Source organism: Syngnathoides biaculeatus, chromosome 13, assembly GCF_019802595.1.
Source record: "Syngnathoides biaculeatus isolate LvHL_M chromosome 13, ASM1980259v1, whole genome shotgun sequence".
Taxonomy (NCBI): Eukaryota; Metazoa; Chordata; class Actinopteri; order Syngnathiformes; family Syngnathidae; genus Syngnathoides; species Syngnathoides biaculeatus.
Window position 1 is genome coordinate 24,152,575 of NC_084652.1, and position 127,878 is coordinate 24,280,452.

General features: G+C 42.6%; 3 protein-coding genes and 1 pseudogene across 12 annotated transcripts in view; 2 read left to right on the plus strand and 2 right to left on the minus strand.

The window, feature by feature from the left end:
• The window catches only part of xrn1 (5'-3' exoribonuclease 1), a 118,347-nt gene extending 109,203 nt beyond the window's left edge, over window positions 1-9,144 (plus strand). For both annotated transcript variants that reach the window (XM_061838204.1, XM_061838203.1), the window contains exons 37-40: window positions 1-86; window positions 2,660-2,765; window positions 5,841-6,025; window positions 7,235-9,144. The exon at window positions 1-86 is cut by the window's left edge and continues 28 nt beyond it. In XM_061838204.1, the coding sequence (XP_061694188.1) occupies window positions 1-86; window positions 2,660-2,765; window positions 5,841-6,025; window positions 7,235-7,534 (677 nt within the window). In that variant the 3' untranslated portion in view covers window positions 7,535-9,144. The remainder of the gene's footprint in view (window positions 87-2,659; window positions 2,766-5,840; window positions 6,026-7,234) is intronic.
• Window positions 9,145-18,921: 9,777 nt separating this feature from the next.
• Window positions 18,922-21,328, plus strand: LOC133511058 (protein Jade-1-like; annotated as a pseudogene).
• Window positions 21,329-27,739: 6,411 nt separating this feature from the next.
• cntnap2b (contactin associated protein 2b) lies at window positions 27,740-121,086 on the minus strand. 9 transcript variants are annotated; one of them, XM_061840413.1, is made up of 26 exons: window positions 118,845-121,086; window positions 116,742-118,763; window positions 102,387-102,497; window positions 101,936-102,129; window positions 99,696-99,843; window positions 92,696-92,899; window positions 92,421-92,605; window positions 92,051-92,194; window positions 89,486-89,744; window positions 89,246-89,395; window positions 88,569-88,731; window positions 88,347-88,453; window positions 88,149-88,268; window positions 85,725-85,840; window positions 85,437-85,521; window positions 83,401-83,557; window positions 83,179-83,306; window positions 82,898-83,068; window positions 81,928-82,146; window positions 66,482-66,718; window positions 66,170-66,403; window positions 42,651-42,784; window positions 39,525-39,618; window positions 32,260-32,487; window positions 32,111-32,185; window positions 27,740-28,487 (listed from the first exon to the last, which is right to left on the minus strand). In XM_061840413.1, the coding sequence occupies exons 2-26, from the start codon at window positions 116,764-116,766 to the stop codon at window positions 28,288-28,290; spliced, it is 3,888 nt and encodes a 1,295-aa protein (XP_061696397.1). In that variant the 5' UTR covers window positions 116,767-118,763; window positions 118,845-121,086; the 3' UTR covers window positions 27,740-28,287. The 9 variants fall into 9 exon arrangements, 8 of the variants coding, with proteins under 8 accessions (XP_061696397.1, XP_061696394.1, XP_061696395.1 ...); XM_061840410.1 differs by lacking the exon at window positions 118,845-121,086 and adding an exon at window positions 112,136-112,238 and having other exon boundaries at window positions 116,742-116,759; XM_061840411.1 differs by lacking the exons at window positions 116,742-118,763; window positions 118,845-121,086 and adding exons at window positions 112,136-112,238; window positions 112,377-112,500.
• On the minus strand, window positions 114,123-115,325 carry LOC133511474 (C-C chemokine receptor type 3-like). The gene is made up of 2 exons (XM_061840426.1): window positions 115,301-115,325; window positions 114,123-115,216 (listed from the first exon to the last, which is right to left on the minus strand). Exons 1-2 carry the CDS (start codon window positions 115,308-115,310, stop codon window positions 114,123-114,125), a joined length of 1,104 nt encoding a protein of 367 aa, XP_061696410.1. The 5' UTR covers window positions 115,311-115,325.
• Window positions 121,087-127,878: the final 6,792 nt, after the last annotated feature.

A 127,878-nucleotide genomic window follows, 5' to 3' on the forward strand; every position in this document is an offset into this window, starting at 1 on the left:
CCAATGGTTTGACTGTCCATGGGCCTTGGTGTCAGTCAGAAAATGACGCAAAGGAGAAAGCTGCCTTCTTTGCCTTACAAAGACTGGTACGACAAACTATTCTTGTTGTGTGGTTTTCTGTTGAGCAGAAACTGTAACCTGTTTGTTGGGTGTTAAACAGTGGTGAAAGTCCTCTGGATTTTCCCGGAATTCCGGATTTTAAATTTTCATGAAAATTGTTCTGGAAAATTGAGGCAAAATTGCCGAAAATTAATCCGGATATTAGTTGACAACATTGAACGAACATGCGTTTGAGTTCATTGTTTTGCTTTCACGAGCGTAGCCACGTTGAGGCACTACACTAGTAGCAGTACCTTCCCTCGCATTCTCTCAAGACGTCGCTTATTTTGTGTGGTATTGACATTAATTTACATGTTTATTTCATAAACGTTAACTAAACAAGCCTGCTCCAAAACAATCGGTATTCACCCGGAAACAGGAAATGCAAGTTAACCGTACTGAGCATGTACGAAGCACGTACGAAAGCACACGTTCAGAACTGCTTCACGTAATGCGAGCACATTTACGTCGAAAGTCATTAACATCATGAGCCATGTCAAGGGAAATTCAGTTACACCAGTGGTTCTCATTTCGTCGATCGCGAGGCAGTGTGACGACATGCACCCCCCCAAAGACACGTTACATTATCATCCACCTCGTCGCTTGATTCCGGTGTGGCCAATACGTGGAGCGCATGCACAAAGGCACGTTCTAGCAAGCCGGCCTCCTATTTACAGCAGTCCCGCGATGCGTGCCCCCCACTCCCCCACAACAATACGTCAGGATTGCCGACAGGAATGTTTGTTCCAATGTATCGCTAGCTTGTTTCCACAAACGCCGTTCTGTTGAACTAAACTTTCAGCATTTTCAAAACATTGCAAGTATAGACCGTTCGTGTTCATTCCTTGACAGGCCAGTGCATTTAACTTTTCTTCAGATAGTTTGTCAGATCAAGAATTTTTATTGATGAAAAATTTTAAATACCGTTTTATATCATGTTCTACTACTATCAGTTGAAATTGGAAATTATCTTTTCTGAGTTTTAAATTTTATTTTTCTATTTTAGTTATTTATTTTATTTTTAATTTTGTACGGTGTACAAATTCTAGTATATATATTCGTGTATATATATAATGTGGGGAAAAGGACAATTTTAGATGTCTTTTTACTGAGTAGTTCATTTAATTAATTTGTCTTGAGATAAGATGGCATATTTTAAGCATATTTTAATGACAAATGTGATTTTGTGCTATCCAGTGATAGGGGGATGGGGGGCAAAAAAATCTGGGCTTGGCCCTTGGGGAACCTCTGCCCAATTTTTTTTTGGACAGGACTTAGAAATTTTACTTTCAATTTTTGTCTGAATTTTGTTCAGATATCGCCAGAATGCACCACAGCCACCCATTTTTTTCAAACATTTCACGGGGGGGGGCATGCCCCCGGACCCCCTCATTGCTCACATTTGTATTTTCGGGAATTATGACGAAAATCCCCTTTCATCGCTAGTTAAATAATGTGAATGGCTACTAGTTTGATACACACTTCTGAGGTAACAAATTGACTCAAATGACTTTGATTCATCAATGTGAAGACAGAAGATCTCACAAGGAAAAATGATTTAAAGAAGGAAATGTGAATATCCATCCATCCATTTTCTTCCACTTATGAGGTTGGGTCGTGGGGCAAGTCATAGGAAAGTCATAATTCCCTCTCCCCAGCCAGCCCATCCAGCCCTTCTAGGGATGATCCTGAGGCATGACCAGGCCAGCTGGGAGACATGGTCTCTCCAGGATATCTCAAGTTGTCCCTGGGGTCTCCTCCCAGTGGAACATGCCCAGAACACCTTACCAGGGAGGCGCTCAGAAGGCATCCTATTCAGATGCCAAAGCTACCCAATATGTCTCCTCTCAATGCAGAAGAGCGGCAACTCTACTCCAAGCCCTTCCCAGATGACCAAGATTTTTACCCTATCTCAAAGGTGCATGACACCTTACGGAAGAAACTCTTTTCTCATTTCACTTGTATCCGGCATCTAGTTCTTTCGGTCAAGACCACCAGAGGTGAGGTTAGGAATGTAGACCAAGCGGTAAATTGAGAGCTTCAGCTTTCAGCATAACTGCTTCTTCACTACAACGGACTAATAAAAAGTCTACATCACTGCAGACATTGCACTGATCCGCCCATCGATCAGTCGTGCACAATACCCCACTGGACTTGGACACTTGGGGCATGATTATGTCCCTGACCCGGAAAAGCCACTCCACACTTTTACAAATGAGGACAAAAGGTCTCAGAGTTGGAGGTGCTCATTTGAATCCAAACTGTTTATAACTGAATAACTGAGAGTTTGAAATGGTGGCTTGATGTGATTATGCTGATTTTTAGTTTCAGAAATTTATGCAATGTATACAATTTACATTTCGGCAATGTTCTTCAGAAATCATAATGTCCCATTATTGGTGAGGTATTTTTAGAACAGGCCCAGAGCTCCCTCGTGACCTCTGCTGTAGATCATACCACACAACACGACCTCATATTACACTTGTGTTTTATATTATTCAATTTATTATTTTGCACATAAATCTTAAGTATATTACAGTGAAACCATTTATCCCTTTAGAATTCGCTCGGGTCAGGCTTCCCTCTTCAACCCCCTCTGGTCCATGGAATGGGATCGACGCAGCCTCCGGCCATCAGAACCATCCCTTCAGTCTTCAACCAGCCAAGTAATCAATTCGCTTTTCTCCAATTCTAGACAGGGAACTGTGTTCTTATTGCAAAGTTCTAAAGCCTTCAAAATTGTACATCTTCCTGAGAACCCACTTCCTTCAGTTGCCTGCCTGTTATTTTTAAGAGGTCTGCATTTTTATAAATGATGCACACTAGGAAAAAAATCATGGAAATATTATAAATGATTGCCCTATTCTGCAGCGTTAACAGAAGACACGAGGTTGGTTGGGGAATCCTTGAGCAATCATGCACGTAAGTACGGCATCCAGGAAAGGAACTTTGAGGGACAGATGGTGGTGGACTTTGCAAAAAGGATGGAAATAGCAGTAATGAACACTTTTTACCAGAACAGGCAGGAACATATAGTGACCTACAAGAGCGGAGGTAGAAGCACGCAGGGGGATTATATATTGTGCAAACGATGTAATCTGAAGGAGGTTACTGACTGTAAAGTAGTGGTAGGGGAGAGTGTAGCTCGACAGCATAGGATGGTGGTGTGTAGGATGACTCTGGTGGTGGGTAGGAAGATTAAGAAGACAAAGGTAGAGCAGAGAACCATGTGATGGAAGCTGAGAAAGGAAGAATGTTGTGCGGCCTTTCGGAAAGAGGTGAGAGAGCCTCTCGATGGACAGCAGAAGCTCCCGGAAGACTGGACTAGCACAGCCAAGGTAATCAGAGAGACAGGCAGGAGAGTACTTGGTGTGTCTTCTGGTTAGAAAGGGGAGAAGGAGACTTGGTGGTGGAACCCCAAAATACAGGGAGTCAAACAAGGAAAGAGATTACCGTAGAAGAAGTGGGACACAGAGAGGACTGAGCAGAGGCGAAAGGAGTACATCGAGATGCGACGTAGGGCAAAGGTAGAGGTAGCAAAGGCTAACAAGAGGCATATGAAGACATGTACACCAGGTTAAACACGAAAGAAGGAGAAAAGGATCTCTACAGGTTGGCCAGACAGAGGAATAGAGATGGGAAGGATGTGCAGCAGGTAAGGGTGATTAAGGATAGAGATGGAAATTTGTTGACTGGTGCCAGTAGTGTGCTAAATAGATAGAAAGAATACTTTGAGAAGTTGATGAATGAAGAAAATGAGAGAGAAGGAAGAGTTGAAGAGGCAAGTGTGAAGGACCAGGAAGTGGCAATGATTAGTAAGTGGGAAGTCAGAAAGGCACTACAAAGGATGAAAAATGGAAAGGCAGTTGGTCCTGATGACATACCGGTAGAGGTATGGAAGCAATTTGGAGAGATGGCTGTGGAGTTTTTGACCAACTTATTCAACAGAATACTAGCGGGCGAAAAGTTGCCTGAAGAATGGAGGAAAAGTGTTATATTTCCCATTTTTAAGAACAAAGGTGATGTTCAGAGCTGTGGCAATTATAGCGGAATAAAGTTGATGAGCCACACAATGAAGTTATGGGAAAGAGGAGTGGACCCTAGACTCAGGACAGAAGTATCTGCGAGCAACAGTATGGTTTCATGCCTAGAAAGATTACCACAGATGCATTATTTGTCTTGAGGATGCTAGTGGAAAAGTACAGAGAAGGTCAGAAGGAGCTACATTGTGTCTTTGTGAATCTAGTGAAAGCCTATGACAGAGTACCAAGACAGGAACTGTGGTACTGCATGCGTAAGTCTGGTGTGGCAGAGAAGTATGTTAAAATAGTACAGGACATGTATGATGGCAGCAGAACAATGGTGAGGTGTGCCTTAGGTGTGACAGAAGAATTTAAGGTGGAGGTGGGACTGCATCAGGGATCAGCTCTGAGCCCCTTCCTGTTTGCAGTGGTAATGGATAGGCTGACAGATGAGGTTAGACTGGAATCCCCTTGGACCATGATGTTCGCAGATGATATTGTGATATGCAGTGAAAGCAGGGAGCATGCAGAAGAACAAAGATGGAGACATGCACTGGAAAGGAAAGGAATGAAGATTAGCCCAAGTAAAACAGAATATATATCCGTGAATGAGAAAAGTGGAGGGGGAAGAGTGAGGCTACAGGGAGAAGAGATAGCGAGGGTGGAGGACTTCAAATATTTAGGGTCAACAATCCAGAGCAATGGTGAGTGTGGTAAGGAAGTGAAGAAACGGTTCCAAGCAGGTTGGAACAGCTGGCGGAAGGTGTCTGGTGTGTTATGTGACAGAAGAGTCTCTGCTAGGACGAAGGGCAAAGTTTACAAAACAGTGGTGAGGCCGGCCATGATGTACGGATTAGAGACGGTGGCAGTGAAGAAACAACAGGAAGCAGAACTGGAGGTAGCAGAAATGAAGATGTTGAGGTTCTCGCTCGGAGTGAGCAGGTTGGATAGGATTAGAAATGAGCTCATTAGAGGGACAGCCAAAGTTGGATGTTTTGGAGATAAGATTCGAGAGAGCAGACTTCGATGGTTTGGACATGTTCAGAGGCGAGAGTGAGTATATTGGTGGAAGGGTGCTGAGGATGGAGCTGCCAGGCAAAAGAGCGAGAGGAAGACCAAAGAGAAGGTTTATGGATGTGGTGAGGGAAGACATGAGGGCAGTTGGGGTTAGAGAGGAAGATGCAGGACATAAGCTAAGATGGACAAGCCGAAAGGAAAAGAAGAAGAGTCAGAAATGGCTTAACCCAAGGAATGCGATTGTTGTTTTCCATCTCCTGGCTGTGTCTGAATGTGGTGGTTTTTGAAGCTCTGACTACCACCTCATTCCACTCTTTCTGGATCTCTGCGAAATTCTTGAATCTTCCCACAGTCATCCCTTTTGCTGGTACATGTTCCCCTGCCACATTTTGTTGTTCCATGAGATTTTCCATTCATATGCTTGGTAACAGATTTTTTTGTCCTGTGGATATGTGATATTCCTGCCACTAAATAAAAAGTTACTTTTTCTAACTTGGTTACTTTTAAAATCAAATCATCAGTAACTTAGTTGTTTTTAAGGTCAATCAGTAAATTTTTACAGGGAAGTATGGCAACACTGTTTGGTAGAGTAAAAACTGCTCACTTTGCAGTGTCTATTCTGTTATTCTTGAATTACTATTATCAATCAATTTTGTGACTGAAACCGGTTTTGTGATTCACACTTTCCATTATTCTCTGTAGGCGGCTTGCTGATGACTCCACGGAATTGTGCTTCTGCCCCTATCTGGGGAATGCCTCTGCCTCCTCACAACCACCACCAGAATCCACGATTCTATGGAGCCGCAGGAACATTCACCGGTCCTGTGCGGCCACAACCGGTCACAACTTTTCCTATGGGCTCGCATCACCAGTTCATTCCATTACAGGTCAGCAATGCAACTCAACGTCCTTCATTGTGAAATTGTTTTTGGTTTGGGGAAAAAAAAATAATCAGAAATAATACCAATTAAAATAATACCATTTTGACATTTAAGTATAAATCAGACAAACCCTCACTGCTATATGAAAAACAGATAATAACATGAAGTTATAAGCATAAGCATTTTACATTAACTGTCATGTGTCAAGTCAATCACCATACTGCTGTCAAGACAGCTGACTTCACAAATTTTGTACTTTGCGCTCTATGCTGTGACTGGACTAAGGTCTCCGATAAGAACATATGAGGGGAATCTGCATGTCCATTGAAGAAAATAAATATTTGAACACCCTGCTATATTGCGAGTTTTCCCACTTATAAATTATGAAGGGTTCTGAAATTTTCATCGTAGGTGCATGCCCACTGTGAGAGAGATAATCTAAAAAGAAAAATCCAGAAATCTCAATGTATGATTATTTTTTTTTTTTTTTTTTTTAATGATTTGTGTGATACAGCTGGAAATACGTATTTGAACACCTGAGAAAAACAATTTTAATATTTGGTACAGTAGCCTTTGCTTGCAATTACAGAGGTCAAACGTTTCCTGTGGTTGTTCACCAGGTTTGCACACACTATAGGAGGGATTTTGGCCCACTCCTCCAAACAGATCTCGAGATCAGACAGGTTTCTGGGTTGTCGCTGAGAAACACGGAGTTTCAGCTCCCTCCAAAGATTTTCTGGTCTGGTCTGGAGACTGGCTATGCCACGCCAGAACCTTGATATGCTTCTTACGAAGCCACTCCTTGGTTTCCCTGGCTGTGTCCTTCGGATCAATGACGCGCCCTAAAAGTCCCTAACACACACACACAAAGTAGATAAGCAGAAACGTTTTGCGTGTTGAACCGTACGGGACACATGCAGATTAAATTGAAACACTCAAACCGAACCGTTTGGACTTTCCACTCTACGTTAAAACTGCTTGAATACTTGGTTCCTACTTCACATATTTCATCTATTGCCTGGGTTGTCTGAAACATAACCCCCCACAATAAACAAGGGACTCAGATTACATTAAAAAGTTGATCTAAATCATCATTCGCCCTCTTGTATCACTGAAAAAATTCCATGAATTATCGGCTGTATGAAGTTGTTTGCCTCCCTCCTCAGCTTGAGTTTGTTCCTGAAAATTATCATTTTTTTTCTTAAACATCAACAGGTGACGAAGAAGCGAGTGTCAGCCAACAAGAACCGCCAAGATACCAAAGAATTTTACTCCACTAACCAAATTGTGGCCAGGAATCAAGCCCAGAAAGCGCAGGACAGGCCTCCTAGCCAATCACAAACACTGAGTCAAACCGTCAGAAAAGACCCCTATCCAACAGCGACAGCAGACACTGTTCCCATGACAACGACCACCCCACGGCAAAATAGGGTGGCCACAGGCTACACCACTGGTTCTGCCTCCAAAAGGAAACACAGGAAGTTGGCTGTTAACTTCAAAGCAGCTCAACTCTGAGCAAATGAGCTAGTTGAGTACCAGGGCATGTGCGCTGACCTCTGCTGCATATTGCAGTTCTTCTGTTGACCGATTGACTACCAATCACACTCTTGTGAAATTAAAAATGAGATTTTACCAACAAAAAAAGTTACTTTGGTTTTTACCTCCAAATCTTCGAGATGGTGTGGTAACCTTTGACAAGAACATAGTGTACATGTGTATGTGTAGCAACAGGGACAAAACTGAAAAATAACTTGAGATGTTTGTTTGACGTTGTCCCTTGAGGAGCTGTGGCAGCTTGTCTATTTGGTTGTTTGGTCACAGAAACTGCCTGCCCGCATTGGATTTTTAGCTCAAAATTAGCGTCTTAGTACTTAAAGACTGATTTAAATACATAGCACACTATTTTGTAATGGTGTGTTCTTGCATTAAGAAAAATAATTCCATTGCACCTTGGTGATAATTTCCTCTTCAGTCTATTTACTTAAGTGGCTGATTTTTTTTTATTTATTTTTTTTTTAAATAATTGTATCGATTTGGCTGCCTCTCCCAAAATCAAAGTTGTGCATATTGTAATAATTGTTTATCATGACAAAGTTCCAACTTCACTTAAGATGATTCAGTTTTTTTTTTTTTTATAACTTTTTTATAGAATTGGACACTTTTTAAGAGCCCATGTTTTGAGCAACCCATCTTCAGACATTTACTTTCAGTATAATGGAGCTAATGTAGTACAAATGCAAGAAAATATTTTTCAACCCTCCTGTCCTCATATGTACATTTTGTAGGTTTCTTAACATTTTTTCTTTATTTTTTTCAAGTTGTATAGTTGAAGTGAACATGTAAGACTAGTAATCAATTTCTTTGTCAACTAATGCATTTATATGTTGGTGAAAGTTGTTCCTTTTGGCAGCCAGCATGAATATTATATGCTGATCGTGTGGTGATGGTGTTGTTTATTTCACCTGCAATTAAAGCAAACTTCTATAGCTCAGTGTTTACATTATAATCACATTGCGTAAGATAATTTTAGAAACATTCTTATAGTATGAGTCTTTGTAAAGGTCTTGGTTGATAATAGAAATCTGTAGGGAAATTTAACAGTAATTCAATTAGTCAATTTCCTTTTTGGATTTTATGGATGGCCTTTTATAAATAGGACTGTACAGTCTACAACTTTCCTTTAACAAGAGGTAACAAGTTGTTTGTGTTGACGCTGCAGTGATAACGCTGTCCTCATCATGTGTGACATTTCTTGCCTATGTTTTTGTTCTACATCTATGACAATTGTTTGTCGAATGTTGAAGTTTGGACTGGCTTGGTTCAAAATATCATGGTTTAATTAGATATGGAAAGTCAACCATGTCACTTTTTGTGGATGTACATTTTTCTACCTAGTGTTTGAAACTGGTTAGAAAAATGTTGTATTCCGTTTTAATTTAAAAACTTCTGTGCTGTACGACATTTGTAGGAAAACACTAACTGCTTCTTTTTGGCACAGGGACTATCCATGTACTGCCATTTCTTTTACTTTGGTGTGTACGAAGTTAAGAAACTGATGATTAACAAGTATAGATGTGACATGGGAGTCTACCTTCCAAAATAAAGCATTATTTTCTTCAAAGTTACACTTTTTCCCGCAATCCACTGTTCAAATGTGTTAAAAATATGTTGTCAAAACAAGTCACGAACTTTTTTTTTTTTTTTTTTTTGCCGAGTGTAGAAAAACTACATTTTGGTAGTTTTGCATTTATCTGTCTCTTAAGAAAAGGTACGTAAATGAGAGTACCGCAACTAACAGTGAACCTTTGGACAATTTCACTTGTAAAACTTCAATTGTCATGATTGCTTTCGCTCCTAAAACAATCTTGAAGTCACCTAGAACAGCATGGAGGAGCACAATGATGGCAAAGAACTCAAAGTCAAAGTGAAGGAAAGCAGAACGTAAGTGGAGAAAAACTAAACTCTGAATTGACTATGACCTCTACAGAAGACAAAGTCTGTCGTTTTAACCAACAGTAAGTCAGGGGTAAACAACACTTTTCTGAAATCACCCGTAAGAACTTCAACAATACTTGCACTGATTGCTGTGGTTGACAAGCTCAGAACTACACCCCCTCCACCCTGAATCAGCAGATAGTTAACAGAAAATGCAATGTTTATTTCAGTGAAGAAAAAAATGCAATCAGTCAGGATAAATAGCACAAATCATCAAAATGATACTACATTTGAAGCCACCCAGGAATAATTGACCGTGTCAGAAAGTGATAGTTTACCAAAAAACTGGAGAGAAAATAGTTTAACGAGCACTCTGCCTCAGTACTATCTGACTTTTTCCAAGCTTTCTTTTTTTCACAGTCTGTGGTAGCTTATTTGTAGTAAATGAGTTGCACACTTCAGTCAGGGAAGTTTCCTCAAGTAGCTCCCATCAAGCCTATTAAGTTCTTAGACCCCTCTTGTTCAATGATAACCTTCATAACTTTAATTATGACTATCATAGCTATGCAGATGACACAGTTATATCTAGCAGTGTCTCCAGGTGACTACAGTTCAATTGTGTTGTCACTTCAAACAAAACAAATACTGGATGTGACAAAATTTTCTTTAAATATACCACAACAAAACAGGATTGTTTTTTACAAATAAAGAGGATTCCTGTTACTAAATACCTGTAGTCACCTTTTAAAACCAAAGACCAAGTCAGAAACCTTTGTGTTTTGATAGATTCCGACCAGACTTTCAACAGTCAAATCAATTACTAAAACTGCCTTCTGCAGCAGTGAAGGTGTTAAAGAAATTATTCATATGTTCTCATTTTGTACACACTGTAGTTGGTTACACATCACCACCTAACTTGTACCTTTGAACTCATTGTCTTGAAAACAGATGTTATCAATCAGACAGATGTAGTCAATCAAACAATCACACGAGCGCGCGCACACACACACACGTCATGTAATTTATGTGAATAAAAAGAAACTGCAAGGGGACACGAGTTGGAGTTGGTTGGAAGCAGGGAGAGGTCCTGTCACTCCCCTTGCAGCAAGTAAAACTTGAAGCCTTGTCTGTTCGCCTTCTTTTAATAGTCAAGCTTTTTAAACCTGACATTTGGTCCTTCGAGCCAGATCTCAACGCACACCGCCCATCGAGGAGGGAGAAGACACACCAAAGTATGTTGACAGCCAGGAGCATTTATCTGTTCCTGAAGTAAAGTCCTGGTGGGACGTGAATTCGTGCCCAGGCTGGTGCCAGAGTTCAATCTCCTCTCGGTTGACGAAGCTTGACGGGATCACGAACAACTGGCGTCCAGACAACGCTTGAACCGGTAAGTAAGGCTACTCCGCCAGAAGGTTTTAAAGTTACTCCACCTTTAAAGAGGGTATTTAAAAGGATCCATAAATGTGTGAGTGGGTGAATGCGAGAGAGAATGACATTACGTATGGATGGAAACCTAATGATGCTAACAGAAGTCTGTGTTCCGGTGAAGTACACAAGGTAGTGGATTAGGACTTAGGTCCTAAAAAGGACAAGTAGTCTCTGAGGGCCAAATGTAGAAAAGCATAATGGTGAGCAGGAATAGTAAGTCTGCCCTAGAGTGGCAGAGACTAAAATTTGAAATTGAGGGTGTTATGTATAATGTGGCTAGCGGCTATGCCCAACAGGAAGCATGTGACCTAGAGTTGAATGAGAAATTCTGGAAGGAACTAGATGAAGTAGTTCTGAGCATCCCAGACAGCGAGAGAGTTGTGATTGGTGCAGATTGTAATGGACATATTGGTAAAGGAAACAGGGGCACTGAAGAAGTGATGGGTAAGCACGGCATCCAGGAAAGGAACTTTAAGGAACAGATGGTGGTGGACTTTGCAAAAAGGATGGAGATGGCTGGAGTGAACACTTATTTCCAGAAGAGGGAGGAACTCATAGTGACCTACAAGAGCGGAGGTAGAAGCACGCAGGTGGATTATATTTTGTGCAGACGATGTCATCTGAAGGAGGTTACTGACTATAAAGTAGTGGTAGGAGAGAGTGTAGCTCGACAGCATAGGATGGTCGTGTGTAGGATGACTCTGGTGATGGGTAGGAAGATCAAGAAGACAAAGGTAGAGCAGAGAACCATGTGGTGGAACCTGAGAAAGGAAGAATGTTGTGCGGCCTTTCGGAAAGAGGTGAGACAGGCTCTCGATGGACAGCAGAATCTCCCGGAAGACTGGACTACGACAGCCAAGGTAATCAGAGAGCAGGCAGGAGAGTACTTGGTGTGTCTTTTGGTAGGAAAGGGGAGAAGGAAACTTGGTGGTGGAACCCCAAAATACAGGGAGTCATACAAGGAAAGAGATTAGCGAAGAAGAAGTGGGATACTGAGAGGACTGAGGAAAGGCGACGTAAGGCAAAGGTAGAGGTAGCAAAGGCTAACAAGAGGCATATGAAGACATGTACACCAGGTTAGACACGAAAAAAGGATCTCTACAGGTTGGCCAGACAGAGGAATAGAGATGGGAAGGATGTGAAGCAAGTAAGGGTGATCAAGGATAGCGATGGAAATGTATTGACTGGTGCCAGTAGTGTGCAAAATAGATGGAAAGAATACTTTGAGAAGTTGATGAAAGAAGAAAGAGAGAAGGAAGAGTTGAAGAGGCAAGTGTGAAGGACCAGGAAGTGGAAATGATTACTCAGGGGGAAGTCAGAAAGGCACTACAAAGGATGAAAAATGGAAAGGTAGTTGGTCCTGATGACATACCGGTAGAGTTATGGAAGCAATTTGGAGAGATGGCTGTGGAGTTTTTGACCAACTTATTCAACAGAATACTAGCAGGCGAAAAGATGCCTGAAGAATGGAGGAAAAGTGTTCTAGTTCCCATTTTTAAGAACAAAGGGGATGTTCAGAGCTGTGGGAACTATAGAGGAATAAAGTTGATGAGCCACACAATGAAGTTATGGGAAAGAGTAGTGGAGGCTAGACTCAGGACAGAAGTAAGTATCTGCGAGCAACAGTATGGTTTCATGCCTAGAAAGAGTACCACAGATGCATTATTTGCCTTGAGGATGCTCGTGGAAAAGTACAGAGAAGGTCAGAAGGAGCTACATTGTGTCTTTGTGGATCTAGAGAAGGTCTATGACAGAGTACCAAGAGAGTAACTGTGGCACTCCATGCGCAAGTCTGGTGTGGCGGAGAAATATGTTAGAATAGTACGGGACATCTAAGAGGGCAGCAGAACAGCGGTGAGAGGTGCCGTAGGTGTGTCAGAAGAATTTAGGCTGTGAGGACTTATAGGAAATTTAAAAAGTCTTATCTTAGTTCATCTTAGTCCCCAAATTGGTGCCATACCGTTCGTATTGAAGCTGCTCGGCCTAAGCTAGCCTAGCTTAGCGTGCTAATAACATTACCTACGTAGGGTATACAATGAGGACCAAACATCGAACTTGGACTCAACTTCAACTACTAGAGTGAGGGCCATTGTGGTTTGAATCCCTCCCATCCTCATATCCTTTAAATCGCCATATCCTTTATATTTTCACGCAGGTAGTATGTGATTTGTGTACCATATGTGCTGACTGTGTTTTTGTGATTGCTTTCATTTGATCTTAACTTTAACATAGATTAGGCTGTATGTGATTTGTGTATCTTATAAGCTGATTTTATTTGATTGTAGTTTTTTTTTGTTTGTTTGTTTGTTTTTGACTATCTGCAGCCCGTTGGGCATGGATGAAGGGATGCATGAGCGATGGAAAGACGTTGACTGATGCCAGTAGTGTGCTAAGTAGATGGAAAGACTACTTTGAGAAGCTAATGAATGAAGAAAATGGGAGAGAAGGTAGAGTAGAAGAGGCAAGCGTGAATGACCAGGAAGTGGCATTGATCAGTAAGGGAGAAGTCAGAAAGGCAGAATGAAATGAATGAAACAGAATGAAAAATGGAAGACAGTTGGTCCTGATCACATACCAGTGGAGGTATGGAAGCAAGTTGAGAGGTGACTATGGAGTTTTGGACCAACTTATTCAATAGAATACTAGCGGGAGAGAAGATGCCAGAAGAATGGAGGAAAAGTGTTTAAGTCCCCATTTTTAAGTACAAAGGTGATATTCAGAACTGCGGAAAGAGGAATTAAGACAATGAGCCACACAATGAAGTTATGGGAAAGAGTAGTGGAGCTAGACTCAATCCAAAAGTATCTGCGAGCAATAGTAAGGTTTCAAATTCCTGTCAGAGGCTAGGGGTGGCCATATTGCTCACAGACAGCATGTGAGCTTGTGTGGACCAAAAGAAAGCCTACCAGTAAAAGGAATAAATCACTAACAAACAACTGAAGCAACCAAGAAGCAACTAAAAAACCCGAAGGCACCCCTCAGTTTCCGGTCAGACGCAACTGGTAGGGAAAGGACTTGGATGCTAATTGATTCATTTGTTTCATTTCAGCTACAAGCTATGTTCTTTGTGTTTGTATAACTTCTGAATTAATTTAAAGTATTCATGGAGACAAAGTGGATGCTTTTGTTTGGTTTATTCAATCAGTTATGGTGCTCATTTAGTTTTTAATTTGTTACTTTTGAATACTTAAATGTATGTCATTAATTTACTTAAAATGTGATTAGTAAGGTTAAAGTAATGCTTTGGTGACCTATTTATGAAAACTAAAAATAATGCAATGTGTACAATGTGCTTCTTTGGTCAAGGTTTTCAACCTAATCAACCTCTAATCACCCTTCAACCACCCTCTAACCACCTTAACGATCAATAAACTGTGAATAGAGGAAGATTTGAGTTGTTCATGTGTTTGAAGACCAAGGCCCTTTTCAATTTGGGCCAAAGAACTGAGGGAGTTAAAGACAACTTGACAGTACCACAGATGCATTATTTGCCTTGAGAATGCTCGTGGAAAAGTACAGAGAATGTCAAAAGGAGCTACATTGTGTCTTTGTGGATCTAGAGAAGGCCTATGACAGAGTACCAAGAGAGGAACTGTGGTACTGCATGCGTAAGTCTGGTGTGGCAGAGAAGTATGTTAAAATAGTACAGGACATGTATGATGGCAGCAGAACAATGGTGAGGTGTGCCTTAGGTGTGACAGAGGAATTTAAGGTGGAGGTGGGACTGCATCAGGGATTAGCTCTGAGCCCCTTCCTGTTTGCAGTGGTAATGGATAGGCTGACAGATGAGGTTAGACTGGAATCCCCTTGGACCATGATGTTCGCAGATGATATTGTCATATGCAGTGAAAGCAGGGAGCATGCAGAGGAACAATTGGAAAGATGGAGACATGCACTGGAAAGGAGAGGAATGAAGATTAGCCGAAGTAAAACAGAATATATGTGCATGAATGAGAAAAGTAGAGGGGGAAGAGTGAGGCTACAGGGAGAAGAGATAGCGAGGGTGGACGACTTCAAATACTTGGGGTCAACAATACAGAGCAATGGAGAGTGTGGTCAGGAAGTGAAGAAACGGGTCCAAGCAGGTTGGAACAGCTGGCGAAAGCTGTCTGGTGTGTTATGTGACAGAAGAGTGTCTGCTAGGATGAAGGGCAAAGTTTAAAAAACGGGTGATTAAGGATAGAGATGGAAATGTGTTGACTGGTGCCGGTAGTGTACTAAATAGATGGAGAGAATACTTTGAGAAGCTGATGAATGAAGAAAATGCGAGAGAAGGAAGAGTAGAAGAGGCAGGCATGAATGACCAAGAAGTGGCAATGATTAGTAAGTGGGAAGTCAGAAAGGCACTACAAAGGATGAAAAATGGAAAGGCAGTTGGTCCTGATGACATACCGGTAGAGGTATGGAAGCAATTTGGAGAGATGGCTGTGGAGTTTTTGACCAACTTATTCAACAGAATACTAGCGGGTGAAAAGATGCCTGAAGAATGGAGGAAAAGTGTTCTAGTTCCCATTTTTAAGAACAAAGGGGATGTTCAGAGCTGTGGGAACTATAGAGGAATAAATTTGATGAGCCACACAATGAAGTTATGGGAAAGAGTAGTGGAGGCTAGACTCAGGAAAGAAGTAAGTATCTGCGAGCAACAGTATGGTTTCATGCCTAGAAAGAATACTACAGATGCATTATTTGCCTTGAGGATGCTAGTGGAAAAGTACAGAGAAGGTCAGAAGGAGCTACATTGTGTCTTTGTGGATCTAGAGAAAGCCTATGACAGAGTACCAAGAGAGGAACTGTGGTACTGCATGCGTAAATCTGGCGTGGCAGAGAAGTACGTTAAAATAGTACAGCCAGCAGAACAATGGTGAGGTGTGCCTTAGGTGTGACAGAAGAATTTAAGGTAGAGGTGGGACTGCATCAGGGATCAGCTCTGAGCCCCTTCCTGTTTGCAGTGGTAATGGATAGGCTGACAGATGTGGTTAGACTGGAATCCCCTTGGACCATGATGTTTGCAGATGATAGTGTTATACAGTGAAAGCAGGGAGCATGCAGAAGAACAAAGATGGAGACATGCACTGGAAAGGAGAGGAATGAAGATTAGCTGAAGTAAAACAGAATATATGTGCGTGAATGAGAAAAGTGGAGGGGGAAAAGTGAGGCTACAGGGAGAAGAGAGAGCGAGGGTGGACGACTTCAAATATTTAGGGTCAACAATCCAGAGCAATGGTGAGTGTGGTAAGGAAGTGAAGAAACGGGTCCCAGCAGGTTGGAACAGCTGGTGGAAGGTGTCTGGTGTTCTATGTGACAGAAGAGTCTCCGCAAGGATGAAGGGCAAAGTTTATAAAACAGTGGTGAGGCCGGCCATGATGTACGGATTAGAGACGGTGGCACTGAAGAAACAACAGGAAGCAGAACTGGAGGTAGCAGAAATGAAGATGTTGAGGTTCTCGCTCGGAGTGAGCAGGTTGGATAGGATTAGAAATGAGCTGATTAGAGGGACAGCCAAAGTTGGATGTTTTACTGACAAGGTTCGAGAGAGCAGACTTCGATGGTTTGGACATGTTCAGAGGCGAGAGAGTGAGTATATTGGTGGTAGGGTGCTGAGGATGGAGCTGCCAGGCAAAACGGCGAGAGGAAGACCAAAGAGAAGGTTTATGGATGTGGTGAGGGAAGACATGAGGGCAGTAGGGGTTAGAGAGGAAGGTGCAGGAGATAGGCTAAGATGCCAAAAGATGACACGCTGTGCCGACCCCTAACGGGACAAGCCGAAAGGAAAAGAAGATAAGTTTACCGGGCAGCATGATGTTTCTTAAAGAAATGAAAAAAAAAGAGAAAAATAGCATGGCAAATGGCAAGTTAACAGTTGAAGGATGCAGAAGGGTTGGTCGAAAGATTGATGGCAAGTGTTACAGGGAAGTAAGGAAAAGCCAAGAATAAGACTTACATCTTAGGATGGCGAGAGGTTGGTTAGCATTGGGAAGAAAGAGAAAGACAGGAGAGTCAGCTGATGTCATGCAAGCAGTGGCTAGATTAAAACCAGCTACAACAGTTTAAAACAGGCTAAAGAAAGTGAGGCAGAAAGAGAGCCGTAAGAAAAAAACTGAAAAAAAGGGAAAAAAATGCTGTCTCCCTGTGAAATACATTCGCTGATAAAAGCACCAAGGAGGCAGCAACAGGAAAATATGGCACAGACATATTGACACAATCACAAGCCCCCAACCCTCATATTGATTTAACTGTTCTAAAAGACGTGCAAAACATGCTCCTCAAAGTGAAACCCAGTGATGGCTTACAGAAAAAAACTGAATTAGAAGATGATATACATTAGGGGTCTCAAACTGGCAGTCCACGGGCCATTTGTGGCCCCCAAGATGATATTTTGCCGCCCCACCTTACTATGAAAGTTAAATGATGGTGCGGCCCTGAAGTTTTATATGAATGGCACTTTACGGTGTTGTGTGCGGAGCTGGTGAACCTACCAATCTCAGTGGGGTTGAGGCTCTCGGGGGCGTGACAGTGACAAGGCTTGATGCAAGCAGGGAAACATTTTTCGCTGAGTAAACCTTACAGTGGTTTTGCCATGGACAGTTTTATTAGTTTTGCACACAACCTGGTTACACCAGCTTCTTTGCTTATCTTATTTTGTGCTTAAAAAAAAATACTTTAAATTTTCTCTTTTAAATTGTGTACAACTAGAATGACTGATGGTATAGTGGTACACACGCCTGCCTTTGGTGTGGGCAGTGTGGGACGGATTCCCGCTCAGTGATCTTGTCTATATACCTGGGATAGGCTCCAGCTTTCCTGCAACTCTTGTGAGGATAAGCGGCTTGGATAATGACATGTTATGACAAATTGTGTGCATGTGCGCTGAGGCTACATCCCAGCCTCAGCCAGAATGTGCCTCCAGCGGCCCCGAGGTGAATTGACATATGAGACCACTGATATACATAATCAGTGGAAAACCTGTATTACCAAAAAAAAAAAAATCTGTTTAAAACACTGGCAATTTTGAGTCATGGGCCTTGCCATGTCTCACCAGGAGGGATGGTAATGGTAGCTATTATACACAGACATTTTTGCACCTTTAGATTCAATTCTTACTAAAACGTTTTTTTAGATCATGTCTTAATTGCTGCAAACACAATACTCAAAGGAACTGCAGACCTAAGAGAGGGCAGTTTCCCCAAGCTAGTCACCCTTTCGAGTTTTTACACATTAATTTTATTGAGTTCAACAAAGTCCAGCATTACAAATGTTATTTAGTATTGATCTGCCCCTTATCTAAATGGTTGGAGATTTTTCCATGTACATGTGCTGATGCAATTACTGTGGCAAAGTTCTTGTGTAAATATATTATTGCTTCTCATGGCATCCCAGAAAAATTGTACGGCAAAAATGGGCCAGATTTTGTGAATGAAAAAAGTCAGTAAAGTAGCTGCAAATCTAGAAATAACTTTAAACAATCATTGTGCAGGATTAGTGGAACCAAGCAATGGGACAGTGAAGTCTCGATTAAGGAAAACTATGGAACATACAGGGAGAACTTGAAGAGAATGTTTACATTTAGTAAAACTGTATATGAAAATAACCCCAACAGATAAGGATTGTTCCCATTTGAAATAGTATCTCGTAGATTAGATTAGACTAGACTGCCCATGATAGAACAGCCAGTGCAGCAGTCAGAAGAAGAAAATACTTTATCTGATTGGATGAAAGCGATGCTGCTAAATAAAACTGTGAAAGAAGCAAATGATCTGCCGCCTACTATACCTTCTTCACAGGTGCTGTTGGTGTCCATTGGTGATTGGGTCTTGAGAAGAGTCATCAAGAGGAAGTGTTGGTCCTCACCTCGCTGGGAAGGTCCCGACCAGATCTGCTGAGAACTCCCGCGGTGATAAAGGTAAAGATTGTGGAACGCCCCATGCCGATACACCTGTCCCACTGCAAGTCTGTGGCTCCCTTTTCATTCAACGACGAGAAGCGGTGGAAGTCCGGCTACAAAGAGTGGGATAAATAATTCAGCTGATCCGCGCTTGAGCATGTTAGGTAAAGAGGAGCCACTATTGGGACTGCTGGCCTTCGTGGTGATCAGAGCATGGCTCCTCCGCACTTGCCACTCTGGGACTGTATGTGTTCGTCACTGGATCTATGGACATGAATCATCATGGAGCAAGGACAATCCCGCCTCTCCAATGGATGCCAACGCCTGGTACTCGTATGTGAAGATGGTGTCCCTCCGTGCACAACCAATGACATATCAACAAGTGTGGTGAAGCTGGAACTACTCAGATGCCCCGCCATGAAAAGAAGTCTGCAGCAACGACGAGTCCGACAATGCCAGCAATTCCACCTGCTGGTCCCGGACTTAATGCCAGGCCAGGAAAGGATGCAGACAGAAACCATCTGAGGTCTTCAGGACGTACCTGATCACCACCATGAAGGTGCATGACTCGTACCAGCTCAACGCAGAGGATTACTACGTCCTGGCCGATCCATAGAAGCAGAAGCGAGAAAAAGGGTATCCACGTGCCCATTAGCCCGCAGTCCATCCCGGAGCCCGTGGCCCGGGTGCTAACCGACAAAAGCAAGGAAGTCAAGTTCGTCAGCCCCAAGAAGTTGATCCACAGGTCGGCCACCCTGGCCCTCAGTTATGTGGACATCAGGACATAGGCCGAGGGCATGTTTCACTACGACCTCAACGAGGAAGACGTCACCTGGCTGCAGGTCATCAACGAGGAGTTTGCAAGGTTGGCCCTTCCGCCACTGGATGAATTTGCCATGGAGTACTCCTTGAAGGAGGTTGAGCGCCTTTGTCATAACAACATGACACATACTACTGAGGCACAGTAGGGCCTTGGAATCGAGTACTACGAGAATATGGTGTGCGAAATGCCAGTTCCCCAACGGAGAGGACAACAACAAGATGGTGTTCTGCAACAAGTGCAATATCTGCATCCACCAGGTATGTTACGGCATACAAAAACTTCCAAAGAGCAGCTGGTTGTGTCGGATATGCACCTTGGGCATCCTGCCAAAGTGCCAGTTGTGCCCGAAGAAGGACGATGCTATGAAGCCCACCCGCAGTGGAACCAAGTGGGTCAATGTCAGCTGTGCCTTGTGGATCCCAGAGATGAGCAATGGGAACCCGGAGAAGATGGAGGCCGTCACCAACGTGTCGCACATTCCCACCAACAAGTGGGTACTCAACTGCTGCCTGTGTAAAGAAAAGATGGGAGCCTGTATCCACTGCTCTGCCAAAAACTGCCGCATTGCCTTCCACGTGACTTGCGTCCTCCTCTCTGGCCAGGAGATGACCATCATCACCCAGAACGACAAAGTCAAGTTCAAATGCTACTGGCTCAAGCACTCGGGCCTTAAGGTCAGTGACTCTGTAGAGCGGGACTCCACCACTGAAGTTGAAAATGAGGAAAGCGTCGGGAGCAAAAAGGGCAAATGAGAGGAAGGGTTAGAGGGGACAATGAAGAGGACACGGCCGTCCTCGGCCTCATCCCTTTCGCCTCGTCGTCCCCCTCGTCGTTGCAGTTGTCCTTGTGTATTGTTTGTCAATATGACCCGCAGGAAACGCGTGTCAATGTCCACAAGATGAAATTGCAAGAGATGTAGGAGGTCTTTTACCAGTTTGTCGACACCGAGGAAGTGGGCCATCACCTCAGGATGGCATCCGAGACAGTTCACTTTCTGTACCAGTATTGGAAGCTGAAGTGCAAAGCTAACTTCAACCAGCTGTTGCTCACGCCTAAGAAAGACGAGGAGGACACCCTGGCCAGACGTGAACACGCGGTGTTGCTGAGACGACTCCAGCTATTCACGCACCTCCGCCAAGACCTGGAGAGGGTCTGCAACGTGACTTGCATGGTGATGAAGATGAACCGTTTCATGTGGCAAGTTCAGGAGCAGATCTTCCAGCACCAAGTCCAGCTCATAGACCAAGATCTCCTCAGCAGTAATCCGTCAGAGCAGCATCTGCAGAATCTCTTCTCTTTAGACCGACTAAGCGCTCAGTGGTCTCAAACTTGGACCCCATGGAACCGCTCAGAACACAAGACCAAACGATAATCAAAGCAGGACAAGGGGAAATTGTGTGAAAGGAAAAAAAAGCTCAGACTCACTGCCGTTATCTAAGGACGACACCAGAACCGTTGAGGGCAAACCCTTGGAGGTCAATGAGTTGGATCCCGACTCCAGATGCCCAAACCACCCTAACGATAACCTTGTGGTTCGCCACATGAAGTCCCTGAAGCAGGAGGTGACCGCTCAGGAAGGCATTAGTGTGAGACTGCACTGGAAACCATTCGGATTGATCCCCTGGTGCATGAACCGCAGCAAGGAAAACAGCCGGAGCATGAGGATTGGATGTGGAAGTGAAGATATCACCATCCCTGTTGACGTCATTCCGGAGAAAGTGCCGACACACATCATGGACTACTCAGAAAAACAGCAGAATGATGAGACACTGAAAGCAGAGATCCTAAAGAGTTCCAATCATCCTTGTGGGGAGGAAGTCAGATCTGCGGTCGAGTAGCTCCATGGAAACCATTCACTCAATCATGAATCAGTTTTTTGAGATTGAGACGTGTTGAGTATTCTACAAGGAATCTGAAAAACATATCAGAGCTATTCTACTATGCACAGAAGGCAGTCTTCCACAACACCGCCCCTATGTATGACCCCGAAAACAAACAGCTCCAACCTCAGTGTGTCATAGCGCTCAGTCGAATGTTTTATATCTCCGACCAGGACAACGACCATTTCCTCAGCGACGCTGAGCTCAACTGTTTTCAAAAATCTTGTTTTGGAATTCCACTGGCACCAGAGGCCTTAGAAGATGTAAAGACGGTTGTTTGGAAAAATACGACCGATGGAGTGCAGGACAATGGCCTGACTTTAAATGGACAAGGACTCTGCACTGTCACCAGCAGAGCTGAAGAATCTCTTCTGTGTTTGCCCTTATATGCCATGGGGTGCCAAAGTCTACATGACTGTCCCAATCACCAGCGAGGGTTACATCTCTAATCACAGCTTCCGCTGTCAGTGGAGGCTGTGTGTTTATCTCGACATCAACTGTTGCCTTTCTCCTTACGTGTTTCCCGACTCCAGTACTAAGAATATCTACACTCGACTTGCCTGAGCTGCTGCACTTGATGGGTTCAGAAATGAGCAACAATGTTCACCCACTGTTTATTATTATTATTATTATTATTATTATTATTATTATTATTATTGGTCCTGGTTCACCTCTGGACCTTGGTATTTTGTTATGAAGAAGTTCCTTGTACCTGTAATTACTGTTCTGGGTTTGTTCTGCCTTTTCACGATGTGTATAATCCCACGTTTGAAATCTATGATGGCGAGAGCAAAGTCAAATGTTTTTGTGAACTATGCCCTTCTACAACAAGTAGACCCTGATTATATGCAGCTACAGCCAAAAGGAAACGTTTGATGCCTTTTATACGCTCAAGTGTACATAATGAACTTTATGAAAATGCAACAGCATTCTGATATCCCCACTCATATTTCCAAAATGATAAACAGGAGGGAAATGTTAAAGAAATCATTCATATGTTCTCATTTTGTACATACTGTAGTTGGTTACATATCACCACCTAGCTTCTACCTTTGAACTCATTGTCTTGAAAACAGATCAGATCAATCAGACAGATGTAATCAATCAGACAGATGTAGTTAATCAAACAGTCACACACACATACACTCATCATGTGATTTATGTGAATAAAAAGAAGCTGCAAGGGGACACGAGTGGGAGTTGGTTGGAAGCAGGGGGAGGTCCTGTCGCTCCTCTTGCAGCAAGTAAAACTTGAAGCCTTGTCTGTTCGCCTTTTTTAATAGAGTCAGGCTTTTTAAACCTGACAGAAGGCTTGTCTGTGCCAAGCAGACCAGGATAAGCTCATACATCCCGATGTCTCAAGTAGTCTTGACTATTGTAATTGTCTTCTGATTGGACTCCCCAAAAAGCATGAAACAGGTGCAGCTCATTCAGAATGTTGGAGCTTAGATTCTGACCGGAACAAAAAGATCAAAACATGTTGGAGTACTACAATTCAAAAGTCTTTACGCTGACTCCCACTCAGCTTTAGAATACATTTTTCAAGTTCTACTACAAGTCTGTAACTCACAAAACTGTTTAGGTCCTAAATAAATGAAAGAAATGCTTATGGAAACTCAACACAAAAGGCTTGCTTTTAGAGCGACTCCACTTTAAAGATTTGTTTCACTTTTTCCTGATATAAAAGCTTCTATTGACTACTTTTTGAGTGAATGAGACACACCAGTGTCTTTGAACTCTGAATTTGAACTCTGCACACCTGAAACTTTTTTTTCATTAGAAAACAAAACAGATGAGCTGACATCAGAAAGTGTGGACTTGCACACGTCCAGTTCACCCATCCATCCACCCATTTTCCAAGCCGCTTATCCTCACAATGTTTGTGAGAATCTTGGAGCCTATCCCAGCTAACTTCGGGCGAAAGGCAACCATGGGTGCAATTTCCAGATATACACTAGTTTGAATGCTCTGGAAATGTCCAGCCATCAACCGTTCAGGAAGGAGAGGTCGTGTGTCCCAAAAATTAAGATGCTTTGGTCTGAAATGAAAATATCGGCACAAGAACAAAAAAGACCTTTTGAAGATGCTGCCTGAAGCTGGTAAGAGTGTCATTATATACAGTGAAACAGCTACTTTACAGACATGGGGTGAAATGCCACTGTGCTAGTTTGAGACAAAATAGACAAAACAAAGCCAAATATATATATATATCCAGATCTCACATTCCCGATGCACACAAGGGACAACTTAATGCTCAGAGTGGTCTGTGGTCTGATGAAACTAAACTAAGATAGCTGGGATTGGCTTAAGCACGCCCGGGATAGTGAGGAGGAACGTACAGAAAACGGATTTTGTACATTATGACCATTGTTGCGTTTGTTTTTCTTCACAGGGGACTGGTGCACACCAAAAACTAATATGAGAAAGAACATTATGTGGAAAAACTGAAGCATCAGCCAGGAAGGTAATGCTTAGTCACAAATGGGTTTTCCAAATTGAGACCCGAAACATTGACAACCTGGTTACAATGTGACTTCAGATTGATGAACTCAATGTTCTGTAATGGTCATGGCAAAGCCTCGATAACTATCCTTTTGAAAATTTAGGACCAGACCTGAAAAGGCATCTATGAGCAAGGTGGTCAACATCTAGGCTTATTGAGACTAGTTAAGTCAGGAGCAATTGGTCAAAATTGCTTCCAGCTATTGTCAGAAGCTTGTGGAAGCATATCTAAAAAAGTTTTACCCAAGTCATACAGTTTTAAGGCAATGGTACAAAATACAGTCGTCATAAAATGTATGGAAACATCTGAAATTTTAGAGTAAAAAAAAAATCGCTTTAAAAAATCCTCTATTAATCAAAAAATAAATGTATAGGTCATCCTAGAAATCCATCAAATATCTGAGCCGCTTATACGCACAAGGATCGCAGGAGTGCTGGAGCCTATCCCAGCTGTCTTCGGGCAGGACGCAGGTTACACCCTGAACTGTAGGCCAGCCTATTGCAGGCCACATAAAAAACAAACAAATATTCGCACTCGCAATCATACCAAAAGGAAATCTAGAATTTTTGGTGGGATTTGAGAGGAAATTGAAGTGCCACGCAGCCAAAGGAAAAACTGGTAAACTCCACAAGGCTGGGGCAGGATTTGAATCTCAGTCCTCAGAACTGTAAGGCTAATGCTCAAACCAGTCGCACCACTGTGCCACCCAGGGGTTATCCTAATTGATCCAAAAAAAACAAAGTTCAGCCTAATTTCAAGTCAGTGAGAGAAAAAAAAAAGTATTTTATATCATGTAGTCAATCTAAAATGTTTGCACCAATCATCACTTCAAAGATATTCACTGTAGTACTCGAAGTCCTTCCAAAATGACCAATATTTGGGAGTCTGTCAGGCCAGAAATGCTCAATACGTCGTCTTCACCTTGACGGTATCCCACACTGTTGTTGTCCACCAACATGTTCATTGGTTGCAGCCACGACAGAAACCGACACACCTTACAAACACAACTCTGGTGGGCCGCCTCAGTGTGGAACATCGTCCACTCGGACTCGATGTCCTCCGTCTCCCCCGGAACATGAACAAAGTTCTTTCGGAAGTGTGAGTTGCAATTCCGTCTGACAGGGAAATCTGCCAGCTATCTTATCTTATCTCTTACCTGTACTAAATGAAGACTACATCTTGCACATCGGTGACTCTTGTAAGGAATAGTTCCTATTAACAGAAATGTCTCATTCTTTTGTTCTTGTTACTTTGTTGTTCTTTGTTCTGAATGTTGTCCCAGGGCAGCACTGACTGCCGGAGAAAAAAAATCCTTGTGTGTTTTAACACACTTGGCTAATAAAGGTGATTCTGTTTGGGTTTTCCCCAGGAACTCCGCTTCCCTCCCTCATCCCCAAAATATACATGGTAGGTTGATTGGAAACTAAATTGCTTAATAGTGTGAATGTGATTGCGAATGGTTGTTCATTATGTGCTCTGTCAATGGTGACCAGTTCAGTGTGTAGCACACCTTGAACCCGAAGATAGCTGGGATAGGCTTCAGCACGCGGGAGGATAAAATAATTGTCACCATTGTGTAAAATGTCTTAGCAGAGGCAGAGCTTGGCCGATGCTGTAATTGATCATAATTGACTAGCAGTCCCAATATCAAAACTTTGAGGACACATACAGGAGACCTCCTCTAAATCATTTTCCACATCATTTTCCACCACCAACGCTGTTGACTTAAAACCTTTTTCTTCAGGTGGCAACAGTGGAACAACTGGTTCATGTTGGCCTCACAGTTCGGAAGAGTGGGGTTCAACTCCTGGCCCTTCCTGTGTGGAGTTTGCATGTTCAATGTGATGTTTACCATATTTTGGATGTAAGATCAGGATTGATGCCTTTTAAATGTATGTATACATTTTGAAAGAAAGACAGAACTTCAAGGCAGAGGGGAATATGCTATAAAAGAATCTGACAAACATTTTTTTTTAACATAAAACAAAGAAAATGTCATGCCACTACATTGTAATGAAAAAAAAAATACAATCAAATGTCACAATGTAGTAAACTATAGTTTGTATGGAAGAGAAATTCCTTACCATAAACGGCATTCTACATGAAACATAAATTAGTTGTCTTAAGAAAATGTGGCCATTCAGTCCAGTCGATCAAGTAATTGCAGGTGTAATCGCCAAGCTGTTTGACTAACCACTGGGCTGAAGTTTTACAACTTAATTAAAAAAATAATCACATTCAGTCAATTAATTCTGTCAGCGCAAAACAAGTGGATTGTTTTGGATGGATTTGATTCAAGTTATGTCTATAACTGATTTTGACAGCTAGAGTGAAGATTACCCTTCCTGAGCCATCACCTTATCATGGTGGAGGCGTTTTGTGTGTCCCGATGATCCTGGGAGTTAAATTTTATTGGTGCTTCACGCCCCTGGTAGGGTCACCCTTGGCAAAAAGGTCGGAGAAGAGGGACCAGACAAAGTATGACTCCATAACCTCTATGACGAAAACAAATATTGGATCTGAGTTTCCCTTGCCTGGAAACAGGTCACCGGGGCCCCCCTCTGAAGCCAGGCCTGGAGGTCGGGCTCAAAGGCGAGCGTCTGGTGGCCCAGCCCGAAAGGGAAACATGGATCCCCCTTCCCATGGGCTTACCACCTGTGCCATAGGGGTCAGGTGCAATGTGAGCATGGGGTAGCCAAAGGCCTTGGCGATCCGATCTCCGGCTACAGAAATTAGCTTTAGGGACATGGACACTGGCATGGAAGGAGCTTGAGCTGGTGGATGAGTTCAACAAGCTCTGAGTAGATATAGTCGGACTCACCTCTATGCACCACTTGACGGCGTCGAGGAAATTCTGGTCAACACTGTGTATAGTGAGGATAGGGCACTGCTGACCTCAACTCGTGTGTTGTGAGTCAGTGGGGAGAATACTTAAATAATAATAATAATAATTCCACCGAAATGCACCCGAGGCGTAGTGTGTGTCTGGTTTGGTTGCCTCAGCATCACATCTCTGCTTTGTGGAAATTATGTGGTTCTGTTGGCTTCATCAAGCCGTATTCACCAACTCTCACTGGAGCAGTTCACAGCAGAGTTTGAAGCGGCTGGGATGAGACTCAGCACCTCCAAATCTGAGACCATGGATCTCAGTCGGAATAGGGTGGTGTGCCCTCCCCAGGTCGGGGATTAGATCCTGCCCCAAGTGGGGGAGTTCAAGTATCTTGGGGTTTTATTCACAAGTGAGGGAAGAATGGAGCGGGAGAACGACAGCCAGATCGGTGCAGCTGCGAATGCGATGCGGACTTTGTATTGGTCAGTTGTGGTGAAGAGGGAGCTCAGTCGAAAGGCGAAACTCTCAAATTACCAGTCAATCTATGTTCCTACCTTCAGCTATCGTCATGAGCTCTAGGTCATCACCAAAAGAACAAAATCACGGATACAAGCAACCAAAATGAGTTTGTTCGAGTTTCAGTGTTGAGCTGCTGCTCCTCCGCATTGAGAGGAGCCAGATGAGGTGGCTGGGCGATCTGATCCTGATGCCTCCCGGACGCCTCCCTGGTGAGTTGTTCCAGGCACATACCACCAGAAAGAGACCCTGGGGACAACCCAGGACATGTTGGAGAGTCTATGTCTCTCAGCTGGCCTGGCCACGCCTCGGGATTCCTACAGAAGAGCTGGATGGAAGGGAAGTCTTGGTATCCGTGCTGAAGCTGCAGCCCTCACGCTCCGACCCGGAAAAGCGGTTGAAGATGGATGGATGGAGTGAAGATATAATCAGTGCAGTTTATTCATTTAAGAGACACTTTGGGACAAAATAAATAAAGCATTACATTTCCATCGACATGCACGCAAGATTTCACTTACACATAAAACAAAGCATAATTATCGCATCGCTGTGAATGTGCAGTATTAGTTGGGACAAAGTAACACTTTATGTGATATTTGTCACTGCTACCATTTTCCCTTACCATATTTATTGCAAGAATGCAAATAAAGTATATTATGGAAAAGAACTTAATAAATTATGCTATTGCCCTTAGATGTCTCATTCACACGTCCGTCTATGGCTTTTCTTTGCCATACAGTTCTTTCTAAAATTCATAAAATAAACTGCCTCCCATTTTCACAAAAGCTCTAACCAGGATTTGCCCCATGTGCTCTGCGCAGATGTGTACAGGATGTGGTAATGTCCATGACGTTTTCATACAAACACCCCTAAACAAGTTCTTCAGGTTCCAGTATTTCTGGCTATGGTTAAAAACTAGATACATCCTACAGTCTTGAGTTCATTTTGTTGTTATTGTTGAGAAAGATGGCTCAGATGAACCACTCCTTCTTGCTTTCGTCAATGGTTTCATTGAAGGCAGGGTCGTTGACGATGATAGCTGCGTCAGCGCAGTCAGCTGACTCTGCTCCCTTGGCTTCATTGGTGTGGTAGGAGCCTTTGTGTCGGAACATGTGGCGGATGACGAACACCATGATGCACAACACTGTGATGACGACCATGGAAATGATGCCTGGAAAGCAGAACAAATGAAGGTTGACAAAGCAAAGTCTGCTCAATGACTGCTAACTAATACTATAGGTCGGACATGTGCCCTATACAGCAAGTTAATTTTGTGAAGCCCTACTTCGTGGTAACCACGGCAAGATTACTGCAATGCAACTCAGGCGATTATCTTTTTTTTGTGACGACAAAGAAAAAATGTTGTGATAAGGGCTTAGTAAATTAATGGTGTAAAGTGAAAATTCAAGCACCAGTTGAGTCTTACCCCAAATATGTATGGGTCAATTTCTTACACAGTGCATTGGAACTGTTATGTCTGTCAAATTCCATACTTTTACAGAGTTTCCATTCTTGCATTCTATAAACTTCACTTTCTGTTGGGTCTGTGTCTTGCTCAAATACACCTCGAAAGTAGTCAGGATGCAGACTAGTTTTTCCAGTCGGACTGGAACCAAGATGCTCGTTTTTTTTTTTTCTGTCCCTTGATAAAATAACACTTCACTACCTAAAAAAGGTAGATAACTGGTTAGCTTATCTGCCTGACAGTTCTGCAATTCAAATTCCAGCCTCACGTGTGAGAAGTTTGCATGATCTCCCTGCGCCTGCAGAGGAACAATTAGAAAGATGGAGACATGCACTGGAAAGGAGAGGAATGAAGATTAACCGAAGTAAAACAGAATACATGTGCATGAATGAGAAAGGTGGAGGGGGACGAGTGAGGCTCCAGAGAGAAGAGATAGCGAGGGTGGATGACTTTAAACACTTGGGGTCAAAAATTCAGAGCAATGGTGAGTGTGGTAAGGAAGTGAAGAAACGGGTCCAACCAGTTTGGAAAAGCTGGCGGAAGGTGTCTGGTGTGTTATGTGACAGAAGAGTCTATGCTAGGACAAAGGGCAAAGTTTAGAAAACAGTGGTGAGGCCAGCCATGATGTACGGATTAGAGATGGTGGCACTGAAGAAACAACAGGAAGCAGAACTGGAGGTAGCAGAAATGAAGATGTTGAGGTTCTCGCTCGGAGTGAGCAGGTTGGATAGGATTAGAAATGAGCTCATTAGAGGGAAAGCCAAAGTTGGATGTTTTGGAGACAAGATTCGAGAGTGCAGACTTCGATGGTTTGGACATTTTCAGAGGCGAGAGAGTGATTATATTGGTGGAAGGGTGCTGAGCATGGAGCTGCCAGGCAAAGGAGCGAGAGGAAGACCAAAGAGAAGGTTTATGGATGTGGTGAGGGAAGACATGAGGGGAGTTGGGGTTAGAGAGGAAGATGCAGAAGATAGGCTAAGATGGCAAAAGAGGACACGCTGTGGTGACCCCTAACGGGACAAGCCGAAAGGAAAAGAAGAAGAAGATGCCCGTGACCCAGCCATCCATTTTTTAACGCTTCTCCGGGGCGTGTTGTGGGGGAAGTTGCTTCAGCAGGGATACCTGGACTTCCCTTCCCCCAGCCACTTTTTCCAGCTCTTCCGGAGGGATCCTGAGGCATTACCAGGCCAGCCGAGAAAAATATTCTCTCCAGCGTGACCTGAGTGGTTCCCAGGATCTTATTCCGGTGGGACATGCCCAGAACATCTCACCAGGGAAACGTCCAGGAGGCATCCGGATCAGATGCCCCAGCCACCTCATTTGGCTCTGTCTACAAACATAGCACTCAAACAAATACTATTTGGCACATAGGTTTAAAAACATGAACCCACTAAAGAGGCACAGAAAAGATCTTAAAGCTTGCCAAATATGAATGAATAAAAAAAAAAAATTAAAAGGATGTACTCAAACATCCATCCATCCATCCATACCGGTTGTCTGGTTCGGGTCACGGGGGCAGTAGCTTCAGCAGGGATACCTAGACTTCCCTTTCCCCAGCCACTTCTTCCAGCTCTTCCGGAGGGATGCCGAGGGACTCCCAGGCCAGCCGAGAGACATCGTCTCTCCAACGTGTCCTGGGACAACGTTAACCCTGGGTCTCTTTCCGGTGGAACGTGTCTGGAACACCTCACCAGGGATGTGTCTGGGAGGCATCTGAATCAGATTGCCCAGCCACCTTATCTCGCTCCTCTCAATGCGGAGGAGCAGCGCCTCGACACTGAACACCTTCCGGATGACCGAGCTTCTCTCGCATCTCGAAGGGAGAGCCCGGAAACCCTGCTGGGGAAACTCATTTCGTCCGCTTGTATCCGGGATCTTGTTTTTTCGGGCACGACCCACATCTCATGCCCATAGGTGAGGGTCGGAACGTAAATCGCTTCACCTTTCAACTTAGCTCCCTCTTTACCACAACGGACCGATACAAAATTTGCATCACTGGAGACACTGCACCGATTCGCCTGTCGATTGCCCACTCCATTCTTCCCTCACTCGTGAACAAGAACCCTAGATATTTGAACTCCTCCACTTCGGGCAGGATATAATCCCTGACCCAGAAAGGGCATGCAACCCTTTTCCAACTGAGGACCATGGTCTCAGATTTGGAGGTGCTGATTCTCAGCCCAGCCGCTTCACACTCGGCTGTGAACCGCTCCACTGAGAGCTGGAGATCATGGCTTGATGAAGCCTAAAGAACATCATCTGCAAATAGCAGAGATGCAATGTTGAGGCCACCAAACCGGACACACTCTATGACTAGGTTGCGCCTAGAGATTCTGCCCAGAAAAGTTATGAACAAAATCGATGACAAAGAGCAACCTTGGGGGATTCCAACTCTCAACGAAAATAAATCAGATCAGCAATGCGGACCAAACTCTGACACCAGTCATACAGGGACCGAATAGCCCGTAGCAGGGGGTTCCGTACCCCATACTTCCAAAGAACCCCCAACAGGACTGATCAACGGACATGGTCAAACGCCTCCTCCAAGTCCACAAAACACATGTAGACTGGTAAGGCGAACTCCCATGCACCCTTGTGGAACCTCCCGAGGATGTATAGCTGGTCCACTGTTCCACTGCCAGGACGAAAACCACATTGCTCCTCCTGAATCTGAGATTCGACTTACCGACGGACCCTCTTCTCCAGTACCCCTGAATAGACCTTACCAGGGAGGCTGAGGAGTGTCATCCCCCTATAGTTGGAACACTCCCTCCGGTCCCCCTTCTTAAAAAGGGGGACCACTACCCCAGTCTGCCAATCCAGAGGCACTGTCCCCAATGTCGCCCGTGTGATGTGATGTGACACCAGTGAAGGGTCAATTCCACTTTTTTCAGACTAATACCAGTAAGAGTAATTAAGTACTTACCGATACAGTGTACCAATACCACGAGGACAAGAATTTCAATCAAAAATATACCACTGACTTTCTGAAGCACATGATGATTCCCCAATGTCAAACTTCCGCAGTGTGGTATAATCTACTCCAAGGAGGACTTCGTCATTATCAGGTCTTTCAACTTTCACAAGTAAGTACTTTGAGGTTGTTAGTTTTGCACCAACATTAATAGTTTTAAAAGGAAAATATAATCAACTGAACTGATACCCATCTTTGTTTTACAGGGTAAATTGAGAATTTTCATCCAATACCCTCTTGACTTTCCTTTATATGTGTAATTATATCTATTTTTATTATGATAATTGTCTTGGTTCAGAAGTTCTGTTGCTCGCTTCAGAGCTTGATTTGAGTGGTTGGAAAACTGAAGATTTACCTCCAAGGACAGCTGAGTTGCGATTGATGCCATTACTGCTGGACGATTCCTCACTGAAAGGAAAAAAAGCTCCAACTGTGGGCAAAGGTAACAAGGAAATGTTAGAAGTCCGTCATGTACCATGTAAATGTACAGGCATGTGTCCCTACCAGATTCTACATGCCAGGGGTCATTTGCTGCTAGGGGGGAGATAGTCAAAGGAGAGGCTCCACAATTGGACGGGACCAAAATCCCATGGGTGGTTACGGGCGCCGCCTGGCCAGAGCGAAGGGCTGCCTTGAGTGGTGCCACACTGTTCAGCTGAACTCTTGAGAGGCAGCCCACGAAGCCTGGTGAGTTGTAGCGGTTAATCAAGATCGGGTCAATCTCTCCTGTTTCTACAAACACAGCAGAAAGCAGACCCATCAAAACTTCATTTCAAAAGTGTTTCAAATATTCACATAAGGTGTACTGTTAATTAAGTTTAATGACCATCTTACACATATCAAATCATCCGTTTCAAAACAAGGGTTCCAGTTTCTAGGATTGACATGGAAATGTATTGACTGATAGTTGGAAAAAATACTGTGAGAAGTTGATGAATGAAGAAAATGAGTGACAAGGAACAGTAGAAGAGGAAAGTTGAAGGACCAGGAAGTGACAATGATTAATAAGGGGGAAGTAAGAAAGGCACTAAAACGATGAAAAATGGAAAGGCAGTTGGTTCTGATGATATACCTGTGGCGGTATGGAAGCACTTTGGAGAGGTGGCTGTGGAGTTTTGACCAACTAGGTCCAGAACGGGCAGGATCCTTTCGGACCCTCCACATCCTGGCCATCAGGTCTTCCAGCTCCTTCCATGAGGAAAGCGCTACAGATCAATACAAGTCAGAACTAGCAGGCATTCGAACAGTTTTTTTCCTTCTGGCAATTAAGTCATCAAATTCTTGATCAGCGAACCTACTATTTTCTGCCTTGTGCCATTGTTGGGAGACACACTCAGTTCCTGCTGGTCCAATTAGTATTACTATTAGTAATATATTTTGTAGATGATCGCAAGTTTCGTCACTTTAAACTGCTCCCTTTGCACAATTGTCATTCCACTGGTCTATAAGTGAAACCACAAATGGGGGACATTGAGACACTCTTATCTCCTACCTGTTCTAAATGAAGAAAACTTTGCATCTTGCACATCCGTGACTCTTATCAGGAATAGTTCCCATAAACAGAAATGTCTCTTGTTCTTTGTTCTTGTTACTTCGTTGTTCTTTCTTTTGAATATCGGACCAGGGCAGCACCGACTGCAGGAGGAAAGTTTCTTGTGTGTTTTTACACACTTGACCAATAAAGCTGATTCTGATTCTGGTTCTAATACAATTGATGAGGCTCACAATTAAGTTATGGGAAAGAGTAGTGCAGGCTAGACTCAGGAGATAAGTATCGATGAGCAACAGTATGGCTTCATGACTTGAAAGAGTACAACAGATGCAATATTTGAATTGAGAATGCAAGTGGAAAAGTACAGAGAGGTCAGAAGGAGCAACATTGTGTCTTTGTGGATCTAGAGAAAGCCTATGACAGAGTATCAAGAGAGGAACTGTGGTACTGCATGCGTAAGTCTGGTGTGGTGGAGAAATACGTCTGAATAGTACAGGACATGTATGAGGGCAGCAGAACAATGGTGGGATGTGCTGTAGGTGTGTCAGAAGAATTTAAGGTGGAGGTGGGATTGCATCAGTATCAACTTTGGTAATGGATAGGCTGATAGATGAGGTTAGACTGGAATCCCCTTTGACCATGATGTTCGCATGACAATGTGATCTGCAGTAAAACAAGTAGCAGGTGGAGGAACAATTAGAAAGATGCAGGCGTGCACTGGAAATGGAACGAAGAAAAGCTGAAGTAAAACAGAATATATGTGGGTGAATAAGAGGGGTGGAGGGAGAAGAATGAGGCTCCAGGGAGAAGAGATAGCGAGGGTGGACAACTTCAAATACTTGGGTTCAACAATCCAGAGCAATGGTGAGTGTGGTAAGGAAGTGAAGAAACGGTTCCAAGCAGGTTGGAACAGCTGGCGGAAGGTGTCTGGTGTGTTATGTGACAGAAGAGTCTCTGCTAGGACGAAGGGCAAAGTTTACAAAACAGTGGTGATGTACGGATTAGAGACGGTGGCACTGAAGAAACAAAAGGAAGCTGAGTTGGAGGTGGCGGAAATGAAGATTTTGAGGTTCTCTTTCGGAGCGAGCAGGTTGGATAGGACTAGAAATGAGCTCATTAGAGGGACAGCCAAAGTTAGATATTTTGGAGACAAGGTTTGAGAGAGCAGACTTTGATGATTTGGACATGTCCAGAGGCAAAACAGTGAGTACATTGGTAGAAGGGTGTTGAGGATGGAGCTGCCAGGCAAAAGAGCAAGAGGAAGACAAAAGGCAAGGTGATTGGATGTTGTGAGGGAAGACATGAGAGCAGTTAGTGTTCGAGAGGAAGATGCAGGAGATGTTTACATGGAAAAAGATGACGCACTGTGCCGATCCCCAACGAGACAAGCCAAAAGAATAATAATAAGAAAAGCCTCTCATGATCTACTGCGGGGTTGTGGGGGCATGGGGGGTGTAACTAGGTACTGCCATTGACAAAATATAGATATATTCTATTTTATTCTTGAGTCCATTTTGTTGTTATTGTTGAGAAAGATGAGTTCAGATGAGTTCTTAAATTTGAATCATGAAATACAGGATTCCCTCCCTACTTCTGACTTATTTTTTGTGGCTTCAGTGATTCGTGTTTTTTTCTCACCCCACAACCCCCCCCCCCCAAAAAAAAAAATATCAAAAAATAAACTTGGAAACGAGGTGTGTGATTGGTCTCCGGTGCGACATTGACCATTGAGAGCATGTGTGAATTTATCTCTTGACCTGATCGGCTGCGCATCATTGAAGTCTCAGCAACTTCAGTTGTAGCTTTGTCCCATCCTTTCCTTTGCCCTTCCTTTCCGCCCTTTTCATCTACGTTGTTGAGTGTCTGCACGATAACCTCTCATGTTCACAATGATGCCGAAGCGCTGTGCTGATGATAAAGCTTCCTTCGAAGTTTTCGCATTTGTGGCTCTTCATTATGGCGTGAATGAATCCACAATTGGCTTCATTTAGAAGCAAGAGGCAAACATCCATAAAACTACTTCAATCAATTTTAATAAGGAACCGAAACTTGTGGTGACTCCGCAAAATACGGTAAGAGGATTGTTCGAATGGTTAACACAATAAATACCACTGCATCCATTATTTGCGGAATTTCGTTATTCGGGGGGGTATAGGGTATGTAACCCCTGCAAATAACAGGGGAACACTATTTTTACTTTTTTCTTTCTTTCTAGAATAAAGAAAACTAAAGACACTACTGACTACGTTACGTGAACCACACCCTTGGAGTTCAAGAGTTATTTCTCCATTTTAAACAGACTGATACAAACTTGGCAATAAGATGCGCTCTACAAGTGAGTGGACTTTGCAAGTTGGACAACACAAAATGCACATACTGTTTCAGAATTAGCACAGTGACGATCCTGTCAAAAGACTTATTTGACTAAAAACTAAAATATCGAAACTTTTTCTTCTTTTCCTTTGGTTTGTCCCATTAAGGGTCGCCACAGCGTGTAATCTTTTTCCATCCAAGCCTATCTCCTGCATCTTCCTCTCTTACACCAACTGCCCTCATGTCCTCCGTCACAACAGGCAACAACCTTCTCTTTGGTCTTCCTCTCCCTCTTTTGCCTGGCAGCTACATCCTCAGCACCCTTCGACCAATATAGTCACTCTCGCCTCTCGACATTTCCAAACCATCAAAGTCTGCTCTCTCGAACCTTGTCTCATCCAACTTTGGCTGTCCCCCTAATGATCTTATTTCTAATCCTATCCAACCTGCTGACTCCTAACGAGAACCTCAACATCTTCACTTCTGCCACCTTCAGTTCTGCTTCCTGTTGTCTCTTCAGTGCCACAGTCTCTAATCCATACATCATGGCCGTCCTCACCAATGTTTTATAAACTTTACTCTTCATCCTAGCAGAAACTCTTCTGTCACATAGGACACCAGACACCTTCCGCCAGCTGTTACACCTGTTTGTACCCGTTTCTTCACTTCCTTACCACACTCACCATTGCTCTAGATTGTTGACCCCAGGTATTAGACGTCGTCTGTTGAGCCTCACTCTTACCCCTCCTCCTCTCTCATTCACGCACATATATTCTGTTTTACTTCAGCTAATCTTCATTCCTCTCCTTTCCAATGCATGCCTCCATCTTTCAAATTGTTCCTCCACCTGCTCCCTGCTTTCACCGCATGTCACAATATCATCTGCTAACATCATGGTCCAAGGAGATTCCAGTCTAACCTCATCTGTCAGGCTATCCATTATCACAGTAAACTGGAAGGGGCTCAGAGCTGATCCCTGATGCAGTCCCACCTCCACCTTAAATTCTTGTACCACACGTACGCCACACCTCACCATTGTTCTGCTGCCGTCATACATATCCTGTACTATTCTAACATATTTCTCAGTCACACTAGACTTACCCCGGAGTACAATAGTTCTTCTCATCGTACTCTGTCACAGGCTTTCCTCCAGCTCCAAATACGCAATGCAGCTCCTTCTGACCTTCTCTGTATTTTTCTCACTAGCATCGTCAAGCCAAATAATGCATCTGTGGTACTCTTTCAAGGCATGAAACCGTACTATTGCTCACAGATACTACTCTTTCTCATACTGTATATTGTTTTACTTCGACTAATCTTCATTCCTCTCCTTTCCATTGCATGCCTCCATCTTTCTAATTGTTCCTCCACTGCTTTATGCACTCCTTGCTTTCGCTGCATATCACAATATCATCTGCGAACATCAGGGTCCTGGGAATTCCTGTCTAACCTCATCTGTCAGCCTATCCATTACCCCAGCAAAAAGGAAGGGGCTCAAAGCTGATCCATGATGCAGTCCCAGCCCAAATTCCTAAGCCACACCTCACCATTTTTCTGCTGCCCTCCTACATGTCCTGTACTATTCTAACATATTTCTCTGCCACACCAGACTTACACATGTAGTAGCACAGTTCCTCTCTTGGTACTCTGTCATGGGCTTTCTCTACATCCACAAAGACACAATATAGCTCCTTCTGACCTTCTCTGTACTTTTCCACGAGCATCCTCAAGGCGAATAATGCACCTGCGGTACTCTTTCTAGGTATGAAACCATACTGTTGCTCGCAGATACTTACGTCTGTCCTGAGTCTAGCCTCCACTACTCTTTCCCATAACTTCATTGTGTGGCTCATCAACTTTATTCCTCTATAATTCCCAAAGCTCTGCAAATCACCTTTGTTCTTTAACAATGGGAACTAGCACACTTTTCCTCCATTCTTCAGACATCTTCTCGCCCGCTAGTGTTCTGTTGAATAAGTTGGTCAAAAACTCAACTGCCACCTCTCCAAATTGCTTCCATACCTACACAGGTATGGCATCAGGACCAACTGCCTGTCCATTTTTCATCCTCTTTAGTGCCTTTCTCCCTTCCCCCTTACTAATCATGTTAGTTGCCTCACAGTTGCCTCTTCTACTCTTCCTTCTCTCTCATTTTCTTTATTCATCAACTTCTCAAAGTATTATTTCCATTTATTTAGCACATTACTGCCAACAGTCAACACATTTCCATCTTGATCCACAACCCACCCTTACCTGCACATCTTTCCCATCTCTATTCCTCTGTCTAGCCTAGTTGTAGAGATCCTTTTCTTCTTATTTCATGTCAAACCAGGTGTACATGTCATCATATGCCTCTTGTTTAGCCTTCGCCACCTCTACCTTTGCCCTACGTCGGATCTCAGTGTATTCCTTTCGGCTCTCCTCAGTCCTCTCAGTGTCCGACTTCTTCGCTAATCTCATTACTTGTATGACTTCCTGTATTTTGGGATTCCATCACCAAGTCTCTTTCGCCCCTTTCCTACCAGAAGAAACACCAAGAACTCTTCTGCCTGTCTCTCTGATCACCTTGGCTGTCGTCGTCCTGTCTTCTGGGAGCTCCTCCTGTCCATCAAGAGCCTGTCTCACCTCTTTCTGAAAAGCCGCACAACACTCTTCCTTTCTCAGCTTCTACCGCATGGTTCTCTGCTCTACTTTTGTCTTCTTTATCTTCCTACCCCAGCACCAGAGTCATCTTATACACCACCATCCTATGCTGTCAAGCTCCACTCTCTACAACTACCTTACAGTCAGTAAACTCTTTCAGGGTCCATCGTCTGCACTAAATATAATTCGCCCGCATGCTTCTACCTCCGCTCTTGTAGGTCACTATATGTTCCTGCCTCTTCTGGAAAAAAGTGTTCACGGGTGCCATTTCCAACTTTTTTTACAAAGTCCATCATCTGTCCCTCAAAGTTACTTTCTTGGATGCCGTTCTTACCCATCACTTTTTCATCGCTCCAGTTTCCTTCACCAACATGTCTATTACAATCTGCACCAATCACAACTCTCTCTCTGTCTAGGATGCTCAGAACTACTTCATCTAGTGCCTTCCAAAATTTCTTTCAACTGTAGATCACATTCTATCTGTGGGGCAGAACCGCTTTTCACATTATACATTTCACCCTCAAATTCAAATTTCCGCCTGATCACTTGATCTGATACACTTTTCAGCTCCAACACAATCTTAGCCAAGTCTTCTTTTAAAATAACCCCTACTCCATTTCTCTTCCCATCTACTCCATGGTAGAATAATTTAAACACTGCTCCTAAACTTCTAGCCTTACTACCTTTCCACCTGCTGTCCTGGATGCACAGTATATCAACCTTTCTCCAAATCATCATGTCAACCAACTCCTGGGCTTTTCCTGTCATCGTCCCAACATTCCAACTGCCTACACTCAGTTGTAGTCTTTGTGCATTCCTCCTATTCTTCTGTCAACGAATCCTCTTTCCTCCTCTGCTTTGTCTTCGACCCACAGTACCTGAATTTCCACCGACGGCCTGCAGGTTAATCGTGCTTGGGGTATTTTTTAGATGAACGCTCATATTTGTTTGACAAAATTTTACGCCGGAAGCCCTTCATGACGCAACCCTCTGCATTTATCCAGACTTCGGACTGGCCTACAGGTTGCACTGGCTTGTGCCCCTATAGGGCTGCATTAAAAACTAAAATATTGGCCCAATCAGCAAAAAATTACTTTTTGTTTGTAATTATTGGGTACTGTGTGACGGGTTTCTCCCTTAATTTGAATAATTAAATTTTTTAATTTTAATATTAATTAATAAAATGCAATAGCGAAGGGCTTGGAATATTTCCAAGTTACATTCCACCTATGAGATTGAACAGATTACATGGTTAAGGTTAAAAATCACCAGGCAGTCTCATGTCTCTGGATCGGCACAACAATCATATTTCATCACTTACCGAAAACCTTTCCGAGAAACAGACTTTTGATCAAGTTGAATTCTGTATCTGAAGCCTCAGGCATTATGTAAGTTGACACGGGGTAGTGGTCCATCTGGAAAATGTGGAAAGTGAAAATTGAAAGCAGGGAAGGTCTGAATCAGGAAGTGGTAGTACTGTAATGTTACGGTTTTACATTGTGTGGTGCATGTGTGGCTGGCCCCCCGCATCTCTGTAAATAGTAACCGGGAAGTTTTGTGTGCTTACACATATATATCCATCCATCATTTTCTTAGCCGCATGATGGTCCCAGGGGTGTTGGAGCCTATCCCAGCTAGCAGGTGACATACACGCAGACATAGGGAGAACATTCAAACTCCACACACGGAGGTCAGGGATTGAACAGCTAAATACATATTCACTGTCTACACCCAAACCTGATTATCTCTAGGTCAGTTCAATCAAAAAAATAACCTAAATAGAACATGTTTCACAGTTAAGTTGACTAAAAGATGTAACGAAAAAAAGCTCCAACAAAACCCACAGAGAGACCACAGTGAGAGCATTGGTTTGGTAAACCAGGGGTTGTGAGTTCGTATCCCACTGGGACCTCCACTCCCTGAGAGGGGTTGCGTCAGGAAGGGCATTCGGCGTAAAACCTGTGCCAAACAAATATGAGTGTTTCGCTGTGGCGACCCCTAACGGGCCAAGCTGAAAGAAAGTGAATTACTTTTTACAGTGAGAGCTATTATCCACAAATTGAGAAAACACAGAATAGTGGTGAACCTTCCCAGGAATGACTGTCCAAAATAAAATTATCCAGGGAGGACTACAATGACACAAGGTCACAAAGGAACCCAGGATAACAGCTTAAGAACTCCAGTTCTCCTTTGCCTCTATTAAGGTATGTGTTCATGACCCAAAAATTAGGAATAGGTTTGAAGAAAACGGGACAATAGCACCATTCCAAGGTTTAAAAAAACACACACACACACACACACTGCTGAACAAAAATAACATGAACTTTCTTTTTGGGAAAAAATATTTGAATAAGTGAGCTGGAAAGCGTTGGCCTCGCAGTTCCGAGGTCCCGGGTTCAATCCCGGACCCGCCTCTGTGGAGTTTGAATGTTCTCCTCGTGCCTGCGTGGATTTTCTCCGGGCACTCCTGTTTCCTCCCACATTCCAAAAACATGCAAAACTAATTGGACACTCATAACTGCCTCTAGGTGTGATTGTGAGGGAGGCTGTTTGTCTCGATGTGCCCTGAGATCGGCTGGCAACCAGTTAACAGTGTACCCCGCCTCCTACCCGTTGACAGCTGGAATAGGCTCCAGCACTCCCTGCGACCCTTGTGAGGAAAAAATGGATGGATATCTGAATGATTCTCAAGACTTTCAACAGACTGACGAGAGGAAGGTTCATGTAACAAATCATTTCAGAAGAACATCATACATCATAGCAGTCAAACATTGTAGTGGTAGTGTGATGCTCCGGGGCTGCTTTTCAACCTCATGACTTTGACTACTTGCTGTGATTGATGGAACCATCCATCCATTTTCCATACCGCTTATCTTCACTTGGGTCATGGACGTGCTGAAGCCTATCCCAGCTATCTTCGAGCGAGAAGCAGGGTACACCCTAAACTGGTCACCAGTCAATTGTAGACACATAGAAACAACCATTCACACTCATATTCACATTTACGGGCACTTTAAATTTCTCCATTCAACCTGCCATGCAAGTTTTTGGACTGTAGGAGGAAACGAGTATACCGCAAGAAACTCCACGCAGGCATAGGGAGTAAATGCAAACTCCACACAGTTGGGCTGTGATTTTAATGCTTGTCCTCAGAACTGTGAGGCAGATGTGCTAAACAGTAGTCCATTGAACAATCGTGCATGGGTACGGATAGGGAAGTCCATTGACATGTTTACGTCGTCCGTGGTTATGTTCAAACTTTAATCACATTCCATGTTGGCACACCAGCTAAGGGGCAATGCTCCATGCAGTCATGTCTTTTTGCCTCACGTAAAAGGAAGATAGATACAGCTGTATAGTTTTGGCCTCACAATTTTGAGGACCGGGATTCAATCCCAGCCCCACCTGTGTGGACTTTGCATGTTCTCTTTCCCGTGTAGGTTTTCTCAGGGCACTCCAGTTTCCTCCCACATTCCAAAAATATGCATTAATTGGACACTCTACATTTCCCCGAGGTGTGATTGTGAGAGCGACTGTTGTCTGTCTCCACGTGCCCTGCGATTGGCTGGCAACCACTTCAGGGTATACGCTGCCCCCTGCCTGATGACAGCTGGGATTGGCTCCAGCACTCCCACGATCCTTGTGAAGATAAGCGGCTCAGAAAATGGACGGTTGGATGATATCTAAGACGCTTTGACTGACAACAATTTAAAATTTACACCCACTGGAGCAAGACAGCCGCTTTTGTTAAATACAATGCCTGGGAGAGCCAACCCAGCCTATCGCATCCCTCGCAGAGATACGAGACGCACTGTGTCGAATTTGCATTACTGTAGTCAAGGAAATACAGCCCAACCCTTTTGCGGTATGATGAAAGATGTCCTGAAATTTCAAAAGTCCTCTACAAACAATGAAAATAATTTACCAGACATTAGGCGGCATGGCAGCTCAGCTAGTAAAGCGTTGGCCTCACAGTTCTGAGGACAAGGGTACGATACCGGCCCCGCCTGTATGGAGTTTGCATGTTCTCCACTGTTGTACACTCTAAATTGCACCTCGGTGTGATTGTGAGTGCGTCTGTTTGTCTCTATGTGCCCTCCGATTGCCTGGCAACCAGTTCAGGGTGTACCCTGCCTCCTGCCAGTTGACAGCTGGGATAGGCTCTGGCACTCCCTGCGACCCTTGTGAGGATATGCGGAAAAATAAAATGGATGAATGGATTTACCAGACATTACACACATGGAAGGCTATTTTTTAGCTACTTCGTTGACCTGATTGGTCACTATGCTTTAGTTTTTGCGTTAATAAACACTCCCCTTATTTACTGTATATTAATAGGCTAAATAGTATTAAACAGACTCTTTTTAATTTTTTTTTTTTTTTTTTTTAGTCAAGACAAAATTGACATTCAAACATTGTATGAGGTAAAATAGAGTATCACACTAACCTGCAATTGTATCTCCCGAAAGCGTCGGGTTAAGTTGACAACGTGAGGCTGCCCGTTGGCCATGTTGCGATGGTCAATATCGATAGTGAAAGGTTCTGTTAGTCCTCCCAATCGGTAGCGGATCTGGAGCGTACCTGAAAATACACAACCATACAGTTCCTTTTAACAAACGATTAAAACATTCTAACAGCAGTGCTTAAAAACAGTTCTAACATACGTTTGCGACCATCAGTGCACGGAATTCACTAGTTTGCATAGCGGCTGAAATTGTCAGTTGTCAAAAAGCACTCTCAGTTACTTATTCTTATAGTTGGAGGTGGGTAGGAAAGTGGAAGATGTCACTCGCTACTTTTATTTATAAATTCTTCTTTATTCATCAACTATTCATGAGCAATCTATTCAAGCGTCGACTTTCTTATCAAGTGCCAGAACATCAATCAAACGTTACTGCATTGATTCCAGGTCACTAGTCAACCAGCACAAGGCAGTCACACGACTGCACAGTCTTTGATTGGGCTTTGCAGGCCAGCCAAAAGGACTCATTTTGAGAAGAAAAATAGCTTTGTAATGCTCAGGTTTACATTTCAGACTACGGAAAAACAACAGCTTTATCATGTATTATACAGAAGACAATACGTGTTTGAACACCCTGCTATATTGCAAGATCTCCCACTTAGAAATCATGGTGGGGTCTGAAATTTTCAACGCAAGTGCATGTCCACTGTGAGAAAGATAATCTAAAAAGAAAAATCCAGAAATCACAATGTATGATTTTTTTTAAACGATTTATTCATGTGATACAGCCGCAAATAAGTATTTGAACACCTGAGAAAACCAATGTTCATATTTGGTACAGTAGCCTTTGTTTTCAATTACAGAGGTCAAACGTTTCCTGTAGTTGTTCACCAGGTTTCCACACTCTGCAAGAGAGATGTTTGGCCCTCCTCCACACAGATTTTCTCTAGATCAGACAGGTTTCTGGGTTGTCGCTGAGAAACACGGAGTTTCAGCTCACTCCAAAGATTTTCTATTGGGTTTAGGTATGGAGACTGGCTAGGTCACGCCAGAACCTTGATATGCTTCTTACGGAGTCATTCCTTGGTTTTCCTGGGTGTGTGCTTTGGGTCATTGTCATGTTGAATGACCCAGCCACGACCCATCTTAAATGTTCTGGCTGAGGGAAAGCGGTTGTTCCCCAAAATCTCACAATACATGGCCGTGGTCATCCCCTCCTTAATACAGTGCGCTCGTCCTCTCCCATGTGCAGTCGTCCTCTCCCATGTGCAGAAAAACACCCCCAAAGCATGATGCTAACAGCCCCATGCTTCACAGTAGGGATGGTGTTCTTGGGATGGAACTCATCATTCGTCTTCCTCCAAACACGGTTAGTGGAATTATGACCAAAAAGTTCCATTTTGGTCTCATCTGACCACAAAACTTTTACCCATTACTCCTCTGTATTATCCTAATGGCCATTGGCAAACTTCAGAAGGGCCTTAACATGTGCTGGTTTAAGCAGGGGAACCTTCCGTGCCATGCATGATTTCAAACCATGACGTCTTAATGTATGTATTACACTATAGTATCCACTTTTATATTTTGCATCTTTCTCTTCAGCTTGGGTGTTTTGGCAGCAGCTTTAAGATCAAGCACGAGCGCTATGGATGCATTTTGAATTTAGAGAGGTTATGCACGCAGAGTCAATTTATTTTTATTTTTTTTAATTTTTCATTTTTAAGAACAAAGGCAATGTTCAGAGCTGTGGGAATTCTAGAGGAATAAAGTTGATGAGCCACACAATGAAGTTATGGGAAAGAGTTAGTGGAGGCTAGACTCAGGACAGAAGTAAGTATCTGCGAGCAACAGTATGGTTTTATGCCTAGAAAGAGTACCACAGATGCATTATTTGCCTTGAGGTCAGACACCCTCAAAGCATGATGCTTCCAACCCCCATGCTTCACAGTAAGGATGGTGTTCTTGGGATGGAACTCATCATTTGTCTTCCTCCAAACATGGTTAGTGGAATTCTGACCAAAATGTTCAATTTTGGTCTCATCTGACCACAAAACTTTGTCCTATGACTCCTCTGTATCATCGAAATGGTCATTGGCAAACTTAAGACAGGCCTTGACATGTGCTGGTTTAAGCAGGGGAACCTTCCGTGCCATGCATAATTTCAAACCATGACGTCTTAGTGTATTACCAACAGTCACCTTGGAAACAGTGGTCCCAGCTCTTTTCAGGTCATTGACCAAGTCCTGGGGTGATTCCTCACCTTTCTAAGGATCATTGAGACCCCACAAGGTGATATCTTGCGTGGGGCTCTACTCCAATTGAGATTGACCGTCATGTTTAGCTTCTTCCATTTTGTAACGATTGCTCCGACAGTGGACCTTTTTTCACCAAGTTGCTTGGCCATTTCTCCGTAGCCCTTTCCAGCCATGTGGAGTACAATTTTGTCTCTGGTGTCTTTGGACAAGTCTTTGGTCTTGGCCATGTTGATTGTATGGGGTGGACAGGTGTCTTTATGCAGCTAACGACCTAACACAGATGCATTTGATTCAGAATAATAGATGGAGTGGAGGTGGACTTTTAAAGGCAGACTAACAGGTCTTTGAGGGTCAGATTTCGATCTGATAGACAGATGTTCAAATACTTATTTGCAGCTGTATCAAAAAATAAATAGTTAAAAAAAATCATACATTGTGATTTCTGGATTTATCTTTTTAAATTATCTCACAGTGGACATCAACCTACGATGAAAATTTCAGACCCCTCCATTATTTCTAAGTGGGAGAATTTGCAATATAGCAGGGTGTTCAAATACTTATTTTCTTCACTGTAATTTGTGTGCCTAAACCTTGATACAGTGCCCTGAAAAAGTATTTGATCATCTCCTGATTTCTGTTTTATATCTATCGCACAAAGTTTTCAAATCCATTTTCTGAGCCGCTTATCTTCACAAGGGTCATGGGAGTTCTTGAGCCTATCCCAACTATCATCAGCCATGACAGACAACAGTTGCACTCACAATCACATCTCAGGGCAATTTAGAGTTTCCAGTTAATGCATATTTTTGGGATTTAAAGGGAAACCGCAGTTCCCGGGGAAAACCCATGCAGGCATGGGGAGAACATGCAAACTCGCTCCAACCAGCTGCTCCACCGGGTAAACCATGTTTCAAATCATCAAACCAATTTTAATATCACTCAATAGACAACCAAAGGTAATACGAAATGCAGTTTTTAAATGACAATTCAATTTATTAAAGGTCCACGGACATACCTATAAACATTCTGAAACAGATATTGTCAGCAAAAATACATTTCACATTATTCACTTCAATGTCTGTATGAAAAAATAAATATGAGCGGAGAGTGTGTCATCCCTGCGCAAAGTTGCGGAGGTCTCACTCAAGAGTGAAGTGGTAGCCATATTGCCTGCAACATCATAAACAGACGTCACACTTGGACATTCGCTATTGAAAATATGTAGTGGCACCTGCTATGAGGAACAACAGAGATTTTCAGATTTTTCTGACGCCGATTCTGACACAGAAGTTTTTTTTGAAGAAGAGAACATCTCACAATTGAGTGAAGTGACAAGGGCAATATTCCCCTGTGGTTTCAAGCCATATTTACATGATATGCAGATCACTTCTAATTAACAACAGACTCCTCGACAGTATGTATGACAGTGTGTAGCGTACTCAGTTGCGAGTGACTACAACGCCGTAAAGCAACCCAGCTCGGCACCGTGATAAGCCACCCCAGCTCAGCGCCTCGATGAGCCACATTGGCACCGCGATAAGCCACCCCTGCTCAGTGCCTCGATGGGCCACCTCGGCGGCGCTATGAGCCACCCCAGCTCGGCACTACGATGAGCCACCTCGGGGCCGCGATGAGCCACCCCAGCTCAGCAAGCGATGAGCCATCTCGGGGCCGCGATGAGCCACCCCAGCTCAGCGCTACGATGACCCACCTTGGGGCCGCAATGAGCCACCCCGTCCGAACCCATGATCGTCGGATGTGGCGCGCCGAAGCAGTGATTGGCGGACGTGGCGCCAACGCGCATATCAACACATTTAGCACCCCTGACTTGCGTACGCGGATCTTTTGTTACATTTTGAGAGGATGACGAACACCCCCTCCCAACTATTATTTTTTTTAGTAGCTCTATACACACCTACCTGTCATTTTGAACCCACAAAGCTCTCGTCTTTTGCACCTGTGCAATCCATTTTTCACGACGAACCAGGTCTTTTAGAAACATGAAGCGCAGTAGTGGCTATTTCCCGTGAGCTGTTTAGTTGTGCATAATCAAAGCCTCACATAACAATTATCCTTGTCCCAGCCATTTCCTTGTTGTGTGCATTGTCTCATCCACACTGTTTCACATATGTACTGTATCTAAGTGTTGTGTTTGTGGTAACTTTTTTTAAGTGATAATTTTTGATTATGTAGTTACAAAACCACTTCAGTGTCGTGTACCAATGAAAACTTCCTCTGCAGCACGCGAGAGATGGTGACTCCATGTGCACGTTTATCCTTTTAGGTAGGGGTCCCCAATCTATGGCCCATGGGCCATATCCAGCCCGCCTCCACATTTGGTCCGGCCCCCCTAAACAATACCAGAGTATTTTGATTAATTTTTAATCTATGTGTAATTTTATTTTATAATAAAGCTGGACTTTTGCAATAAAATGTTCCATAGTTCTAAACTATTTTCATTACTAGAAACTATTTCATAAACACATATAACGTGATACTTGTTCCACCCTTCTGGCACAAGTTGCCAGATAAGGCTTATCTGTCAACCCCCAGAAAAAATCCTAAACTCGCCTCTCCCAAAGAGAACAGAATCATGGCGCAGAGGTTAAATTAGAGAAAAACTGATTCGGAATGCATTAACCCAAGGTGGACAAACCATCCATCCATCCATCCATTCATTTTCATAGCCGCTTATATTCTCACAAGGGTCACAGGGAGTGCTGGAGCCTATCTTAGCCGTGAACGGGCAGGAGGCGGGGTACACCCTGAACTAGTTGCCAGCCAATCGCAGGGCACATCGAGACAAACAACCACACTCACAATCACACCTAGGGGCAATTTAGAGTGTCCAATTAATATTGGATGTTTTTGGGATGTGGGAGGAAACCGAAGTGCCAGGAGAAAACCCACGCAGGCACGGGGAGAACATGCAAACTTCACACAGGCGGATCCGGGATTGAACCCGGGACCTCAGAACTGTCAGGCTAACGCTTTTACCAGCTGACCCACCATACCACCCTGGACAAACCATTATTTTTTTAATTCAATGCAAAGAGAAGGCTGTCTGTCTCATTTGTCAAGAGGCAGTGGTGGTATTCAAAGAGCATCCAAGAGAGCAGGTGGAAAGGTAGTAAGGCTAGAAGTTTGGGAGCAGGGTTTAAATTATTCTACCACGGAGTAGATGGGAAGAGAAATGGAGTAGGGGTTATTTTAAAGGAAGAGCTGGCTAAGAATGTCTTGGAGGTGAAAAGAGTATCAGATCGAGTGATGAGACTAAAATTTGAAATTGAGGGTGTTATGTATAATGTGGTTAGCGGTTATGCACCACAGGTAGGATGTGACCTAGAGTTGAAAGAGAAATTCTGGAAGGAACTAGATGAAGTAGTTCTGAGCATCCCAGACAGCGAGAGAGTTGTGATTGGTGCAGATTGTAATGGACATATTGGTAAAGGAAACAGGGGCGATGAAGAAGTGATGGGTAAGTACGGCATCCAGGAAAGGAACTTTGAAGGGCAGATGGTGGTGGACTTTGCAAAAAGGATGGAGATGGCTGTAGTGAACACTTATTTCCAGAAGAGGGAGGAACATATAGTGACCTACAAGAGCGGAGGTAGAACCACGCAGGTAGATTATATTTTGTGCAGACGATGTAATCTGAAGGAGGTTACTGACTGTAAAGTAGTGGTAGGGGAGAGTGTAGCTCGACAGCATAGGATGGTAGTATGTAGGATGATTCTGGTGGTGGGTAGGAAGATTAAGAAGACAAGGTAGAGCAGAGAACCATGTGGTGGAAGCTGAGAAAGGAAGAATGTTGTGCGGCCTTCCGGAAAGAGGTGAGACAGGCTCTCGATGGACAACCGAAGCTCCCGGAAGACTGGACGACGACAGCCAAGGTGATCAGAGAGACAGGCAGGAGAGTACTTGGTGTGTCATCTGGTAGGAAAGGGGAGAAGGAGACTTGGTGGTGGAACCCCAAAATACAGGGAGTCAAACAAGGAAAGAGATTAGCGAAGAAGAAGTGGGATACTGAGAGGACTGAGGAGAGGCGAAAGGAGTACATCGAGATGCGACGTAGGGAAAAGGTAGAGGTGGCAAAGGCTAAACAAGAGGCATATGAAGACATGTACACCAGGTTGGACACGAAAGAAGGAGAAAAGGATCTCTACAGGTTGGCCAGACAGAGGGATAGAGATGGGAAGGATGTGCAGCAGGTAAGGGTGATTAAGGATAGAGATGGAAATGTGTTGACTGGTGCCGGTAGTGTACTAAATAGATGGAAAGAATACTTTGAGAAGTTGATGAATGAAGAAAATGAGAGAGAAGGAAGAGTTAAAGAGGCAAGAGTGAAGGACCAGGAAGTGGAAATGATTACTAAGTGGGAAGTCAGAAAGGCACTACAAAGGATGAAAAATGGAAAGGCAGTTGGTCCTGATGACATACCGGTAGAGGTATGGAAGCAATTTGGAGAGATGGCTGTGGAGTTTTTGACCAACTTATTCAACAGAATACTAGCGGGCGAAAAGATGCCTGAAGAATGGAGGAAAAGTGTTCTAGTTCCCATTTTTAAGAACAAAGGGGATGTTCAGAGCTGTGGGAACTATAGAGGAATAAAGTTGATGAGCCACACAATGAAGTTATGGGAAAGAGTAGTGGAGGCTAGACTCAGGACAGAAGTAAGTATCTGCGAGCAACAGTATGGTTTCATGCCTAGAAAGAGTACCACAGATGCATTATTTGCCTTGAGGATGCTCGTGGAAAAGTACAGAGAAGGTCAGAAGGAGCTACATTGTGTCTTTGTGGATCTAGAGAAGGCCTATGACAGAGTACCAAGAGAGGAACTGTGGTACTGCATGCGTAAGTCTGGTGTGGCAGAGAAGTATGTTAAAATAGTACAGGACATGTATGATGGCAGCAGAACAATGGTGAGGTGTGCCTTAGGTGTGACAGAGGAATTTAAGGTGGAGGTGGGACTGCATCAGGGATTAGCTCTGAGCCCCTTCCTGTTTGCAGTGGTAATGGATAGGCTGACAGATGAGGTTAGACTGGAATCCCCTTGGACCATGATGTTCGCAGATGATATTGTCATATGCAGTGAAAGCAGGGAGCATGCAGAGGAACAATTGGAAAGATGGAGACATGCACTGGAAAGGAGAGGAATGAAGATTAGCCGAAGTAAAACAGAATATATGTGCATGAATGAGAAAAGTAGAGGGGGAAGAGTGAGGCTACAGGGAGAAGAGATAGCGAGGGTGGACGACTTCAAATATTTAGGGTCAACAATCCAGAGCAATGGTGAGTGTGGTAAGGAAGTGAAGAAACGGGTCCCAGCAGGTTGGAACAGCTGGCAGAAGGTGTCCGGTGTGTTATGTGACAGAAGAGTCTCTGCTCGGATGACGGGCAAAGTTTATAAAACAGTGGTGAGGCCAGCCATGATGTACGGATTAGAGACGGTGGCACTGAAGAAACAACAGGAAGCAGAACTGGAGGTAGCAGAAATGAAGATGTTGAGGTTCTCGCTTGGAGTGAGCAGGTTGGATGGGATTAGAAATGAGCTCATTCGAGGGACAGCCAAAGTTAGATGTTTTGGAGACAAGGTTAGAGAGAGCAGAATTGGATTGTTTGGACATGTTCAGGGGAGAGAGAGTGAGTATATTTGTAGAAAGGTGCTGAGGGTGGAGCTGCCAGGCAAAAGAGCGAGAGGAAGACCAAAGAGAAGGTTGATGGATGTGGTAAGGGAAGACATGAGGGCAGTTGGGGTGAGAGAGGAAGATGCAGGAGATAGGCTAAAATGGAAAAAGATGACATGCTTTGGCGACCCCTAATGAGACAAACCGAAAGGAAAAGAAGAAGAATTGCAATGACTGCATGTTTTAAAGCAAACAGAGGCATTCCTGAAGATCACACTCCAGGGAGTGTGTATCAAGAGCAATTAAAAAATGCTCTTCATGTGAATTCAAATAATCCTACAAAACAATGGATTGAAAAACATTGGGGTGACAAACCAACTGGCAGCCTGTAACAATACTTTAACCAAGCACTACACACAGAATGAGTGCTACAAAATAAGCAAAAGAAAGTTGACACCTTTCTGACAGAGGAAGAAATTTATGAAGCTTTATGTGAAACATTTAATAATCGTGGCCGCAGACAAGGAAGAGGCAGGGAAAGAGTAATGGGGAGAGGATGCAAATTTGATGAAAAAGAAATTATTTGCTGGTGTTGTTCACGTGACTGCCCTAAAAACAAAATACCCACCAACGCAAAACTAGAGGAGCCGTCTTCCCATTAAAATGTAACAACTAATGCTCCCAAAACCCAACTTTTTCATTTACCCCATACGTTTGTTGAGAAAAGATGGCTTGCTGAAACTAGGACCGGGCTTAGTTTCCTCTCCGACAGGAAATATAGAAGTAAAAATAAAAAAGGAATTACTGGGAGGACAGTTGAATGTTTTACAAAATAGAAACCCAGCACTCTATTATTACACCTTAAATATTCTAAACAAACCTCCCACAAGAACAGATCTCTTTCTGCAAACAGCTCGAGACATGATTGAACAACCACAAAATGACATGGGAAGTGACTCATTGCACGTGACAATGTAGTATAAGATACACTAATACACCCTAATACACAGATAAACTTATAACAGCCCACACCAGCCAAAATCATGATTGATTATCTGTACTCAGATGGTCTATCAGTCATGGTGGCAGGAACAAGACTGACTGACAAAATAAATGCATTACACAAGGAATGGACACTGCCACGCACATCATTGTATAAACAAACTGGACAGGAGTGGAAGAGTTTTGGGACAATTTGGAAACAAAATGTTTCTGATTGGACAGAAAAAGAACCAGATTTGGATTGTGATGCTTAGTTCACCATGTAACAAATTAAGACATACTTTCAGATGATGTGTTAAACAAAATGCAAAAACAAATCTTACCAGCAGAACTAAAACTGTGGAAAAGTAAAGATGTCGCATTATAAAATGGAATTTCTGTCAGCACAGATACAAAACTCATTCTACCAAAAAATCTTTTTAAGTGGGCGGCAATATTGAGCCATGGGAAGTTTCATTTCTCAACAGGGGGAATGGTAGCCCTGGTACAAAGACATTACACGACCCATGGATTTAACTTGTATGCAAAAAAATTTTGTAGGGCTTGTTTGACCTGTGCACGACATAATTCACAAGGGAATGTGCATCCAAAAGGTGGTCAGTTTCCTCAGGCTACATATCCATTTCAGAAAATATTTTCATTGATTTATTTTATTTGATTGATTGATTGATTGATTTCATTGAACTAAACAAAAGCGAGGGTAAAGAATACTGTTTAAGTCATTATCGATGCTCTTTCAAAATGGGGAGAAATATTACCAGCTAAACAACTTGATGCACTAACAGTAAGCATTATGCAAAGACATACCAATAAAACACACTTTGTAAACAATGTGGTCAACAAAATGGGATTAATGTTCCACATTAACTTGAAACACCACTGTTCTTACTATCCATAAAGTGAGAGAATGAATAGTACACTTAAGAACAGCCTGAAGAAATGCATGGATGAAACACAGACCATGGACACAATGAATAGATTTAGTCAAACTATCCATACAGTACAAGCATTACAGGTCTCATTCCATTCAAAACACTGTTTGGGAGACCATACAAATTACAAATATTTTCCCCACAATGAGAGATAGACGAATGATGAAGAAAAAAAAAACTCACAAGTGGGAAAATCCCTTTCAGGAGTTAACAACCCCAAACAGCTTTAAAAATAGCAAAAAGGGATACTTGAGTTCATCTGTTGATTGTAAGAAGGTTATTGATTTTGGAACCATTGTTAACACGAAAAACTAATTTGTTTTTTTGGCCACTTGTAAGACAGCTGTTCTCATTCCCACTGCCAAGGTCGCTGTAGTCTGGTTACACAGGGTAGTGGTATTTAAAACGCTTCTGTCTCCACCCGGTGAAGAAAACAACCCGAACGAGGCATTTAGGGGAGTGAGACTGCTGTCATAATGACAACTAAACAGTTACATTTTGCTGTTGGGTGTTGGATGAAAACGCTATCAGTTATTTTAATTTTTCTGCTCGAGTGGTACCTTTGGGAACCACCCAAGAGCCCAAAAAACAAATTGGATAACTACATACAAAACAACTGAATTTGAGTTCATTATAATGACACAGTAGATCCGCAAATGTAAAACTACATTCTTGTGACAATAATCAGGCTATGAGAGTTGCAAGTGTTACAATATATGTACCTGCGAATGGAACTAGGGCTAATGTGTCTTCCAAAAATCCTAAATTCCCTGTGCAGACTTGTGCAGGTCACAAACTACAATAACTTGCCTTTCAAACAGTTTTGAGGTTAAAGGGAGTAACTGCTTATTTAAACACTAAATTAGATGCAGAAAAATAGTTTCAAATCACAACAGGCATTTCCGGACAAAATATTAATTGGCTCCTAATAGTAAAACAAGCAGCCAAAACTTGTTCAAAAGATTGTGCTGTTTGCACAGGTCCACTGATAATACCAGTGCTATTACCTGATAATGAATACACAAAAAAAGGTGTGGGGAGGATTCTGTGCATCCATTATCTTCTTTTGAAAAACAGAAAACATTCTTTTCTAATGATGTGTCACCAGGAAATTTCACATGCATCAAATTGATAGGAACTGGAAACAAATTAGGAAATTTATTGGCATTAATGTGTAAAAACATTTTTGTGCCATTGTTATGGTGGTGCGGCGGTAACAGGGTTAGGGCAAGTAGAAACGTCAACTTAAACTTGCTTGTAGGCCCAGATCACCTTAGTTTAGCTGGCTCACTACGAGACGTGTTTTGTGATCAAACCGTGCCGTTGAAGAAACTTCGAACCTGAGTAACTTCATAACTTGTATGACGAAGGCTGTGAGGACTTATAGGAAATTTAAAAAGTCTTATCTTAGTTCATCTTAGTCCCCAAATTGGTGCCATACCGTTCGTATTGAAGCTGCTCGGCCTAAGCTAGCCTAGCTTAGCGTGCTAATAACATTACCTACGTAGGGTATACAATGAGGACCAAACATCGAACTTGGACTCAACCTTCAACTACTAGAGTGAGGGCCATTGTGGTTTGAATCCCTCCCATCCTCATATCCTTTAAATCGCCATATCCTTTATATTTTCACGCAGGTAGTATGTGATTTGTGTACCATATGTGCTGACTGTGTTTTTGTGATTGCTTTCATTTGATCTTAACTTTAACATAGATTAGGCTGTATGTGATTTGTGTATCTTATAAGCTGATTTTATTTGATTGGAGTTTTTTTTTTGTTTGTTTGTTTGTTTTTGACTATCTGCAGCCCGTTGGGCATGGATGAAGGGATGCATGAGCGATGGAAAGACGTTGACTGATGCCAGTAGTGTGCTAAGTAGATGGAAAGACTACTTTGAGAAGCTAATGAATGAAGAAAATGGGAGAGAAGGTAGAGTAGAAGAGGCAAGCGTGAATGACCAGGAAGTGGCATTGATCAGTAAGGGAGAAGTCAGAAAGGCAGAATGAAATGAATGAAACAGAATGAAAAATGGAAGACAGTTGGTCCTGATCACATACCAGTGGAGGTATGGAAGCAAGTTGAGAGGTGACTATGGAGTTTTGGACCAACTTATTCAATAGAATACTAGCGGGAGAGAAGATGCCAGAAGAATGGAGGAAAAGTGTTTAAGTCCCCATTTTTAAGTACAAAGGTGATATTCAGAACTGCGGAAAGAGGAATTAAGACAATGAGCCACACAATGAAGTTATGGGAAAGAGTAGTGGAGCTAGACTCAATCCAAAAGTATCTGCGAGCAATAGTAAGGTTTCAAATTCCTGTCAGAGGCTAGGGGTGGCCATATTGCTCACAGACAGCATGTGAGCTTGTGTGGACCAAAAGAAAGCCTACCAGTAAAAGGAATAAATCACTAACAAACAACTGAAGCAACCAAGAAGCAACTAAAAAACCCGAAGGCACCCCTCAGTTTCCGGTCAGACGCAACTGGTAGGGAAAGGACTTGGATGCTAATTGATTCATTTGTTTCATTTCAGCTACAAGCTATGTTCTTTGTGTTTGTATAACTTCTGAATTAATTTAAGTATTCATGGAGACAAAGTGGATGCTTTTGTTTGGTTTATTCAATCAGTTATGGTGCTCATTTAGTTTTTAATTTGTTACTTTTGAATACTTAAATGTATGTCATTAATTTACTAAAATGTGATTAGTAAGGTTAAAGTAATGCTTTGGTGACCTATTTATGAAAACTAAAAATAATGCAATGTGTACAATGTGCTTCTTTGGTCAAGGTTTTCAACCTAATCAACCTCTAATCACCCTTCAACCACCCTCTAACCACCTTAACGATCAATAAACTGTGAATAGAGGAAGATTTGAGTTGTTCATGTGTTTGAAGACCAAGGCCCTTTTCAATTTGGGCCAAAGAACTGAGGGAGTTAAAGACAACTTGACAGTACCACAGATGCATTATTTGCCTTGAGAATGCTCGTGGAAAAGTACAGAGAATGTCAAAAGGAGCTACATTGTGTCTTTGTGGATCTAGAGAAGGCCTATGACAGAGTACCAAGAGAGGAACTGTGGTACTGCATGCGTAAGTCTGGTGTGGCAGAGAAGTATGTTAAAATAGTACAGGACATGTATGATGGCAGCAGAACAATGGTGAGGTGTGCCTTAGGTGTGACAGAGGAATTTAAGGTGGAGGTGGGTGCATCAGGGATTAGCTCTGAGCCCCTTCCTGTTTGCAGTGGTAATGGATAGGCTGACAGATGAGGTTAGACTGGAATCCCCTTGGACCATGATGTTCGCAGATGATATTGTCATATGCAGTGAAAGCAGGGAGCATGCAGAGGAACAATTGGAAAGATGGAGACATGCACTGGAAAGGAGAGGAATGAAGATTAGCCGAAGTAAAACAGAATATATGTGCATAAATGAGAAAAGTAGAGGGGGAAGAGTGAGGCTACAGGGAGAAGAGATAGCGAGGGTGGACGACTTCAAATAATACTTGGGGCAACAATACAGAGCAATGGAGAGTGTGGTCAGGAAGTGAAGAAACGGGTCCAAGCAGGTTGGAACAGCTGGCGAAAGCTGTCTGGTGTGTTATGAGACAGAAGAGTGTCTGCTAGGATGAAGGGCAAAGTTTAAAAAACGGGTGATTAAGGATAGAGATGGAAATGTGTTGACTGGTGCCGGTAGTGTACTAAATAGATGGAAAGAATACTTTGAGAAGTTGATGAATGAAGAAAATGAGAGAGAAGGAAGAGTTAAAGAGTCAAGAGTGAAGGACCAGGAAATGGAAATGATTACTAAGTGGGAAGTCAGAAAGGCACTACAAAGGATGAAAAATGGAAAGGCAGTTGGTCCTGATGACATACCGGTAGAGGTATGGAAGCAATTTGGAGAGATGGCTGTGGAGTTTTTGACCAACTTATTCAACAGAATACTAGCGGGTGAAAAGATGCCTGAAGAATGGAGGAAAAGTGTTCTAGTTCCCATTTTTAAGAACAAAGGGGATGTTCAGAGCTGTGGGAACTATAGAGGAATAAAGTTGATGAGCCACACAATGAAGTTATGGGAAAGAGTAGTGGAGGCTAGACTCAGGACAGAAGTAAGTATCTGCGAGCAACAGTATGGTTTCATGCCTAGAAAGAGTACCACAGATGCATTATTTGCCTTGAGGATGCTCGTGGAAAAGTACAGAGAAGGTCAGAAGGAGCTACATTGTGTCTTTGTGGATCTAGAGAAGGTCTATGACAGAGTACCAAGAGAGTAACTGTGGCACTCCATGCGCAAGTCTGGTGTGGCGGAGAAATATGTTAGAATAGTACGGGACATCTAAGAGGGCAGCAGAACAGCGGTGAGAGGTGCCGTAGGTGTGTCAGAAGAATTTAAGGTGGAAGTGGGAGTGAATCAGGGATCTGCGCTGAGCCCCTTCCTGTTTGCGGTAGTAATGGATAGGCTGACAGATGAGGTTAGATTGGAATCCCCTTGGACCATGATGTTCGCAGATGATATTTATATCTACAGTGAAAGCAGGGAGTAAGCGGAGGAACAATTAGAAAGATGGAGGTATGCACTGGAAAGGAGAGGAATGAAGATAAGCCAAAGTAAAACAGAATACATATGTGTGAATGAGAGGGGCGGACGAGGAAGAGTGAAGCTCCAAGGAGAAGAGATAGAGATTCAAATACTTGGGGTCAACATTACAGAGCAATGGTGAGTGTGGTAAGGAAGTGAAGAAACGGGTACAAGCGAGATGGAAGCGTTGGCGGAAGGTGTCTGGTGTTCTATGTGACAGAAGAGTCTCTGCTCAGATGAAGGGCAAAGTTTATAAAACAGTGGTGAGTCCAGCCCTGATGTATGGATTAGAGATGGTAGATCTGAATAAACAACAGGAAGCAGAACTAGAGGTAGCAGAAATGAAGATGTTGAGGTTCTCGTTCGGAGTGAGCAGGTTGGATAGCATTAGAAATGAGCTCATTAGAGGGACAGCCAAAGTTGGTTTCAGAGAGCAGACTTTGATGGTTTGGACATGTCCAGTGGCAAGAGAGTGAGTATCTTGGTAGAAGGGTGCTGAGGATGGAGCTGCCAGGCAAAAGAGTGAGAGGAAGACCAAAGAGAAGGTTGATTGTCGTCGTCAGGGAAGACATGAGGGCAGTTTGGGTAAGAGAGCAAGATGTAGGAGATAGGCTTAGATGGAAAAAGATGACATGCTGTGGTGACCCCAAACGGGACAAGATGAAAGAAAAGTCCGTTTATGAATTAACATCTACTGTACATGCAGTTTTACCTGAACACTGGCATAGACTGAGGAAGAACTGAATGACATGGGTAAAATCGCAGAAAGAAACACGTGGATACACCTTACACACTGTAAAATGTCATCACAGCTGAGTCACCCAAAGGGAAAGGTGAGCAAAGTCCAGCATAAGGTGGGTGCAGATTTATAGTTTCGGAAAATACCTGAAGGCTGGTGAAGATGTAAGATGTAAAAGACACCTGACTCATTTAGGGGTGACTTGGTCAACATGACTTCAAAATAGCTTAATAATATGATAGCATGTTGGACTGCAATGTTGACAGCCATAATGATATTTTTGTTCATATAGTACCTTTGGGCACCTCTAAAGCAGACAAAAACCCATAACAGAACCAATAATTTTATTCAGTCAACTATGCCTACCACACATAAGATAAAGAGGCGCAACCTCATTTCAAATAACATTGATAAACAACTATACGGCAGTCACCGAGGCATGAGGGGAGAACTCCATGTGTGCCTCCCAATGAATCATACAAGCACTATTTTAATTCCTTGGCCGAGTCTAATTGCTGGGGATTCCATCTATGGGCTTATGCTAAAGGAAACCCCCATTTGCCAATTTAATGCTACCTGAAACCCGAATGCCATACAAAAAGAGTCCATATATTATGGAGGGAGTTGAAGTATTTTAACCGGAAAAGCGTGATTTTTTTTTTTATATGAATTGTAAACAACTGGTTGTTATCAATGAAGAATGCAGCTAACAGGGTAAACTATAGTTACATCACCTGCATGGGCCCTAGGCCACTACTATGTGTCATTCCAGCAGAAATCCCAACACAGTGTACCCTGGAGGTAATGACTAAAACAACTCCGAACACCACTTGTCAGAAATGGAATAGTGTTTATCCAACAAATAAGGCAGTAAAAGATAAACTGATATTTTCTACTGATGTTGCATTGGCTAATTTCTCCTGTGTTAGCTTTATAGGGGCAGGTGTTAAGGTGGGAAGTCTCAACAAAACATGGTGTCATGATATCCATTGGCAAACTGTCCCACTGCTCCCACGCAGCGATGTGTGGTGGTGGTGTGTTGCTCAAAAGTTTTATGACACACTGATAAATGCACCAGGAACGTGTGCACTGGTATCACTGATCTTACATGTGACTGTGTTTCCATCCACAGCAGAAAATATACAATTGGCCGCATCCATCTTTGGACCTCCCTTCGGTTTCTCCCGAAGGCGAAGGTCCCCTTGGAAAGATGGAGATGTGACATACATTGATGCAATTGGCATCCCGCAACGTGTACTAGATGAGTATAATTTGGCTAACCAGATTGCTCCAGGATGGGAATCCATCTTGTTATGGATAACCCCGGATAAAAATGTTGACAGAAACTAGGTAACTATACAGAAGCAGGCTTTATTGCCATAAGAGAACAACTAGCTTCAACCTCACTCATGGCGTTCCAGAACCGCATAGCGGTTGACATGCTCCTGGCCAAGAAAGGTAGCGTCTGCTCAGTGTTCGGTGACCAGTGTTGTACGTTTATACCAAATAACATAGCACCTGATGGGTCACCCACAAGGGGCATTCAAGGCCTCCGCACCCTGAACCACAAGATGAAGGAGCACTCTGGTGTGAACACATCAGCCTGGTCTGAGTGGTGGGAAAAAAAAAGTTTGGCATAATTTAAAAACTTTGTGTTCTCTGTCCTTGTTTCTATAGCCCCAGTGAATAAAGTATTTGAATACCCTGCTATATTGCAAATTCTCCCACTTAGAAATCATGGAGGGGTCTGAAATTTTCATTGTAGGTGCATGTCCACAATGAGAGAGATAATCTAAAAAGAAAAATCCAGACATCACGAAGTATGATTTTTTTAAATGATTTATTTGTGTGATACAGCTGCAAATGAGTCTTTGAACACTTGTCTATAAGCTAGAATTCTGACCCTCAAAGACCTGTTAGTCCGCCTTTAAAAGTCCACCTCCACTCCATCTATTATCCTGAATCAGATGCACTTGTGTGAGCTCTCACCTGAAAGACACCTGTCCACTCCATACAATCAGTGAGACTCAAACTTGTAACATGGCCAAGAACAAATAGCTGTCCAAAGACACCAGAGACAAAATTGACTCCACACGGCTGGAAAGGGCTACAGAGAAATTGCGAAGCAGCTTGGTGAAAAAAGGTCTACTGTTGGAGCAATCATGAGAAAATGGAAGCTCAACATGACGGTCAATCTCAATCGGAGTGGAGCCCCATACATGATATCAGCTCGTGGGGTCTCAATGATCCTCAGGAAGGTGAGGAATCAGCCCAGGACTACACGAAGGGACTTGGTCAATGACCTGAAAAGAGCTGGGATCACCGTTTCAAAGGTGACTGTTGGTAATACACTAAGACGTCAAGGTTCCTGTGCTGAAACCAGCACATGTCAAGGCCCGTCTTAAGTTTGCCAATGACCATTTGGATGATACAGATGAGTCATGGGAGGTTTTGTGGTCAGATGAGACCAAAATGGAACTTTTGGGTCATAATTCCACCAACCGTCTTTTGAGGTAGACGAATGATGAGTTCCATCCCAAGAACCATCCCCACTCTGAAGCATGGGGGTGGTACCATCATGCTTTGAGGGTGTTTTTCTGCACATGGGACAGAACGACTGCTCTCTGTTAAGGAGAGGTTGACCGCGGCCATGTCTTGTGAGATTTTGGGGAGCAACCTCTTTCCCTCAGTCAGAGCATTGAAGATTGGTCATGGCTGGGTCTTTCAACATGACAATGACCCGAAGCACACAGCCAGGAAAACCAAGGAGTGGCTTCGTAAGAAGCATATCAAGGTTCTGGCATGGCCAAGCCAGTCTCCAGACCTAAACCCAATAGAAAATCTTTGGAGGGAACTGAAACTCCGTATTTCTCAGCGACAGTCCAGAAACATTTCTGATCTAAACCTGACAACAAACCTTAGGACTCAATACAGATAAACAGGTAAAACATTATAATCTGCTCTTTGGACAAGAATATTTCAGACTCAGTGGCAGACGGGCCATCAGAATCCATTGCCTCTTAGATTAGAACAATTAGTTTGGAGTTACATGTTTTCACAAGTACTTTGGAAGGTGCAATAGTGAGTACATACTAGCTGAGCACGTGTACACTTGCAATTTCTGCATAGAGTTCTGAATTTGGAGTTTAACAACTCTGGACATGAGGCACTGGCTTGAGGAAGGGTTGTCCATAGGGGCTGCCATCTTTCAGGACAAGTCCATCCCCAGTCTCCAGGAGATGGTCACTGATGATGTCTCTTGGTTGCAGAGCCCTCGCAGTGGCTTCCTTGTAGTGCTGTTCTTCGAATGTCCTGTTCCTTACTCGGAGGAATTGATGCCATTTGACGTCCTTTTTGTGTGAGCAGTGTTTTCCTGGTCTCATTAATGGAGGAAGCCATACTGGTTCTGTGGTAGAGAAGTATCGTGAAGCGTTCTAAAGATGAATGTGTTTCAATTGTTACATATCAGAGAATTGTGAAGAACATAAAAGGCTGCAGTGAACTCATCGTGAGCCTCCCAAACTTTCCAGGCATTCTTTTTACCAATTTGAGCAAAGCTAGACAGAGTATCACATTCTGTGAAGGGGTGAAATATTGGTAAAGCCAGGGACTTTTGTGGTCCAAGAGATGCACATACAGTATCTCATGGACAAGAATGTAGCGGAAATCTTTGGCAGTTCCAAATGTAATCCAGAGTTGTACTTCATCTAACTGCTGCACTGTTGCCACTGCCAAAACTTCTACATCACTATCAACTGTGCGACCAGATATCTTTTTGAAGGCTTGCATGAATGCATCAGCAATGTGTACCATCAACCTAGAATCTGTTTCGTGATTGCAAGGATCCAGTCTACTTACACATAGGAAGACACATAACATTTGACCCATCTGTGAGTATGAGCTCTTGTCAATATGCAGATAGAGTGATTGTCATCAGTTCACCGTTCAAGAGTTTGAAAAGCTCGATCTTGTTAGCATTTACTCTAAGAAACTGTTTCCAGTTATTTGGTGTGGGGCTTGCAGACTCAACTCTTCTCCTTTGACCAGAACCACACTGTACTCTGTGTGATTTCAGACTGTTTTCTGTGTATGTGTCCCACACATTGTCTACACGGCATCCATGATTGTACTCTTTCGTTACATATGGAATGAAGATATCTGATGCATAGGCTTTGAAGGTCTTGCACCCTATGGGCCTCAGCATATTGACCAGGACTGGGCTGTCAAAGATTGTAACATCTGTGGTTGGTCGTCCAGGACTAGAGGCTTATGTATATTATTTTTTTCTGGCTTCAGACAAATTTATTTTTTGTATTTTCGGTCCAATAAGGCACTTTCGACATTTTGGTATTTTCGGTCCGATATGGCTCTTTCGACATTTTGGGTTGCCAACCCCTGCTCTATCTAGATACACAAAGACACAATGTACCTTCTTCTGACCTTCGCTGTACTTCTCAATTAGCATGCTCAAATGATGCATCTGTGGTACTCTTTCTAGGCATGAAATCGGACATACAGATACTTACTTTTGTTCTGAGTCTAGCATCCACTACTCTTTCCCAAACATCATTGTGGGGCTCATCAACTTTATTCCTCTATAACTCCCACAGCTCTACACATCATCTTTGTTCTTAAAAATGGGAATGGCACACTTTTCCTCCATTCTTCAGGCATCTTCTCTCCCGCTAGTATTCAGTTGAATAAATTGGTCAAAAACTCCACAGCCGCCTCTACAAATTGCTTCCATACTTCCACTGGTATGTCATCGGGACCAACTGTCTTGTCATTTTTTTAAGTGTCTTTCTAACTTCCCCCTTACTAATCATTGCCACTTCCTGGTCCATCGCACTTGCCTTTTCTACTTTTCCTTCTCAATCATTTTCTTCATTCATCAACTTCTCAAAGTATTCTTTCCATCTATTTAGCACACTACTGGCACCAGTCAACACATTTCCATCTCTATCCTTAATCACCCTTACCTGCTGCACATGCCTCCCACCTCGATCCCTCTGTCTGGCCAACCAGTAGATATCCTTTTCTCCTTCTTTCGTGTCCAACCTGGTGAACGTCATCATAAGAACTGTTGTTTAGCCTTCGACCACCTCTACCTTTGCCCTACATCACATCTAAATGTATTCCTTTCGCCTCTCCTCAGTCCTCTGTGTTCCACAGCTTCTTCACTAACCTCTTCCCTTGTATGATTTCCTATATTTTGGGGTTCCACCACCAAGACTCCTTCTCCCCTTTCCGACCAAAAGACACACCAAGTCCTCTCATGCCTGGTTCTCTGATCACCTTGGCTATACTCGTCCAGTCTTCTAGGAGCTCCTCCTGTCCACCGAGAGCCTGTCTCACCTCTTTCCGAAAGGCCGCACAACATTCTTCCTTTCTCAGCTTCCACCATATGGTTCTCTGCTCTGTGTCTTCTTAATCTTCCGACCCACTATCTAAGTCATCTTACTCACCATCATCCTATGCTGTCGAGTCACACTCTCCCTTACCTTACAGTCAGTAACTTCCTTCAGATTACATCGTCTGCACAAAATGTAATCCACGTGTGTGCTTCTACCTCCGCTCTTGTAGGTCAACCTGTGTTCCTACTTCTGGAAAAAAAAGTGTTCACTACTGCCATTTCCATCGTTTTTGCAAATTCCACCACCATCTGTCCCTTGAAGTTCCTTTCCTTGATACCATACGTATCGATCACTTCTTCATCACCGCAGTTTCCTTCACTATGTCCATTACAATCTCCACCAATCACATTTCTCTCTGTGTCAAGGATGCTCAGAACCACTTAATCTACTTCCTTCTAGAATTCCTCTTTCAAGTCTAGGTCACATCCTACCCGTGGGGCATAGCCATAAATCATATACAGAACACCCTCAATTTCAAGTTTCAGCCTCATTACTCAATCTGATACTCTTTCCAGCTCCAAGGCATTCTTAAACAGCTCTTCCTTTAAAATAACCCCTAATCCATTTCTCTTCCCATCTACTCCATGGAAAAATAATTTAAACCCTTTTCCCCTAAACTTCTAGCCTTACTCCCTTTCCACCTGCTCTCTTGAATGCCCAATATGTCAACCTTTCTCCTAATCATCATGTCAGCCAACTCCTGAGTTTTTCCTGTCATAGTCCTAACATTCAAAGTCCCTACACTCAGTTGTAGGCTCTGTGCATTCATCTTCTTCTGTCGAAGAATCCACTTTTCTTCTCTGTCGTCGACCTACAGGAGGTGAATTTCCACCAATGCCTGCAGGTTAACGGTGCTGGGGGCATTGTTAACCCGGGCCACGACTGATCTAGTATGGGATTCTTTCGATGAATGCTCATACTAAGCCTAATCAATTCCTGATGCAACCCTTGCATTAATCCGGTTTTGAGACTGGCCTACAGATTGCACTGTCTTGTGCCCCCATAGGGCTGCATTAAAAACTAAAATATTGGCCCAATCAGCAAAAAATAAGTAACTTTTTGTTTGTAATTATTGGGTGCTGTGTGATGGGTTTCTCCCTTAATTTGATTAATTTTGGACATAAAATGCAATAGCGAAGGGCTTGGAATATTTTCAAATTACAGTCTACCTGTGAGATTGAACAGATTACATGGTTAAGGTGAAAAATCAACAGGGAGTCTCATGTCTGTCTGATGTCTCAGATTGCACTACCGTGTGCATTATGAAAAAATAAAACATTTGAGTTGTACAAATTTACACCATTCATATCACATTAATGGTAGAAAATGTTTTTGGGGTTTAATTTTTACTGTACATGCAGCCGCAATAGCCACAGTAGCCTGGTGAGGCGATTTTGTTGTTGAACAAATGCAAATAAAACAGTAGGTCATTTCTTGGACTTGAATTTGCCTTAAATGATTTTATAAAGTTTTGATTCATAATTTGTTTCACAAAGATATTATAGTTAAGAGTAAGTGACATTGTTCAGCAATATTCAAATTTGCACATTTAACGACTATTTTGATGTGATTTTCATGTTCTAAATTTAAAAATATGTTAATCGCCAGTTAATCAGTACTGTACTTCTGTTTTTTTTTTAACTAAGTCCTTTCTTATGCTTACTGAAGTACTGGTAATTATTTGTAGGACTACTTTTTATTTAAGTCATGTTTTTAAACAGTAGACTTGCCTGAGAACAATATTTGGCTACTCAACACATCTCTAATTAGAGTTACTGTTGTCAGTCAAACAGTTCAGATCCTAGTATTTATTCCACCATTTGACATTGAACTGTTATCCTTATCATTCATGTGTCTTTATGTTACCCAAACAGATTCCTCCAGAGCGATGTGAAAGACTCATCCCCAATTCATTGCAAACACTTGATTTTAGTTATTGCTGCCAAGGGCCACTGTAGCAGCTAACCCATTATTACCCCACTATACCCTCACAACCCATTATTAGGTTCAGGGTGCAATTACTTTTTCATAGGGTGTCAGAAAGGTTTGGACATTTTTTGTTGCTTTATCCATCCATCCATTTTCTGAGCCACTTATCCTCACGTGGGTCGTGGGAGTGTTGGAGCCTATCCCAGCTGTCAACACACAGGAGGCAGGGTTTACCCTGAAGCTGGTTGCCAGCCAAATGCAGGGCACATAGAGACAGAATACAGTTGCACTCACATTCACAGCCACGGGCAATTTCGAGTCTGCGATTAATGCAAGTTTTCGGGATGTAGAGAAAACCGGAGTGCCTTGAGAAAACCTATGCTGGCACGGGGAGAACATTCAAACTCTACAGAGGCGGGGCCGGGATTTTAACCGCGGTCTTCAGAACTGTGAGGCCAAAGCTCTACAGCTGCTCCACCATGCAGGCTTTTGTGGCTTACTAAATTGAATTGTCATTTCAAAATTGCATTTGGTATTTTCTTGCACCGTTTGTGAGTGATATTAAAATTCATTTGAAGATTTGAAACCTGTATGTGTGAAATACCCCACCAAAAAATGAAATCAGGACATACTTCTTCACGGTACTGTAGTTTGCTGAATGTGTGTATTATTTGACTGTTGGGTTACAGTGTTTCACTTTGTTTTCATTCAACCCTGATTATGGGTTGTGTGTCATACAGTGACCTCCATGTAACATTTCCCATGTTGTCAAGGTTTACCAACTGTGTACATTGGTTTTACTCAAAGCTTCTTGTTCTGCTACTACTTCTGATTCTGATTCTGCATGCCATAAGAGCCTCAGTTTTCTTTGTGCACCTTATCTGGGTCAGACCTATTCTTTATTCAGTTCTCATGTTTATGGCCAAGAAGTGTTTTCTGAAAACATACATACTGTACTTATTATTTTACTCCTGCGTTAGCGTTGCAACTTGAAAGTCCAACAAAGATGGAATTCAGATGATGATCTCACCGTTATGCCTGAGCACCACAGCCAGGTAGTCCTGGGTCCTGGAGCTTATGTACACCAGGATGCTTGGAGCGCTGGAAGTGCTGAAGCTGAAAATAAGTTCCTCCTGAGTCAGGTTGGCCTCAACAGGAACGGCAACATCTGAAAAGCTTTTCCCCTCCTGGACCATAGAGGGGACTGCCTCTGGCAAAAAGTCGTACCGCACCAGAGTTCCTGTTTCAAAGTAGGCACCCACATCTATCGTAAAAGCACAAAAGATAAGGGTCAGACTTCACTGTGACGTCATCTGAAGGACTCCAGTTGTGTGGGGCATACCCTCAGTGCAGAAGGGGCCATCAAATGCAGTGAGTGAGCAATCACAGGAGTATCTGTTATATTGCTCCACACATTTCCCTCCATTCTTGCAGTGCATCCCATAGATGCTACAGTGGCCCTGGCAGCCCGGAGTTACACCTGGTGTCACTTTAGCCTTTTCTTTCAGGTCAAAGGTAAATCCATTTATCTTCAGAGCTCGCATACAGCCCAGAAAACCCCTCTGACCTTTGGAGGCACCTGAGAAAAGGGAAAGACCACAGTACAATGAAGTGTAATTTTCATATAAATTCATTAATAATGGTCAAGACACTTGGGGAAAAACATAATAAATATGCCGCCTTGTTCTGTGTGTAAATGTCTGCCATGCTGAAACAGCCAAACTTAAAGTCCTGGTTTCAAAAAGTTATTTATGATTTAAAATTTTAGGCTTTCATAGTTGAGGCAATCATTACTGGTAGAGAAAATGGTCACCCATGGAAATATATTTTCTTTTTAGAACAGAAAAGACAAAAGTGTACAACGACAAAGACATATATGCTTCATAAAAAACATGCGAGCTGCACAATTCACGTGTTGCCTTTCAAACTGCAGATTCAGGTGTATAAATGATCCTAAATATTCATGACAGAAAAAAGACATTTTCTTATTTGAAGCGAAAAGACAAAAGTGTACAACGACAAAGACATATATGCTTCGTAAAAAACATGCGAGCTGCACAATTCACGTGTTGCCTTTCAAACTGCAGATTCAGGTGGATAAATGATCCTAAATATTCATGACAGAAGTTTTTCATCCTCTTCTTTTCCTTTTGGCTTGTCCCGTTAGGGGTCGCCACTGTGTGTCATCTTTTTCCATCCTAAGCCTATCTCCTACATCTTCCTCTCTTACCCTCATGTCTTCCCTGACAACATCAATCAACCTTCTCTTTGGTCTTCCTCTCACTCTTTTGCCTGGCAGCTCCATCCTCAGCACCCTTCTACCAAAAAACTCACTCTCTCACCACTGGACATGTCCAAGCCATCAAAGTCTGCTCTCTCAAACCTTGTCTCCAAAAAATCCAACTTTTGTTGTCCCTCTCATGAACTTCTTTTTAATCCTATCCATCCTGCTCACTCCTAGAGAGAACTCAACATCTGCATTTCTGCCACCTCCAGTTCTACTTGCTGTTGTCTCTACAGGGCCACCGTGTCTAATCCGTACATCGAGGCTGGCCTCACCAATGTTTATTAAATTTTGCCCTTCATCCTAGCAGACACTCTTCTGTCACATAACACACTGGACACCTTCCGTCAGCTGTTCCAACCTGCTTGGACCTGTTTTTTCACTTTATCACACTCACCATTACTCTGGATTGTTGACCCTAAGTATTTGAAGTCGTCCACCCTCGCTATCTCTTCTCCCTGGAGCTTCACTCTTCCCCCTCTGCCCCTCTCTTTCATGCACATACTGTATATTCTGTTTTACTTCGACGAATCTTCATTCCTCTCCTCTCCTTTCCATTGCATGCCTCCTTCTTTCCAATTGTTCCTCCACTGCTTTATGCACTCTTTGCTTTCACTGCATATCACAATATCATCTGCGAACATCAGGGTCCTGGGAATTCCAGTCTAACGTCATCTGTCAGCCTATCCATTGCCTCAGCAAAGAGGAAGGGGCTTAAAGCTGATCCCTGATGCAGTCCCACCTCCAGCCCAAATTCCTACGCCACACCTCAACATTTTTCTGCTGCCCTCCTACATCTCCTGTACTATTCCAGCATACTTCTCTGCCACTCTGTACATTCACATGCAGTACCACAGTTCCTCTCTTGGTACTCTGTCATAGGCTTTCTCTTGATCCACAAAGACAATGTAGCTCCTTCTAACCTTCTCTATACTTTTCCACTTGCATCCTCAAGGCAAATAATGCATCTCTGGTACTCTTTCTGGGCATGAAACTATACTGTTGCTTGCAGATACTTACTTCTGTCCTGAGTCTAGCCTCCACTACTCTGTTCCATAACTTCATTGTGTGGCTCATCAACTTTATTCCTCTCTAGTTCCCACAGCTCTGAACATCACCTTTGTTCTTAGAAATGGAAACTAGCACACCTTTCCTTCATTCTTCATGCTTTTTCTCGCCCACTAGTATTCTGTTGAATAAGTTGGTCAAAAACTCCACAGCCACCCAGCGTATTTTCCTATCTTTGAAAGAGCAAAAGAGCAGAGAGGACACCGAGGAGTAATTTACCGCTAGCAACATCTACCTGTGCTTGCTTCCTTAGCAAGACCTGAGCGCAGTTTGACTTCATTCTTCACCACCCCAGCCTCCCTTTCTTAATCGTAAGTGAAGCATCTTATATTTTTCACTTTAATGTATTTTAGTTTTATTATATGAAGTACCAACACCCATCCATTTTGAGCCACTTATCATCAAGAGGGCCATGGGAATGCTGAAGCCAATCCTGGCGGTCATCATAAATTTTTACTTTAACGGTGAAATCCGACTTAGGTCGAAATTCGAGATAAGTCGCTACTGTGGGAACGGATCTGTCATAGACCGAGGACTCCCTGTACTCGCACCAATCAACACATTTCCGTCTCTATCCTTAATCACCCTGACCTGCTGCACATCCTTCCCATCTGTATCCCTCTGTCTGGCCAACCTGTAGCGATCCTTTTCTCCTTATTTCGTGTCCAACCTGGTGTACATGTTGTCCTATGCCTCTTGTTTAGCCTTCACCATCTTAACCTTTGCCCTATATTGCATCTCAATTTACAGTATTCCTTTCGCCTCTCCTCAGTCCTCTCACTGTCCCACTTCTCTTCCGATTCCAATTTCCTTGAATGACTTCCTGTATTTTGGGGTTCCACCACCAAGTCTCTTTCTACACTTTTCTACCAGAGACACACCAAGTACTCTCCTGCCTGTCTCTTTGATCACCTTGGCTTTAGTAGTCCAGTCTTCCGGGAGGTCCGAATCCAGTTTCTTCCTCTTCTTTGTCTTCAACCCACAGTAGCTGAATTCCTACCGATGCCCTGCAGGTGAGCGGTGCTGGGGGCGGGCGTAGTTAACCCGGGCCACGACCGATCGGGTATGGGATCCTTTAGATGAACGCTCATATTTGTTTGGCACAATTTTACGCCGGATGCTCTTCCTGACGCAACCCTCTGTATTTATCCGGGCTTGGGACCGGTTGACAGATTGCACTGGCTTGTGCCCCAATAGGGCTGCATTATTCATGACACAAGTTACTTACCTTTATACTATCGTAGTAATGGTAAAAACATGCAATAATTCTAAAATTTTCACATATTCATACCAATTCATTCAGATCCCATAAATAGCTAGCTGGCGCAATACATCATGATGCAGAAGCCAGACTGAGTCGTGACAAATCTTTACTGTTCTCCAGTTTGGTAGCACTCCTTCTCTACCTGGCCAGTCTTCCTGTTTTACTGCATCAGACACCCATCAGTGGAGGGAGAACAGTGTCGGGATAGAGAGAACACTTGGCCAGGTGTTCTGCCAACCCGGCCTGCTCCATGGCCCACCATACATTTCCCCTGCTATTTTTAATGCATCACATACATCTTTTGGGGTGCTTCTTGGCCTGGTTGGGGGTGACAGTTGCAGGTGATAATTCCCCCATGATCATCTTCACCCCACCTCACCCTACCATACATGATCATAGTACAGGGACAATGGTTTTCAGTTAGGTACCTGATAACCATAGTTTTAGGATGTATGGTGGATATTCACATTTCTCTTGGCCTGACTACTGGTGGGCTGGGTATGGAAGATGGTGGTCCAGTCCTGTTGCCTCCTCCTTTAGGGACTGGTCGAGGCATTTCAGTTGGGATGGGGGGCCGTCAGGTATCCTTAGGATTGGATGGCATTCTCTTGGCTGATTCCCACATGGGAACCACCCTTCCTCCATGAGCCATCACTGTAACTCTGTACACCAACTCACTAACATGTACGTGATTTGGTGTTCATTCATTGATATGTTCCATACACACATGATAGGTTTGAATTGCTTATGTTGGGATAACTAACAAAAACAGGTTATTTTCAGATAAGAAATAACAGGTTCTTAGGTATTGAGACACTATTAAATCATTGGTTGGTTGTTTCACATTACTCACCACAAATAAGAGTGCATGTTGACTTTGTAATGTTTTTGGTAGTCAAATATCTAGACAAACTATGGCTCTGCTCACACTCTTATTGCCCGGGTCAATTCTGTTCCACTGTCTAGCTAGCAGCTAAATCCTTTTTCTGTCTGGCTGCAGATTCACTAAACATCAGAATCAATAACAAAAACACTTTCAGACCCCCCTGTTACACAGCAGAACTGTTCCAGCACCAAAGATCCACCATACTGCAATTGAACAGGACAGGTTTAAATAAACAATCTGAGGAGCCAAACTACAATTTCTCATGATGGACATCCATAAGAATTTAAAAACGTGCTAAAAGGTAAAAACATGGCCACCATAACACCCCAACCCCCCGCGATCACAATTCGAGTTGCGTAAACCATCAGCGCCCCATTCCCTACTCCTGCCACTATGGACATGTCACCATTGAAAAATTTAAATCTATGCTGGATCGTGCCATCTTTTAGTTCCTCCTGGGCTCCAAGTGGGAAAGACAAAAGTGAGGTTGTCAAGAAGACAAAAGAAAGAGGAGGAAAAGGCGTGCTGGATTTCAAGATCTTCCTGGGAAGCAGATACATCTCTCTACACCTTCCAAGCGCGTTAGGCCCATCCAATATTCCCAAATGCCAAGCAACGGCACGGTTCTGCATGGGATCATACATCCGGAAGCTGAAACTGTTGACAGTTGATGAAAGAATTCCTGTGTCTTTTAATTTTCTACCAGCAGTCTATAGTGAGATTTTTTTCTTTTAGTTTACACTGGAACATGCAAAATGTCAAGTTTTAAAAAAAGCACCGTTCTCTTATTTCTGCTGTGCAGGAATGGGATACAGTGAGCCCAGTGCACGAGCTTGCACTAGGTGAGTCCACAACAGTTTGGCGAATAGTCCTGCTCATCATTCTGCTCTCCCAAACAGACTTCAGGACCTGCCATGGATGGCTGGCTATGAAGTCCTCCCAGTCAGGGCCGTTACCCACTCCCAAGGTATGTCAGCGCACTCAACATGCCCCGACCAGGTTGTTGCGCCCCTGAGTCGGTGAGCCATCTCATCTGGGACTGCAGTGTTGCCGTAGACCTGTTGGCGACAGCCGGCCACCTGCATCTCCCGGACTTACCAGAAAGGGGGGTCCTAAATCCACAATTCGTGCTCTATGGGGTGAGCCAGGTGAGATAGAGATCGTGCACCTACGTCATAAAATCACGTGATTTTTGTTAATGTAGCCATATTGCCGGTCAGACAAAGAATTGTTGAAAGTTAATTCAGTTGAGACGAAATAACATGACACCCAGAGTTTTGTCCGATACCGTTAAACAATTTGAAGGTGATAAATGAAGGTATGTGGATAAATTAGCGACACTTGGCATTGAGGATCCATATTAAATGGCGAAGTCGATTTTTTCGCTGATAAGAAAACTGACTTGTTAATTTGCTTCTTCCTGTCTTGGACAACTGGATATACACAAGTATCTGGTGAATAAGTCATCGATATTTACACAGAAGAGTTTGAAAGCGTATAAAAGTCTGGACCAACATTCCCTCTATTTTTTGACGTGTCTGAGCAAACACATTAAGACCGTGAGCACTAACCCTTTGACCACTGTGAGCAACATCAGACGTATGCACTGTGGTCAGATCAGTGTTATCCATTTAAGTTACATGCCTCATTAAAAGATTCAGATTACAGCATTTACATGACCATCAGAAAACTTTAAGAACAATTTTATTTGTGTTTTTGCAAACTTGCAATGAAAATTTCAACAAACAAAAAAAAAACATTGCTAACCAAACCCAGCCCACTCTGAACTATAAATTTAAAATGTCACTTCCAACTTTGTTTCATTTATTTATTTTTAACCTACAAAGAAATCACCCTCTTTTTTCTTGTGTAAAACTGAATTATTGCTTGTAGAATATCTTGAGCAATGCACGTTGAAAGCTGTATGATGCTCCCAAACAGTTTTAAGGTTAATGTTATGTTGCCTCCTATATTTAAAATACAGAATTAGCTTTTTGTGCACTGTATTGTTATTGCTTTCCTCCTCTATCAAGCTGCGCCAATGTGGAATTTTAACATTGTACACCATCTCATCATGTACTTTTTACTTTGGCTTCAGACCAGACCTTTTTTACTCAAAGAAGAGAAAATCTCGTCCAGTTTCATCACTTTTTTTTCTTCATTATTACTATTATTATTATTATTCACATACTCCAACATTCATTAAAGCAACATATTTTTTTTGTTTTGTACTTTTGTGATTATTATTGAGAGTAAACATAAGCAGCATGTCTAACTCGTCTTTGCTCTACATTGCCCAGACTGTGTTTCTAACTAAAGCACCGGTGGTGGGCGGTGTTTGTAATTATGAGTGTACCCCTTTAAGAGCCGGAGGTGGGCGGTGTCAGGTAAACATGGAAGAAGAGTGTGTGGAAAGGTGTGGCCGAGCAGCAGGTTGTTATAGACAGTGTGCTGCTGTGTTTAAAAAAAAAAAAAAAAAAAAAGTCAGGCTGTAGTTCACTGCGCTGGATCAGTTTTCATGTGCGCTGGGCGTGCGCAACAACTGCGGAATTGCGCAGGTGCGCAGCTTAGAGGGAACATTGGTCTGGACGAATACAAATACTTCGTTGCTGGATCTGTTCTCAATCAGGAATAGATCAAACATAGTGATGGACCCACACATATATTTTTTTAATACAAATACCAATATTTAAATAAATGACCCCTGGTTTTACACAAACTTCTTTAATTATGATTAGGGAAAAAAATTAGCACAGGGAGTCGTCTCCTCCGTGCCCAGAAGCGTATTGCTGCCACACATTTACCTCCGTAAACCTCTCTGTGACAGATGCTTTATTTTTATTTTTAAATATGCATTGTTCTCAAATGAGTCAACTTGGCATTATAAATACTGTATTTCTTGGTAATTTGAGATTGAGAAGAATAATTCCTACCTGAAATGAAATGATCACTACATAGGTGTGTGTATTTCGTTGGGCACCGTCCATCCCATTTAATTTCCAAAATCCATCGATCTTTTCTCATTTTTTCAGATGGTATTCTGTAGAATGATCTATTTGAAGAACTGTCTCCTATGTTGTGACAACCAATAGCACAACAGGTCTCAGGCAATTTGAAAAATCTGCTCTGGTTCAATGTTCACTGCTCAGCAGGTTTGTTTGACTGGCAATATGGCGCCGTGAAAACGGTGACATCACGTGCATAATCTATACGAAGGAGAAGTTCGAGAGACAATGGCTCACTATTGCCGCCATCAAAAATGCCATCTGGACCTCCAAAAACTTGCTGGTAAGGAGGCACAGACAGAACTTTCCCCTATGGCTCCGCTCCAGATGGCTGCAGCCACCATCAAGGCTGCAGGCCAAGGACAGAGACACTAAGAAGAATAGTCTGTGCCTCACCCGGGGGAAGGAACCAGAGCTACACAGCGAGGGTCTCGCCAACACCGGCCTGACACTATGCGAGAGGAAGGACCGAAGAAGTGAAGAACGTCGGCGACCGTCGCTGGGCATTGTGGCAGGTTCCCAGGCCGCGCTGTTTGGGAGTGTGGGATGCGGCCCACATACCAAGGGATCATTACAAGCCTGCACAGTACAAGAATTGAGATTTTAGTGTTGTATTTATTGTCTAATTAATTTTTTTAAAGCTTTGGCAGTTTTAATGTTCCCGTATATTATTCGCTCTCAAAAATGTTTATGATAGAGCATGCTTCCTATTTTAAATGTTTTTAATGTGAAGTCCTATTAAACAGAGACAATAAAATTGTTCAAAAAAATAATAATTTGACCATTACATGTTTTGTGTTCAATTACATTACATCCATCTATCCATTTTCTAAGCTACTTCTCCTTACATGTTTTGCAGGAGTGCCGGAGCCTACCCCAACTAACATTGAGTGAAAAGCGGACTACACCCTGATTTTTTTTTTTTATATTTCTATGTGGAAACAAAACGTCAGAAGTCACATGTAAACCCACTGTTAATCCAACCTGAACATACGTTAATTGCACGTTATTCAAATTAAGTGTGAATTCATTATTCTTATTCTTATTTTGTAATTAACCCAAACCCTGATGATTATCTGGTGTTTTTTTTTTTTATTATATCCATACTTTATTTTATCTGATACCATTACAAGAAAGAAAAAGAAAATACCGGAAGCTAATTAAATTTACCGGTAGTCTATATAAATGACCTGATCATGCATCAATCCATCAATTTTCTGTGATGCTTCACAAGGGACGGTGCTGAAACCTATCCCAGCTATCATCGGGGAGGAGGTTACGTTCACCCTGAACTGGTTCCCAGCCAATCGCAGGGCACATAGAAAGAGACAACAATCGCACTCACAATCACACCTACAGGCTGTTTAGAGTCACCAATCAACACATGTTTTTTGGATGTGGGAGGAAACCGGAGTGCTTGAAGAAAAACCAGGCAGGCACTGGGAGAACATAAAAATCCACACAGGGGAGCCGGGATTTGAACCCCAGTCCTCAAAACTGTGAGACCAACACTCTAACCAGTTGCTCTACTGTGTGGCTATGACCTGTTCATTCACTATACAATAATCTCTCTCTATTTCGCGCTTCACCTATTGCGGCTTAAGTCCAAGTCAGATAGGCTCTTTGGAGCTGATTGGCTGCACATTATCACAGCCCCACCCAGCAAATCGCTCTCTCTCTCTCCCTCCCACCTCCCTCTTTCTCAGCCATTTTCTACACTGAGTGTGTACATGACAACCTCTTTTGTTCACAATGCCTCCAAAGCACTGTACTTGATGTTGAAGCTGCCCCTGAAGGACCCAAGATGAAGAGAAAGATGCAAAATATGATTGTTCAAAAAGGGAGCTGCGTTCACTTTGTGGACAGCGGATTGCAGAAAAACGGCCAGGTGACTGAGGAAGAGGAGGGAGCTGTGTTGTCTTTCGTGGATTGCAGAAAAACAGCCCAGTGACTGAGTATGTATACAGGATATGTATATACAGTGGTACTTTGAGATACAAGTTTAATTCATCCCATGACTGAGCTCTTACCTCAAAGTGCTCTTTTGTCAAAGTGGATTTCCCCATTGAAATTAATGTAAATGCTATTAATCGATTCCAGCCCCCAAAATGCCCTCCCATTTTTATTTTTTACATTCATAAATAAGTGTATTTTTAAATAAATAATGTGTTCAATAAAAACATAAAAGAAAATGAAAAGAAAGGAACTGCTGTGATAACGTGTACCTTACCTTGGAGATGTGGAAGAGGTGGTTTCTTAGTCACTTTCGCTCCGTCTTTTCTTTAAACTATCTGAACTTAACTGCAACAAGTTTGATTTTCTTTCACTTTTGCTGAACTTAATTTGTATATTTTCACTTAGCTACTTTGCTTAAAGTGAGTACGCTTAATGAGCTTGAATGAACTTAATTGCTACAGTACATTTTTTTTCAGTTTCACGTAGTTATCTTTGGATCTTTTCTCTTGCACAAATGTGGCCTTTTTCGCCATGCATTCTTCTCTGTCAACGGATGGCCATTTCCTTAATCTTTTCTGGAAGTTTCTTCACCACAAAGCCCGAAACCTTCGCCCACATTTTCAATACTTCGTTTATCTTAGTGGTAGAGATAACCTCCTTCTCGGTCTCGTCAGAACTCTTACTCCGCAACCCTTATGCTGCAGCATCTGTCACTTCTGTAATTCCTCCATCGTCATCTCCTCCTCAGCTCCATAGTTTCAAAATAATTTTCACCCCCTTAGCTGGTGATACTGACTTGATGGATTCCTTCTGATTGAGAATTGTATATATTGAAATATGTCTGTCTATAATATCCACTCACATTTGACGGGCACCACTGCGCTCGCAAATCTGCACAGTCAAGCAAGAAAAATCACGTGCATAAAATTTGTTACAAGTAGAAATAATAGATATTGAAAGACGTTGCTTATTTTGTGTAGTCTTGAGGTTAATTTACGTTTATTTCATAAACATTGTTAACTAAACAAGCCTGCTCCAAAACACTCAGTATTTACCCGGACACGGGAAATGCAAGTTAACCGTACTGAGCATGTACGGAAGTAATGTCAAAAGTGCATGTTCAGAGCTGCTTCACGTACTGCGAGCGCATTTACATTTAAAGTCATCAACATAATGAGCCATGTCAAAGGAAATTCAGTTACACCAGGGGTACTCATTACATCGATCGTGAGGCAGTATGATGGAGTGCACCCCCCCTCCCCCAAAAGGACGTTAGACTATCATCCACCTTGTCGCTTGATTCAGGTGTGGCCAATACGTCGAGCGCATGCACATAAAGGCGTGTTCTAGCAAGCCAGCGTCCTACTTACGGCAGTCCCGCAATGCGTTTCCCCCACAATAATACATCATGATTGCCGACAGGAATGTTTGTTACAATGTATCTCCAGCTTGTTGCCACTAACAGCGATTATATTTAACTTAATTCAGCATTTTCAAAACATTGCGGGTATAGACCGTTCATGTTTATTCCTTGACAGGCCAATGCATTTAACTTTTCTTCAGATAAAGTTTGCCGTCCCTCTAAACTTTCACTTCAAACAAGGAGAAGACTGATCAGGGATGTAGCCAAAAGGCCCATGATCATTCTGGATGAACTCCAGAGATCTACAGCTGAGGTGGGAGAGTCTGTCCATAGGACAACAATCAGTCGTACACTGCACAAATCTGGCCTTCATAGAAGAGTGGCAAGAAGAAACCAATTTCTCAAAGATATCAATAAAAAGTCTCATTTAAAGTTTGCCACAAGCCACATGGGAGACATACCAAACATGTGGAAGAAGGTGCTCTGGTCAGATAAAAACAAAATCCAACTTTTTGGCCACAATGCAAAACGATATGTTTGGCATAAATGCAACACAGCTCATCACCCTGAACACACCATCCCCACTGTCAAACATGGTGGTGGCAGCCTCATGGTTTGGCCTCAGGGACAGGGAAGATGGTTAAAACTGATGGAAAGATGAATGGAGCCAAATACAGGACCATTCTGGAAGTAAACCTGTTGGAGTCTGCAAAAGACCTGAGACTGGGACAGAGATTTATCTTCCAAAAGGACAATGATCCAAAACATAAAGTCAAACCTACAATGGAATGGTTCACATAAAATTATCCAGGTATTAGAATGGCCAAGTCAAAGTCCAGACCTGAATCCAATCGACGGCCACAGCTCCTATCGGCCGCCTCAGCAATGGAGGCGAGGAACATCGTCTACTCAAACTCAATGTCCCCCGCCTCCTCCGGGACATGAGCAAAGTTCTTTCAGAGGTGGGAGTTGAAATTCCTTCTGAGAGGGAAATCTGCCAGCTGCTCCCAGCAAACCCTCACAATACGTTTGGGCATGCCACGTCATACTGGTATCTTCCCCCACCATCGGAGCCAACTCACCACTAGGTGGTGATTTGTTGACAGCTCCGCCCCTCTCTTCCACGTGGGTAATGAAGTCCCCCAGCAAAATCGATGGAGTCGCCAGAGGGGGGGGGGCGCTCTCCAGCGCTCCCTCTAAGGACTCCAAAAAGCATGGGTACTCTGCACTGCTGCTTGGAGCATAAGCAGAAACAACAGTCAAGACCTGTCCCCCTACCTGCAGGCGGAGAGAGGCTACCCTCTCATCCACTGGGGTAAACCTCAACGTAAAGCCCCCGAGCCGGGGAGCAATAAGTAAACCCACACCTGCTCAGCGTCTCTCCCCATGGGCAACTCCAGAGTGGAACAGAGTCCAACCCCTCTCAAGAGGAGTGCCGGCAGAGACCAAGTGGTGCATAGAGGCGAGTCCAACTATATCTAGGTGGAACTTCTCGACCTCACGCACCAGCTCGGGCTCCTTCCCTGCCAAAGAGGTGACATTCCTTGTCCCTAGACCAAGTTTCTGTAACCGGGGATCGGATCGCCAAGGTCCCTGCTTTTGGCCATCGCCAAGCTCACATTGCACTCGACCCGTGGCCCCTCTCACAGGCGGTGAGCCCATGGGAAGGGGGACCCATGTTAACATTTTGGGCCGTGCCCGGCCGAGCCCCATGGGTGCAGGCCCGGCCACCAGGCGCTCGCCTTTGAGCCCCACCTCCAGGCCTGGCTCCAGAGGGGGGCCCTGGTGACCTCCATCCGGGCAAGGGAAATCAAGGTCCAATTATTGTAGTCATCATAGGGGTTTTGGAGTCCTACTTTGTCTGGTCCCTCACCTAGGAACTGTTTGCCATGGGTGACCCTACCAGGGGCATGAAGATCCAGACAACTTAGCTCCTAGGCTCATCGGGACACACAAACCTCTCCACCACGATAAGGTGATGGCTCGAGGAGAGGGGTTATTCAAAATCTAAACTATAATTACAAGTGTATAAAAGTATTGTTGATAAGAAGCTCATTGGCTTTGCGTGTAATCAGCAGGGACATCGGCATGCTTTTACAAAGACATTCGCCTTAGAGTTTGCTTATCCTTTACATAGGAGTAAAGCACGCTCGTCAGTGGTTTCTTATCTGCTGTGTTGTAAGGTAAGAGTACTCTTCAGTTACGAAGGCTTTATGCAAGCAAGCCTTGGGCTTCAAACTTGCCTACAACCAATTCCCTCAAATTTTTTACGTGTCTGAGCAAACACACTTAGGCAGTGAGCAACATCAGACGTATGCACTGTGGTCAGATCAGTGTCATCCATTGAAGTTACATACCTCATTCAAAGATTCAGATTACAGCATTTACATTGCCATCAGAACATTTTTAAGAACAATTTTGTGTTGTTGCAAACTTACAATGAAAATTTCAACAAACAAAAAAATACATTGCTTACCAAACCAAGCCAACTATGAACTGTAAATTTGTCGCTTACAACTTTGTTTCATTTTTTTTAACCCACAATGATATCTCCATCTGTTTTTCTTGGTGTAAAACTAAACTAGAATTATTGCTTGCACAATGATGCTACCAACCAGTTTTAAGGTTAATGTTATGAGGTCTCTATTTAAAATACACAATTAGCACAATTTTGTGCACTGTACTGTCTATGCTTTCATCCTCTATCAGGCTGTGCCAAGGTGGAATTTTAACATTATACATGATCTCAGCCTGTACTTTCTACTTTGGCTTCAGACCAGACCTTTTTTTACTCAAAAAAGAAAAAATCTCATCCAGTTTCACCACTTTTTCTTCTATTATTCACATACCCTGACATTTATGAAAGCAACAGCACTTCTTCCTTTTTTACTTTTACCATTATTATCGAAGGAGTCACTGATGGTGTAGTGGTACACACACCTGCCTTTGGTGGGGGCAGCGTGGTATCGATTCCCGCTCAGTGAAGGTGTCGATATCTACCTGCAACTGACTGGCGACCAGTTTAGGGTGTAGTCCGCATTTCCGCATCACCCGAAGCTAGCTGGGATAGGCTTCAGCTTTCCCGCAACCCTTGTGAGGATAAGCGGCTTGGATAATGACATTAGATGACATGACATTATTATCGAGAGTAAACAAAAGCAGCATTTTAACTCTCTTTGCACTACGTTACCCAGACTATGTGGGTGGACAGTGTTTGAAATTATGAGTGTACCCCTTTATGAGCCGGAGGGGGGCGGAGTCAGGTAAACTATCAGGAGACCGTGTGCTTCCTGTGTTGGGGAAAAAAAAAAGATTCAGGCTGTGGTTCACTGCGCTGGATTGGTTTTCATGTGCGCTAACAATGTCTATGTATTTCTACTCGTAACAAATTTTACGTGTGTGATTTTTCGTGCTCGATTGTGCAGATTTGTGAGTGCGATCGTGCCCGTCAAGTCACAGTGACTGAAAATCCCATGCCATTCCCTGACTCAAGCCAAATATATTTTATTTACCAGACTTTTGAAGACCTGGAAAAGCCATCGTTTCTTCCCATGACATTCCAGAAATTCCCTGACCCGTACGAACCCTGAACACTGGTAATACCCCAGTGGTTCTTTAATTCCAGCCATGAAACCTGCCATTTGGGAAGGTTTTAATTATAACTTGGGCTAGTGCTGTATAATCAATCACCCGTTTGTTGCGTTTTTCATACACAGCTTTTTCATGGTACATGGTAATTTGGGTATCTCATAGTACTTGGTACTTTACTCCGACTACAGTATTTATTGTCTTGACTTATTTGTTCCATATTCTAAATCTCTCATCGCGCTTACGGCAGGGTTTGTACACTTCCAGAGAATCAAAATTCGTTGAATCTTCCATGACTTTCCAGGTACTCGCTACAAAATTCCATGATTAATATTGGATTGACTGATTGTGGTATTTCATGGTCGTGTGTTTCTACTTAAGTAATAAGTGCCAAATCCTAACAATGTAGTAGGTGCATCATAATACTTTGAAATTTAAGGTTATTAAAAGTATAAACAATAATTATATGTGTATAAAATTATTGTTGAAGAAGGCCATTGGCTTTTCATATTATCAGCAGGGACATGGGCATGCTTTTTACAAAGCCTTTGACTTTGCTTATCCCATCACTACAACAGTAAAGCACGCTCATAAGTGGATTCTTATCTGCTGTGTCGTATAGATAAGGTAAGAGTACTCTTCAGTTACGAAGGCTTTATGCAAGCAAGCCATGGGCTTAAAACTTGCCGACAACCCAAACTAATAGACTAACATAGTGTAAAACCCACTGCACATGTAGTCGTCCCCAATAATTATACAGTATTGTGAAGTCACACTGACTTTGCAATGCATCTTCTCCCATGTTAGATAGGTTAATGAGTTTATCGCATGGAGAACATACGCTGTATGAATGTCGCAAGGTGCCAGCCACCTCCCGGTACAACTCATTTTCTAACCATATGTCGTTAAATCGGGACTTTCCCAGCATATCCATAACTCTAAGCTTTGTTTGTTTCACCAAGCTCTGATGCGCATCACCTACCGCTTGAATGAACTCAACAAAATAATGTTGCTTCGAATTTCTTCAAACTTCTTAAAACGGAAATGCGCAAGAGTTATCGGTCTTTGCTTGACATGTTTATTGTTTTAATTAAAACACATGATAAACAATATTTTGAGCTGCAACAACAAAATCCCTTGACATTCCCTGTCCCAAGCAAATATTTACCAGACTTTCCAAGACCTGGAAAAGGCAACGTTTCTTCCCATGATATTCCCGAAATTCCCCAACCCGTACGAACCTTGTTACAGTGCTTTCTCCTTTACTTTTCTGGAAGTATATTGTTTATGTAGCTATAAATAGTGTAGATACATAAATAGAAAAATATCTCATAGAATATATTACTTTAACTGATCGCGCCTCAACTTTCTTACCAAGGTATAGGTCACTGTAGAACTCCAGTTTTGTATGCCCCTGTGGAGGTTTGAGTTTGAGCTCTCGGGGCTCTCCATTAAGCTTTAGCACTGCCTCTTTGATATTCTTCTCAGCCTCCACACGATGCCACTGGTCATCATTTAGGGGCACTGAAGATTGCACAACAAGCTCCATGCGCTCACAGCCCACGTCAAAGGAGAAAGACACCATAGAGCCTCCTGAAACAACAGGACAATAGTCAGTCAAATACATAACTCGCGTGAAACTGTTAATTACACACAGTGTAAACTAGGGATCCCAAAAAAACGCTTAAATTCATAATCGGTTTTAACCGAACACCTGTAGCAAAAAAACGATTAACCGGTTTTAAAATCGGTACCATTGTGGTGTTTACATAATTCACCCGCGGGACCTTGAGTTGGGGTGCAGGGTCCCGCACGGACTGTTTTTGTTGTTGATCTTCCGGAGTGACAAGTTTACAGAGTTCCCGCTGTTATGCGAGTAGTGTTTTGATGTCTGCCAATAAAACTAGTTTTATTCCTGTGTCCGACACTCCGCCTCCGACTCCTTTTCTCCGGCGCTACACCATCGATTGTTAATTTACTCTGCGGTAATGGGGTAGTTTGTATACAATATTGACAAACAAGCTTGTTGAATGTGGCTTTCAACAACACACTCGTGTAAGTTAAATTTTTGTTCTTTTTTTTGTAAAAATGTTTTAATGTTAACATTCTTGAAAAAAGTGGAAATGATATTGAAAAAATAGCACAATGTGGAATACCGGAACCGGAAGAAATTATTGGAAATTTTAACCGATTTCAAAAATCCGATTATGGTTTCGGTTTTAAACAATCGAAAACCGGTTTTAACCGATTAATTGTAACCGTTTGCGATCCCTAGTGTCTACTAATAGTTTAACTACAACTAACATATTCAAACAGTGTCTGGACATACAGTACATAGACAAACCTCTAAGTTCAATGTGAAGGAAGTCAGATGTTCCCAAGTTCTCCAGAAAGACTCCATGACTGGAGGAGGTTTTAAAGTAGAAGGAGATGTCAGTGCTCATTTCTCCTCTGAACGAAGAGAAGTGGAGGGAGGAACCCGGACTGGTAAAGGATGCAGCATTCCAGTATTTTCCTTTCAAGGCAGCAACAACAGCAGGCACAGATATACAGTATACATGTATATATTTTTCCTGAATTCTCATGATCTCTAAAGAGTGTGTAGCTGTTGAGTTTGAGACTCACGGTCCCCTTGACATTTAAGTGGCCCCACTGTCAGTTTTGCTTCAGATCCAGCTCTCCCTGTATCGCCAACCACAACCTGGCGGACTGGCAAATGGTCCTTATACACCAACAGCCCTGCATCCTCTTTCCTGCATACATGTAAAAATGTGTGTGTATAAATATACACATGCACTTAGCAAATTATTAATTTTATTAGGACAGAAACAAAGACAGTCCACTAACCAGGAGCGCTGATCAGCATCACAGTTGCAAAAGTGTTTTGGGTTAGTACAGTTCTGTTCTATTCCACATGCACACTTCTGTATCCCTGGGCCTGAACCTCCCCAGTAGAAATGTTTTTCATTGGTTCGTCCTAACCACCAGGTAAACGGTTCACTGCCTGGGAATAAAAAAAAAAAAAAAACAACCATGTAACTTTTAATAGTAGATTAATTTGTTATGTCAGACTACCCTCTCACTGAACTTAATTCGATGGCATTGCATTGAATCTTTTGCATTGTAACCATCTGAAAAGGAATCACAGGTCTATAGGAATAAACCGATTTTTCTGTATTCCGAACAAAAAAGCAACAACAGTTTTAAAATGATTATACATTGGTAAATGGCCTTCACATAATTTTTTTCCATTAGACATACAGTGAAGAAAATGAGTATTTGAAAACCCTGCCATGTTGCAAATTTTGCCACTTAGAAATGATGGAGGGGTCTGAAATTTTCATCGTAGGTGCATGTCCACTGTGAGAGAGATAATCTAAAAAGATAAATCCAGAAATCCCAATGTATGATTTTTTTTAACAATTTATTTGTGTGATACAGCTGGAAATAAGTATTTGAAAACCTGTCTATCAGCTAGAATTCTGACCCTCAAAGACCTGTTAGTCTGCCTTTTAAAGTCGACCTCCACTCCATGTGTTATCCTGAATCAGATGCAACTGTGTGAGGTTGTTAGCTGCATAAAGACACCTCTCCACCCCATACAATCAGTAACACTCAAACTTGTAACATGGCCAAGACACCCGAGACAAAATTGTACAACTCCACACGGCTGGAAAGGGATATAGAGAAAATGCCAAGCAGCTTGGTGAAAAAAGGTCCACTGTTGGGGCAATCATTAGAAAATGGAGGAAGCTAAACATGACGGTCAATCTCAATCGGAATGGAGCCCCATGCAAGATATCACCTCATGGGGTCTCAATGATTCTTAGAAAGGTGAGGAATCAGCCCAGGACTACACAACAGGACTTGGTCAATGACCTAAAAAGAGCTGGGACCACCGTTTCCAAGGTGACTGTTGGTAATACACTAAGATGTCATGGTTTGAAATCATGCATGGCACGGAAGGTTCCCGTGCTTAAACCAGCATGTCAAGGCCTGTCTTGAGTTTGCCAATGACCATTTGGATGATACAGAGGAGTCATGGGAGGACATTTTGTGGACAGATGAGACCAAAATGGAACTTTTTGGTCAGAATTCCACGAACCGTGTTTAGAGGAAGACGAATGATGAGTTAAATCCCAAGAACACCATCCCTACTGTGAAGCATGGGGTGGTAGCATCATCCTTTGAGGGTGTTTTTCTGCACATGCGACAGGATGACTGCACTGTATTAAAGGAAAGGATGACCACGGCCATGTATTGAGATTTTGGGGAACAACTTCTTTCCTTAAGTCAGAGCATCGAAGATGGGTCGTGGCTGGGTCTTTCAACATGACAATGACCCGAAGCACACAGCCCGGAAAACCAAGGAGTGGCTCCGTAAGAAGCATATCAAAGTTCTAGCGTGGCCTAGACAGTCTCCAGACCTAAAGCCAAAGGAAAAATCTTTGGAGGGAGCTGAAACTCAATGTTTCTCAGCGACAACCCACAAACCTGTCTGATCTAGAGAAGATCTGTGTGGAGGAGGGGCCACTCCTGCAGTGTGTGCAAACCTGGTGAATAACTACAGGAAACGTTTGACCTCTGTAATTCCAAACAAAGGCTCCTGTACCAAATATTAACATTGGTTTTCTCAGGTGTTCAAATACTTATTTGCAGCTGCATCATCCAAATCGTTAAAAAAAATCATACATTGTGATTTCTGGATTTTTCTTTTTAATTATCTCTCTCACAGTGGACATGCAGCTACGATGAAAATTTCAGACCCCTCCATGATTTCTAAGTGGGAGAACTTTCAATATAGCAAGGTGTTCAATTAATTATTTTCTTCACTGTATATTTTTTCATGAACTGATTATATTGATGGATTTTTTATACTTGACCTGGAGTGTTGAGTAGACGAGACAATCGGCAAGCATAGGATAGAAATTGTTCACACTTTTCAGCACTGTTGGTGACCGCAAACAGCTGAAAGACAATATTTTGCTGTCATTACATTGTTCAAGTTTTCTTCATCTGTTCCGTAAACTACTAGTTTACAGTAAACCAATCAACTTGTTTTTCATATAAATCTTTCATGCTTTTCATAATTTGTTCCTGTTCATTGTAGGAGTTAGGTTCCCGACTCACCTGTTCACTATAAATAAATGCTGTCAGTCACTATTGTGTACCTGCTTATCTGTTACATTGTAAGTGATCTGCAGCACTGCCTTCTCATCTGGATCAGCAGTCATGACTGATGTCTGTGGGGCAAGGTTATTTCGGATTGTAGTCCACACTTTGTCTTCTAAAGAAAATGCATTAAGTTCAGACATTATTCAGTGAATAATAAAATTGCAGATGAAAAGAATTTATAATGATCCACTTTTAGAAAAAGAAAAAAATGTGAAGTGAATAAAGACTACTATAGTCTGAATTCAGGGTGCAGTGATTACAGTTTCTAGACTGAAAGGTTGGATCTCGGGTTTAGGTTTCTGAGAAATTCTGGAGCATTCTGAAAAATTTGTGAAAACCCGAGAGATACACAAATATTGCAGTGCATATTTCTGCATATTGGTTACACTTAAATGTTTCAGATATCTAAAATTCAAATACCTCACCAAGACTACCACAGTAAATATTAAATGCAGTTTCCCAATGATGATTTTATATATTCAGGAGAAAAGTAACTTATTTGGCCATGTGAAAACGTCTTTTTCTTTTGGCTTGTCCTGTTAGCGGTTGTCACAGCGTGTCATCTTTTTCCATCTAATCCTATCTCGGGCATCCTCCTCTCTAACACCCACTGTCCTCATGTCCTCCCTCACAACATCCATCAACCTTTTCTTTGATCTTCCTCTCACTCTTTTGCCTGGCAGCTCCATCCTCCAATATACTCACTCTCTCTCTTATGGACGTGTCCAAACCATCGAAGTCTGCTCTCTCTAACCTTGTCTCCAAAACATCCAACTTTGGCTGTCCTTCTAATGAGCTCATTTGTAATCCTATCTGAGCCTGTTCACACCAAGCGAGACCCTCAGCATCTTCATCATGAAAACATGATTGTCATAAAAGCAGACTGTGACACCCTCGGCATCAATTACTGAAATCAAAGTGTTTTCTATAACTGATTATGAGTGTTTTGCCTCACTGGGGTGGAATTTTGGATCAGGGTTAGGGTTAGCGTTAGGGTCTTTGCATAATTGTTTTAACTTAGTCTTACTACATGGTTTTTGAGCACGAACATTTAAGGTCATACCACAGGCTCTCAACTGTTCCTATATTTAAACTTTGACTCGGGCACTCCAAAACATTTTTTGAGCCATTAGAAAATACTTGCTTGTATGTTGCTGCTGTATATTTGCTGCATAACCCAAGATCACGTGATCTTAAGGGCGAAAGACTGATGCCCTGACACTCGTTTGCAAAAATGTCTGGTAGACAACAGAATTACTTGTTCTATTAATAATAGCAGGTCATCTATGTCCTGAAGTAGCAAAGCATTCCCAGACAATAACACCACCCACACCATGTTTGATTAATTGGCCTGATGTTTTCTTTATTATCATTACAGCAGCCGAAAATGACCACACAACTCCTAAAATGTTTAACTTTTGTTTGATCAATCAACAGAATATTTATCCAGAAGTCTCGACATCATCAGGGTTTTTCTTGTCTGTGTTGTAGCTGACAAGGATCCCATGCTAATTGTGGTTTAATAAAATTTAATAAATGACAGTATTATGCAGAGCCTGACATCATTCAAAAAGAACACAGGGGGGGCCCAAGTTTTTCTATTGAGCAAGTCGGTATACATTATTGTATGTGCTACTGGGCCATGACAACCCAAACTACTTCTGAAATAAAGTTTCTCCAAATGTGCTTGTGATTTCAGAAAGGTATCACTACTACAATTAAATGTCCAAGAGTAAAGATTCCTGATTCCAGGTGTTTATTTTTTGTCATTTGACAATGTAAATGCAATGGCCTCCTCAAGTTTATATTTACTTATTGACTGTTTTATTTTTCATAGCTTTCATAGCTAAAATATTGTTTTACACAAGACACATTTACAATTGGATTTAGTAATAAATTTGAAGAATTATCATCAACATTTAGATTTCACATTTACAGAACAAATTGTATTGACCAGCTCTTTTGCCTTTTTATTTTGTCGCAGTCTTGTTTACAGAATTGTTTCAACTCCACCATATTGGAGAAATCAGGAGTGGGGCAAATACTTTTTCATGGCACTGTACGCCAACAGGCAATTTAGAGTCTTTAATGAACTGACTACGCATGTTTTTTGGATGTGGGAGGAAACTCGAGGGTTCAGAGAAAACCCAAACCAATTGGGGAGAAATGCAAACTCTACACAGCTGGTTCTAGGATTTGAATCCTGGTCCTTAGAACTGTGACACAGATATGCTAACCATTAGTCCACTGTAGAAAAAAAACCCATCATTTAGAAAGTGCATTTTAAATTTACACAGCCTGTCTTTGTGAACTACAATATTATAATTTGTTTTATTATCACATCTGACCAGTGGGGGACATAAATTCTCACTGCACTGGAGGTGTCTTATATGGAACAGAACCACTTTGACTTTCCTCACCTGTCATGTCACACAAAACTCTGAAAGGCTCTATGCTTCCACTGCCATCTGGGTCAATCCAGTAACTCCCAGAGCTTTGACCCTGATGCTTATAATCCTCACAGGACTGCTGAAACATGGCTGCAGGAGGGACAAAACACATAACTCTACAATCAAAATCCAGATCTGATATGGTCAATTTTGCTTGTGTGTTCTTACATGTATGGCAGGTGGCTCCAGTGTATCCGGTGCCACGACAGTTGCAGGTGAATGTATCCCATGTCTGAGAACAACGGGAACCATGCTCACAGTGGTTGGGAACACACCTGAGATGACAGAAATGTGCAACGAAAAGACATTGGTGCACAGCTAATGAATTCAAACAGCTGTGAGCCTTTGTTGTAACCTTCTTAAGGATTCTTTTAGTCAACAATTGTTTACCTGTCAATGATAGCGCACATATCCAGGCTGACATTTTCAAATATTCCAATGAGACCTTGTTCCACAGCCTTGAGATCAGCTCGATGGTCATCTATGTGGATCAACTGCATACAGCCCTGGAATGGGCGCTGAAATGTATGAGTGGTTGTATGTGGAAAGTAACCTTGAAAACAATAAATAAGAAGGTCAATGTTCACTTCTTTTCTCAGAAATTCCATGAGCGTGGTCCCATGCTCTTGGCGGGGTGAAGTGTTGAAGAAGCAAACAAATTCCAAACATAGCTGAAGTACGAAAGTTAACATTATTTATATTAATTTCTGGCCTTTTTCAGTTTTGGGGGAAAAAGAAGATAATCTACAAAATCTGAAGTTTTAGTTAATAGTTTTCTATACCACACAGATATTGAGGCCCCGTAGCTCAGTGGTTAGAGCACTGGTTTGGTAAACCAGGGTTTGTGGGTTCGTATCCCACTGGCGCCTCCACTCCCTGAGACGGGTTGTGTCAGGAAGGGCATCCGGCGTAAAAATTGTGCCAAACATATATGTGTGTTCATCTGAGATGGCACGCTGTGGCGACCCCGAAAGGGACAAGCCGAAACTTACTATTGTTTCCACCAAGGTCTCTCCTGCTTAAGCTAAATTAGAACTTCAGCATTCAAAGTCATTTGGTCTCATCACCTCCAAAGTAGTATGTTCCTCCAGTCATGATCTGCACTGGGATGGCTGTTCTGATGGTGGATGCCTCGTCTCCATCAACTGTTAGCATTGCATAGTTCTCCAGAGCATTTAGATGGACACTGTGCCACTGGCCATCATTCAGGCCGGAGCCTGAGAGCCACAAACACACCTCAGTTTTTTTTTAACTAATTTGGAGTGCGTCACAGCAAGATGCTTAAATAATGAGTGAGTAAAGCCCACCTGATGAAATGTCAATATGTGTATTCTTCTTTTGCGTCACATTTATAGATACAGTTATCTTGCCCTCTGTCAGTCCCATCTCCACCCAGCCATCAGCCACCACTGTGAACATTAGCAGTCCATTTGGGTTCCATGTTCTGAAAGACAGACTGACAGACAGGGTGTCACTGTCAGTCTGACCAGGCAGGCGTAGGAAGGATGTGGAGTTGAAGAAGACAGGCAAAGTGTTGGACTCAGCACATGAGAATGTAAGGTTGCGCTATAGTGGAATGGAAACAGGGACAAATAGGAGAGAGAGTCAAGAATTAAAAGTGTACTTTTGAAACCTCTAATGATCAAATGATTTGTATTCTTTCATTCATGTAACTGGATCGCTGCAAATCAAGAGGGTAATGTGCACGCAAGTATATGTGGTTGGCGGTATTATCGTTTGTTTTTTAGTATCAGCACCACTGCAGGCCATCCTTAAAATAATGTCTCTGGCAAACAGTCTAATTTCCAATTCTTCGGGCTTGTTTTGTGATACTCTGAAACGGTTTATGGGAATTTTGTCCCAATTCATTGGGAGGTAAAATGTGCTACTTTTACCTTTGAGGTTTTAGCTCAATGTTAAGCTTTTTTTCCGCCTCTTTCGTCAGCTCCAACATTGATTTCAAGACTAACATAAACTGTAAAAAACATTGCAAATGTGCATCCCACCGTTTGACCTTTAAGCTGATATATAGACATACAGTAAATTATTGTTTCACTCACCCAATTCGACTTCTCTGAAGTTCTGTGTGGTGTAGGGTGAGGTACGGGATGGGAGGGATAATGTCCGACTTTAACACATCGTGAAAGACTCCTTTGGACAATATAATCTTATTCCAAGTGTTCCACTAAGGCAAATGGTCATTTATTTTATCAAAGTTTAGACACTCTTTTATTCGCTGTTGTCTTTGGGCACAAGCACGACTTTGTGAGCATTCTGTTTTGGTTTTCGCCAATCTCTTCTTCGTGGTCGGTGCACTGAAGGCATTGAAACTGGGAACTAAATTTTAAAATTTGAAGGATTCCAGGAAAACCAAAATGTTTGCCCTGGTTCCAAATGCTTCTCAATTCTCGATGCCCAAACCTAATAAGGAACGCACTTTTTTTCTTTACTCATAATGGATCAGTCAGAGAGGCTGTAATGTGACCACAGTGCCTTAGCTCCGCCTTCAGTTGTTATGCTAACAAAAGCTGTAATTGACACTGGTCCAGCAGTACAGGGTATGGGTGACCAGTAGTTAATTTGTTCAGAACTACCAACAAGTTAATACTTTACTGAAGTTCATTATACAGCGAGAACAAAAGTACCGTATTTTCCGCACTATGAGGCGCACCTTCAGTGAAGGGCCCGTTTTAACATATTTTTCCATCAATAAGGTCCACCGCATTATCAGGCACATAGAATAGACGCTACAGTAGCAGCAGAGGCACAGTGAAGGTAGCCATCTAGCTGTGTTCCCTCAGAAAATCTGTTTAGTCTTCTTTACTTGGCCCAGATCATATTGCTGCTTCCTCCACTTCCGCACCATTGATTCGTTAATGTTAAATTCTCTCGCCGCTGCTCTATTCCCGTGTTCTATTGCGTGACCAATCACCTTGAGTTTAAACTCTGCGTCGTAAGCGTGTCTCTTTACAGAAGCCATTTTGGGGTCTTTACACAAACACACAAATGGAAATGTAATGGCACACTTCGCCCAGTCACATATCCCAGCATGCACCTCTCACTACTTGTTCTGCAGGGGAAAATGGTGTCAGGCTGGCTGGTTACAATAGTTGGGAGACCTGTTGCGGTTCACTATTGATCCATATATGAGGCGCACCAGATTGTAAGGTGCACCGTTGGCTTTTGAGAAAACTAAATGCTCTTAGGTGCGCCTTATAGTGCATAAAATATGGTCCTCTTTACTAATTTAGATTTGTTGCCGAAGCTCCGTATCTTTGATACCTTATTCTTAGCCAGCATGGTCAAACACAAAAAAATGAGAGACTTTTAATTAACATAATCCCTTTAAATATTGTATTGTACTGCTATTGTTCCAGTCATCTAACCATTGAATGAAAAATGTCTTCGACTAAATTAAGGAAATAATACATGGAGTGGAGGTGGACTTTTGCAGACTAACAGGTCTATGAGGGTCAGAATTCTAGCTTATAGACAGGTGTTCAAATACGTATTTGCAGCTGTATCACACAAATAAATCATTTAAAAAAATCATACATTTTGATTTCTGGATTTTTTCTTTTTCAATTATCTCTCTCATAGTGGACATGCACCTACGATGAAAATTCCAGAGCCCTCCACGATTTCTAAGTGGGAGAACTTATAATATAGCAGGGTGTTCAAATACTTATTTTCTTCACTGTATGTGTGAGTTCGGATGTATTTTTGTTGCACACCAAATAGAGAAAAAAAAACACGCAGGGAAGGAGAGATACTAGTAGTAGAAAAAAAAAATCTTTTCATTGAGACACTCTCATACCAGGCTGCTTTCTAGTTCCGTGATAAACACAGCTAAGAAGAAAGAATTATCTTACGAAGCTGGAGATGTCCACTTTTCCCCTGCGGACCAAGTGTGTGATGTTGTCACCATTGTAGGTGATCCCCTCCATACAGCCAACAAAGTTCTCTCGACCTCCTGAGCTTGACTTTGCTGATGGAGGTTGGCCCCCAAAGCTAATCTGAAACCAAACAGCATAGAAGAAATCACTGACACCGAAACATTGACTTTGTGTTGTGAAAGTACTAAATAAATTAATAAAATACAACGCTATCCTTGACACACTAATCCTTGACACTGTTCATTTCAATTAATGACATCTAATCCACAAAGATGTCGTTCTGTTGCTACTTTGGGATTCTCTCAGCAGGTAAATGGAAGGTGGACTCAGGAATGTGGTGCTTTACCTCATAATCAAGATCGAGGTGAGCAAACTCTCCATTGGTCCTGAAGTGATAAACATGGTGATCCAGAGTAAAGTTGACATTCCTTCGGTAACGCTCTATGACAACTGAGTGCCAATGGTCATCATCAAGTAAACTACCACTGGTCACGGAGGTATGACCCTGGATGGAACCATATTGGTTGCTGCCTGAGAGCACAAGAATATTTGGTTGAAAGTACTATTTTGAAAGCTTAAACTGAATAACTTGACATAGGCAGAGCTGTTCCTAAAACCTACCAAGGTTCATGCTTAGCTTAAGTGTTGCTCTTTGGAGCTCCAAAGAAACATAGTCTCCTTGCTGTCCCTCCCCATAAAGCAGCACCCCATGACCAGCTGTGGTTCTAAACTTTAGAGCAATGACATCCTTCACAATCTTCATTTTTTTACTCCTGAAGCGGTAGGAGAGGATTCCATGGCCGTCAAAACCAATCACATCAGCCCCTGGAAGACCAAATCACATTAACTGACAAATATTGTTGTTGTATTGTATTACTAACCTGAGTGAATTTACTTGTACGGTGCAATAATAAACTTCATTTATGCTCATTAATGGTGCGGGAGAAACCCAGTCTGCTAAGTCTTGAGTTTGGATCCAAGGGTCAATGAAATATGGTTACAGTATATAGTTGAGATGAAGCTACTCTGCTTCCTGAGGACTGTTATGGTTTCCCTGAGCAAGAAATCAAACGTCTCCTGTTCGAACATTTTTGAAAAAGATCATTTAAAGTTGGGCAGCACGGTGGATCAGCTGGTAAAGCGTTGGTCTCACAGTTCTGAGGTCCCAGGTTCTATCCCGGACCCGCCTGTGTGGAGTTTGCATGTTCTCCCTGTGCCTGCGTGGGTTTCCTCCGGGCACTCCAGTTTTCTCCCAAATCCCAAAAACATGGACTAATTGGACACTCTAAATTGCCCCTAGGTGTGATGGTGAGTGTGACTGTTGTTTGTCTCTGTGTGCCCTGTGATTGGCTGGCAACCAGTTCATGGTATACCCTGCCTCCTGCCCAATGATAGGTGGGGTAGACTCCAGCATGCCCATGACCCTTGTGAGGATAGGCAGCTCGGAAAATGGATGGACGTGAAGAAATCACCAGTTTTATAGAAAAAGAAAATTAGGGTCACATTAAATCAAACAAAATATGGTACTTTCAAATTGATATGTTGCATTCAGGCAATCAAGCTGTGTCAATGGTGGAAGATATGGAAGCCTGGATTTTCTTGACACTTGCTATCAGTTGTTTTTTGGGTCTGGTGCCCCTCATTTTCATCTTGATAATACCCCATAGATTCTCTGGTGTTTAGATCCAGGGAATTGGCTGTCGAGTAGCCAAAGAAAACCAACACAGCCACGGGGAGAACATGCAAACTTCACACAGGCGGGGCCAGGATTTGAACCCCGGTCATCAGAACTGTGAGACCAATGCTCTCACCAGTTAAGTCACCGTGCCGCTGTTATTCCCAATATTCAGATTTTTTTTAATTCCAGATATTGTGGGTTTTATGACCTAGTAGACCAAATTATGTAAGAATACATCTATCCATTTTCTTAGTCGCTTATCTTCACAAGGGTCACAGGAGTGCTGGAGCCTATCCCAGGTGTCAATGGGCAAAAAAGGCAGGGTAGACCTTGAACTGGTTGCCAGCAAATCCCAGGGCACACGGAGACAGACAACAGTCGCGCTCACAATCCCACCTCAGGGCACTTCAAGGTGACAAATTAATGTTGCATGTTTTTGGGATGTGGGAGGAAACCGGAGTGCCCGGAGAAAACCCACGCAGGCACGGGCAGAACATGCAAATACCACACAGGCGGGGCCGGACTGAACTGTGGACTTCAGAACTGTGAGGCCAATGCTTTAAAGCTGCACCACCCTGTCGCTATTAAAACACAGATTCTTGAAATTGTTTAAAGGAAGACTCTCCCCAACATTATACAAATGGGAGCACACATTAAAAGTTAGTAGATGAGGGTTCAGTGTTTCTTTAATGCCAGAGTTATCCACAGATTTGACAAAGAAACATTTCTAAATTGTAAAAGTATTCTCAAAATTCCTTTCTCGCTCAGACATCCCAATGAGCCCGGCTGGAAAACTGACAGCCAATCAGCGTTTTCCACGCCTGCAGTGCTTGCTGTTATGACACCCCATTGTTCGTGGATAAGTTTCACCGAACAGAGAACCTTCACTATCTGGCCAATTTTTGTGAAAAATAATTACAAACAAACAAAACAAAAATAGCATGATGTACAATGTTCAAGACTGTGCGCTTGAGCCAGAATACACAAATACGGAACTTGACGTGTTGTAGAGGGGGCGTGGCACTAACGACGAACAATAATCCCATTATATGGTACCGTGGAGATTTGTCTGATTATTTTCTGAGGAGTTATTTAGATGTAGGAAATATAAAGCAGGTGTGGCCAGACATTTTTTTTCCTCAAGTTCCACTTTTCAAGCCTCTCTTGATCAAATGGCGGCGGGGGTGGGATGGTGGTTGTTGCAGGCGCACATCGCCGTAAATAGTAACCAGGAATAGCCAATAAAGCGAGTATAACAGCGAGTCGATGCTCCATGTTATTACTACTCCCTCCATTGAGCAAACTAAACAAAAATAACAATGTACAATGTTCAAGCGTTTGCGCCAGAATACACAGAGGTGGAACTTGACATGTTGGAGAGGGGCGTGGGACTGACATCGCCATAAATAGTAACCTGGAAGTGTTGTGTGCTTACACGTATACTGTAAATCCATCCGTCCCTTTTCTTAGCCGCATGATGGTCGCAGGAGTGCTGGAGCCTATCCCAGCTGTCAAGGGGCAGGAGGCAGGTTACACACACGCAGACACGGAGAGAACAAGCAAACTCCACACATGGAGGTCCGGGATTGAACAGCTGTGCTGCCTCATAAAGTATGTTGTTGCCTTATACAGTACCAGCACGGAAGGGTAATAAGCGGCTAATAACCAGTGATGATTAGATGCGTGCAAATTTCCCCGGCTGATGATCGAGCCTCAATTGAGACAGCCACAGCTTTATCCTGTCAGGTTGACCCCACGGGAAGTCAAAGAAGGACAAATTTGGGTGCGTTTTCTCAGTTTTGTTGCAGTTTGGTGCAGACACATCGGCATCTTGGCTTAGCTAGAACGAATGGTCTATAATGCTAAGCACTGGTGACGTCAGGGGCAGGATGAACGATGTTTGTTCTGGGTTTGGCTGTGACAGCTGCCACATATCCAGATTTTGCTTGGCTTTGAAAAATGTAATAATAATATTACTTCACATTGGAAGGTTTATTGTACATGTGAATTTTGGGGAGAGTGTTCCTTTAAGTTGTTGGCCCTGTCTATAGAGCTCGTGCACCTACAGTGAAGAAAATAAGTATTTGAACACCCTGCTTTGTTGCAAGTTCTCCCACTTAGAAATCATGGACCCTGGTCTGAAATTGTCATCGTAGGTGCATGTCCACTGTGAGATATAATCTAAAAAGAAAAATCCAGAAATCACAATGTATGATTTTTTTAACGATTTATTTGTGTGATACAGCTGCAAATAAGTATTTGAACACCTGTCTATCAGGTAGAATTATAAGCCACAAAGCCTGTTACTCTGCCTTTAAAAGTCCGCCTCCACTCCATGTATTGTCCTGAATCAGATGCATCTGTGTGAGGTCATGAGCTGCATAAAGACACCTGTCCACCTCATACAATCAGTAAGACTCAAACTTGTCACATGGCCAAGACCAAAGAGCTGTCCAAACACACCTGAGACAAAATTGTACAACTCTTCACGGCTGGAAAGGGCGACAGAGAAATTGACGAGCAGCTTGGTGAAAAAAGGTCCACTGTTGGAGTAATCATTAGAAAATGAAAGAAGCTATACATGACGGTCAATCTCAAATCGGAAGATATCACCTCATGGGGTCTCAATGATCCTTAGAAAGGTGAGGAATCAGCCCAGGACTACACGACAAGACTTGGTCAATGACGTGAAAAGAGCTGGGACTACTGTTTCCAAGGTGACTGTTGGTAATACACTAAGACGTCATGGTTTGAAATCGTGCATGGCACGGAAGATTCCTATGGTTAAACCACCACATGTCAAGCCCCGTCTTAAGTTTGCCAATGACCATTTGGATGATACAGAGGAGTTATGTGAAGCATGGGGGTGTTTTTCTGCACATGGGACAGGACAACTGCACTGTATTAAAGGAAAGGATGACCGCGGCCATGTAGTGTGAGATTTTGGGGAACAACCTCTTTCCCTCAGTCAGAGCATTGAAGATGGGTCGTGGCTGGGTCTTTCAACATGACAGTGACCCGAAGCACACAGCCAGGAAAACCAAGGAGTCGCTCCGTAAGAAGCATATCACCGTTCTGGGGTGGCCTAGCCAGTCTCCAGACTTAAACCCAATAGAAAATCTTTGGAGGGAGCTGAAATTCCGTGTTTCTCAGCGCCAGCCCAGAAACCTGTCTGATCTTGAGAAGATCTGTGTGGAGGAGTGGGCCAAAATCCCTCCTGCAGTGTCCAAACCTGGTGAAAAACTACAGGAAACGTTTGACCTCTGTAATTGCAAACAAAGACTACTGTACCAAATGTTAACATTGGTTTTCTAAGGTGTTCAAATACTTATTTGCAGCTCTATCGCACAAATAAATCATTAAAAACTCATACATTGTGATTTTTCTTTTTAGATTAGCTCTCTCACAGTGGACATGCACCTACAATGACAATTTCAAACCCCTCCATGATTTCTAAGTGGGAGAACTTGCAATATAGCATGGTGTTCTAATATTTGTTTTCCTCACTGTATGTCACCGAAGTCACGTTACTGGCCATATTGACGAGCTAGCAAAGCATTGCTCAATGTTCAGCCGGTTGGAGACATCTTATAGCACGACGTCCAGTTTTGCCCAATATTTAAATATTTAGGTGATAATTAAGGTACGTGGAAAAATTAGACACACCCGAGGTCGATGTTTTTGCCAATAAGAAATTGGATTGTTAACCCAGTTCCGCTTGTCTTGGACAACTGGATCTACACATCAGGTATGTAAGTCATCGAGAAAGTAGAGTAAGTCATCGGAAGAGTTTGAAAGCGTAGAAAAGTCTGGACGCATACAAATACTTTGTTGCTGGATCTGTTCTCAATCAAGAATAAATCCCACATAGTGATGCGACCACTGAGATGTTTTCAATACAAATACCAATATTTAAATAAATGACCTCTGGTTTTACACAAACTCACATTCATTAACTATGATTGGGGAAAAAAAACACTGAGTCAGCTCCTCCGTATCCAAAGCGTGTTGTGGCCACACGTTAAACTTCGGTAAACCTCTCTGTGACAGACGTTTTTTTTTTTTTTTAAAATATGCATCGTTCACAAATGACAATGCGTATTTAAAAAAAGAAAATAAACCGCTGGGATAGGTTTCAGCCCCCGTATACAGAAGCGTGTTGCAGCCACACGTTAACCTACGTAAACATCACTGTGACCGACGGTTTATTTTCTTTTTTTTAAATATGCATTGGACTCATTTGAGAACAACGCATATTAAAAAAAAAAAATGTTTGTCAGGGAGAGGTTTACCGAAGTTTAACGTGCGGCTGCAACACGCTTCTGTGTTTGTTGGAGACGACTCCGTCTTTTTTTTAATGCATTGTTCTCAAATAAGCCAACTTGGCATTATAAATACTTTTTAGGAATTTGAGATTGAAAAGAATAATTCCGACCTAAAATGAAGTGATCGCAACACAGTCGTGTGTATTTGGTTGGGCACCATCCAATATGTTTAATTGCCGAAATCCATCCATCTTTTCTCATCTTTTTGCTGGTATTCCATAGAATGATCTCTTTGAATACCTGTCTCGTCTGTTGTAACAACCAACACCACAACAAGTCTCGGGCATTGTGTATATTCTGCTCTGGTTCAATGTCCCCTACACTGTCGAGCAGCTCTTTCTGACCGGCAATATGGCGCCGTGAAAATGGTGACGTCACGTGCATGAGCTCTATAACCAATGAAAGTTTCGTTGTTTGAATAGGATTATGGTAATAACACTCTTTCATGGTTTTCTTTTGTTTTGTTTTTTAAGACAGGTTCTGTATATTGAGCTGAATGACTGAGGCTTTTAAAAATATACCTTTTTTAAAAATTTTGTGATTGATTTTTTTTATGTCAATTAAACGTTCCATTCAAAATGAACAAATAATATTAAGAACAGAATGCATACATTTTGCCCAACAGAAACATTAACTATTTTAGATGTTTAGCGAGCACCTATTTGTTGTAACACAGAGCTTTCTAGCCACAACTCCGCCAAAGACACCGCATCATCCAACCCGAAAGACAAGAGTTGAAATTAACATCAGGGTAGCACAAATCAGTGAGATCAAGATTAGTGTACCTTACTAACGTAAAGTACAGCATGTGAAGGGGTTCTGTTAATTATAAGTACCTTGAGATGTTATATGTTTATTACAAAGGTGTCATGTACAGTATCATGCAACCATAGCAGTAGATACAGGGTGATTTTTTTTTGTTCAGTGTATTTACTGTATGACATTGCCAAACTCACGATCTGTAAGTGTCAAAACTTTGAGTCAAGTAGGTGAAAAATGTTACAAATATGAAAAGAAAGGAAGAAGAGTAAAATAAATAATGGATCCAAAAACAGAATGGGTTTTTGTGAAGTGAGATGAAGGAAATAATTGCTTTATGTCAAAGTTTCTTCATTTTAGTGAGAACAAATTGAACACTTCCAAAATGTGTAGTAGTACAGCGAATCCATCCATTATTTTTATACGCTTATCCTCACAAGGGTTGATGGAGTGTTGGAGCCTATCCCAGCTATGTTCGAGCAGGAGGCAGGGTACACCATGAACTGGTTGCCAGACAATCACAGGGAACATAGAAATAAATAACCATTCACACTCAGAATCAGACCTAAGGGAAATTTAGAGTTTTCAATTAATGCATGTTTTTGGGATGTGGGAGGAAACTTGAAGAAAACCCACACAGGGACAGGGAGAACGTGCAAATTCCACAGAGACTAGGCTGGGATTTGAACCGCTGTCCTCAGAATTATTAGGCAGGTGCTTAGTGTGATATTAACATCCAAAATAAAAACTGTAGTACAGAATGTCTATGAGGTTTCTCACCAAATCAAGGTCATGACACGCTGGCTTCCAAATAACCAATTTAAAGAAAATATGCTTGAACTGCACGAATACCACTCACAGTATGAGCAACCATATAGTTCCAGGCGTACTCCGACACGTCCCACCTTGCTCTTTTCTAATGGAACAAAACGGATAAAACGGGCCAAGAAGGCATGCTGCAGCTCATAACGGACCACACCATCGCTGTTCACGTTCCCGTCAAATGTCTGGTTAAAGACAGAAAGAGAAACAGGTTGTTATAATGATTTTGGTTTAGTACCACAGTGGACCCTCAGAACTTCACAGATATGGTCATCCAATAGTTTGGATTTTAAACTAAAAGTCAATAGTAAAGAGGTAACAAAAGGAACAGAAACCAAAGAAGGTGTGTATGCATCCTTCAGAATGGGATCAAAAGTAACAACAACTATAAACTTTTTATCATGATGAAAGAAGTAAAAAGGAACTTCAAAAAGAAAGAGTCAAATAACTGATTGATTGGATTAATCTTGATTAATTACATTTGAAATGTGACCACTTTGAAGATCGAACAACTACAGTGCCTTATGAAAGCATTCGGCCCCCTTGAACTTTTAAACCTTTCGCCACATTTCAGGCTTCAAACATAAAGATCTAAAATTATTTTTTTTTGTCAATAATCAACAAGAAGTGGGACACCATTGTGAAGCGGAATGACATTTATTCGAAATTGTATACATTTTTAACAAATAAAAAACTGAAAAGTGGGCATGCAATTTTATTCGGCCCCCTTACTTTCAGTGCAGCAAACTCACTCCAGACGTTCAGTGAGGATCCCTGAATGATCCAAAGTTGACTGATGATGATAAATAGAATGTACCTGTCTGTAATCAAGTCACCATACAAATGCGCCTGCTCTGTGATAGTCTCAGGGTTCTGTTTAAAGTGCATAGAGCATCATGAAGATCAAGGAACACAGCAAGCAGGTCCGAGGTACTGTTGTGGAGAAGTTTAGAGCCGGATTTGGATACAAAAAGGTTTCCCAAGCTTTAAACATCTCAAGGAGCACTCTGCAAGCAATCATATTGAAATGGAAGAAGTATCAGACCACTGCAAATCTACCAAGACCAGGCCGTCCCTCTAAACTTTCACCTCAAACAAGGAGAAGACTGATCAGGGATGCAGCCAAGAGGCCCATGATCACTCTGGATGAACTGCAGAGATCTACAGCTGGGGTGGGAGAGTCTGTCCATAGGACAACAATCAGTCACTGCACAAATCTGGCCTTTATGGAGTCGTGGCATGAAGGAAGCAATTTCTCAAAGATATCCATAAAACATCTCATTTAAAGTTTACCACAAGCCACCTGGGGGATAATACCAAACATGTGGAAGAATGTGATCTGGTCAGATGAAACCAAAATCGATCTTGTTGGCCACAATGCAAAACGATATGTTTGGCGTAAATGCAACACAGCTCATCACCCTGAACACACCATCCCCACTATCAAACATGGTAGTGGCACCCTCATGGTTTGGGCCTGCTTTTCTTCAGCAGGGACAGGGAAGATCGTTAAAATTGATGAGAAGATGAATGGAGCCAAATACAGGACCATTCTGGAAGACAACCTTTGGAATCTGCAAAAGACCTGAGATTGGGATGGAGATTTGTCTTCCAACAGGACAATGATCCAAAACATAAAGCCATATGTACAATGGAATGGGTCACAAATAAACGTATCTAGGTGTTAGAATGGCCAAGTCAAAGTCCAGACCTGAATCCAATCAAGAATCTGTGGGCAGAGCTGAAGACTGCTGTTCACAAACGCTCTTCATCCAACCTCACTGAGCTTGAGCTGTTTTGCAAGAAAGAATGGGAAAGAATTTTAGTCTCTCAATGTGCAAAACTGATAGAGACATACCCCAAGCGACTTGCAGCTGTAATTGTAGCAAAAGGTGGCACTACAAAGTATTTATGCAAGGGGGCCGAATAATATTGCACGCCCCACTTTTCAGGCTTTCATTTGTTTAAAAAAAGTTTAAAATATCCAATAAATTTCGTTCCACTTCACGATTCTGTCCCACTTGTTGTTGATTCCTGACAAAAAAATGTAATTTTTATATCTTTGTTTGAAGCCTCAAATGTGACAAAAGCTTGGAAAGTTCAAGAGGGCCAAATACTCCCACAAGGCACACTATCTGAAATAGATTGAATTAGAAAGATTTACTGCTTGACTCCGGCTACAAATTTACTGTGTACGGCCAGACAAATAACATGTTTCAAACAGTCGGAGATATAAAAGCACAGAAAAATTATTTAATTGTACAGAGTTTTCCCTACCCAGATGCTTCCTTCCTGTAGATAAGGCCTCCAGTTTGTCTGTGTGTCACTATAAAGAAGCTGATATTTGCTGGTCCAGTCCAAGCTACTGTAGCGACCCTGAGTCGCTATGCCAACAACCTGCTTTTTGCCACCCAAGTCGACCTGTAACCACTGGTAATGGTCTGAGTCTGAAGGCGACCAGCCTCCAGCGCCTGGTTTGTAAATGTTGCAGGGATGGACAAAGTGGGCGATGGAACAGAAGCAATTAGGTGATATTAATTGCAGGACACATTCATCTCTGTTGACGTCTAAAAGTGAAACATGACTGAAATGTTTTTAATTTAAGAACAAATGAAATCATAAATGGATGCTCACAAAAATTCATAGGCAATTGAATTATCTTGAACTAACCCAGTGTAGCTTTTAAAAATGATGGCATTAAACACCACTTCTTATTCAATTTGCATACCTTGTTTCCAGTTAAGCTTGGCATAGCCAGCCCCATAATTTCGACCATAAACTGATGAGCTGGTGAAGGAGCTGTAAGGAAGAGGTGTGGCCAAACTGTCCTCACACTTTCCTAAAAGGGCACAGAAAGATTTGTCATGGCAGTTTGCAGAAATGGATGACAATCTATGATTTACAAAGCATCCATGATTGATTGTAAAGCAGCTTCATCTTTTTATACAACAAAGATGTTTGTGTTGCTACTTGAGTCAGGAGTTCACGAGTCTGTCTGTAATCAAAACTACTAGACGAATTTTGAAAAATGGGAAATTTGGATCCACCAAGTCATGATATTCAGCATCTTCTTCATGGTATTCTGATGTTAGTTTGATCCACCTTTTTTTTCATCTCATGTCTTGTGCATTGGTTTGGGTGTACAAGTTTATTTTTTTCTCACAATTAGTTTCTTATACATCATGATGTAGTTTATAATAGTGGATTGGTGTGTGTCTGTGTTGCATTGTAATGATGTAATTATGCACTTTTAAAAAGGGACCATAAATATTACTCTATCTGCTCGACACAAAAAACAATCACTTCAAAACTCAACTTGTATTATCGATTTTGACCTCATTTAGAAGTACTATATTTGAACTGTATTTTAATCTGAAATCAACCCCCTACAAAGCATTTGATTGTGTACCATACCAGAAAAATTTAAACAATAACGTCAATGGTTATCTTAATGGAAGCTGTTCGAGGCAAGGGTTCACCAAGATGCATGACTTAGGTACTATAATCCTCAAGGACCGCCTGCGTAGCCCACAGGCCTCTTCTAAAAGTCCTGTAGCCTGTTAAACCATTGTTGATCATTTTCGTCTGCAGACATCAATATGAATAGGCAAAGAAAGATAAAGGCTTCATTATATTTGCCATCCCACTGAGTGCCTGGATATTTACATTTTTTTCCAATGACTTTTTTTCCACCAGGGAATACAGGGACACCAGCAGCGCTTCAGTTCCTCCTCATTCGACATAATTAAGTATTTTTAGTAAAATGTGTATCAAACTGGTATCCCTTTGTATTAATTAATCATTACGCAAGTAGTGCTCAATTTAATAAAGATTGGTGACACTTGTTATCGAGGGGATATAATGTTGTCCTAGCATTATCCAGTTGTATTGAAACAAAGTTTTGAGTAATTAAAAAGTGGCAACATATAATATTATTTTTGCATATGGAAATGTAACAGTGACACTTTAGATTTAAAGATTTAAAATGTTGTAATCAAAAGCAATGCCATATGCTTCTGGAATTACTCAATTTCCAAATGTTTGTCAGGATAACAGGATCTGGATACGAAAAAAAGGATCTAAATTTCTGTTGAAGGGGGTGAGAGTTTCTAAGGAAGGACAGCACATTTAGCAGACAAGCATTAACTTGGAATTTTATGGCTGCAACACGTTCCAAAAAACCTGGGACAGTCATCTTTATCACTGTCTTACAGCTTCTTCTTCTTCTTTTCCTTTCAGTTTGTCCCATTATGGGTCGCCACAGTGTGCCATCTTTTTCCATATGCACATATCTCATCCATTTTCCTCTGTAACACCAACTTCGCTCATGACTTTCCTCACAGCATCCATCAACCTTCTCTTCTCCTGGTCTTCATCTCGCTATTTTGTCTGGCAGCTCCATCTTCATCAGCTTTCTACCAATATACTGACTCTCTCTCCTTTGGCCATGTCCAAACCAACAGTCTGATCTCTCTCTGTTTTTCTCCAAAACATCTAACGTTGGCTGTCGCTCTAATTAGTTCATTTCTAATCCTATCCAACTTGCTCAGTCCAAGAGAGCCTCTCAATATCTTCATTTCCGCTACCTCGAGCTCTGCTTCCTGTTGTCTCTTCAGTGCCACCATCTCTGATTTGTACATATACATGGATATTATTCCCTCCTCACACACATAACTTTGCTCAGTCAGATTTATAGTAAATATCACACACCAACATGCTAACCAGAAAAATAGACTCCTACTCACATGATTGGAGGTCTGAGTGCAACTGTGAATCAGTAGCCATCCTAACGTCCGATATTCTGTTTAACAGTGTGGCAGGACAGATGAAGGTCTGATACCATTTGTTTAAAATTTTTGTTTTCAGGTCAAAAGATTTCAGCGGCATCACAGAGGCATTTTTGTCATAAATTCCCCTTCATTGTATGGCTTTTAGGCCCTTGCAATGGTCCAAACCAGTTGATATGATGCAAGCATTAGTCTCTGGATGCTTCTTTTTTTTTTCCTTTTAACTGCATCTGCTTTTCTGTGTGATTTTACAAGTGACTAACTTGTGACTGGGAAGTTTAGTCCCGTTTGGAAATTCCAAGTCAATGTTAGCGTGGAGTGAGCTGAACTGAAGATTTGAAGCTATGAAATGCGATCGACATCTGACACAAAACGCAGGGAGTGGCTTGATGTTGCAGTCATCTCCCCATAAATATGAGCTCTCCCGCACTGGTTAGAAATCCTGTGTTCATCCACATATTTTCGTTTAACTCCGTTTTCCCCTAACATTTTGAGACCAAAATTTGGCAAATTATTTTTTTCCAAAGATCACCATCCGACTGGCAAACTTCAAGCTATTTTCATTCAAATGCGGAAGTCAGTTTTACGAAAATACCATGATAACCTTTCCTGCTGCGGTAATATGACCGTGGTCGGCAGAGGCAGGGGAGACGAATTCTCCGTGCCAAGGTCATGTTGCTCGGGGTTAACTCTTCGTTCTCTCATTGCAAAGCTGTGGTGGTTGGTGGGAACGTTAAAGGTACTCGCCATCATGCTTTTTTTACCCGCTTCTCACCATCTCACTGAGAAGTCCCGTCTCACTGACACAGCGACACACAACGCACACACATACTGAGCTTGTTGTCAATATACCTGGAACAATCCTAATAAAATCAAGCAAAGCGTGCGTGGGTGTGCGCATGCACATAAAAAAAAAAAAAATTCGATATGCTTTCGTGCCTTCACAAGAGCCGCACAAAAGGAGGCAAAGAGCCGCTGGTTGACCACCCCTGCTCTAGATCACCAAAGACACAACGTAGCTCCTCCTGACCTTCGGTGTACTTTTCCAATAGCATCCTCAAAGGAAATAATGCATCTGTGATACTACTTCCAGGCATGAAAAGATACTATTGCTCGGAAACACCTACTTGTGTCCTGAGTCTAACATCCACTACTCTCTCCCATAACTTAATTGTGCGGCTCATCAACTTTATTCCTCTATAGTTCCCACAGTTCTGCACATCACCTTTGTTCTTAAAAAAGGGAACCATCACACTTTTCCTCGATTCCTCAGCCATCTTCTCACCTGCTAGTGTTCTGTTGAACACATTTGTCAAAGACTCCATTGCCACCTCTCCAAATTGCTTCTACATCTCCACAGGTATGTAATAAGGAGCAACTGTCTTTCCATTTTTCATCCTGTTTAGTGCCTTTCTAACTTCCCCCTGACATCATCATTGCAACTTCCTGTTCCACCACACTTGCTTCTTCTACTCTTCCTTCTCTCTAATTTTCTTCATTTATCAACTTCTCCAACTATTCTTGCCATCTATTTGGCATACAACTGTGACCAGTCAACACATTTCCGTCTCTATCCTTAACCCAAGATGCTGCGCATCCTTCCCATCTCCATCCATCTGTCTGGCTAACCTGTAGAGATCCTTTTCTCCTTCTTTCATGTCAAACCTGGTGTACATGTCATCATATGCCACTTGATTAGCCTTTGGAGTCTCCACCTTTGCCCTACATGACTTCGTATTCTTTTCACCTCTTCACAGTCCTATCAGTGTCCTACTTCTTCTTCGCTAACCTCTTGTTACCTTGTAATGTTGTACGTCTTCCTATACTTTGGAGTAACACCACCAAGTTTCCATCTCCCCTCTCCTACCAGAAGATACATCAAGTACTCTCCTGCCTGTTTCTCTGATCACCTTGGCTGTAACAGATTAGTGTATCAATCTTTTTTACACACTCATAAAACTAGTCATTCATTCATTATTCGTACCACTTATACTAAAAAGGGTCACGGGTGTGGTGGCTTCCACTCTAAATAAGATGATTCTTAGGTTCGACTCTACATTGCCTATTGATTTGAATTTTTGTATCTATATGTCCCCTATGATTGACTTGTGACCAGTGTAAAGTGTATTTCTGAATAAGATATTGGTATCGTAGCTGACTTCTCGGCCAAAGTCAGCTGCAATAGGCTCCAGTTACCCCTGACCCTAATTCAATATATCCAATACTGATAAAGATGCCCTAGAGGTAGTACTATCCATATGTCAAATGATAATGTCAGTATAACGTAAAAAAAAAAAGTACAAGAATATTCAAAGGAAGATTGTCCAATCCCATAACAGTAAAGATTCATAAGCATGCCATTATCTGACATGACTTTGTGTTCCTTCACTGTCTGAAGCTTACTGATAGAGCTCATTAGACATTGCCTGGGGGTTCAAACTTTTTAAGTCCACAGAATTATCAGCATTTGAATTATATGCATTTGAAAAAGACAAAATTAAACTGTGGCAGGTGTAAAAGTGAGTGAGAAACTTCATGCAGCCAAGGCTGGAAATCATACTGTCTGTTCTCTTATCTCAAATCCTTTGGAACGATACACACGCTCTTGTGAAGGCACGAAAGCATATCAAAGTTCTGTTTGTGTGTGTGTGTGTGTGTGTGTGTGTGTGTGTGGTGTGTGTGTGTGTGTGTGTGTGTGTGTGTGTGCACGCATGGTCACTTAGCATGAGTTCATTACGGTAGTTGCGAGCAAGCATTGCTTACGTTTATCACGTTTGCGTGCATGCTTTACCTGAGTTTATTACGGTTGTTACGGGTATTGTGGCAAAAAGCTCAGTGTGTGTGTGTGTGTGTGTATGTCGATGCCTAAGTGAAACGGTAAGCCGCAGCATGCGGATATGAAGGAAAACAAAGCACAATGGAGACCAAGGAAGAGTAGGTTTATATTTCCTGCCACCCAGCTCAGCCACGCAATGAGGGAAGGAAAATAAACCAAAGTAGTACGACCTCCCCTTTGTCTCCCGACCACGGTCACGTGACCGCAGCCAGAAAGGTTACCATGGTATTTTTGCAAAACTGGCTTTCGCATTAAATGAAAATAGCTTGAAGTTTCCCAGTCGGACGGTAATATTTGGAGAAAAAAAAATTGAATGTAGGGTAAAATGAACAGGTACCACAAACGAGAATACGTGGATGAACACAGGACGTTTTTACCAGAGTAGGTGAGCTTTTTTTTTTTTTTTTTGCAGCAAGCCACTCTGCCCTTTGTGTCAGACATTTATTACATTTCACAACTTCAAATCTTCACTTCATCTCACTCTACGCTAACATTGACCTGTAATTTCTGTAAGGGACTAAATTTCGCAGTCACAAGTGAGGCACTTTCAAAAATCATATAGAAAAGCAGATGCAGTTTTTTAAAAAAAATAATGAAGCATCTCGTGACGAACGCTTGAATCATAAGTGGCTTGGAACATTGCAAGGGCCAAAAAGCCATACAATGAAGGGTAATTCATTTAAAAATACCTTGGTGATGTTGCTGAAATGTTGTGTCCTGAAAACTAAAATCTTAAACACGGTATCAGACCTTCAACTGTACCGCCACACTCTTGAACAGAGAATATTGGATATTAGCATGGATACTGAATCACAGTTGCACTCGGATCACCAATCATATGAATATTTTAGTGTTGCATTAGATATTTGTGACACAAAAGACTTGGTTGAACTGGTGGTTTGTCTGTGTGAGAAAAAGGACAGAATTATTATTTTTTTAATTACTTGGCTGTGGTCTTGGTACTCTTTAGGACTCAATTTTCTCATCATGTTGGTGAGTGACATTTACAATAAATCTGACTGAGCAAAGGTAAGTGATGATGTCTTTGACTCTTTGACGTGTATGATGTGGCTCTTTGGCGTAAAACGGCTCTTCATCTCTGACTGGTTGGCCGCCCCTCCATTAGTGCATTTCACCAAATACAGACAATAGCTTTGGCCGAGATCAGGGGAAGCCAATCCATGGCTCTCGAGCCGCATGCGGCTCTTTGCCTACTTTCTTGTTTTGTATATGTACATGCATGCACGCGCTTTCCTTGAGTTCATTACGGTAATGGCGATGCTTGCGCTTATTACAGTATTTGCATGCGCGCTTAGCTGGAGTTTATTACTGTTGTTACTGAAATTGTGACAACGAACTCAAGGTTTGTGTGCGTTGTGCGTCACCGTGTGAGGGAGACGGGACTGTGCAGCAGGATAGTGAGAAGAAAAAAAAACGCGCTGGAAAGCGGGGAAGAGTAGCTTGACTGTTCCCTCACCCAGCTCAGCTATGCAACGAGACAAGGAAGAGTTAACCCCAATGACGTAGAATAAAAACTGGATTTTGCACAGGCTGCTTTCACGTGGTAATTTGGCTTCAACTTCCGGTCATGGCAAAACATTGCTTTGGGTACTATTTCACGTGAAAGTTGACGTCCTTTGACATCCTTACAATGGACCTTTCCGACTCCGCCCCCCTTAGCTAAAGTTGCCATGCCCCACAATCTTCCAAAATGCCAACTGAACATAATAGGTTTGAACTGGGTCCTCTATAGCGTATTCCATATAATATTGGGGTACGTTTTCTGCCAAATACGTCCGACTTGTCCAAGAGAGTTCTACAGAGAGGTCTCAACTATTCCACGCAAGGATAAGTACACGAAGTTAAGATTTTGGATGGAGCAGGACGCAATGTCAGAGTTAAAGAGAAATGTTAGCGATCGATCCAAAAAAGTTTGACGCCTCACAAACTTCATATTGAAATCCACCAGGATAAAATTGTGGAATCATACAAAGCATTTAAAGCAGGGTGAGTACTTTTTACTTGGAAAGATCACGAGTAATATCGTTGTAGTCTTTATAAGTGAGTGGGTGTATTCATTTGACTTGGCTCGTAATGGAACTCAGTGCTATGTCTTAAAAGTCCAATGTGATACAAATGGGCAAATTGACATTTTTCTTGCATGACATCGTGCATTTACGTATCACGAACCCAACTCCTCAGCAGAAAACATTACACACTTCATTCAGCAGGTCAGTGATACACTGACAAAGTGAAAGTTTTAAAGTGGTAAACATATGGCCATTGTAATGGAAAATATGTAATAGATAATTCTGAAGGTAGGAGGAAGAAAACCTTCATTCGGGTGGATAGGATGCGGAGGATGATGCTGATGTAGCAGTAGATCACCATGAGCAAAGGTAGGAGGAAGAAAACCAGGAATTGTTGATAGTAAGTGACCAGACGCCAAAAAAACCATGGTGCTGTCAAGGTATCCTGATTCCTCACACACAAGGCCATTGAAAGGACTCTTCCAAACATTCTGGAGAACTAGCTCTTTCACACTGGCTATGATACTTATGCACCAAACCACTGCAGAGGAAATGATGGCATAGCTCCTTTTTCTGCTCTTGGCAGCTGCCACTGCATGCACTACTGCAAGGTACCGATCGAATGTCATAAGTGTGAGGAAAAGGATGGAGCTGTAAAAACCGATGAAATAGGTGCTGCTGACCAACTTACACAAAAAATTACCAAAAAAACACTCTGACAGATGATATGTTGCCCAAAATGGGAGACTGGTGGCAAAAAGGATGTTGGAGAGGACCAGATTGAGCAGAAAAATGATTGTCACTGTCTTGAGCTTCTCATACTTGTAAATGATATATAGGACGGCAGGAAAGGTTAGCATGGTATTTTCGCAAAACTGACATGTGCATTGAATGAAAATACCTTGAGTTTCTCAGTCAGATGGTGATCTTTGGTGAAAATATTTCAATTTTGCTCTTAAAATGCACAGTTAAATGAAAATATGTGGCTGAACAGAGGATGTTTTTACCAGAGTGGGGGAGCTTTTTTTTTCAAGCGCAACCACCTGCCTTTTGTTTTAGACGTCTATCGCATTTCACAACTTCAAATCTTTACGTGACTTCATGCCATGCTAACATCAACCTGGAATTTCCAAAAGGGACTAAACTTCCCACTCTCAAGTTAGTCACTTTCAATAATCACACAGAAAAGCAGATCCTGTTTTTTAATTTAAAAAAAAAAAAATTAAGCATCCAGCAACGAATGCTTGCATCATATCAACTGGCTTGGAACATTGGAAGGGCCAAAAGGCCACACAATTAAGGGCAATTTATTAAAAATCATTGCCTCAGTGGTGTTGGTGAAATCTTGTGTCCGTAAAACAAAAATCTTAACCAAATGGTATCAGCCTTTCAACTGTCCTGCCACGCTGGTGAACAGAGAATATTGGACATTAGTAAGGATACTGATTCACAGATGTACTCAGACCTCCAATCATGTTGCATTAGATGAGAGTTGTGACATACAAGACAAAACTTGGTTGAACTAGTCGTTTGTCCGTATGAGAAATGTTTTTTTTTTATTACTGGACTGTGGACTTGGTACTCTGTAAGAATCGATTTTACTTATTGTCATGTTGGTGTGTGACATTAACAAAAAATGTCTGGGCAAAGGTATGTGTGTGAAGATTGAATGATATCCATGTGTATAATATGACTCTTTGATGTGTATGATGTGGCTCTCTGCTGTAACACTAAAAATGTGGATCTTCATGGCTGCATGGTTGGCCACCCCTGGGGCTAGATCTTACTTCATGCCTGTAATGTTTCTTTTCTTTGGTGCAGGAATTCCAGTATGTAGTTGGGATTATTGGTAACTGCTTTTGCAATTGTAATACATTTTTTGGTAGTTCAATTATTTATTAATACTAAGGTCTCATTCCAGTTTCATTCTATAGTTAATTAGTTATGGACATAATAACTAATTAACCTTATATGAATTGCATTGCTTAACATAAATATGAAGCCCTTCTACCTAAGGTCTGATTTTGTGATTGCATAACACTGAAGACGGTATTATTTTCCATCACTGTAATCTTTGGTGATTGTCAAATGATGTGAAACCATTCATGACTCTCACAACAGGCCACAATATTGTTTCTCAAATAAACAATGCCCTTACTAATGAGTTAGTTACATTGTATATACAAATGTAAATGCATTTTACGTTTGTTTTTCCACGGTAACATTTTCCTAATGTGAATGTTGCAATGACACAAACAACAAGCAACCTTGCTCCACAAGAGCTCTGTTGTTGTTGTTTTTTGTCAGGAATGCAATGCTAATAAAATAGTGCATCAAACAAGACTCCACCCCAAAAATATGAAAAACGGTATTTTGGCAGGGACACTTGGTCGTACAGTGTATGACTAGGACATAATATATTATCATAACACACGTGATGAAAGAAATGGGGTACATCAGTCACATAGGGGCACACAGGGTAAAAAGTGTGTTTATCTTTTATTGAAAAATAATATGAAACTCACACTGTTTTTGAGTCGCTAGATATGTAAATGTAAAAAAAAACATTCCGTTTTGTCAGTCACGTATTTAGACGCCTTTTGCACAACTGGTGACTGAGGTATTGGAGGTACCTTTAAGAAAAGAAGAAAAAAAATTACTCTATGTCGTCCTTATAGAAGAGCTCGTCGTTTTCAGGCGCTTTTTGGCCACAGTGAAAATTCTCCAGTTTACCATTACTTCACCGACGAGTAATAAAAATTTACCAAGTTAGCTGGGCGAGCCCAGTGTGTGTGTGTGTCTGCGTGTGTTTGAGACTACTTACGGTTAACTGAGGAAGAAGTTCTGCAGGTGATGATGACGAGGAAGCTGCTACACAACACTGGCAACAACAACGTGGTCACCTGAGACATCTTTATGAGGGGACCCTAAAAATCCGAATCAAAGCAAGACAATAGAGCGTCTCCAACAGCAGGCGGGATGCTGCTGCTTGCCCTCCTCTTGACGGCCTAAAACGTCGCAAAATGAGCCACACTAAACAAAATACAAGTACGCCGCCTACCTACCGTGAACGTAGTTTATTTTATCCTCCTATTTCAACAATTAAGAGGGTGTGACAAAGTACCCCGACAAAAATGCTTTCCGGTGGCATCGAACCTCAGGTGCATGGTCGCACAAAAAGGAGCTGTCCAAGGAGCGCAGCAGTCAAAACACCATAAACCCCTCTCATCCTTACACTTGGTACAGTCCAGAGCGCTGCACAACTCTAAGCACCCCAAAACATCAAAAGGAGGAGGTGATGGGCAACAGAAGGGTCCACCAGGGCCCCCGAAGGAATAACGCGCGTGCATTCATTGCTCCAGCAGCTGGTAAAGTCGTCTCTGTTGGACTAAACGATCACAAGCACTGATCTACATCTACAGCTCAATATCTAATCCTGTCACTTTTAATAAAATTTATTCTGGGAAAAAGTAAAGCAAATTTATTTCTGTAGCGCATTTCATACACAAGGTAAACTAGTGTGTTTTACAGGATTAAAAACATTCAAATACAAAGAAATAAAAACGTGAAAATAGTACAAATAAAACAGCTTACAGTGCAAGAAATAATCGACAAAAGTGGAAGTATACTGTACTCTAAAACGCATTAGAACCTGGATTAACCTCACAATCACACTTGGGCGCAATTTAGTCTACAATTAACGGATGTCTTTGAGATGTGGAAGGAAACCGGAGTGCCCGGAGAAAACCCGGCCACGAACGGGGAGAACGTGCAAAAGCCACACAGGCTTTGAACCTCAGTCCTCAGCACTGTGAGGCCAACACTCTAACCAGGGTTCTTCCACCATGCCAACAGTTAATTTCAGTTTCAGACAGGAATTATTTTCTTCTTTTTTTTCTCAAATGTCTATCAAGACACATTTGGTAATCGCAATGACTACTTACGCTGTTTCAACATTTCACGATGACGTTCTGACTCTAAGATCTGATTATTTCTCCTCATCACTGAGCTGATTCACCAAAGGATTGTGGTTAGCTGACGGGAAACTGCTTGAGAAGTGTTGACAAAGAAATTAAAAGCTTCAAAATCTTTATCAAAAGTTTTACTCCCCCAGAAAAGTACATCACATCATTTTGAAGACTCATAAAAACGTTGAGATAAATTTGCCATTTTCATGAAACACTAATAATTTATTGTAATGTTAACATAGTTCATTAATGGCAATGAAATTTGCCAATGACATCGCAGCTGCATGTTCGGGCCTTTGGCACATTTTTTTGCCACTTCAAATGAAAACACTATACAATAATAAAATGACTACCAATGTACAAAGGACAAAGAAACAATTTCAAATCATCTTAAAAAAAAGTTAAAATACACTACTTGAGAAACTGTATAAGCAACGATCACCTTTTGGAAATGTTCATTGCTTGTCTTTGTTTCCATCAAATTTCTATTTATTTGTGGGGTTATCTAGTACAGTGATTCCCGAAACAGTGTGCCGGGGTAAATTAGTGTACCATGAGCGCTCTTCAGGTGTGCTGTGGGAACTTATCCAATTTTATCTAATGGCTAAAAAAAAAATTATTCCAAGAAATAATGTATTTTTATTTTATATTTTTATTTATATTTATGTCAGTGAGGCACAATGACAAACAGAACAAAAAAAAATCCTCTTCTATTAGATGGCAGGAAGTAAATACAGTAATTAATCGATCCATTTTTGGTGACATTTAATTTTGTTGGTGTGTGAGGAATTTATCAATTGTAAAATATGTGCATTGGCTCCATAAAGGTTGGAAATCACTGATCTAGTACGCATAATCAGAATGTGCTGTCTTCTGTGATGTGGTTCTTGTGCTCTGGCTGGTGAGACTTATGTGTCTCCGCAGACATGGGATTTTCTTAGCAAGCAGCCTTTTAAAGTGACTCTGGAACTTTTTACCAACAAATGTGTAAAACACTGGACTAATGCAACAATAGAGGTAGGCTACATTCCGGGTCACAAACAATGCATAGTCCAGCCTTTCTGAGTCAGCACACTCAACATCTGGACTGGAACTCTGTATGGCTCGAAGGAGGATGACGATGTTGTAGGGGGTCCAGCAGACGAAGAAGGTAAGGATGATAACAAATATGAGCTTGATGGCGCGACATTTCTCCTTCATTCGGGTGGATAGGATGCGGAGGATGATGCTGATGTAGCAGTAGATCACCATGAGCAAAGGTAGGAGGAAGAAAACCAGGAATTGTTGATAGTAAGTGACCAGACGCCAAAAAGCCATGGTGCTGTCAGGGTATCCTGATTCCTCACACACAAGCCCATTGAAAGGACTCTTCCAAACATTCTGGAAAACTAGCTCTTTCACACTGGCTATGATACTTATGCACCAAACCACTGCAGAGGAAATGATGGCATAGCTCCTTTTTCTGCTCTTGGCAGCTGCCACTGCATGCACTACTGCAAGGTACCGATCGAATGTCATAAGTGTGAGGAAAAGGATGGAGCTGTAAAAACCAATGAAATAGGTGCTGCTCACCAACTTACACAAAACATTACCAAAAATCCACTCTGACAGATGATATGTTGCCCAAAATGGGAGACTGGTGGCAAAAAGGATGTTGGAGAGGACCAGATTGAGCAGAAAAATGTTTGTCACTGTCTTGAGCTTCTCATACTTGTAAATGATATATAGGACGAGCCCATTACCAAGGTAACTCAGCAGGAAATTGACATAGCAGAAAACTGGGTTGAATTTTGAGCCAAAATCGTTGATAGATGACTTTCGGCAGTGTTTGACACTATTGCTATCCACATAGCTAGGGTCATATGTCACAGTCATGTTGAGAAGTTCCCAGAGGAGTGAATATTGGTCGCTATCTGTCTCCATGGTTGCCGATTGTCCTGAGGCACAGAGATAGTTTCAAAGTAAATGAGTTTAGTGTCCACCTTTTGAAGAAATCATTTAATGCATAAAAAGTACAGTACCTTCATCCATTTACTTAGTCAGAGGAGTGCAAGATTACATGCTAAGCCAAAAAATGCAAACAGTTAGACCACAGCCAAGCCCAACTTCGAAGTATTAATGCAATTTTATAACCGAAACCAAGAATACCATTCACATATACTGTTTACATTTTCACTCAAAAGAGAGAACAGAAACTGCTGACATTTGCAGTAAAATGTTCAAACTCTCCCATCTGGTTTGCAGTACAGTTCCTGAAAATGACTAATTCTCAGGAATTTAAGAACAGTAAAAAAAAGCAGTGGTGGCACGGTGGAGCAGCTGGAAAACGTTGGCTTCACAGTTCTGAGGACCTGGGTTCAATCCCAGCCCTCCCTGTGGCTCCGTGAGTTTTCTCCGGCCACTTCGGTTTCCACCCACATCCCAAAAACATGCAACATTAAATTGGCACTCTAAATTGACCCTAGGTGTGATTGTGAGTGTGCTTGTTAATCTCAATGTCGCCTGCGATTGGCTGGGAACCAGTTCAGGGTGTACTCTGCCTCCTACCAGATGACAGCTGCCAGAGGCTCCAGCAATTCTGCAACCTTCGTGAGGATAAGCGACTAAGAAAATGGATGGATGGATTGTAAGAAGCAAAGTTAATGATTAGCTGTCGTCAACCTAAAATCTCTCTCTCTATCTCTCTGTTGCTTGCTCACTCTTGAGAAAGCAAGAGATAGTAACCTAAATGTCATAATCAATCATTAATGCACATTGTCACATTATAGTGCTGCTCAATTGTTTTATTTTATCCATTCAATCAATGTTTTCAAACAGAAGCTGGGTGGGTTCTTGTGATCACTGAAGTGGATATTAGTAGATGAAAGTTTGATCATTTGTATCACTTGTATGTTTCTTACATATTTGTATGAACTGATTTGGATGACCTTTCGTACATAGACAACATCATACTAAATTAGTGACACGATCATAAAAAGCTCTTGCATACTCATAGTTTTCTGTTACATGTCGGATTGAGTAACTGTTATCTCTTTATGATCCATAAATGACAGAACTGCAAGTGTGATTTGTTAATGAACTGTATTTTGAAGAAATATCAGTCGATAATTTTTTTAATTTTTAATTCGTGTTCTTTCGCACTTTGTAAGAATGTCTCATAGTGTTAGTCAAAATTACTTATTGTGTTATCGAGATATACACAAAACAAGCATCAAGGATATTATAGCCTATGATATTTTTTATTAAGACGGCCAACATAAATATTTATCTCTAAAAACAGTATTACTTTCTTCCCCCTAAGTATTAAATACGCAATGAACAATTGGTTCATGGTATGATTAGGACCATATCATATGAAGAGAACAATTAATTTTATACCCATCTTCCATTTTTATAATAAAAATGGAAGATGGGTATAAAGATGGGATTAATTAATTTAGAAAAAAACACACATTTACCTACCAGTGCTGTTTTCTATGGAAGGCATACAGGACAGAGACCACAAAGAAGTACTCGATTCAATGACGGCAGATCAAGACTTTGAAAGTAGGAAAGCCCGCACCCAAAGAAGATGTGGACACAGATGTCATGTGCCACTGACATTCGTGTCTGGTGTGTGCCTGTGAACGTCACATAATAATGCTGACCAGTTATTACTAATTTGAAACAAATGCAACTGCACCCAAGAGTCAACATTCAGTGTACAAGCTTGGGAAGTGTAATATGAAAATGTGCCATTAACATACTGTAAATGCAGGTTCTTAGCTCACATATTCACAATCTGAAATACAATTAAAACTAGCTATCATCTCTAATTAACTGAATGTTATTTGTATTTTAGGTTGGACATTACATTGAATAAGTAATCCAAGCCAACAAAAACCTAGATTGTGATGTATGAATTATTTTATAAAAGGAGAGAAATCAAAGACGTCACCGGAAATATTTAAGAAAATGCAACAGTTACAGGAAATCCGTGTTGTCACATGATAACGTGCATGTGAAATATCTCATACAACCTTTCACACAGGCTAAGGAAAGAACAGAATATGTGCACAAGATTTTTAAAACGGAAGAATCCTTTCCAAACATGTTGTGAAAGTTTTCACAAGCAAGTGGCAAGGGGTGGGACCTAAATGTAGGACTTCGAGGCAGCGACACAATGTTGAGGGTGGTTTTATTCCAAGCAGAGGTCATACACAGGTAAACAGTCAAAAAAAGGCAAAGGCAAAAAGACATGGAGCAAAATGAAAGATTCAAAAACTTTAAAGCGAGGTCAGATTACTGCTTGACCAAAAAACAAAACTCGACTTAACCATGGTGGCACAGGAACGCTGGCTGTGACAACGAGGCGAATACACAACAAGAAGCTCGTGTACGCACGCAGACTAATACAGTCTCATGCAATGACTTGGCAGCTCGCAATACAACACACATGGCTTAAATACATTTCATAATTCGCGACAATGAGCCGCAGGTGAGGTGCTGCTGTCGGAGACAGCTTCGCACAGGGCAGTGGCCTGGATGCGCCCCTGACAAAAGTTGTGACAAAACTGTCACAGTGCTGTGCTGGAGCCTATCCCAGCTGTCATCAGGCAGGAGGCATTAGCGGACAGTAGAGGTGGCCCATGAGTCCCACCAGCGGCGTCCTCCGCAGTAGCCGTCAGGACTCTCCTCTGGGCGCCGGTGTCACAAAGGAATTTGCGCCTGGAAAGGGTGTCCTTGACGAACAGCAGCCGGCTCTTTGCGCCCACGCTCACAGCTGCCGCGGAGCGCGGGCTTTGGCGTTTCCCGTAGTTGCAACGGACGCGGCACCTCTTCGCTTTCGCACCGAAACGGGGGTGGAAGTAGCACAAGCCTGTGCCAGCACGGTCGTCGGTGGCGATGGGGCCCATGCTGGATGCCACCCCCGCGCCCGGAGGCGAGTAACTGCGCGTCGCGGCCAGAATCTCAGGGGAGAAGCGCTGGGTGGCCAGGAAGAAACAGTCGGCCTCCTCGGCCAGGGCCGGGGCTCAGTGACAGTACTGTTAGCGAGCGCCGTCTGAACATGCGGTGGAATGTGCCTGAGAAACAGTTCCATGAAAATGAAATTGGGCTCTTCCGTGCCCAGCAGATTGAGCATCATTTCCATGAGTTCTAAAGGTTTGATGTTCTCCAGTCCATTAATAGTCAACAGACGTCGGGCACGCTCCGGCCGTGAAAGCTCAAAAGCCTTGAGAAGGTGAGCCTTGATCCCAGCATACTTATCTCGGGCGGGGGGGAGGTGATGAAGTTCACTGCTGTTGAGCTCCCGAGGGCTGAGACAATGTGGTAATAACGCGTGGAATCATCCGAGATCCCGCGGAGGCCGAACTGCGCCTCCGTCTTTGCGAACCACGCTACCGCGGACGTCTCTCAAAACTCCGGCAATTTGAGGATGGCGGTTGCCATGTTCGGTTCAATCTCGAAAACGCTGGGACTGACGTCGGTGTCACCAGTGTAGCGCTGGAGAAAAGGAGTCGAAGGCGGAGTGTCGGACACAGGAACAAAATTTGTTTTATTGGCAGACATCAAAACACTACTCACATAACGGGGAGAACTCTGTGAACCCTGTCACTCCGGAAGAGCAACAACAAAAACTCAACTCAACTCGAGGTTCTGCGGGTGAATTATGTAAACACCACAACGTCAGTAAAATCTTGTGTCCTGAAAACAAAAAACTTAAAGCCCAAGTGTCATCCCTATAAACATTCTAAAATAGATATTGTAATGAAAAAAAACATAACATTATTCACTTCAATGTCCATACGAAAAAATAAATGTGAGGGGATATCACAACCCATCGAGATGGAGGTAGGACCCAAATGCAGGAGTCGGAAGACGCAGAGGTAAATCGGGGAAAACGTTTATTATTCCAAGGTCGGGGATCGGGCAGGCAGTCAGGTGCAGCAGCGGTAGTCAGGACGTCGGGCGTAGAGAGCAGGTCAGCGGGCAGGCAGGAGTCGGTACACGGGAGAACGATCAAAGCAGGCAGGAATATCAAGGGAGTCAGGCTTACGGGGTCGGTACACACAGGTTGTCAATCAGAGATACAGGAGTGCAGGAACGGGGCATGAGTTGCAACAATCTGGCGCCGGACCAGTCGTTCCCATTGTCCTATATACACCGGGGCCAATCAGCCAGCATGAGGCGGAGGTGTGCGCCTCCCAATCAGCGCGAACGCGCGGGCACCTGCACAACCAGGGCTGGACCGGCAGGACCATGACAGCGTAGAGCGTGTCATTCATGCGCAAATTTGCAGAAGTGTCATTCTCCGATATCCAAGTGGTCGCAATATTGGCTGCATCCTCCGTCCGTGACATCACCCGGACATTCGTCAATGAAAACATGCGGTGCACCCTAAATATGGGAGACGAACACACCCCTTCTGACTTTTCGAAAAAAGAGAACACCACACAACCGAATGAAGTTACCGGGGCAACATTACACTATTGTTTCGAGCCCTCGGGGCAATATTACACAATTGTTTTGAGCCATATTCATATGATAGGCGATCACAGCAAAACCGCATCCCCGTCCGATCCACTTCCGTGGCGGAGATGAGCCATCGCGGTTCATCGCCGTGCTGCTTTAGGGGGTTGTTCACAGCCGCCGCAGTACGCGATAAACAACACCGTCGAGGCGGGGCGCTTTACTGCGTTGTGGTTGCACGCGGCTGAGTGAGGGAGAGCCGAGCCGTGCTGCTTTAGGGGGTTGTTCATAGACGCCGCAGTACGCACGGAACACCGTCGAGCTGGGGCACTTTACTGTGCGCACGCGGCTGAGTGAGTCATTCTCGGCTGGGTTCTTCAGAGCCGCCGCCGTCCGCAAAGCCCGACATGCACTCTTCGCAGAAGCAGTGACCGCCTCAGGCGCCGTGGTGGCATATAATGGAGCCGAGCCGTGCTCCTTTAGGGGGGTGTTCATAGACGCCGCAGTACGCGATGAACAATACTTTCAAGCCGGGGCGCTTTACTGTGCGCACATGGCTGAGTGAGGCATTCTCGGCTGGGTTCTTCAGAGCCGCCGCTGTCTGCGACCCCGAAGCGCAGCCTTCGCTGGGGAAGTGACGCAGCAGCCCGACGGCGTCCGACACGCACATCGACATATTTCGTACCGGATCTTTTGTTACGTTATGAGAGACCGATTACGTGGTCCCCCCCAAACTATAATTTTTTTAGTAGCTGTATACACACACCTACCAGTTATTTGGAACCCATGAAGCTCTTGTCCTCTGCACCCGTGCAATCCATTTTTCACGACGAACCGGGTCTCTTGCAAACTTATGAAGGGTAACTCCATTCTCCCGAGTGTTCAAGCAATGCCCAGCAATGCAATGATCCGGCAGTTTGGCTAACATGAAGGAACAACGAGCTACCTTCCCAGAGGTAAAACTAATGGAAACAAACGAACTTGGGGGCGCCTCTGGCGTTTACGTCACTTCCTGCTTCTTCTCGAAAATAAATCCGATAGGATTTTCATGGCGGGATGGGGGGTCAAAATCATGTTTTGTGGTGAAAAAAACATTTTTCATTAATAACATACTAAGAACCATCCATTTCATGGCAGTAGCCCTTTAAACAGGTGGTATCAGATCATCAACTGTCCGCCAGACTGAACAGAGAATATCGGAAATAAGCATGATTCACAGTTGCAGTCATACCTCCAATCATTTGAGTATTTTAGTGTTGTATTAGATGAGAGTTGTCACATACAGGACAAGACATGGCTTAACTGGTAGCTTGTCTGTGTGAGAGAGACAGCACACTTTTTTTTTTCTTTTTTAAGTACTTGCCTGTGGTCTTGCTCGTCTGCAAGAATCAAATAGAGGACATGAGTAAAGACATCTTGGCTCAAGTAGTCTCTGATCTGATTTCAAGCCCGGCAAAATTCAGCCTTCAATTCGACAGAGTGGGGACATCAGAATGCTTTTGCAGTCTCTTCAGGCCGGAGTGGAGGCTGTTGCTGGGAGTGTGCGACACGTTGGTGACGTGCTCCATCTTCTCCAGGTTCCCAAGCTCATCTTTGGAATCCACAAGGCACAGCTGACATGGACCCACTTGGTTCCACTGCGGGTAGGCTTCATAGCATCGCCCGTTTCCGGGCACAACTGGCACTTTGGCAGGATACCTGGTGGACGCAGATATTGCACTTGTTGCAGAACACCATCTCGTTGTCGTCCTCTCCGTTGGGGAACTGGCACGTCGCACACCACATTCTCGTTGTACTCGATACCAAGGCCCTGTGTCTGTGTCTCGGTAGTGTGTGTCATGTTGTTATGACAATGGTGCTCAGCACTCTATGGTGAATTCATCCAGTGGAAGAAGGGAAACCTTGCAAACTCCTCGTCGATGACCTGCAGCCAGGTGACATCTTCCTCGTTGAGGTCGTAGTGACACACGCCCTCCGCCAAAGTCCTGATGTCCACATAGGGTGGCAGATGTGCGGATCAGCTTCTTGGGCCTGATGAACATGACGTCCTTGCTTTTGTCAGTTAGCACCACGGGCTCCGGGATGGACTGCGGGCTAATGGGCACGTGGATACCCTTTTTCTCACTTCTGCTTCTATGGATCGGCCAGGACGTAGTAATCCTCTGCGTTGAGCTGGTACGAGTCATGCACCTTCATGGTGGTGATGAGGTACGTCCTGAAGACCTCAGATGGTTTCTCTCTGCATCCTCTCCTGGCCTGGCATGAAGTCTGGGACCAGTAGGTGGAATTGCTGGCACTGTCGGACTTGTCGCTGCTGCACCCTTCTTTCCATGCCGGAGCATCTGAGTAGTTCCAGCTTCACCACACTTGTTGATCTGTCATTGGTTGTCCACGGAGGGACACCATATTCACATAAGAGTACCAGGTGTTGGCATCCATTGGAGAGGTGGGATTGTCCTTGCTCCATGATGATTCATGTCCATAGATCCAGTGATAAACACGTACAGTCCCAGACTGGCCAGTGCGGAGGAGCCATGGTCCGAACAGCACGAAGGCCAGCAGTCCCAATAGTGGCTCTCCTTTACCTAACATGCTCAAGCGCGGATCATCTGAATTCTTCACCGGTTTGAGACCGGGGCAGCCTATTGCTACCCCACCCTTTGTAGCCGGACTTCCACTGCTACTCGTCGTTGAATGAAAAGGGAGCCACAGGCTTGCAGTGGGACAAGTGTGTCCATGTGGGACGTTCTGCTGTCTTTATCACCGTGGGAGTGGACCATCCCAGTGAGGTGAGGACCAACACTTCCTCTTGATGGTTTTTCTCAGGAACCAATCACCAATAGACACCAACACCACCTGTGAAGATGGCACAGTAGGCGGCAGATCATTTGCTTCCTTTACAGTTTTATTTAGCAGCATCTCTTTCACCCAATCACTTAAAGTATTTTCTTCTGACTGCTGCACTGGCCGCTCTACCATGGGCAGTCTAATCTAATCTAATCTAATCTAATCTACTAGATACTATTTCAAATGGGAACAATCCTTTATCTGTTGGGGTTATTTTCATATACAGTTTTACTAAATGTAGTTTTCCTTAATCAAGACTTCACTGTCCCATTACTTCGTTCCACTAATTCTGCACAATGATTTTATTTTATTTTTTTTTTTTATTTCTAGATTTGGAGATACTTGACTATTTTTTTTCATTGACAAAATGTGGCACATTGTTGCCATACAATTTTTCTGGGATGCCATGAGAAGCAATAATATATTTACACAAGAACTTTGCCACAGTAATAGCATCAGCACTTGTACATGGAAAAATATCCACCCATTTAGATAAGGGGCAGATCAATACTAAACTACATTTGTAATGCTGTTTAACTCAAATAAAATTAATGTGTAAAAACTCGAAAGGGTGACTAGCTTGGGGAAACTGCCCTCTCTTAGGTCTGCAGTTCCCTTGAGTATTGTGTTTGTAGCAATTAAGACCTACAAGATCTACAAAATTTTTTTTGAGTAAGAATTGAATCCAAAAGTGCGAAAATGTCTGTATAATATCTACCATTACCATCCCTCCTGTTGAGACATGGCAAGGCCCATGACTAAAAATTGTCAGTGTTTTAAACAGATTTATTTTTTTTTTTTATTTTTTAATTTTTTACAAGTAATACAGGTTTTCCCCTGATTATGTATATCAGTGGTCTCAAAAGTCCATTCACATCAGGGCCGCTGAAGGCACATTCTGGCTGAGGCTGGGATGCAGCCTCAGCGCACATGCACACAATTTGCCATAACGTGTCATTATTCAAGCCGCTTATCCTCACAAGAGTTGCATCAAAGCTGGAGCCTATCCCAGCTAACTTCGGGCGAAAGGCGGACTACACCCTGAATTTGTCGCCAGTCAGTCACAGGGCAGATATCGGCACCATCACTGAGCGGGAATCGCTCCCATACTGCCCACACCAAAGGCAGACGTGTGTACCACTACCCCCTCAGTAATTCTAGTTGCACACAATTTAAAAGTCTTTTTTTTTATTTTATTTTTAAACACAAAATAAGATAAGCAAGAAAGCTGGTGTAAACAGGTTGTGCGCAAAACTAATAAAACTCTCCATGGCAAAATCACTAACGTTCACTCAATGAAAAATGTTTCTCAGCTTGCATCAGGATTTGTCACTGTCACACCCCGAAAGCCACAACCCCACCGTGAGTGGTTGGTTCACCACCTCTGCACACATCACCGTAAAGTGCCATTCATATAAAACTTCAGGGCCGCACCATCATTTGACTTTCATAGTAAGTAAGGTGGGGGCCGCAAAACATCATCTTGGGGGCCACAAATGGCCCGCGGACTGCCAGTTTGAGACCAATAATGTATATTACCTTTTAATTCAGTTTTTTCTGTAAGCCATCACTGAGTTTCACTTTGTGCATGTTTTGCACATCTTTTAGAACTGTTAAATCAATAGGAGGGTTGGGGGCTTGTGATTGTGTCAATATGTCTGTGCCATATTTTCCTGTTGCTGCCTCTTTGGTGCTTTTATCAGCGAATGTATTTCCCAGGGAGACAGCATTTTTTTTTTTTTTCTTTTTTTTTCAAGATTTTCTTACAGCTCTCTTTCTGCCTCACTTTCTTTAGCCTGTTTTAAACTGGAGTAGCTGGTTTTAATATAGCCACTTGTTGCATTACTTCAGCTGACTCTCCTGCCTTTCTCTTTCTTGCCTATGCTAACCAACCTTTCGCCATCCTAAGATGTAAGTCCTATTCTTGGCTTTTCCTTACTTCCCTGTAACACTTGCCATCAATCTTTCGACCAACCCTTCTGCATCCTTCAACTGTTAACTTGCCATTTAAGCCATGCTTTTTTTCTCTTTTTTTTCCATTTCTTTAAGAAACATCATGCTGCCCGGTAAACATTATTTCATAAAGTTTACATCTATACATTTGTCCCGTACGGACTACTTGTCCTTTTTGGGACCCAAGTCCTAATCCACTACCTTGTGTACTTCACCGGAGCACGGACTTCTGTTAGCACCGTTAGGTTTCCATCCGTGACCTATGATTCCACAAGTAATGGCATTCACACTTATATTCACTCACTCACACATTTATGGATCCTAATAAATAACCTCTTTAAAGGTGGACTTACCTTAAAACCTCCTTCTGGCGGAGTAGCCTTCAACCTCCTTCTTGCGGAGTAGCCTTCAACCTCCTTCTGGCGGAGTAGCCTTCACTTACTGGTTCACGCGTTGTCTGGATGCCAGTTGTTCGTGATCCCGTCAACCTTCGTCCACCAAGGGGAGATTGGACTCTAACACCGGCCTGGCCGCGAATTCACGTCTCACCAGGGCTTTTCTTCAGGAACAGCTAAATGCTCCTGGCTGTCGACAGACTTCGGTGTGTCTTCTCCCTCCTCGATGGGCGGTGGTGTGTTGGGATCCAGCTCGAAGGACCAAATGTCAGGTTTAAAAGCTTGACTCTATTAAAAGAAGGCGAACAGACAAGGCTTCAAGTTTTACTTGCTGCAAGGGGAGTGACAGGACTTCCCTGCTTCCAACCAACTCCAACTTGTGTCTCCTTGCAGATTCCTTTTATTCAGTGAATGACATGATGAGTGTGTGTGTGAGTGTTTCACAACCATTGAAGGCTTGCGACACATAAACTAAGACGTGTCAGACTGTTTGATTGTTTTCATGTGTTAAATTGATTACATCAAGACAGTGAGTTTAAAGGTACAAGCAAGTTAGATTGTTTACATCAAGTTGGAGTGATTACATCAAGACAGTGAGTTCAAAGGTACAAGCTTGGTGGTGATGTGTAACCAACTACAGTTTGAACAAAATGAGAACATATGGATGATTATTTAACATCTTCATTTCTGCTACCTCCAGTTCTGCTTCCTGTTGTTTCTTCAGTGCCACCGTCTCTAATCCGTACATCATCGCTGGCCTCACCACTGTTTTATAAACTTTGTCCTTCATCCTAGCAGAGAATCTTCAGTTGCATAGAACACCAGACACCTTCCGCCAACTGTTCCACCCCGCTTTTACCTGTTTCTTCACTTCTTTACCACAATCTCCATTGCTCTGTATTGTTGTAGTATTTAAAGTCATCCACCCACGCTATCTCTTATCCCTGGAGCTTCACTCCTCCTCCTCCGCCCCTCACATTCACGCAATGCAGATTAGCCGAAGTATAACATAATATATGTGTTTTACTTCGGCTAATCTTCATTCCTCTCCCTTCCAGTGCGTACCTCCATCTTTCTAATTGTTCCTCCGCCTGCTCCCTGCTTTCACTGCATATCACAATATCATCTGCAAACATCATGGTCCAAGGGGATTCCAGTATAACTTTGTGTGTCCATTACTACCGCAAACAGGAAGGGGCTCAGCGTGGATCCCTGATGCAGTCCCACCTCCACCTTAAATTCTTCTGATACACCAACGGCATACCTCACCGCTGTTCTGCTGCCCTCAAACATGTCCTGTACTATTCTAACATATTTCTCCGCCACACCAGACTTGCGCATGCAGTACCCCAGTTCCTCTCTTCGTACTCTGTCATAGGCTTTCTCTAGGTCTACAAAAATAAAATGTAGCTCCTTCTGACCTTCTCTGTACTAAAATTAACTAAACATAACCACAATCTCCCTAAATATAAGCAGTACGTGCAATGTCCAACGAGGGCAAATAACACTCTAGACCAGGGTTGCTCAATGCATCGACAGAAAGTCAGTCGTGACGGCGTGCTAAGAAAGAAAAAAAAGACATCAGTCGTATTTTTTTTTTTTACTTTAGCTCACTGCGCATGCGCAAACAACCACAGTACAGGAAAACACGCTGTCAGTGAGTTCCCCCTATTTTAAGTACATATGGGAGGCGGAATTTTTTTTTTCCAATGTCATTTTAGAAGTGCGTTTGCCTCATGTGCCAATGTAGTGAAATGTGGAGCGGAATTTTCAAACTGTTTACGGAAAATACGACACCGACATTCCGCCGAAAAGCAAGCTGAGAATGAGAAAGCCACCAATGGATCGTTTCCGGGTTCGTCACATCATACATAAAACAGGCATAGCTGACTCGTTGTTCCAATCTTTTAAAAATAAAGCAGAAATATTATCTCCAATAAAATCTCTGTAACTGTAAAGGAGTACTACGCCGCGCTGTGAAGCCCTGGCTTATGTGTGGAAGGACATCGGAGATTGTGTTTCTCACTGCAGTTGGATGAATCCACTGACGTGAGTGACACAGCCCAGGTGTGTATTTTCATTCGTATGGTCTTTAGTGATCATCAACGTGACCTCAGATACTTACAAACTCCCAAACCCCGTCGATCGCGAGAGGCTGGATGCTTGAGAAGTAGATCTTGAGGTTAAAAAAGTCTGGGCACCCTTGCTCTAGACCACTGTTACACATCCATTAAAAACACATATTGTGTAGTCCAGCACGCACCCATTGGGTCCTCTAATCACTGCTTGCTGTACTTAATACCGACATAGAGGCAAGCACTTAAACGTGTGAAACCTTTAGTAAAATCTGTTAAAAAGTGGACCAACCAGGCCAAATTAGAACTTCAAAGCTGCTTTCACTGCACAGACTGTTGTGTCTTTGAAAATTCAGCACGCAGCCTAGATGAATTCACAGATATTGTTACCGCTTATGTCAGTTTCTGTGAGGAGGTGTGTGTTCCAACGAAAACTTTTCGCACGTTCAAGAACAAGAAGCCATGGTTTTCAGCCAGACTTAGGCAACTCTGCCAGGCTAAAGAGATTGCATATCGTAGTGGGGACAGGGCCCTCTACAAATCGCACTAGAAACAGACTGACTAAAGAAATTAACATTGCAAAGAGGGACTATGCAGTTAAACTGGAAAAACATCTCAGCGCTAATGACTCCAAATAAGTTTGGCAAGGATTACAATCGCTTACTAACTACAAGCAACGCTCTCCCCCAGTAGAAAATAAGAGCAGGCTACCCGATGACCTAAATAGCTTTTACTGTAGATTTGAAATAGACACTTCCACTCAACGCACCCACCAGGCTGCACCACCTTCCACTCCACCATTTAACATCGATGAAAGAGACATTAGACAGATCTTCAAACAACAAAAGATCAACAAAGCGCCGGGCCCAGACTTTGTGT

Coding starts and splice junctions, on each gene's coding strand:
- cntnap2b (XM_061840410.1), bottom strand. CDS start 112,223: ATGTCTCAGGTGACCACGTTGTTGTTGCCAGTGTTGTGTAGCAGCTTC. Junction 83,558..85,436: donor TCGTCTACTCAACACTCCAG/GTCAAGTATAAA, acceptor TTTTATTCCCAG/GCAGTGAACCGTTTACCTGG. Junction 66,404..66,481: donor TGGCCCCTTCTGCACTGAGG/GTATGCCCCACA, acceptor CTTTTACGATAG/ATGTGGGTGCCTACTTTGAA.